Raw genomic sequence first — 139,900 nt, 5'->3', positions numbered from 1 at the left:
CTCTGTGTTTCTCCTCAACCAGGTCACAGATGATCTTGTTGTTGAAGAATTGTACCGGCTCCCACTGGGAGAATAAATGGAAGGAGCAATAAATGATTTATGAATGGATCTCTATTCAGAATCCTCAAATACACTCTATGATGTGAACCGCCATCGATTCACTATCACTCTCTAGTTAATGTATCAGGTCAGTTTACCTCAATACCCTCTGCCTCATACTCCTCTTGCTCAGACTTGAGTGTCAGCTGGATAAAAAGCTGCTGCAGCTTCTCATTGCAGTAGTTTATACAGAACTGCTCAAAACTGAAAGGGAGAATAGGCCAAGATCAATTACAGCCATCAATGAGGCTATCACACAAATTGTAAGGAACACAACTTCACAGTTTTCCGGTGCTTGAAGGTGAACCGAACAAAGGGGAAACTTCAGCTACTCTTGGTGAATCATAAATGAAACTATATGCATGTATAAAACAAACTTCATCAGGGTAAAAAGAGGACAACCACAATAAAGGCAGTGCCAAAATGTAAAGAAAGGCAAAGAGGACTGCCTACCTGTTTACATAGAAAACCTCAAAGCCATATATGTCCAGAAGCCCTATAACAGTCTTCTTTGAAGGGTCCTGGTAGAAAATAATACCAAAAGACAATACAAAGCTTTATACTCTTTATACTTTACACTCACTGCCTGGGATTTGTCAGTTACAGTAAAGTCTTGTCCTAACCTTATTCTCCATGGACTCATTGATCCTCTTGACCAGCCAGGTAAAAGTCCGTCCATAAATGGCTTTGGCCAGAGCATCTCTGACATAGATGGCATGATCAGTTGTGAAGGGGCTAAGGACCTTTACAGTGAGACAAAACATTAGCTATATTGCAAACGCTACATAGCAAGTGACAAAAGATAGTATTGAATATTTTAAATATAACTCTGAATCACAACACTGTTTGTCATTATTGAAATTTAAGGCCATTGTAACTCGATCGCACCTCATCTGTTTTGGCTTCAATCTTCCTGTAGGTTAGTCCCTCTTGGAGTGTTTGAGCATTGACTCCCAGTAGCTACAGAGGGAAGTGATGTAAAGTTATTATTCTTTATTGACTTGACTTGTGTTTTCTAATGATGTCTGGATATCTCAGGAATTATTAGGTTATATTCTTACAGTTGAAACCCAGTGCAACTCTGCATTGTTGTTCAAGGTGGCATGGCCTTTACTGTCAGGCTCAAACTGGACATTCCCTAGGTGGAGAACGCTTGCAATGATCCCAAACAGGTGCTGCACAGAATGAATATTAGTCAGGCACTGACAAACAAGTGGGCAAGAGTGATCCATTTAAATCAAAGAGTATCTACCATAGCCTTCAACTTACATCAGTGTTACTCTCATCAATCTCAATGACCTTCAGGGCATTTGTGACTGTTTTCCAGTCATTTTTGTCATTGATGGAAGACACAATGGCACACTCTCCCTGTGAGAGAGAGTAAACATCGTGACAGATTGTCAAAGTGCAGTACATAAACCTATCCCATAACAGGGTCACAGAGTTGCACATACTTGCGTTAGATAGTTGTACTGCTGGCAGTCTCTCTCCAGGCCGAGCTGCTGCAGCAGGTCTTCCTCTCCTCCCTCCACCAGCTGGTAGAAGATGTGGAAGTTCCTCTCCCCGTGGTTCTGATGGACGACCCGGGACTTCTCCAGCAGGTAGTTCAGGATGTGACCTCCGACTGCTTCCCCCTATCGGTATCAAGTGAACTATTTATTTATTTATAGCCCTTCATCACAAGCAAGTCTTAAGTGCCATTTTTTTTGGAAATGTAATCTTAAGAAAAGCATTAAGAAAGGTAAGTTGATATTCATCAAAGTAGTCCTTAAGTTATGTATTTACTTAACTTTCTTCTTATTTTGCTTCCTAAGAAAAACAAAATAAAATAAAATGCATTTTTGAAAGTATATTTCTCAAATTTGTTCTTTTTAACTTGTTTTAAAATGTTTTAAAAAATGGTTGCACTGAAAAGATAAGCCTCTAAATGAAAACACATTTTCAACAATTAAGTAGGAATTTCTAAATATTAATAGATTAACTTGCATCCTACATTTTAAACTAAACATGTTATTGTTAAGCTTAGCTTGTCACTATTCTTATTTGACATACAGTATGTTACATTTAATAGAGCTTTAGCCAAAAGGCAGTAACCACTGTCTGAGCCTTTTCCTATATGTAAAGTTACCCACTGAGCAATTTTACATTGATTAGCCGTTTAAAAGACGGCTAAATGGTTATGGTTGTAGAAGTCGAAGCTAAAATGAGACTACATAGGGTATAAAAGTGAAGTTTAGTAGACTATGGCTTCTGGTGTATAGCCTATGACAAAAAGAAAGAATTATCTTGTACATACGGACTTCTCTGGTACCTATTTGTGATATTTATAGCTGTTTATGCATTGTTTAAATATGTAATATTGTATTTACTGCTTGGTCTAAAACTCGGCTATACATTGCCAAAAAGAGCCTGGGCTGTATGAGAGCTCAAGCATAGATGCAACGTTGAAATGACATCTACTGTAGTGCTCAGTGGGTACTGAGTAAAGTAAACCATAAATATAGCCACCCTAAGCAATTGTTCCAAAATGTTTTCTGGATACAAGTAGTGCAGCTAGGGAGGAAAATCCTCCTTTGATGCTTGTTTACATCACGGTTGCAGAGAAGGTCCTATTTGAGAAGTTTGTAAGTGAGAAACCAAGAGAGGTTTGTAAGAGATGAGACGAATCTCAAGAAAATATTGGGGGAATTGCACTTAGCCTTCTTAAGAACTTCCTATTTTTTTTCCTAGGTGACTTCTTACGATCTATCTTAAGAGCGCTTTTGTGAATCCGGCCCCTGATCTTTACCTCACTGTCAAACTGAATGTCCATATACTTCCCAAACCGACTTGAGTTGTCATTCTTCAGTGTTTTGGCATTGCCGAAAGCCTGTGGAGAAACACAAACATATCATAGAGTGCTGAATGTTTGTATGACATGCTTTTTTTAGTCTTTCATTATAGTGACATATAAAAGTAACCGTCTGACCTCTAGGACAGGGTTGGACTTGAGCATTTTGTCCCTGACAGTGTTAAGCAGAGTGGTGCTTGGACAGCTGACAGCGTAGTACTGCAGAATCTTCTTGGAAGCCTCCGTCTTCCCTGCTCCGCTCTCACCGGAGATGAGGATGAAGTGATTGTTGAGCTCTGTGAGCATGGTGTGGTAGGCGTTGTCTGCCAAGGCGTAGCTGCAGGGATGCAATACAGTTACTGGACTGGAGAGCATGAGTTACTATCAAGAGGATTTCAACATTTAAGTCAGGTGTGTATGTGCTCGCGAACAGCTTGTGAAACACACAGAGACATACTGTACATGCACATGCACACACACACACACACACACACACACACATACAGAGAGATACACATATTCATAGTTCTCATATATACACTCACATGTGTGGTGGCAGCTCAAAAAAGTTGACACCCATGTAGAGATCCATCTGTTTGCTGTTGTAGATATCCAACTGTTTGTAAGGATTGACAGACACTAACAGAGTGCCAATGTAGGTCTACAGGTACAGAAAAAGAGAATGAGTTCAAAAGATATCACTTTCGAAAGATGTACACACACATTCGTTAACAGTGTTTAAATCAGTCAGTTCCCAGACTCACATAGATGAGGTCCTCGCTGAAGCGTTTCTTCAGGTTGCTGAGGAAGGCCGTGTCTGTGGTCTCATCCAGAAGCACAAAGTCCTGGATTCCCACCCGGTCCCTGGCAATCAGAGCCCCCTCCATGTCCAGCTGACCCTGGGAAACAAGTTGCATCAAGGATGTTAAAGGAGATAAATGCAAAGCCTAAGAGCAATGGCAATAACCAACTTTCTTGAGTCTTAGTGCTGAATTCCTTGTAAAAAATATAGTTTATTAGAGTTAATTAGAGTTTATTAACTATAACTTTAGTGGAAGCAAACTGTGCCACAAGTTACAAAAATAAATGAATCATGTTTTGCATGCATAACGACGATATTCAAAATTCTCAGCCATGTATTTTGACAAATGCAGTTGGATAAATGAATGTATGAATAAATGGCTCTGTGGGGGAGGACGGAGCTGAAAAAGCACCAGAAAAAGCACAAACATGGTCCCTGTTAGTTCCATTGAAACGAGAGGTCTAGAGGTCTTATGTGGCTTTGAAGCAAAGCCCTGTGATTGTGCAGACGAACAGACAGAAGCTAATGATCGCTACAGAGCACACAGGGACCTTGGCTGGCGGCCCATAGTTCACTAGAGCTGACACACCAACCAAACACAACACACTGTGCAAATGGAATAGGGGAGCCCAAAACAGCGGCACATTTAAGAAGCATAGTGGGAAAAATTCCACCAATCTGTTTTGCATTCTCAACACCAACACTTAGACCAAAGGTTTTCACAGCTTTTGTTGGTTTTGTATTTTTTTCTCTCTCCTTTGGAAGCAGAAGTCCTTTGATTCTCAACTCTCTCTGTAAAAACATTAAAAAAGATAATCCATTGGATCTAATTGACACAAAGCCCTTCGTCCCCCACCCCTCCCTCGCCCCCCTCCGCCCATGGCCCTCATTTCTTCTGAGAAAGGCCAAGTGTTTTTGTCCTGTAAATACCACGGAGCAGAGACAAAAAAGACGTTTTTAAAATGCAGTCTACAATCCATTACACATATTCCCCCTGCATATCCATTCAGTAATTATTCATTAGAAAACATTTAACGTCACAGTGAATTTCACACTAGGCAGTCGAAACACAATAGAGGAGATTTGGCCTATTTTGGGGTGAGGAGGGGGGGGTGCTGGTTGTACAGAGGAAGGGTGAGGGCAAAGGAGGGGGGAGGAGGGGAGCAGTATTTGTCTGATCTGAGAACCTCTGAAACGGGGCCGTCTTGAGACAACGGGACAGACTAAATAGTGCAGTAACGGTCTGTGCCCCGCTGCTTGCTGTGACACTCATTTAGTGGCCCTGAGGGCGAACAATAGAGGCTTGTTCTAAGCAATCCTGTGCTGTAATTTGGACTTCATTACTTTGCTCACACGGGGCCCCATGGAAGGAGAGAGGAGGCTAGTCGGATGAGAGTTTTTTTTCCACCTGTCAGCCCCCCACCCCCAATGCTCTCACCCCTCTCCTTAACAATACCCCTCACCCCGTGTCCCCACCAATAACCCTCATCCGACCCCCCTCCCCCCCACTTTAAGCCAATGAGACAGGTGAACAATATCATTGAAGGAACCCCATTTGGGACGTCAGAATCAATCTGGCAATGTGATGGTAGTGGTGCTGGTGTGGGGTATCTGTGACACCCCCTTTCTTCATGGGAACAAACTTCTCTCAAGGCAGCGCAAGCAGACAATATGCTGGGACAGCGTGACTTAGGGATCTGCCATACAGTATTACAAGTAATAACATGGACAGATAAGCTCCCGTCAAGAGAGGGATTAATGACCAGTGATAGTAATGCTAATGTTTTACGTTATGATTCGGTACAGTGCCAAAGCCTGAAGATTTGTTGTGCTCTGTTTGTTGTTTTCCACTCTGGTTTACCTTTGTGTCCTGCAGGTATTTTTTTTGTAAGAAAGTTGTCTGAAGCATGCAGTGGTGTTGTTAATGACACTGTGTTAGAAAGGCTATGGTAAAACTATGCCATGAACACTGAATAGGAGCTCTCAATCCAGGAAGAAGAGAAAGGTAAGTTGAAGTAATGAGTACATATAACCTGACTGCAGGAAAACTATTCCCCCATACAAGTTGTGGCTTTATCTAATACAAGATCTGTGGACTGGATTCTAGGGTTTTAATTAAACAATCAAGACAGCCAAATCTGAGGTACATCGGAAAGAATGATTATATAATGAACCTCCTAAGCCATTGTCAGATCAGGTGAATTGCCTTGCTAGCTCAGAGCACAAGCAATTGTATTTTAATTAAGAGATGGTCCCTCGTCTTGGTCTAGAGTGTCAGTGTGTTGCCTGAGACTGAGTGACCTCATCTCTGTGAGAAACGGAGGCAGGGTTTAGAGGAAGGGGGGGGGAGCTCCTGCGACAACACAGCAACACGTCAACCAAGTAACAGGAAAGTTTATCTCACTCTTAAGAATTCTAGGACTCTGCCTTACGTTGTCTCCCATGTTGGCAATATCACCTCTTGACCCCAAACATCTTTTCATGTCGCTGCAACTAACAGTGGGACTCTAACACAATCATAAGTACTGTGCTTAGGTTCTACTTGACTGGGCCTCCGTGCCACCCACAGAACCTCGACACACACTGAGCCGTCCTGCAGGGTGCTGCGCTCTAACACATTCTACTCTCTAACACTATTTTGACAGCAGTGTGATATCTAAACTGCAGTGAACCCTTTGAAATGCAACAAAACTGCGAGCATGGTCACCAAGAGAACACATGATAAATTTGACAGTACAAAATAACAGATTAAGATCAAACCTGCATGTTGGAAGTTGTATTGGTCAGTTGTCAGATGTCAAATGGGATCCAAACTGGCAAACGTTTTCTTCTCTCCAGATAAGTCAAACAGGTATAGAGTGTCCTCCCATGTCTGCTTGTATGGAGACAATCACTGAACCTATAAATGGTGGATTGCTGACAGCTAGTTGGCAAAAGTCCAGTTTGTATAAAAAAAATGCATTTACTGTCCTCTCTCCTGGTTTTCCAGTTAGCTCATTCATCCAGTATCCGGTAGTACGAGGGCTGGAGATGCTGCATGGAGGCCTGTGTACCTGTTCTCCTGCACACATGCTGACCCAGGCTCGGGGCACTGCGGGCCGGCTACTTAATCATTCATGCCGTGGGAGGTGGAGGGACAGGGAGATCTTATTCAGTGCTTACCTGGGTATCTACTGCTCTACTGAGTGTAACATAACGATGGAGAAACAAGATCCAATCCACACCAATCCAACCATCCCCCTTTCCCTCTCTTCCTCCCTCTCTCCCTCTCTCTCTGTCTAAGCTCCATTACACCACTACCAAGAGCCACAAGCCCCCAGTCTCATTCTCCCCTCTGGCACAGCCTAGGTCTGGTTACTGATCTTTGATTAGACGGATACATTACTGGCTAATCACCAACTGCTTTGTAACTCAGCATAACAGTGCCAGCTCAGCACCATTATTTCATAAGGCACTCTGAGCTGCCAATACTAGGTGCCTCTTTAAAAGGCTATCGGGTTGATGCCTAAATACTAATATCTCAGAATTTTTGCTTGGTTAGATATTTTGATAACAGTAATTATGAATTCAGGTCAGTACCAGTGTGTCAAAATATAATGTCAGTGGTTAACAATGTATATTATCATCCGACTGACATAACTGAATGCATGTTGCTTAAAAATCTTTGCAAATGAAGGAACAATATGCACACCCACAAGAGCTCTTGCAAGGCTGCTGACTTTACAAATGAGGCTTAAAAGGTACAGGACTGTGTGGCTCTCCTTTTGCAGCTTAAAAAAATCAATTATTACTGTCAACTAGATGCTTAGCCACTCGCAAACTCATAGCTGGGAAATTGTTGGGCCTGGACTGTGTTTTAAGACTGTTTGTATCCACCAACAAAAAGACAAAGATGCATACACCATTATTTAATTGGAATTGGAATTGGAATTGGAATTGGAATTGGAATTGGAATTGGAATTAGAACTGGAATTGGAACTGAAATTGGACTTTCTCATCAATATTAGTTTAAGAGCAATAACTTGTTTACCTCTGTAAGCTGGTAACCAGTAGCAGACAACACACACACCCCCTCTGAGGAAACACAGGTGTCCATTATCCACTGGACTGGTGACCTAAATGTGCAAAAAGATCAGGTTTCACTCAATTTATGGATTGATTTGTGTATTGAAAGCTTTCAGTAAATTAGTCATAATGGATGAGAGTTCAAACCATTTGAATTATTCACTCTTCAGTCCAGAAAAGTTGTCAAGGCCACAGCCCACCTCTCCCCCGGCCCAGCGGCCCAGCAATGCTTGTCCAATCTTAACAAGCTTTGTGCTACCCACTGGGCTCTGATTCAGCACGAGACCCGGCAAATCCAATTACACAGGAGTCAGAGAGTTTGATTTTCCCATTATAGATTCCATGCTGAGAATGAGAGCTGATGATAACACTCACATCACACCATTACTGCCCTCTCCCTTTCTCCCTCTCTCTGTCTCATTCTCCCGCTCTCTCCTTATTTTGTCTCAGTTTCTCTGTTTCCCTCCCTTTTATTTCTCTCTCTCTGTCTCTTCCTATCCAATTCCTCTTTTTCCCAAAGACCTTCTTTCTTCCCCTGTCCCTTTCTTTGGATTTCTTCGTCTTTCATAGTCCATTATTCTAATTTTTCGGAGCAGCGTAACGAAGGCTGGGCCCCCGTCATCATTTCAGTCCCATCTATAGTGGTGGGTCAGTGAGGTTACTTCATACCCCACATTGGGCACTAATTTTTTTACTTTGGCATTATTTCTGTCTTTCTCAACAACCAAGGGAGACATATGACAGTATTAAATTCCCCTTAATCATGATTTCTTATTCCTGTAGGCAGCATCCCCTTTTGCTGAATATTTATCTCAATTTTCTCAATCACAATTTTCTCCTCAATTCCTCAAGAGCCAATACTCAGCTACACACCAGGAATAAATGTTACCAAAAGTTACTCTTAGCTTAGAAAATGTTGCACTTTGGGCAACAGCAAAAGCTCTGAAAGGTCAATGCTGAAGCTAAATGCCCAGAAATTCAGACAACTTGACTTCAGGGAGTCTGAGTCGTTTGGGGAAACCCCGCGCCCGCTGCGCCACATGAAAGGTCAGCGAGACTTCGCTTAGAGGTGAGGCTCCTTTACGCTGAATCAGCGGTGAAAGAGAGCAGGACTTTTGCTCTATCTTTACCCTTTAGGTCACTGAAAAGGACTGACCTTGCCAAAGGGCAGAGGCTATGGTCTTGACACAGGTCACACAGAGGTCAACACCATTGACCTCTCCAAACCTTAAAGATTGGGTTTTCTGTGATCCTTCAGTACAATAGGATTGTGACAAACAATCAGCCTTCAGATATGAAGTCCAGCAGTCGTCTGCCGTGTCAGAGAGAAGGTGGCATGATGGACTCTGCAGGAGGATTTCTGCTTGATCAATACAATAGTCAGTCAGTGGATGGAGCCTCCTGCCTGCAGCTCAGCCTCTGTCACTCTTCACACGGCCTATCTGATGCAAACAGACAGCTGTTTGTGGAAACTCATCATTTTAAGGGCCGTCAGCAGCATGTTCTGCTCAGTCATGTTAATACAATGGCTTGTCCTCACTAATGCTTTTTTGAACGTCACTGGGCAACACACCATTAAGTTTCATATCATAACCAGAGAAGTGTTGGGTGAATGAGCTGCAATACGAATATGAATATGCAGTCTCCAGACTTTTTTTATACTATTAGACTATTACAAATCTATGAAGAGTTTTGTTCCAAAATGAGATATCCACCATAACAAAATGACACCCACTCTCTCATATTGTCTGCTGGCATGAAAGTTAAGCACATTATGGGTTAGTATTGAAGTTAGGAGTTTGCTTGGAAACATTTTTTGAGAATTATTATTTATGTTTTTCAAATATTGCCTGATTATTCTCAAGTAGCAAAAGTTTTCCAAAATGGATATATAGTGTTTTGGAATGAAACCCTTCATATACAATATTGAAAATCAATTCAAACTATTACAATTTTGTGACTATAAGGATGTGAAGTACGTAAACACCTAAATAAGTAAAAGACGTGATGTTATATGAGTAAAAATAACGATGTTCTGACAGTGCTATTACATAAGTATATGCAAGAAACTTAATATTGATGTTGCATCATTGTTGCACCGTGCTGGTACTTCCAGTTCCCCCTCTGCCCTCCTTCTGACAAGGTGTAAGAAGCTGGATCACAGAAATCTCTTGTAAGAATCCTCTGCCTGGTTGACCTATGACAGGGCGGCCCGAGGCTCGACGGGCTGGCCACTCTGCTCCTATCAGGTTAAAGCTTCATCAGGAAAACAAAGGGCTTTGGCAGGACACTGATGCTGCGCCTCGGCTAAGCACGGCTGACAGCAGCTTCCTGTGTGCGGCCAGAGGGTCGCTCAGGGTGACATGTCGTTCTGGGGGACACTGGGTCTCTGCCTGCAGAGGAGATTAGAGGGGTGAGCTGACCTCATTCTCAGAGGGACTGATGTGTTTTTAGTAAACACTTGGTGCAAGACAAAAACAGAGGCTACAAACACAGGCCAACCCTCAGGCGGTGATCCCATTGTTTCCCCATTACTCCTGAACGGGCATGAGAGGGGAATGCCGTCACTCTCCGTGGGGAGTCCTCCTCTGCTCTGCTGCAGTGGCACTGCTGCTGCTGGACAGTCTCTACTGAATCCATCACACACAGGCAGGACAGACACTCAGAGCCACCCACAGGTTGCTGCTAGAAACGTATAGTCAGGGTAGGGGCCATTCATGGGTTGAATTGAGAATGCATGATAAATTCCAATTAAATTCCTAGAGTTGGAATTGGAATTGCAATTGCACCCAGCTCTTAGGAAATTGGAATCAATTTGGAATTGCATCAAACAGAACTAAATTACACTTCTAAGATAGGCTGTCTTGACTTGCTAAACATTATAAATCAAACATTATGAAATAAATCAAACTGAACTGAATTAAATTCAACTTCCTGAAATTCCAATTCAATTCCAATTCTGTTTTTTTTCAAATTCCAGTTCCAATTCTTCATTCTTCATTCACTTCATGAATTGACCCCAACCCTGTTGATAGTCCATCACCACCAAGTATAAACATTTTGATAATATCATCATCATCGCATTGACATTTTACTTTAGGCATGTAGCAACTCAGAATGAGTGAGCAGATACAGGACAGTATATAGGTACAGGTACTGCAGGGGGTCAGTGTCCTGCTCATGGGCACTTCGGCTGATGTGACCCTGTGACCTTCCCATAAGTCACATCAGTAAATTATTAGTAGGCCTTCGACACTTCCACGCCTTGACATACAGTATTCCACACTTTCATCACTGCCTGTGCTGCTCAGAGTGGTGTCACTTGTTTCCAGGTCAGAACCCCACGGGCTCTAGGACCTGCAGGATCTGCTCTGTGAGGATGGGCTTGTTTTTGTCCGTTACGTTCATGCATGTAATCATTGATTGTGCCTATTGTGACAGGGCGATTTACCATCTGTAGTGTCCCCCGGGGCTGATACTGCTGTCATCGGCGATCTCCCCACAGACTTCAAGGAATTTCTCTTTAATTTCCGGCCGCACATTTCATTTCCAATAGGTTTCACACTCAAGTCTGCTATTATAAGCCAAGATATCCTCTTGTATTATCATGTAAGGCGTGCATGAAACACTTAACCACTACGTTTTCACACACCAATCCACCTGATAAGACTTTGTTGTTGATTTTTGTTGTTCTTGATTTAGTAGGCCCTATAGAATTGTTAAACAGTCTATACCTTGATTAGAATTCTCTATTTGGGATAATTTCAAGTGAATTGAATTGAAACTATTCCTCGTTTTGCTGGGGACCCCTTGATACCCAAGGACTCCTGAGGTTCCTGAATTCCTGCTGCAGCCTTTATGTGGAAAACTTGGACTATCATGTTGGAGGAGGGAATTTCTAGTGTTGGACTCGTTACTCTATGAAGTAAATAAAGTTGGCTTCTCGTTACTCGCAGCCTATTCGTTACACTACTCCTCGCTGACCTTTAAACATCAGGATAACTCACTTACCTATCCATGTTCTTGTCATTCGCTCGGTAAAGTCAAAGCAATGTACTGTACTTTCACTGAAGAAAACTTTTCTGCTCTCTCAGTGTGAGTGGACTACTAATTATAATGAAAACCAATCGGGTGATGGGGGGTGGGTTACTTTTTTTTTTTTTTTATAATTCAGCTTAATTTTGACATTTTAAAGGGGTGGTGACAAGGGAACGACTCGTTTTTTTTTATGGGTAATTGTGCTTATTATTACTGAAATTTGTGATTCGTTACACTCCTCGTCACAGGGGAACAAAATCATGTCATTACTGTAGTCTTTTTCAAGCGGGGCTCCTGAGCTGCCGCCTCCTGCAGCCCCCCGGCCCCCAGCCCTCCCTCCGCGCCTCCCCGGCTCTTTTTCCCACTGCTGAGAGGAGCAGGACGCGGCCACGGCGGCGGGAAGCAAATTATCTACAAGCACTTCCCTAAAAGTTCACATTCACACACACAGATGCCACAAGTGGCGACTCACACCATCTGAGATCTGAGAGAGGGACCTTATTTGGAATAACCCACCACAGGCAGGAACATAGATATGGATATTTTATGACTCTTCTTTCTTTTTTGTTTTCGTTTTTTCTGTAATTCTGCAATTCCTCTTGCTTTTAATGCTCGTACTCTGAGTTCGCTATTTTGAAATATTTGACTTATTTTTTTGAGTCAGTAGTCTGAGCAGGCTATAGGCCTAAACTGGTGTATTTTGTGTTTTGTTTTGCCTTGGCAAAGAGACGCACAGAGCGCACCTGTGCGCCGCAGGAGCAGCAGCGCTGGACTTTACAACACTGACAAGGAGCCTCTTATAGAGATCTCACCTCATTTCTCCAACATCCAGATCAGAAGAGGACTAGGCCTAAATGTATGGATGGAGTAGCATGACCTGACTTTGTAACAAGCTGTGAATTTGTCTACTATTGGATACACTGGAGGAGTCCACCACAACCACACTAACACAAACTACCGAGAGTTTGATGACAAAAAAGTTATCACAGCCAGCTGACTCATCATCGCTCCTTGTGTAACTCCTACAGCAGCCTAGTGGTCGGAGGTGTGGATGTTGTCGGGACTGTCGCAGGCACAGTGCGTTAGCAGCAGCTGTCAAACTCCTGGGATCCTGCCCCTCGGGCGCCTGGGAGCTCCGCGGAGGTCTCCACTGCGCATGACAGAGCGCTGGACAGCTCCAGAGAGGGAAATTTAAAAACGGTTTTGGAGAATCAAGTGCAGCACAGTCAAATACAGTACAGGGGCACACGAGCGGCTCACACATTCTTCAGTATCTTCCAAAACAGGTGATTTTTTTTATGATTTCTCTCTTTCAGCATGGTCATGTTTGTCAGGTTGTTTTATATTATGAGCCCAGTGAAATTTTAATGATTTTAGGTTTATCCATAATTTCTCTGTAGCCTATTGATAAGCCATTTAAACCGAGGCTAACCAAATGTGATCAAACTGTTATGTAAACATTTGAGTTGAATGTTCATTGGATAAATGCAGGCGATAGTAGCCTACATTTTTCTTCTATAGTTTGTTATGGACTTAAATTACAGAAGGCAAAAGGAACCTTCATTGAGTCAAATAGCCCATGCTACAGCTTACAACAAAGGGATGATGATGCTAAATTAAAATTACTATGTATCATTATGAATGCATTATTACATTTCGTTATTCTGTTTTTTTATTGGACCTTTACTCATATTAAATTTAGGTTAAAAGTAGTTTTTTCTTTTTTTACAGAGCACTTTCTTGCTGCATATGTTACTGATAACTAATGCTATGCCAATAGATTTATTTGCTAAATTAATATGGCCAATTTGATCAATTTAATTTGATCAAAATACCATTATCAATATTGCAATAAGGACATAGCTTGTTCAGTTCAGTTTTAAGCCTCGCTGAAGGCAGGACCTAAATTGTGTCAGTTTTATTAATTTCATTGCAGAGGTATCAAACATCCCAGGAAATGATAGAAGGTGGAATTACATCTAGGATGTCAGGAATAATTGAGAATGCTGGACATCATCCATCTCCTCAAGACTACAGGTAAGATTCCTGATTTGTTTTATCTGTTGAACTATATTGGGACAAAGCGGTACAAAATGTTCTGGGTCTCAGCAACACTGAACTTATTTTTTTGCATATCTTCAAAAACACTCAGGCCCAAAACTGAGATGCCTCAATAGAAAAAAGGCATATTTATGTTAATCAGACCCCAAAAGGTATTTCCCAAAGTGTCATGGAACAAATTGTCTAACTCCACTATGTTTAATCTAAAGGTAGATGGACAGCTCTTTTTGTGCATGGGGGGGTTGCATGAAAAAGGAGAGAGAAAAACCTGAAGAATAAATGATTTTCGGTCTGAATGGATCTGTCAGAAACCATCAGCTCTGTTTACACTCCCGCTGTCGGCACACGGAGAGCCTGAGCCTCTTGGCCTGCCGGCTCAGGGGGAGACAGGGCGCTCTGGGTCACCAGTATGGAGAAGTGGCTCCCAATTAGAAAAGGAGAGAGGGAGGGAGAGAGGGAGGGAGGCAGAGGGGAGAGGGAGGAGGAGGCGCAATATTTAGTGTTGTTGAACCTCTGGGAAAGCTTGTGTGACTACTGGATGATAGATGGGGACACTTGCTCAACATGCTTTGCATCAGTGAACAATATCTGTGCTGTGGGTTCTGAGAGAGGAGGGGAAGTGGGGATACGCCCCAACTATCAAAATATGTGCTATATGTATTCTGTGATATCATTTTTAGCTGAGTGTGTGTGTGACATTTACATGCAATAACTGTTACCTTGACTGGTCTTGTGAAACAATATTAAAAGTGTTCTATTGTAGTTTACATATAGGCCCAAAATAGCAAATGCATCTTATTGGTTTTGATTCAGTTAGAGACTATGCACAACTATTTTTGTCCATCTATTTATATTTCACCACAGAAGTAGGGAAGTCACAAAGAAAAATATTGTCTCTACAATCGTGCCTTTGTAGTAGTTTGTACAGTCAGTCATAGTTTTTCCAGTTCTTATGCTTGAACGCTGTATTTATTCATTTAGACAGAAGTGACGTAAAACTCAGTTTACTTTATTGCAAGGAGACAGAGGGAAAGAGAGAGAAAGAGAGAAAGAATGAGTCAGTCTTGCACTCTAACTTCAAAGCTTGAGTTGAAATACAGTGATATTGTGCGCGGTGTTGAATTTCACAAAGCCACCTGTCTGCTTCAAAAGGACAATCATTCAAAACCATCTAGTGGTGCATGCATAGTGTTTGAGGACGTGTGCTGATTCCTGGCTGCAGTGATGTCATTTATTCAGCCAGTAGACTGAGTAAGCAGTGAGGCCTGACCTCGAACTACACTTACACCCCCTCTGGCCCTAAGGCTCCGTTGATTTCCCCATTAGGGGGATGGGGGGGGCTGAAGGGGGATGGGGCGGCAGTGAGGATAGAGGCTGGAAAGGGACAGGGAAGCAGATGGCATCCTATTTGTCCCTCTTGTGTGAGGGCTGTCATTCCAACAGATTAATGCAAGGGCTGGTTAAAGAAAAAAAAAAACGGTAGAGACAATCAAGGAAGGGTCTGGGGAAGACAATGGAGCCACGTGCCACTGGGCAGATTTGTCGTTTGGGACACAATAGGTGATCATTTTTCAATAGACAAGGCCAACTGTTGCAGGCAACATGTGCTGCTGTCCCATGTTTCAAACGATCTCATGCGTTGTTTACTTATGATTCAGCCAATGGTTAAGGCGAGATTGTGGTCACCTGACACAGGGTTGATTTTTTTATTTGGAGATTGGGGGTGTGTGTGTGTGTGTGTAGTTGGGGGGGGGGGGTACTCCTACACTATCCAGAGACCCACACAGTAACTGAATAGTATGTGTTGTCATAGCGACCCCAATTACTAAACCCTTCCACAGTAAAGTGTGTGCAGAGAAGACTGGAGAGGATTCAAGAGGATTCCTCTCTTTTCTTTCTTTTCCTTCGAGGCTCGCTGCATAAAAGACGTAATGAGTGAAAGCTGATTGGCACTGGTCCTTGCACTGGTTAAACAGAAATCCTTCATTTAATCCAGTTTATAGCACAAAATTTAGCATGGATTATGAATGTGAAATGGCTTGATTTGGAAAATTATCTTAGGATCAAACATCTACATTAATAGATCATACTAAAAAATCATTTGCCCTTTTGTAATTATTATTTCATAATTCTACCAAAAAGTGGAGAAATAAAAAAAAATGTGAGAACCAAAATTCAGTGTTACTTTCCTGGAAAAAAAAAAACCCATCTCAACAGATTATTTACTTTGAATGGAAAGCTTGTTTAACTCCCTCATTGTTGATTAAAACTGTCACTGCTAAATAACACTTGTAGTTAATCTTCTTACGGCAAATCCTGGATGGCATGGCTAATACACGGCTGCGCTGAGAAGCTTTTTAGTCTGAATTTCCCCAGATTCATTCACTCATTACAGTGGGTTTGACTTTGAAGGACAAAATGTTCGGTGAAGTGTTTAGATTTAAATTCCACTTGCGGTCTATGTGTCTGAACTGACAGCCGTGTACCCCCCACCCCCCTCCACCACCTACCCTCCCCCCCACCCCGGTCCTACAGGCTTCTGACCACAGACCCCTCCCAGCTGAGGGAGGAGGACCTCCCGGGGGACCTGCAGTCTCTGTCATGGCTCACCTCTGTGGATGTGCCCCGGCTGCAGCAGATGGCTGACAGCCGAGGCCACAGCAACGGGCCGTCCCAGGCCAGCCTGCTGGAGCAGCAGACAGGTGAGACGGCAGGGTGGGGACAGGCCAACGTTCAAAATCCCCACACACTCTGTGACTGGATAACGCAGGACTGCTGGACACCTGGCTTGTGGGCTCTCTTCTCTCTTCTCCCTAAAATTCACGAAAAGAGAAGACATAAGACTAGCTCGATAGATAGAGGTTAAAGAGTAACTTGACACCAAACCCAAATATGTGTAAAGCCTGACATTTTAAGAAAAAAAAGCATGCTACTGAAATTGCCATCTGCTCGGCACCAAAGATCAGCCAATAGCAGATGGCAATTTCAGTAGCATGCTTTTTAACATTAAATGTCAGGCTTTACATGGATTTGGGTTTAGTGTTATGAAAATACAAGATAGCTGCTTTTACCATTGCAAATTCATATTGTACACTAAAACCATATTAACTAAGACTGGTCTGTCTGTTGCTTCTTGCAGCTCAGCTGAACAACATGACCATGACAGGGGGCCAGGGCTCCATGCTGCACCTCCAGAGCAACATGCAGCACAGCCCTCTGGGAATCAACGTCATCAACACCCACAGTGGAAGTGTGAGTTGTAGCGGCCTTGCCAGAAATATATCAAAGTATTATTTCTGTCATATGGGACTTATAGATTGAAGTTTAATGCTGAATGTCCTGGGCTTGTTCCACAGATGTCTCCATTCTCCATGAATGGGCTGCCCTCCCCTGGGTACCAGTGCCCTACCTCAGTCTACCAGCCTACACCCCAGCAAGTGTACTCTCTCACCCAAACTGGACAACAGGTACCAAACACTTCCTGTCCTGGGCTGTCACACTGCTAAAGTCACACTGAAATGAAAAATTACTTCTTTGCCTTTTTAGCGCATTCTAACTATCCGACCATACACCTATTTGAACATTTATGCGAAAAAGAAAAGAAAAGCATTTTATTTTATTGTATTTTTATGTCAAAATGTGTTGACTTCATGGTGTACCAGGAGGCATACATAAAAAGTCCAACCAATAAAACCATCACATATTTTTGAACAATCCGCCACCCTGCCCCTCCCAAATATCTGATATCCCATTAGCTACACTTTTGAATGATCCTTCCCCCCGCTTTATGTCCTGCCCCAATATCCTCTTTCAATAGGAAATACACAATAACACATTAAGGAAGGCAAATTCTCCCAAAATGTGGTTTCATTGTGACTTTATGCAAATTAAGTACGTGACTTTATCAATCTTGAGATGGTGGAAAGTAAATTTTCTTATTATTCTCTCTTCTTTCCCTTAGTGTTCAACTGCTGGGCTTTATAGCAATGTCTCTTTCAACAACCAAAGTCTGTTCACACAACCTCGCCTGGCTCCGCAAAACCAGGACCTGCAGCCCAAGTCTTTCCCCAAGCCAATCTACTCCTATAGGTGAGTCGTCGTTTACATGGTTCAAATAAATTAGAAATACACACCGAATGTCCTGATTATCTTCAATGTATTTCACTACTCTGCTTGGAACAAATGGCATACAAATAATGAATCTTTTCTTGTTAATTTTCTTCAGCTGTTTGATTGCCATGGCTCTGAAGAACAGCAAAACTGGTAGTCTCCCAGTCAGTGAGATCTATAGCTTTATGAAGGAACACTTTCCTTATTTCAAGGTAAAAGAATAACGTTCTGTTACTATTAACTCAAAAAGAATAAGAGAGGTGATGGGTGTAGATGAGTCATGTAATTTAATATATCTCTTGCTCCTTATCTCTCTGCAGACTGCACCAGATGGATGGAAGAATTCAGTCAGACACAACCTGTCCTTAAACAAATGCTTTGAGAAAGTGGAGAACAAGATGAGCAGCTCATCCCGTAAGGGCTGTCTGTGGGCGCTGAACCCTGCCAAAATTGACAAGATGGAGGAAGAGATGCAGAAGTGGAAACGCAAGGACCTCCCAGCCATCCGCCGCAGCATGGCTAACCCTGGTCAGAAATTCATTTTCTTGAATGTTAAAGGTCTCGTTCCCAACCATAAGATAAGATTAAGATAGGATTGCACTTTACTGATCCCCTGGGGATAATTGAGCAGCCTGAGCAGCAGTTGGCGGAACAGTGCCGAGGAAGTGCAGGAAAGGTCATAAAAATAATACAGGGAAGGTAATATAATACAGGAAAGGTAATAAGAAAGGTAATATAATAAATAGAAACTATAAATGATAGTGCAAAGCTTCTGTGCAATAAATGGACTCTGTGCGAGATTGAGTCCAAGGATATAGTCCAGAAGTGCATAATATCATGTCATATCAGGTCAAGTTTTAAGTTAATTTTAAGTTAATGTTAAGTTAACCAATGGGCAATGAAGTGGAGAAAGTTCTCCATGAGTCACAAAAAAAAATCACACTGATTGGTTGTCACCTTGTCTGATAATCTGTCCTGTTCCCTGCAGATGAGCTGGACAAACTGATCACAGACCGTCCAGAGAACTGCAGACGTAAGGCCGTGGAGCCGGGCATGACCCGGCTGCCCAGCTGTCCCACCGGCCTGCCGCTGCCGCTCCCAGCCCAGATGCAGCCCCAGCCCATAGTCACTCTGTCCCTGCAGTGCTTACCCATGCACCAGCACCACCAGCTTCAGGCCCAGCTGCAGGCCCAGGCCCGCCTGGCCCCTATGTCCCCCGCCCCGGCCCAGACGCCTCCGCTCCACACAGTCCCTGACCTTTCCCATAGCCCCCTCACCCAGCAGCCCGGCAAGCAGCCGCACGATTTCTACAGTCTCCATGGTGATACACACACAGAGGTGGACGCGCTGGACCCTAGTATCATGGACTTTGCCCTTCAAGGTAAATGCAGTGTTTTCACAATGTTACACCTGTCCTGTGTTTGTCAGATCAATGTTTCAGTCATAAACTAGCTCATAAATCTGACACTGTTGGTGATAGTAGCTGATTTCCTGAGTCAGGGTCAGGACACTGAGCTCTCGTTTTGCCTCCTCAGGTAACCTATGGGAGGAAATGAAGGACGACAGCTTTAACCTGGATGCATTGGGTACCTTCAGTAACTCACCCCTTCGACTATCAGACTGTGACTTGGGAACAGCCAACCTCCCTCCTGTCTCCAGTGGAGCGAGCCTGCCTCTCTCAGATGTGCAAGTGACGGGCCTCTACACCTCTTACACCTCCCTGGATCCCCTCTCCTCCCAGTACATGGGCGCACCAGCCAGCAGCAAGCCCATCGCCCTGCTTTAAAGCCAGAGGAAAGATTAGGAGCTCAGCTGTCACTAAAAGAATCAACTCAACTTGAATTATCTATGGATATCTGTGGATGCCAACTAAAGAAGTATGAAGTCAAAGTCTGAATCCTGGTTTCTTTTGTGCTAGTAATAGTACAAATCACATTGCATTCCTGTCAACTGGGAACTGCCTGGAGAAGGATTTTTGAAAATTATTTAGCCACAGTGCGCAAGAAAACTGTTATTGGCAGCTTATAAAGAACTGACATTTGGGGAAGAGGTGACTGTAGGAAAAAATACATGACTTAAAATATCTATGTACGATATTTCTAGTCTTTTGCCAAGCAAAGACTCAAAGCCTGTCTTAAGTACAAACACCCTATGTGGAGCATTACCATCAAGTTAGCATCCACCAACGTTTCTACTATTCACACTGCGTTTGTAAACCCTACCATACCATACTGTAGCTCCCTGTCTCTTGTCTGTTGTATTGTGCTAGGCAGAATTACTGTGATGTTTTATTTATATTTATAAAAGGCAGCTGGAGAAGCTGATGATTCTATCAATCTTTTGCTGTATATATTTGAATGTTTCAAATTGCTATTGCCACAGAAAAGCTTTCTTTGAACTGCAATTACCCACTCATTCCAAATTGCCAATGTGTGCCAATACCTTACTTTGAGTGAGCTGTTTAATCCAGATTCTACACATTACACTTCTACACAGTGATTAACATGTCTGAATGTCAGATGTATATTATGTTCAATAACATGACCATAATAAAAATCCAAATGGGTAAATAAAAGATATGTTTCTTTTGCCAAAAATAAATGAATCACATTTATTAACAAATAGCCCTTGGTAGGAGTATTGTACAGTACACAGGAGAGGTTTTACATACATTCAAAATTAATGTCATGGCAACACATTTCTGGTATTTTGATCATAGGTAAGGCAAAACAGTGATGGATCACTTGGTTACATTCTCAGCTTTCACACATAGCCTTGATCAATGTTTACCTATTGTAAAACCTGAGTTTTAATAATAACCGCTATATTAGAAATACTACCAACAAAAATGAAAGAAATGTTCAAATACATGGCATGAAAGTGTCTCCTAGCATTTATAACATTGGATAAACACACATTAAAAGACAGAAATAAACATAATCAATAATAAACAGACTTAAATTAAGTGACACTGAAAAAGATGGACTACTGAGTCCATTGTCAACCGTGAAACAAAAAAAAGAAAAAAAAAACAAAAACAGCACTCTTGACAAATACTGGTAAATAGAAAAATCTTCACCTGATTTTTAAATTGCACTTCAACAACACAATACTGATAAAAAATCTTTTTTTTTTCTTTAATGCAGAAATGAAAACAGAAAATTCATTTCACCGGTTAAACTATTTTACCAACTCAGAAATATAGAGATATGAGTTTCTTTTTGTTTAACTTGCAGAATGATCAAAGAATTGATCAGTTGTTCATGTTTGTCTTTATGTAGGCTACATTCAAAGGTGAACACAAATTCTCTGTGACATACCTTTAACTAAACATGACAACCAGCACCTGAACATGAAGTCTTCCCCTTCATGACATTTGTCATCATATAACTCCAGCATTAATAGTTTGGATAGAGCACTGATAAGGCAAATATAACACCACACTTTGAGTGTCTTCAGGACAATGCAGCCAAGTGAAATGTGCATTACAATGATACAGTGTGGACCAGAAAAGCAGGTTGCTGGACTGGTTAGACCAAGCAGTTGAAATGACTGTATGACTCTCTAGTGTTATAGATAGACTCTCTTGTCATGTCTGTCATGATTAACACATATATGATGTCCATGGAGAGAGACTACCCAATGGAGTTAAGTGAACAGACAGAGCACCGTATGGAGTGTACAGTGTACAGTCATTTTTTGTGCGTGCATTGTTACAAAGAAAACCCCTGACTATAATCCTGAGCATTAGACAAGGTTTTTTGCCTTTAGCTCTATTTCACCCATTTACAATTATAGTTTGCACCCATGTGCCTCTACAGCTACTAATGTGAACGGTTACCTACTATACAACAACAGAACATTACATCGCCTTACATAGTATAAAATAATTTCGTTCCGAAGCTTAACTGGTGCTGGTGCTGTCCATAGTTGCAAGCAGATGGGAGATCTTGGCCCTCTGGGATGGAGTGATGTTCTGGCTCATGTGGATGATGCAGTCCATGGCTACCTCAGGGTTGGCCTGCACCAGGCTGGGACACAAACGGAAAATAATAACATTAGCTCGCCTATTAACATGCCATGATAAAAATATATTGTCAGTGATGAACATATTGAGACAGTTCCGTGAAATCGGCTCTTGTTAGTGTAAACCCATAAAATTTTAATTATCAAATTATGTACAGTTTATTCAGATGAAAATACAGACTGTCAGAAGTTGATTTGTGTGTGTGTGTGTGTGTGTGTGTGTGTGTGTTTGTGTGTGCGTGTACCTGCGGATATGTTTCAAAGTGTAATCTCTTTTGAGGTACTTGATGTTCTCGCGGATGGCAGATTGAGTGCCATCCTCCTTGGACAAATGCTTTTCAAGCCACTCAACTACAGCTTGATTGTTGTCCCAAAGGTAGGCCTGGAAAAACAGACATAAGAGCCTTTAAACCCCTGATCTCCAAAGATTTTGACATTGAAGCGCCTAAACGTAACATGAGTGGCGGTCCACGGGCCAAAAACTGCAACTGGACATTGATTATTTAGACATGCAAGAAGTAGGCATTAGCATTTTAGGTATTTTGTCGTCATGGTGTTGTCATAATTAAGGGTTTAAAAAAAACACTGCTGGAGTATAATTTAACTGTAGCAAAATATACCAACTATTTATTTTGGAATGCCAAAATAAATATTGGCCAAATTTGGCCTGTGAACCCTACTTTGGGTGGCCCTGCTTTACAGGCATCGATGCAAACGGACTGATTATTTCAGTCTCTCTACACACCTTGACAGTTCCCTCTGTTTCCACGAACCAGCGCCGCAGCATGGACTGAATGTGTCCATCACTGAGGTCCTTGTTGGCCTGCAGAATCTCACACTTCACCACCTGCTCCAACAGGAGGCGACGCAGACGCCAGTAGAAGAAGCTCCGCACGTTCTTCCACTCCAAAATATCCTGTCAAACAGAGTATTAGAGGGCACAGTACAGCATGTACACATTCATGACCACATATATCCCCTCCCAATACAACTTTGTTCTCTTTGTTTTCTTTTGGACACCTGCATCTAAAGAGACATACATAATGCCTGTCATAAGTAGAGAGCTCATGAGGAGCGGACTCACAGTGATGACCCCCTTCTCCTGCATCCTGCCAGGAGTGTCATGCAGATCTACAAACTGCACTGCCACCTGGTGGTAGATGGGCAACAGGAACTCCTCTCTAGCTCTCAGCTTGGTCTCCAGCTCCTTGCGCTGTTTGTCAGGCAGCTCTGGGGTACCTGGCCAAAACAGAAGAGGTATGAGTTATTCTAAGACTCTCCAATAAGGTTATGAAGATTCCAACAGCATTACAATGATACTGATGTATACAATAAACAAGGATGGTAGTGAGAGTTCAACAGGGAAAGAGGCTTTACCTAGCTGCTCAGCCAGACTAGCATAAACTGAATCTAGCCTTCTCATGGTCTTCAACAGGTCCTTCCTCCTGAATTTGATCTCCACAGTACCCTCTGCCTCTAGCACACCCCCTCTGGACAGAGAGAGCACAACAGGAACAGGGAGAGAGACAGAAAGAGAGAGGCTGGTTATTCACACACCTCTCTAACTTGGGATTTTCTTTGACTAAGTATTAAAGATCCTGACTGCTTAACATACCTGCTCTCCCTGTCAGCATAGAGCTCCATACACAGGGGGTTGATGGTGGGGTCAATCACCACCCAGGACCCGCCTCTCAGTTCAGCATAGGGCGGGATGTACACCAGCACCGGCTGGCGGAACTCACGGAGTCCATCCACAATAAAGGCCCCAAACTTCAGTATTTGATCATACATATCTGGGAGAGAAACAGGAGAGAGAAAACATATTTAAATACATTAGACAGTCTTGCAAGTAATGCAAACATGCAGTTTCCCTGCATCTTTTCAGTAGCATTCATCCTATACCTTTCATTCCCCCAGAGAAGCCCCTCCAGTTGGCAAACACCATGAGTGGCAGACGTTCACGGTTGAAGTCACAAATAGCCTGGGCTGTTTTGAAGGCCGAGTCTGGGAACCACACCTGGCCGGCCTGCTGCAGGAGCTGAGACAAACACACAAAAACAGTCAGGGGTGTATTACTTTTCTTATTAGTTATTATTAGAGTCCACAGCCCGTTTGCCTGACACTTGCAAATCAATTTTATAAACTGTGACCTCAAACAAACTTGCAGTGAGGTGAAATCACTCACTTTAGCTTCTGAGTTCAAGTTGGCTGGATCTGCTGGGACAGTGAGCTCCACAGTGCGCGTTTCCACAGCAATAACACCAAGGGGAATTCCTCCTAATCTGTATTCACCCATAAATTAGCTAGCACCTTGTTATGAAGCAATTAAAAATGATGGAATTTATTAATCAATAAAAATATGTAATATTCTGCAAGTGTGTAAATGGACTTACCGGGCTCTGCCCACTACCACTGTCTGAGCCCAAGATCCCATGACCTCCATGAACGAGCCATGGTCAAAGAATCCACTCTGCCAGGCCCCTTTCACAGCTAATGACACAAATCCAGAACATTCAGTACAAGGAAATAAACCTGGTTGGTCAGTTGAAATAGAATAGTCATGCCAAGCAACTCACTGGGGTGCGGCCTCCCAGCCAGCATCCAGCGCGGGTCATATGGAGCTTTTGTGGGGGTGAATTCTATCTCTCTGTCTACTGGATCCTTAGTTGCCATCACAGGCACAGGGGACTGCTTGTTCTGTAATGAGAGAAGTACAGCTTAAGCTAGAGATCTCCAGGGGTGGTACAGTTACTGTACATAGAATTAGATGCCACACATTCAACTGAACCTTTGGCATATAGGAGAGCCACTGGAGGATGGTGAAGACACCCTCAAAGTCATCTGGCACAGTGGTGTGTGTGACTCCGTTGTTGTGCATGATCTGGATTCCTCCCAGCTGGTTGTTGGATGTGTAGACCTCCCTCCCCAGAACCTGCACAGACACAGGGCCTTTAATCTTCAAGGTCTTTGACCAGTGGATTTTTCAAATTGACCATGAAATGCACTAAATATTTTATCTGAAATACTCAAGTCTTAACAGTGAGGTGCGTTAAACCCGCAGACCTTGTTGAGAGCACCGGCTCCAGTCAGGATGATGTGAGAGTTCTCCACCTGGATAACTCTCTGTCCCAGACGGACCAGATAGGCTCCAATTCCAATGGCGCGGCATGTCACCTGCAAGAGCATAAAGTGACTCAGATATAACAGAGGCCCAGAGAAACTATGGAGCAATGGTTTCTTACTGCTGAGGGAGGCAAGGGTTGATGAGCCTTACCATACTGATGGTAATAATCTCCCCATAGGCCTGAGAGGATTCTCCAGCAATGGTGCCAGAACCACGCAAGTTCTCGACCCCAAGACCATCATCCTTTCCGATGATGTCCGTGATGATGTACCTGGAATGGATAGGCACAGTGACAAAGACAGACAAAGATCAAATCTTTATTTTCCCACGGGAACAAGCACACAAGGTTGTCAAGAACATTTCTATGGGTTAGAATAAACAATTGCTTTCTTGTACCTGGACTCTCCACCCTCCTCTACATGGTGACAGTGCACAGCATTGGTGGAGCTGATACGGGTGTAGTCCTGTGGTGTCAGGTAAAGGTACTTGAAACCCTACAGATGGAGATGGAAATAACTCATCAGAATCAATGTGAAACCAGCAATTACCTCACATATGGCTTCTTTTGGTCATCTCTTTTTCTAAACTAACACCAGCGCATAATACAGATAGGAGGAGAAAACCCCCTGAGGTCACCTTGTAGGGGTCAGTGGGGTCGATCCAGGCCACCTGGAACATGTGTCTGATCTCTTCAGCCAGGCCGATGCGCGCTCCACTGTTGGCTGCAATGTAAATGCGGGGGATGCCCTCGGTCCGAGCCAGCTCAGACGCCCTGAGGAACAGCTCGTCCTCTTGAGGCCCGAACGAGCCGATCATGTGGGTGATGTCGTTACAGATGACGATGATGTCCCGACCCTCTGGGTACTCTGGAGTCTTCATCTTCATCTTGAAGGCGACCATTCCCACCTGGTGAAGAGTAGTTATAGAAGACGTTACAGCACTTGGTGGTGTCAGTATCATCACAGTGAGAGAGCATGAATTGACAGTGTGATATTATTTACTGCGAGTCTGCTATTAACATCCTACATCATTGTCTCCAGGCAGGCGGTTCATCTGCGTCAGTCGACCTTGCGGGTCCAGAACCAGCTCGGTGCACATCAGCACATCTTTAGGATATTTGTCCCCCGGACCCCACAGCTTGAACAGTGCCTGCAGGAAGAATTTAAATATTGGTCAGATGCCTCAGGAGCATCAAACAAAGTAAACAAAGTTCAGTGACTCAGCAGTACCTGTCTGAACATCTCAGGGAAGTCGTAGACATATGTAGTTCCCAGAGTCTGGGCCTGGAAACGCTTGGCCTGCAGCAGGTCTTTGGTCACATAGGGAGCATTGATCAGCATGCCATGCAGGAGACCCTGCTTGTCTCCATACGACTGGAACATGATCTGAACAGGGAAAGATGATGAGGTCAGTTTAGTAATTCACGTTTCCTTGAAAAATATATGGAAATCTTGCTCTCTGTTTACATACTTAAAAGTGCAGCAACAAAATAAAGCCAAAGAATAAATACCCTGCAACATTTTAAATATATTGGTCCACTATTTCACAAAATGCTTGAAGTAGGCTACCACTGTCCACTGTCCACACCTGTCCAGAAATTGGGTCGGTGACCTCCTTATACAGGCTGATGTCCAAATAATAGCCAGACTCATTAGTGAGGAAAAGACGGATAGGAATGGCATTCCCTGTGGGCGTCAGACGGATGTTGATCTTCAGCTCAGCCTGCAGCACCCGCAGCTTCCACAGACGGCTGCCGTAACGCATCACCATGGAGCGGACAGACTCCTCTATCTGACGGCCCCAAGGAAAGGACAAGGGTGTTAAAGAGACACTTCACATTTAATATAAGCTGATATATTTCAAAAAATGTATGCAATCATTTCTAAAACAGTATTAAAAAATAAGCATGGTGGAAAGCCTTAATGGAGGGATACTCTTGAAACATATAATCTCCAAGTTAATAAGGTGGTTTATATAGTATGGTATAGTGCATAGTATAGTGAATAGAAATTCAAATCCGTAACAAAGCATTAGAACCAAATATGTAAATATCTAATGAACTATATAAAACATAGTGAAATCTTTAAGGGGGAAATCAATTGCCCCCAAAGACTGCTGAGGTGCAAAATTGACAAAATGTCTATGTACAAACATCATAGAGAAAAAACACAATATTTTGATGACAAAGTAATCAATTTGATGTACATTCTAATAACTGTATGTGACTCCAACAAACACAATGCCATGGCAGCAGACATTATGTGGTAGGACACTGACTTTGGAAGGGTCCATGATGACAGTGGGGACGAAGTTGAGGAAGATGTGGTTGCAGTCTGTCCGGACATTAGTGTTACTGAAAGCCACCTCCAGCTCATCCATGGCCTCCAGCAGAAGACGCTCTCCCTCATTTTGCAGGTACTCAAAGGAAGCTTCCTGGTTGTATATAAAGAGAGGTTAATCAGGTGTACTTCTATCAAACCATGAATAAGCCTTGCACTTAACAAAAACAATCAATCTAAAAAACAAAACAAGTAAAAATGATACCTAGATTATTTTAACAAGTAGTAAGCTGTGGCTCTTACCTTTGTGATGAGATCTGAGTGGCGGATGATAGCTCGGATGAAGAAGCGGTAGTCGGTAACTTCAGTACCCTCCTGGACACGAGCAGCACCCAGATACAGGTGCATCTTGTGGTTGGCACAGGGAACAGCTGTCAGGTAAAAGTTCCTCATGCGGTTCAGCTCCAGCTGAAAGGCCAAAGCTGGCTCCAGGTTACGGTAAATACGGTCCTCCTGGAACTGAGGAGAGGTACAGATAGAGCCAGAGGGTCATCATCTCCTCTCTAGTAGACAGTAGCATCATTCATCCAGCTCATTACCGAACTGCAATGAGACTATCAATGCTATCATTATCTTCTTCAATATCTGAGAAAAAAAATCTTACCCCGTCTCTAGCTCTGAAAGTGAAGAACTTTGGAAATTCTCTCTGTTGAAATGAAATTGTAAAAGTGTTGAGTAAATAACAAACAATAACAAGTAGGTAGCTAGCAAAAGTTTAAAAATCTATTGACAGCTTGATCGAACAGAATTAGTGTATCATTAGTGTATCTATGGTAAGGCAGTATTAGTATCAGTAGTAGTATCAGGATCTAAAATTTTGTGTTGCCTCCAGCTTGCTGGCAATACAAGGATTTCACTAGGATTTGGTCAATATGGTTATGTTAGGAGCAAAGTATCTATAACTGTGCCATGAATATGATAAGTCCTTTAGCCTAACTGCCCAGCGGTTGATAGCAGCAGGAACAATTTTGAAATTTAAACTTTAAATAGTCTCTATCATGAAAATTGGATGAGTTGTAAATGCAAAGGTGGTCTATGGAAATAGAATATCGCACACTCAATTTCTACAATACACTGTTTATTAATGATTCAGTTATGATATTCAGTGATATTATGTGTTTTCAAATGTATTTTAGGAGGTAATTCAACAGAATGTGTAGCCTTTAAATCAAAGGAGTACTAGTCACATGAAGTATATTCCAAAGACCCTTCACACTTGGGGCATTTTAGCTCAAAAAAGTGGTATCAAATAAAAGGTTGCATGAAGAAACATATAATCCATAGTATTATGTATTTCTATACAGTTTATGAAAATGAATGAAAAACAATAGTGGGCCTGATAAAAACAGTGTACTTGCTCAGTCAGCAAAGACTATCTCTACGCATTACCTTCTGTGCAATCAAAAACGTGATCCGCCTGATGCCATACTCAAAGAGGAGTGCTTTCTGTAAAGGAAACATACCATTTTCATTTCAAAAATCAGAAAGCTGAAATACACTGTTATGAACAATTCCGCACATACATAAGACTATATCAAGTCTAAAATTAGATCAGTTAGGAGGCTGACCTTGGACTGGGCATAGGCAGTGAAGGCTGTGACCAAAGCATCATCATCTTCTGTGTCTGCTGATTTTATGGACACATTAATGATGTGGATTGGGTTTTCCCTCATGTTCTGTAGAGGAGAGAAGAGACATGGGTGATCACAGAGAATACAAGAATAGAAACGGCCTTCTTATTGACAGGCCAGTGACCCTTAAACACCCACAGCCGTCACCTTGCAGTTCTCCTCCTCGTACAGACTGGAGCAGGCTTCCGAGATCAGCGGGCTCTCCAGGAGTGGATCTGCAAAGCTGGAGATGACCTCATCAAAGTTCCTGCAAAACAAGCATGAACACAAAGTCAACATTCAATGACTGTAATTCTCACTCTCTACATGTTGTTGTTAAATATCGCTGGGGGGGAAATAGCAAAACTAACATGAACTCAACTGTGACTTACCTTTTGAAGTCCTCAAAACACTGGAAGGCCACCATGGCACCCATGCGCTGGCAAGGTGGTGACAAAGCCCCCTCCAGGAAGAGCTCACTGCTCTGCCGGCGCATTTCAAACTGGCCTGAGCCGCTCACTGGGACAGCAACCCTGTCAGGAAGAACACACAGACAGGTCAGTCAGAGCTGGACAGGATCAGCAACTGATCGCTGTAGAGAGGTTTGCTTAGCAAAAAAACACTGAACAGCCATCAGTACAAATATGTGTACAGGGAGCAATAAAAGCTACATCACGATGCCTGTTTTTACTTATTTAACAACAAAGCAACCAAGTATTGTCAACCTCGCATCCAATTATGATTGTACAGATACGTATATGTATTCCATTGAATAGGATTATGAATGGTTGTTACAGAGATCATGAGCAATTGTTACTGAGCGTTTGATTGATAGTTGCAAATCACGGATCAAAATCTGATGCTGGAGATTACAGGCTCCCCGGATGGCAGCAATTAACTAAATGTCAGGCTTTAAGGTTTTTAAGAGGAACATGGTATTAATAAGAGATGTGCCTCTCAAAAGCTCCTTATTGCTTTAAAAGTTGAGAAAGGCAAAAAAAAAATGTACATAGAAAAGCTCAATAAAAAGTGAATTAGGAAGGACTTGTTAGAGGAGTCCTTAAGCAAACGTTTCTGGTTCCACAGAAAGGGAGGAAAAAGCAACACATTGCATTCAGCATGCATTGCTGTGAGACATACAGACGATCAGGTGTCTGGCTGGCTGGGAGGAGCTTTACTCTACCTGTTCAGAGTAGGGCTGCTCCCTCTGAAATAAGATGATTGACAGGTGAATATTAGCAGTGGATGATCAACCTTAACCTCTACCTCTAGGCATTATGATTAGATTAAAGCACTTTATAAGATGCTCTGCACATTCACATTAATGTCCAATGAGTAAAACCATTCTGCATTCAAAGTTAGCCATAAGCAGTTACAGCCACGATTATTGACTGCTCTGTACCTGTGCTACTATACTGAAGCTATCTGGGTTATGATTTGTCAGGGTAACGTCATAAACTAGTCAGATGAGGGCCGATGGAGATTTAAGAGTATTCTTTTTATTGTTTTAAGGCCTGGATTTCATGTAAAATCTGTATGATGATTGGTTTAACGGAAAAAAAACAGCTGTTAAAGGTCTCAACAGAGAGCGGACATCACAGTCCCTGATGAGCAGAGGGATTATGTGGCTGATTATGGGGAATAAATGACTCTGGTGAAACAACTATTTTTTGGAAGGAATGAGGAAAGAAAAAGGACGTAAATGGAAGTAGTAATAATAATAAATTCAAAGAATGTAAGAGATGTGTGGGGAGTCAAATGGTGTTTAAGAACAAATTGGCGACATATTCATCTGTGGCCAAAGAATCTTTCCAGTGCCAGTGAGGGAAACCTGGTACCTGTTAGGGTGGGACGATGGTAACATAAATTGGAAGTCTACAGCACATGTCCCATCCTGCAACTGGTGATGCTGGAGGCTATTTAGCTCATAGGCAATGTAGCCTCTGCGCACATACACCTGTAAGGGAAGACAGAACAAGTATCAGTAGATAAACAGATAGAAACAAATTCACTTCTCAGTTTTGTCTTCACTCTCCTTACTTCCAAGGCGGCCATGCACACAACTTGATTGGCGTGATAGAAGAAATTGGGCAAGACATCAAAAATGGAAGTCTCAGAGAGGATGAGTTTCTGTAGACAATTAAAACAAATATTATTAATTTGATCATCAAGCTGTTTAAAATGATCATGTTCATATGAAACCTCTGCAAACAAGGCTTACCTTCAGGTTCTCTGGGCAAAACTGGTGGCCGTACATGTCAATGGCTGACAGGAAGATGGACTCCACCTGGTTGTGCCTCAGTTCATAGGACGGTAAATGGGAAGCTATCAAGACCTATGAAACATTCAAACATTATATTGAGACTATCAAGCAGGAACAAATCTGACAGCTCAAAAAGCAGTCCATAATTTCAGGTTCAACTCAGGTTATCTATGATATATTCCCTACAAGAAGTCCATACAAAATGCATATCCTGTCTAAAATTGCCACTGTAGCTGTGGAGTGGTTACAATATATAGATCTAACAAAATCATTTGAATTCCAAAAATCACACTCTCAGTGACAATAAATAGCAAATCAAATCACTTTTACATTTTCTTGACATAAATGTACATGTCTGTAAATTGAGTTCAAATTATCAAACTTTTTTTTTTTTAAATCCCATTTTAGACAAACAATCTATTCAAAATGGACAGTCTTACCTGTCTGGCTCTCAAGGCTACCTTTGAGTTCTCCATTTTGCTGAGCTGTGTGAGCTCATTCAGGATGGCCATCAGCTCATCTGCTAGGGTGGGATCCCTCCCACAAAGCTGGTCCTACACAAAGTCAAAGACATCCCACTCTGCATCAAGATGTTTATCACAGAGACCTCATGTAAATGTTTATGTATACATGTCAGTGTGGAGGTCGGTGGAAGCCTTACTATGAGCATGGTGACTAGGATGTTCTTCTTGGAGACTTGGGCGTGAGAGAAGATATAGTCCAGCACAGGAGCCATGTTGGGCTTGTACTGCTCCCTCAGGTTGATAACACACTTGTCGTAGTGAGCTGTTTGGGAGAACATGAGCAGAATTAGATAAACTATTGCCCAACAAACCACAAGGTCTGGGAAATGCCTCATCAAGAGATTTTTCAATTGGAGTTGAAATAGCATTAATGTCACCTTGCTGAAACTGCATCTCTACTTGCAGGTAGCGCTTCAGCAGATCCAGAACCACAGACTTCATATAGCCACGGATTCCACTGCGGTACCTGGGACACATTCAATCATCTGTTAATCAATGCAAATATCAACAGCAGTCACATATATTGTGTGTTACTGCTGGACAATCTGGTGCTGCAAAAAACAAAAAAATACAAACCTCTGCACTAGCTGCACAATACTCTGAGTGTTCATGAAGAACACCTCTCGGTCAGCCTTCCTCTGTAGAGTGGCTGCATGGCTGTCTAGAACACTGGCAATCTGAAATGAAGGAGGAGAAAAATATCATTATGTATAGTGCATTGTTAAGCCCTGGGGGAAAAAAAACAAGCAGAGGAAGACACTACACTCCTGGCATGCGCACAGATACACCAAAATCAGGTGTGATGAATCCAGAGCATAAAGAAACTTTATGAATTAATGTAATTCAGTCCTCCTGGCCATCACATAATGCAATATGTATTTAGTGGTTTCTATGCTTGCAAGAGTGGTTATTGACATTTAGGTACACTGATATCAAACCAGGCCCCTCCCCCAGAGCACTGCAGCCAATTCCAACCATCACTGTGCAGCACTCACCCTCTGGCTAGGGAACTGGCAGAGGACAGAGGTGATGTTGCTCGCATACTGGGCCATGACTTTACGGATGGCCTTCTCCACACCGGGGGGAATGCGACCTGCCACACTGGTCATGATCTCCTGGAGCTCCAACAGCGGCAGGGAGGGGTCCCTCAGCGTCTTCATCAGGGTAGCCACCCACTGTTTCACCTGCACAGACGAACATACAAACCCAAACATGCTCATATAATTGGCAAAGAGTGCCAATTCAAGAATCTGCAGTGGAGGAAGGCCTGTGATGTACCTTGCTGCTGAAGTAGGGCTCTGAAAGGCAGTACCCATCCATGACTTTTACCAAGTTTTCTAGCACACTGTGGAAGACCTGGTGAAGCTTCTCTCCTACGATGGGCAGTGGCTGCTGGGGTGGCAGAGAGGCCGTGTTAAGCTCCACCTAGGACAGGAGAACAAAATGGGAAAGAGAACAGTATTCATTATTTTCTGCAATGAATAAAGTGAGGCATAAAATTAATTTGCTTTCCAACCAGAGCAGCTACCGGACTCTGCCAGCCCACAGTAAACACTTTTTTTATTTTTTTATACAGGGAAAACTGATCAAACAAGGCCATTCTGATATGTTACTAGCCCAGGCCAAAACACATCAGAATGGCTAGGGACTATAAAAATATATACATTTCAAGCCACGATAAAGTGATCCATGTATGCACAGTAGCTTGTGATAAACTCAGATTAATTTACCAGATGGATACTGCTGGGGTCATCCAGGTCCATGCGTGCAACTACACAGCCAGGCTCCAGGACCGCCCCAGGTCTCTTTACAAAGTGGATACAACCAGACTCCTGCACTGTTAGGGTCATCACCATCTTCATCACCTGAATCCATAACATAAACAGCAGGTCAACAAAAACACATCAATGTTCAGCATGCCACAAGAAGTGATTACAGTTTCACACATTTCACCAAAGTCTGTCAACATTCACCTCAATCTCTGCATAGGAGTATCCTGCAGAAATATGGCCTCCATCCTCAATCATGTACTGCAGCAGTTTACCAGCAGAGGGCGACCTCAGCACTGTGGGATCCTTCTCCTTATCAAACACACACGTCTTGTTGCCAACAGTGATGCGGTAGCTGTGGTGTCAAAAACGAAAGAAAAACAGCAATAAATAAAGCAAATAAATTGCCTACTATATATGGAGAGAGTTCACTACCATAAAACAAATTATATTTGCCACTCTTTCACCAAGTGGGTAGAATAAGGCTTGATCGGTTGATTGGTATGGAAAATGAATTAATTTTAGCTGTGATTGTGCAGCTTGTCTTGCCTGTCCACTTCCTCCTTCATGTAGGTGGTGTGGCTGCTGCCGTCATAGGAAAGCAGAAGGCCGCCATCACTCAGCCTGTGGACATCGATCTCAATGTCTGAGCCATTCATAATGATGACATAAGTTGTTGGGGACTGGCGAGCAACCTGCAGAAAAAATTAAGACCGTTATTGATTAGAAAAAAGGTAAGATGTTAAGTCAAAAACAGCAAATGAGTGAAGAGAAAGTCAGATACCTTGAGGCAGAATTTGACTCCTTCATATATAAGGTCCACATTGACAGAGTTGAGGAGACTGGCCGCAGGGAGTACCTGGCCTCTGTAGATGTATAAATAAATTATGTATAAATGTATAAATAGTGTTTATTGAAATAAAGTCCATTACATGAACACAGAATAACAACTGCAGCTGGACATCAGTAAGAAGAGGTGTTGTACTACTGACCTTTCTAGTGAATGTAGGAAGTCGGACATGCTCTTTCTGAAGCTGGCATCAGCAACATGTAAAGCTCCACAGACAATGCCCAGCATGGTATCTGGTCTTTCAGCCTACAGAAAGAAAATGTGGCTCAAATGATCAAATAAAGCAAAGAAACTAAAAAACCACAACTTCAGTGATCCTGTATCCAATCATTATCCAGCTGTGTAATGAAGTTTTGTCTCCTCAGACCCCTACCTGCACTTTCTCTGCAATTAGATGATCCAGCCAGCCAGTGTCGATGTCATTGTTTCTAAAGCTTTCTGTCTCTAGTAATTTAATGAGGTATTCAACTGTGGTCCTGAAGTCACCTCTGATGGACAGCTCCTTCATAGCCACCACCATGTTCCTGAAGCACATGGAAGATACGACACCCATCAAACACATAAACCATACAAGATATCAATGTGTTTTTATGTTATATGTTGATATTAAATTATTCAGCCTATATTTGTTCTCTGTGTAAAAAATCAATTATCATAGCATTTGAATAGCGTTTTTGCCAAAAATGTAAGAAAGTAATTACATTAGTGGCAAAAATACTATTGCATTATTGTCTCTAGATTTTATTATATTATTGGCTGGATATTGCATTATGTTTGTTTAGTTTTATTGCATTATGGGCAGTTACCACACACAGGTATTGCATTAGACAGGACACCCAACAACGACTTTAATTGCAAAAGATCTAGATATGACGACATCAGAACAATAAAGAGACTTACGAAATGGCTTCCTCGCGGTTCTCGCCCCAGGAGAAACAGTGTCCAAACTGGGAGTCTGCAAACTCATGCAGACCGCCAGCAGCCCCAACACTGAAGTAACCCCAGACGTTTTTACTGCTGCGAAAGTTAAGCTCCTGCACAGTGCCCGAACTGGGCTTGAACCCCTGTGAGTGACAACAAGGACAAGTCAGTGGTCCACATTAAAAATATATAAGAAATAGAGTGGTATGTCTGTGATGAATGTTGACGAGATCAACGAGCCACACCTCATCAGGGTTTTCACTGGTGATCCGAACAGCTATGACGTGTCCTCTTGGACAAGGCATGCAGTCTGGGGCCTCAAAGTTAATAGTGCTGTCGCCCCATGGAGTTTCTCCATAAAACAAGCGGATGTCCTTAATTCTATGGAGGGGGATCCCCATCGCAATCTATCACAGATGAAAACATTGAGTTAAAATGAATTGAATCTCTACATATAGTCTCAGCTGCATGAGACTGACTCACTCTCTTGATGAGATTTCATTCCTGTGGTGTAATTACTGTTCTGAGTGTCCAGTGATAAAGGTTTACCTGAAGCTGGGCAGCAGGCAGGTTGACGTCTCCGATCATCTCTGTGCAGGGGTGTTCCACCTGCAGCCGGGGGTTCAGCTCCAGAAAATGGAAGCTGCCATCCTCAGAGAAGAGGTACTCTACAGTTCCTGCACTCACATAGCCCACCATTTTAGCCAGCCGCACAGCATACTAGATCACAGAGAGGGGACATTTGGAAAATGATGTCAAAACCACAGCCGATGAGTTAATTGAGGTTAGCAAATAAATTATGTACATAAAAATAACTCACCCGTTCCATTTGCTCAAATGTTGAGGGAGCGGCTATAGTGGCAGGGGCCTCCTCTATGATCTTCTGGTGCCTTCTCTGGATGGAGCAGTCTCGTCCAAACAGAGAGATAGCGTTACCATACTGGTCAGCCAGTATCTGGACCTCAAGGTGCCTCGCCTGCTGGGCCAGCTGCATGATGAAGATGGGCGAGCCGGGTACCTCAGCCTGAACCTGCACTCAAAATACAAGCAAACTCTAAGAATTACACTAACTTCCAGTATATGTAGTGTTTGCAAAAATACATAGAATTTAGACAAAGCATTAGCTAGTAAAATGTAATCAAACAAACCTGTCTGAAGAAGTTGGGAAAGTCCTCAGAACTTTCTACCTTCCGGATACCCTTTCCACCTCCACCCTCAGAGGCCTTGATAACAACTGGATAACCGATTCTGTCAGCTCCCTTCAAAAAGAAAGCACATAAAATACAACTTACCCCAAGATGCTTATGTCCGGGGACTAATTAAAAAAAAGAGAATACCAAAGGTATCGATATTGTTATGAAGACTTTACTAGTAATGCTTACTGCCAGCCCGTCGTCTACGTCATGAACACAGCCATGTATGTAGACTTCTGGAGGAACACTGATTACATTGCCCAGTCTTTGGTCCTCCTCTCCCCAGTCCACCCTCAGACCTGGAGCACCGAGACATGCAAGGTTACAACATGAAAGCGCTGCCAAATATTGACAAAAATTTGATAATTGTTTTGCACAGATGCACAGATAGGAACTTTAAAATATATGTCAGGGTGTCTAACTAATTCCAAGCGTTGACAGTGCAATCTGTGCTAGATTATATAGCACAACTGAGATAATGAGGGGGATCGTGCATCACCTGATCCGCTCCATGGCAGGGTGGGAATGTCGGCACTCTGGGCCACAATGGACGAAGCCACCTTATCTCCGAGAGCCCACATGGCCTTACTGGACGGCCCTGAGACATGAACAGCCATCGTCATCCCACCAAATCATGTGACGCTGGTACAAACGAACCAAACCGAAATAATATGACTATACTGTGGTTTCAGACTGGATTGTACCTAAGAATGATATTCCTGCCTTGTTCAACAGCTCAGGCAATTTGGGATTTTCTGAAGCATGGCCCCAACCGGCCCACACAGCCTGTTGATAGTGATAAACACAGACAGTTAATTGACAGTTGGAGAACGCAAAGGAAAACAGATATAACTCAGAGACCATTCAGACTAAAACTTCTTTCTCTCCGACAACACTGTTGTGAATGTAAATAAATGGTGAGATGTACCTGTACTGGGATTCTTTTGGCAATGTCCACTATCAGCTCTACATTGGCATAATTGTTATTGTTGGACCCACCGGGTACAGGTACATAATGGTCTGCCATTTTGATGTACTCTACAGGGGAAAAAGGGCAGCACATAACACTTGTTGTTCAGTGCATGTTTTCAGGGAATCGCTGCTTTCTATAGCAGCCTGGTAAAACATGAATTCACACAGCTGACTCACAGTTAACACACACAGTTTAAAGTATTTCCCTCTCACCCTTACCTAGATAACCGCTGGGTAATAAAAGTATCAAGTTCATAATGACCTGCATTAGCTTTCAAGTCTTCAGGGGTTACCATGACGACGAAACGGATGGTCCTCTCATTCCGGAACATTTCGTAGGACCAGCGACGGATAGAACGCATACATTTGACTGCAGCTATACCATTGTTAGCTATTAGCACCTGCAACAGAAGAAGAAGCAGCTGGACGAGTCTGAGAGAGACAGAGCTGGGTAGATAAGAGTGCATTCTACTGCTGCAATGCCATTAACCACTCCAAAAGAAATTATAGAGATAAGAGTTTCAGAAATGCAGAAAAGATTATTCTTACTTTATCAATGACACGGTTGCCACCAAAGCGAGTGACAAACTCAGCAGGTGAGGCCACCGTGAAGTCTCTCTGCAGATCCATTTTTCTGTGTTCTCGTCCTTTTTTCACCAAGTGAGGACCAGACATGCTAGGCCTGGAATAGAAAACTAATGGTTAATTGACTTGCCTGTCTATGCACTGGCTATAATCCATTCAGTATGTCTGCTGTAACCTATATTAAATCAAAACAAACATTCACGAAACTGCAGGTTGCATATCATCCAACACAATGTCATATCCAAGCACAAGTAAACAGCAACAGAGACTACAGTGCCTCTAGTAAACAGCCACAGACCTGTGGGAATCAGGGACTGTGAACAGACTACATAACTGCAACAAGGTAACAACAGCACTGAAAATCAAAAAGTCAAAGTTCAGTCTTTCTCTACAACGGGTAAGCCTAAACGGACCAGCCCGTTTATGTCTGGCCTTATCTTCAAAATTACACCTAACCACTGCTCTTCATAGAACCACTCACCAAACAGTGGAATCTGATTGACGTTACCAGACTCTCTTACCTACAGAGACTGGGCCATGGCTTCCACTCTTATAGGATATTCACCACAGGAGAGCCAATAAAAGGTAAATGTGGTGTCAGCAAAAAAAAAAACATGCATACTTGCCTCAGTCCTATAAGGTGACATGCCTAGTGGGCTGTTTCCAGAAGCTCCAAAAGATAGAAAAAAATAGAAATCCAAATGCTCCAATAGCTAGACAACCTACTAGCTATATGCAGCCTGGGAATTTAAGTGAGCTTCAAAAGCACTGTATGTGGACAGAAACCAGTGCTTGAAGATTTGCATGCACACTCTTATTACTTTGGTTGTGAAATGACAAAATCAAAATCAAAGTCCAGTCTGTCAGCCTTATTCGGACAGCTTTATCAGATGAATTGTCCAACACCATTTTTATTTATCATGAAAACAGATCCCAAATTTTAGGTGCAAAACATATTTCAATAGATCATTATATTCATGACGTAATCCTTTTTACTAAATAGTGAAAAATTCATATTTTACAATGGCTTCCACAAGTCATAATGTAATCATCCAATCACATCTAAAATGGCTCAAGAGGTTGAAAAGTTGCAAGCTCCGTTTTTAGTTTACAAAGCTCATCTCATCTGGTTAACTATTACTACAGAGTCTTGCAGGATAAAAAGGAGTATTTAAGTTATTAAATGCAAAAGTAGTCGAACCGAACTATACTGACATATAGTATTTTATTGTAGGAAAATCCTTCATCACTGAACCACAACAAGGCACATTCAGGACACTGCTCACATAGAGAGAACAAAAGTGGAGCAATTTGCAGCTAATTTGAATAAACTACATAATAACAACATTTGCCAAGATATTTGTACCATGAAAATTATCTGCTGGCTCATGCCTAGTTCATTCCAAAGTCTTATCGCACTTGCACCACAAACCTCTTGAACCTTTGTTGAATTTCTGGGAAGTGTTAAGCTATGAAAGAACTCCTGTGTTGCATCAGTAGGCTATATTGTGAAGTTGGAGAGCAATATCATCTGGGATGATATGAACTTTAGACGCAACTCTCTTATAGTGCAGTTTGTTCAGTGACTGGAGATTGCACTCAATTGTGGAACCATTTCTTTTTTTGATAACTTGTTTTAGCTTGTTGTCATGCACTTTTGATTAGTTCCTCTTCTGGCATATGAGGGCATAACTGAGAACAGAGCATAACTTAGGGACTTTAAGAAGTGTAATTAGTGGCAAAACATGCAGGTTAACTGCTCTATTTCTTAAACACTGAAAAGTTCTTGCTGGTCTGTCTTACACTTCCCTCCTCTAGGGAAAGCAAATTGTTGGAGTGTTTTTGTTTTATTTCCTCAAACTTGCACGTGCCCCTACAAGCTCTGCACAGTTACATAACTATAGCCACACTGTAACTATGCAGAAGGTTTTACTACTTCTGCAAAAATTGCAAATCTATTCAAACTCATTGCAGACTAATTATGCACATTTAGACCTACGTAATTTCTATTACTCTGACATAAAGCATATGTGACAACTGTGCACAAAACAAACATTGTGGTCAGAGTTTCAAATTACAAAGAAGGGTAACCAACATCTTATCATGGGACTAACCTTTTGAGACACTGAAACCAGTTGAGACTTTGACCGCCATTCCCCTCCATTATCATGCAAGCTTAAAGTGTGAATACATTTTGAAATCTAAGACCAAAACAAAGACCAAAAGAGACCTCCACAAAGCCCTTCCTCTCAGGCACTCCCACCCTTCTCCCCTCCCACATACACAGATCCCTGAGGAAGGAGACTGAACACACGTAGGCTCTATCACATAGGCTATCAGATCCACAGCAAATACACACAAGCTAGCCAACACCACGACCCAAGTTATTGTTCTACTCCATCTACCAAGAGAACAACTATTATCCAGACAAAAACTGAAGCCAAAGTTTTTGGCCACAATGAGACTGAAGCCTTCATGTGTGACTAGAGAAGCATATCAGAAAAAAGATTTAATTTCCATTAAACATTTGTCCTGAGGTGTGTGTTGGCTACTGCGGCGTGAGATTCCTCCATGATATGGTTGGGTTATCAAAATTGTTCCCTTGAACCACAGGGAGATGCATCTAAAGCTAAGCTGTAGTAGCAGAGGAAAATCTCTTACCTGTCTCCCCTTCATGATGATTCCTACATGTCCTGCCCCGTGCATAAACACAGAGTGACCCTTTATGCATTTGGAGGAGACGGGCCAACTAAACTTTTGTCAAGTTGAACACCTACAGTAGCTGTGCGCAGCCGACAACTACTCTGAACATCCATCATATCGCATATCATTGTTGGGTACAAAAATAACTCCGTCTTAACTATGCAAACTATAACAAATTAAAAGAAAAAAGCCGTTGACAGTGTGTTTGCCAGCCAATCTTTTAACCGTGTTGTGTCCTGAACTCACACCAGTTTTCAAAGTCACAGGCACTTGTTCCAATAATAGAGCAGGGGAGTTTGGCATGCGACAACAACACAGGGCAACACGGCATAGTCAGGTGATCACACGCAGCGTGCGGAGACAGGGTACGTACTAGGAACAGTATGGTAACATGGCTGCAGATTTGACCCGCCCCCGACAATAGATTTTTGAGCAACAACACAAAAAACCAACCCCATCTCACTCACGCTAATATTTGATGGCCGCATGCTTCCATGCTTTCCTCACATGCCAGAGTTGCAACCTCTACACTGGGCTTTTATGTCTATATTCACATGAGGCAACATGTCTGACCCTGACCCTAGACATAAAGTTCACTTAAATAAGAGAAGCTTGGCAAGACCTTACTTCATGCCTGAGGATGCGGGCTCTGCTGCTGCTGAGGTCGCCTGCGGAGGGGAGCAGGTGGTGGTGGAGGCCGGTGGCTGAGACGGACCATAGGGAGGTTTGGTGACCAGAGGCTCCTCATCTGAAGAATTATCCTCCGATGCTCCCAGAATGAATTTGAGGCGTTCCCTCGCCTCGGGCCCTGAACTGAGCTTTGGCACGGTGCGTCTGGAAGGTGTCTGGGAGGCGGCTGGTGCTGATGGCTGATTTGCCTTCACCTCAGACGAGGCCTGCAAAGGTTCGGTGTCCACTGTTTTCACTTCTAGACCCTCAGCTGAGGCACTGTTGGCCTGAGGACTGCTATCCTCATTGTGTGTTGAGGTAGCAGCAACTGTTGCCGTGGAATGTTCGTCCAGACAAGCGGTATGTGTAGCAGGAGTCTCCTCCTGGGCTGCAGGGAGACCGCAGCCGGGGGGAGAATCATCTCCTTTCTCGGGCATTGTTATGGTCTTGGTATTAATCCTCCACAGCAGCAACAATATCCATAGGCTTAACCCCAAAACTGCAAGTGGGAGCATTCACAGACATCCTGTTGAGACTGCAACAAAGACAAAGTTGACATTTTATGATTCAGTTGGATAACAGATGACATTAATTTTCACATCATATAGCTATGTGACCAAACATGGAAAAACAGGCACATCATGGGATTTGCATTCATGGCTTTAACATGGTATATTACAAAATAGGAGTCAATAAATCATTTTGTTTAAATGATTAATTACTGAATGAAAAGGGTGCATTTTAATCAAACTTTTTCTGATGTACAAAGAGTTTCCTGCAAAGTTATGTGAGCCTGAGTCAGCTTCATGCTTGGTTACATACCTCAGTCTAAAGCTAAGTGAATGAAGAAATCTTTAGGCTACATAGTGTTTTTGCTTACTAATTCCTAATCCTATTCTAGTCTGGAGACATTTCTCCTGACCTGTGGTCAGAGGTCAGGACCCCTCTCAGGACAGGGCATTCTGGGTAACTTCAACTAGGAGCACAGAGACAGCCTGTCCTCTGTATAGGCCCATACCCAAGTACAAAGTTTATACCACAAGAAAGAGGAGTAAAATGCCTCTGCAGAATGCTGAGCACAAAATGTCAATGAAGTAAACTCAAATTGTATTTTGAGCAAACATTAATACATTTTAAAATGTGCACAGTCAAATGTGCAGTCATTTGAGAATGAACCTTTTCAATACATTGATACAGTTATGCAGTGCACCATGCTGGCAGGACCTGGCAGGCTATATTTCCCAGCCAGTGACCAGTAAACAGCCTGTCTGGCAGCTGCTTCTCCCATATGGGGTAAAGGTCGGCAGTGAGGGAATGAACTGGGGGGGGGAACAAGCATCCAAATCATATAAACAGCTACAAGGAGAAATTGGAGGCAGCACACACACAGAAACACAGAAATAAAAATTACACTTAATGCACTAATACACAATGTGAGAGAAAGAGACATTCACAACACAAACAAAGAGGCATTTGTCCTCAGGAGCCATTTGACCTTCAGTGAGACTTACAGGAACTAAGAGGGGATTGAGCCTCACTTTTCAAATGAAGCTCAAATTTGAAAGTACTCATTTACAAAATGCATCTACAACAACGCTTCTTTCAAATGGCAGTAGGCTACTTCAAAAAGGGCAAAACTGTAGTGGTTAAAAAAATAGGTGTCTAAATTATGAACTCAAGTCAGTGATAAAGATAGGAAAAACAAAACCTGCATGTTTAAAAAAAACAATCCTACTTTCAAAATAGCACTGTTACCACAGTTTTCCAAAAATTAGATTTTCATGTAACTGAACATGTAACTACTCCCGATAAAGAACACTGTGAATTACAATTATACTCTCAACTTATATCACAAATACAAGTGGATAAGCGTGGCTTTACTTTCAGCTCCATCCTTGACGTGTAAACCCTTATGGCCCACACTGACCTCAGCTGATTGTCAAAAGCACAAAAATGTCACAGAAACAAATGTTTGACGTGGCTTATCAACTGCCAGCTCAACTGAACACATAAATGCAGCTATTGTTCTTTTCCACCAACGTTAACACAAAAACTACATAATCTTTGTGGACCAAAGTTTACATTTAGCAACCATCCACAAAACAGATGTGACAGAAAACTAAGAAAAAGAAGTAAAGTAAAGCAAGATTAGCAGCGAGTCAAGTCAGTCCTGAGAGTGAAATGCTGTACCGTTACAACCTTTTACGAGTACTGTTTTGGTTACTACTACTGGCTCCTATTTGAGCCAAAAACGGACATTCCTGCATGACAGCCATTTGTGGCAATGCCATAGTTATGATACTAACTTGATTATCGTTGGAAACATCATCTAGAAAAAGCCCATTTAACTGTAAAAACATGTAATCTACGCTTACCAAAAAAGGTAACGGACTGTCCGTTGATGTTGTTGTTCCTCAATAGCTAGCGAGCTAGCACTGACAGCCAAACCCCCCTGTCAGTTTTCCTAACTTAAAACTACTCAGAATTGTTTTTAATTAACTCCAGGCTTCAGTGCTTCATTATCTCAAAAACTCAACGTACGTCGCCTGAACTGCACCGTTGTTGAGGAGTTTATTGTTTTAATAGTTTTAATAATTGCAGCTGCAAATGTCAAAGCGACCTACCATCAGTTTCTCATCCACACCGTCCAGCGCCTGCCTCGCTGGTATCGTAAACATGTGGAGGGGGGAGGGCTTTCCCACGCTGAGGCACCTCCCGGAGGGGCGGAGTCAGTCCGAAGATGGTATATAGAAAAGACCAAACACTCAATAGTTAAAAAAAAACAGAATAGTCCGCTTTCCAGTCTGCTAAAATGGGCGTAAATCGTCGCTCATGAACTCCCCTCCTCCTATTTTGATTGGAGAATTGTCAAGCGTGACATATTTTTGCCCCAAATAAGGGGTTCTTGGATCTCACCCCCTTTCAAATTAATGTCAAAATGAATATAGGTAATCTTGATTATTTTTTCTTTCTAAGGTTCCTCTAATATGCATTTCTTTATTTGTCAAGGTGGATTCGGATGGGTTTTGAAGCTGCATGAAATGAAATGAAAAAAGTAAAAAAAAAACGCGAGCCATACTAAGCATTCCAGCATTCCATGGCTTTGTGAATTTCCCCAAGGGGATTAATAAAGTGCTATCTTACCTTATTTTATCTTACCTTGAAGTGAGGACCGCCGCATGGTTGTTATCAAAATAATAAAAAAAAATTCAGTAACATTTATTTCACTCATTTTAAGAACAGTTGACAGACAGGATCCAAAAATTCCATTCATTTAAGGTAAAAAAAATGGATCTGGATATAATCCGAATTAAATCCACAAAATGACGGAAACACTTAGTTATAATAATGTCTCATAATAATATCTGAATATATTAATATAATACTTCCATGATTTTGACCCAGGGACAAACGGCATAAACATAGCTACACAAAATGCTATTATCAGTTAGTGACTGATCTGGTTCAAACCTTAAATTTATTTATCTCTAAAAAAAACGAAAAAAGAAAAAAAAAGAAAGAACAAAAACTACATAAGCATAATGCATATCACGTTACCCTAGCAACTGATCTGGCACAGACCTAAAACAAATTATTTTTTCTCAAAAACTACTCATTGCAAAATGAATATTTTAACTGTGGCCGATAACAATACATTTATGTACATTTATGTGTAATTCCATTCTCTTTCCATCTACTACAACCTCCAAGCACCTGCAATCTTAAAAGCACTATCTGTAGTATTTTATCGAAAAAAAATCATTACCACAGTAGTATAATTGCCATTAACAAGTTTGGTGGCTTCTACCAGCCTTTACATTGCATTTTACATAGTGTGCCACCGGGTTGGATTTCCCTGGATATCTGCTACATTGCTTTACAACGCAAAACATGAAAAGGGCTGCTATTCTTCCAGTGATGTTTTGATGTTGCTATACCCAGCACATTTGATGGTCAGTTTCTCCTCTGTGCATGTGTCAAACAGACGATTTAGCAGAGTAGAGTAAACTTTATTGTCCCCGAGGGGAAATTTGTCTTGGGCACAGTGCTACAATCCGTTACTTCACATAAAAAAACATCACAAAACATGAGAAGCGTTTGACAGTTGCTTCACATAAAAAACATCATAAAGACATGAAAAACATTTGAAAGACATTTAACTATACATTTGACATTGACAACAGCACGGCTTAAAAAGAAACTAGGAATTAAAGTGCAAAAGTGCTAAGTGCTAAAGTGCTTGTGTATTTATTGCACATTGCACTAAGATTTAGCATTAGAGTTCAGCAGCTTCATGGAGGCTGGAACAAACGATAGCTTCAAGCGGTTTGATTTGCACTTTGGCACACGGAGTCTTCTTCCTGATGGCAGAAGTTCGTATTCAGAGAAGAGGGGATGCTGAGAGTCCACAATGATTTTTTAGTGGATCAAATTACACACAAACCGAAAATAATAATAACATACAGAGTAAAATTTATGTTTCTGCATTGGGCAAAATTGTGGGAGGAGAGTGCATACGCGAGGATTAACGCCCTCTTTTGCATACCGGAAGGTGTTTGGTTTTTTTTTCCGAGTGATTCATCTTCTCAATACAACATCTTTGCACTTCCTCCTATCCGCACTGTTCTCGCGGCAACAGGAACGCGCCAAAATAAGAAAACACAACTGTTGTCAAATCGTTATGTTGCGTAGTTAGCTAGCAAGCAGACGATAGAAGTAGTGTGTTTGTATATTACAGCAGTCTATTACAGTTTTAGTCACAAACTTAGAAAAACAGAGAGGGTATTTTATCGTGGCACTTGCAGACCACGGTATAAGATGGTTCTGCAAAACAGTGGAAGGTACAGAGCGGACCGGGGACAAGGCGGGGGAGATCAGGAAAATCAGTAAGTTCTTTCGCTTATTACAGCTAAACTTGGTTAGACTATCCATGGTTAAAGTGATACGCATTTAACGTGCAGTTATGTTAACGTTAATGACACAATGTGAGTCCACGTTAGACAGAAGCCAAGCTAAGTGTATGTCGGCTAGCTGGTTATCGGCTCCTTCTCTGTTTGACCCAGGGACGATGGCTCCGCTTTGTCGGCCCTCAAGAGGCTCGAGCGCAGCCAGTTCACCGACGAGATGGACGCCCGGTTCGGTTTTGACAGGATGAAGGACCCGGGGGAGAAGACAGGCTGGCTCATCAACATGCACCCGGTAGGTCCACAGTCTGTGAAGCACACTTAGTGGTTTAAACAGGAATCAACATAAACGTGACACGACATTTTGCCTGCTTGCAACTTTCAGACAGAGATCCTGGATGATGATAAAAGGATGATCAGTGCTGTAGACTACTATTTCATTCAGGAGGATGGAAGCAGATTTAAGGTGAGGAGCACATTTGCCTTGGCACTATACTGTGTACAGTAATTACCATGTAATAATACACATCAGGAAGTGCAACCCCTAACCTCTTCCATTGCCCTAACATATTCCTCCTCATATTATTGTGTCTGCAGGTGGCCCTCCCCTTTAAGCCGTATTTTTACATAGCCACTAAAAAGGTAAGTCTTTGTCCTTCGGTGGCTCATGTGCTATGTGCTATGTGAGAATGTGTAAACATTTACTTAAAGAAAACATGTGCTTTGCATCCAGAACTGCGAGAGAGAAGTCATCTCATTCTTGTCGAAGAAGTTCCAAGGAAAGGTGGCGAAGCTTGAAATGCTTCCCAAAGAGGACCTGGACCTGGTGAGAATGTCCAGGATGTTTACTATTCAAATAAACTGATTTATTTGACTGAATACTGTTATATTGATGCTGTCAAGAGATAATCTTGTATCTCTAAAACACCAGTTTCTCAGGAGTTGTAAAAAACGACTTAATTTCCTGTCTCACAATCATGCATATTTAATTATGTGTTTTGAATGATTTCATGTACCTCGAAGTCATAAAAGTGTGTTTATGTTTCATTCTATACATCAATGAAAACTAGAGCTGCAACGATTAATCGATTAGTTGTCAACTATTAAATTAATTGCCAACTATTTTGATAATCGATTAATCGGTTTGAGTAATTTTTTATGAAAAATAAGTCAGAATTCTCTGATTCCAGCTTCTTAAATGTGAATATTTTCTGGTTTCTTTACTCCTCTATGACAGTAAACTGATTATCTTTGGGTTGTGGACAAAACAAGACATTTGAGGACGTCATCTTGGGCTTTGGGAAACACTGATCGACATTTTTCACCATTTTCTGACATTTTATAGACCAACAACTAATCGATTAATCGAGAAAATAATCGACAGATTAATCGACAATGAAAATAATCGTTAGTTGCAGCCCTAATGAAAACCCTCAAAAGTGGACCTACAAAATTTGAGGACAACAGACACAATATTTTTAATTCTCATTATCTGTTTGATCTCTGTGGTGATGTTGGCCTTAAGTGTTGTTGATGTCAAGGTCTGCAACCACACACACACACGTCATCTACACTGTCCTGTTCTCCGCAGCCTAACCACCTGGTTGGACTAAAGAGGAATTACATCAAGCTGTCCTTCAACACAGTGGACGACCTCATCAAGGTGAAGCGTGAGATTTCTCCGGCAGTACGCAAGAACAGAGAGAGGGAGCAGTCCAACGATGCCTACACCTCAATGCTATCAAGGTACTTTGTGTCTATTAGAAGAGACCAGCAAGGTTCAACACATGCTTATTATAGTTAAACCTTTTACTATATCAATATATATTCTTTTCAGGGGGTTTTCCCTAGGATTTTAGGCTCGTAACAGGCACCAATCCCATTCATTTCTAATTTTGTTTCCAATTATCCCAGTTTTCCCTTGTTATTCCCCGTTGTTGTGTTTATTTTACTGACCTGTTCACATCCCTGTCTGTTCTTCAGTGCCTTATCAGGCGGCAACGTGACGTCAGCAGACGAGGATGGGATGTCAAAGAAAATTTCCAACCAGTTAGACAACATAGTGGACATGAGAGAGTATGACGTGCCCTACCATGTGCGCCTGTCCATCGACCTCAAGATCCACGTGGTAAAGAAATTGGAAGTTTATGTCTACATTTAAAAAAAACTTGTGTGTTGCTCTTCTAATCTTCTTTGTCTTTACGCCTCAGGCCCACTGGTACAATGTTCGGTACAGAGGCAGTGCTTACCCGCCAGAGATTGTACGGAGAGATGATCTTGTGGAGCGACCAGTATGAGGATTTTATTTTTTATATTACAGCATAGGGCTGGGCGATATGGACAAAATCAAATATCACAATATTTTTGACCAAATACCTCGATACCGATATTGTGACAATATTGTAGGGATGACTATTGGTGCTTTCACAAAATATTTACACAATGAGATTTTTGATAAATAATCATCAGTAATGTGGATATAATGACTAAGTGGGTAAAGGCAAATAATAGAGCAGCTAGAACAGTCTGGTAAGTTCAGAAAATTACATCACTTTACTGTAATGCAGCCATTAAAACCAGGAAAAGACAACACTTATGCCATATCACGATATTACGATATCCAAAATCTAAGACGATATCTAGACTCATATCACGATATCGATATAATATCGATATATTGCCCAGCCCTATTACAGCATAAGATCTGTTGGATTCATTTTGAAGCATTCACCCTTCCTGGTGCCTTCTATAAAACTGTCTTTCTGCTCTTTTTTAGGACCCAGTTGTTTTGGCTTTTGACATAGAGACCACCAAACTTCCACTGAAATTCCCAGATGCTGAGACTGATCAGATTATGATGATCTCATACATGATTGATGGACAGGTGCGTTTTATTTATTTTATTTATCCATTCTCTATTGGTTATATATATGTCAGAATGACCTATTCTGTATCTTTTACTAACCTTTGCTGTCTTTTAAAGGGCTACCTAATCACAAACAGAGAGATTGTCTCTGAGGACATTGAGGATTTTGAGTTCACCCCCAAGCCAGAATATGAAGGGCCTTTCACTGTTTTCAATGAGGATGATGAGGTAAGTAGGGGAATACATAGGGCAGGGGTCAACAGTTCCGGTCCTCAAGGGCTGGTGTCCTGCAGACTTGTGGTCCTCCTTGGTATTTAATGAGCCACATCCGGTGTCACGTCTGCAGGACACCGGCCCTCGAGGACTGGGATTGATGATCCCTGATGTCGGGCGTAGCTGCAGAGTAGTAGATAATACTGTATGCAGTGCAAATGGAGATGAAAATGCTTGAAAGTAATGCTATGTGCTTACATGACTGTAATCCTATTTTGCTGCAGGCGGCCCTCATTCAGAGGTGGTTTGATCACGTTCAAGAAACCAAGCCAAACATCTTTGTAACCTACAATGGAGACTTCTTTGATTGGTGAGCTTTTATTATTATTAAATTATTGCATATATTGTTTATAGCCTACGCTGTTCACCTCTCATCTCCCCTTCCTCTCTCTTTGTTCCCCTTTCTTCGAAGGCCTTTTGTGGAGACGCGGGCTGCCCACCATGGACTGACTATGTACAGGGAGATTGGCTTCCAGAAGGACAGCCAGGGCGAGTACAAAGCCAGTCAGGCCATCCACATGGACTGCTTAAGGTTTGCATACTCTTGCCACTGAAGAATAAATCAGTGTAGTTTACTCAACTGCACACTTAAATAATATAATTTCTTATATATCAATGTGTTTCTTCTGTGTGTCAGGTGGGTAAAGAGAGACAGCTACCTGCCGGTGGGCAGCCATAATCTGAAGGCAGCAGCAAAGGCGAAGCTGAGCTACGACCCGGTGGAGCTGGATCCTGAGGAGATGTGCCGCATGGCCACAGAGGAGCCGCAGGTACAGTCTAGGACTTTAACTGCCACATCTCACACAGGGAATGACTGGGTTGTTGTGAATATATTGCTATTGTTGCAGTTTTGTAGACTGATCTTTTTTCTTTCTTTTTTTTGCCCTTCTGTCAGACTTTAGCCACCTACTCTGTGTCTGATGCTGTGGCCACATATTACCTTTACATGAAATATGTGCACCCCTTCATCTTCGCTCTCTGCACCATCATTCCCATGGAGCCTGATGAGGTTTGTCTCCTATCTAAGTTAGGCTGAAATGCTAGAAATAACACACTCTTTGATTGTTACTCCTTTTTTTTTTATCCCTGTTTTTTTTTCATTTTTTGGTGGCATGCTTATGTCTGCTTCTGACACCAGGTTCTGCGTAAGGGTTCTGGGACGCTCTGCGAGGCCTTGCTCATGGTGCAGGCCTTCCACGCCAACATCGTCTTCCCCAACAAGCAGGAGCAGGTCTTCAACAAGCTGACCGAGGACGGCCATGTCTTGGACTCTGAGACCTACGTGGGCGGCCACGTGGAGGCGCTGGAGTCCGGAGTGTTCCGCAGTGACATCCCCTGCCGTTTCAAGATGGTGCAGTTCATCCCAGTTCAACTCACTGTTCATTCTTTGTTTGGCTATTTTTCGTACTATTATCGGACCCCTGTGTGTGACGATGTTGTCTGGTGTGTTGACAGAACCCAGCTGCGTTTGACTTCCTGCATCAAAGAGTGGAGAGAACCATGCGTCACGCCATTGAGGAAGAGGAGAAAATCCCCCTGGAGCAGGTCACCAACTTTAATGAGGTCAGTTAATTTTTCATGGTATGTGTCTCCAATTTGTGTAATTATTTTGAAAAGTTGCCCCCAGCATTCTCAGCATTATTGATGTGTTGTAAAATGTGTCTTGCATGTTGTTCTGTTGATTAATCCTCTGGCGTTTTCTCAGGTCTGTGATGAGATCAAGACGAAGTTGATCTCTCTGAAGGAGGTTCCCAACAGGATAGAATGCCCCCTCATCTACCATCTGGATGTTGGGGCTATGTACCCCAATATCATTCTTACCAACCGCCTGCAGGTAAATGAGCCCCACAGATAAGAAGAATAATGAAGAAAGAAAGTAAAAGGTATAGAAATGCACCAAGCTCAATACTTCCTTTTCTGTTTCTACAGCCATCTGCTATGGTTGACGAGGCCACTTGTGCTGCCTGTGACTTCAACAAGCCTGGAGCCACCTGCCAGAGGAGGATGGCCTGGCAATGGAGAGGGGAAATCAGTAAGTTGGTCTTGTATTCTTTGTGCTGCTCTTTGATATGGCAAAGGATTGAGGTACAGTGCCTGTAGAAAGTATTCAACCCCTTTGACTTTTTTCGTATTTTGTGATGCTGCAGCCTGAAATCAAAATGGATTCAATTAGGATTTTTGTTGCTGATCTGCACACAGTAAACCATAATGTCAAAGTGGATTTGTTTGAGTCAATAAGTACTCAATTCAATTCAATTCAATTCAGTTTATTGTCATTATACCAGTCCAGTATAACAAAAAGTCTTGTTCCCCAGTCTCTCTGGTGCAACATAAAAACATTAAAAAAAAAATAAAAAAAACATAGTGCAGACACTGACACAGTAAGAGACACACTTTCAAGACAGTTTTTAGACATAAAATACAAAAACAAAATGATAAGAAGAATAAGAATAGAAAAGAATTAGAATTAAAGTCATGTATAAAGAGTGCAAGTCATCATTGGTAGCATTAAGTGATGGGTAATATTACATAGTCATCATGAAAAGTATTGCACAGTGCCATTAAAAATTCCCATTATTGCACAATCTGTGTCCATAGTCAGGCTTAGTAATCAGTGGGTGGGGGTGGGGGTCACTAGCTTTACAGCTCTTGCTGTTCTTCAGTCTGCTGGTCCGTGACTGTATAGTCCGGTATCTCCTACCAGATGGCAGGGGGTCAAACAGGTGATGACTGGTGTGTGATGGGTCCCTGGTGATGCAGCGGGCTCTCCTCAGACTTCTCTTGTCAAAGATGTCCTGTATGGGTGGCAATGCAGTCCCAGTGATAAGCTGGGCTGTTTTCACCACTCCCTGGAGAGTCTTGCGGTCAGCTACAGTGGAGCTGCCATGCCAGACTGTAATGCAGCTGGTCAGTATGCTCTCCACTGTGCATCTATAAAAGTTAGTCAGGATCTGAGGTTGCAGCTTGATCTTCCTCAGCCTCCTCAGAAAGTGGAGGCGTTGGTGAGCCTTTTTTGATGAGAGAGGAGATGTGGAGGACCCCTAAGAATTTAAAACTCTGGACTCTCTCAACAGCAGATCCATCAAGGATAGGTGTGAAGATAGATAGGTGTGTGGTTTGTGTTGTGTCTCCTAAAATCCACAATCAACTTCTTTGTTTTTTTGATGTTGAGGCAGAGGTTGTTCTACTCAACCTCTTGTCAGTTAAAGTGCATGCAAATTCCTTTAAATGTCCTCTAGATGTCTCTACAACCTGACTGGAGTCAGTCTCTTTGTCCAAGAAATAAGCATTTTAACAGTGTTATGTGTTAGTGTTTATTAACCATTGCAATGTAGTGGAGTAAGCTGTTCATTCTGTCTGCAGTGCCTGCCAGCCGCAGTGAGTTCCACCGCATCCAGCAGCAGCTCGAGTCTGAGAAGTTCCCCCCGCTGTTCTTCAACGGTCCCCCCCGGGCCTTCCACACTCTCAACCGGGAGGAGCAGGCGAAGCATGAGAAGAAACGTTTGGCGGGTAAGTTCTGTTCAGTATCAAGGTCTACTGTATGCTCTGGCCAAGGCAATGTCTGGGCAGTCTGTTATGGATCTCTTGAGCTACTTTTGGTTCTGTGAATTTGTTCGCAAGTGTTCTAATTCACTCGTTCCCAAAGTAGGGCCCAGGGACCCCTAGGGGGCCTTGAGGGGGTTACAGGAGGCCCCTAGCAAAATGCAGAATAGTTCAGTTTCTGTATTATTTCACTCACTAGATGTTTGCACAGTGAGAGAATATATAAGAATTACTGTTTTGAACATAGATTTCATTGACCCTTCATCACATTCAATATAGTTCTATACTAAATCAAGCATTTCCCCCAAGGGATCAATAAAGTGCAATCTTAATCTTAACCACAAAAAACTTCTCAGATTCTTGGGACACTGTCACTGTCAACTGGGGGTTTGTCAGGGTTCCCACGCGTCCTGGAAAACCTGGAAATTTAGAGACTAGTTTGCCAGTCATGGAAACACCTGGAAATTGATTAAAATGACCAAATATCCTGGAAATAATCTATGTTGTCCTGGAAATTTTTAATTGTATTTTAGCCCCTCACTCAGATCGCCTATGTGTCAGTGGTCATCTGTTTGACAAAAGTAAATTTAACTTAAACTGAAATTAAGATTTTATTCATCTACATCAATACAGATATAGGCTGCTAGGGGTGCATGTAACAACCCATTACAATACCACCTGTTAAACAATGCTTTGACAATAACACACACCTTACAGTGTACATTATGCTGTGATTTACTACTTTATCACATTTTGAAATTGTTACAGAGGTAGAACATAGTCAATTTTTGTCCAAGTTTGAAGTTCATATGAGGGACCTGGAGTATATGCCAGTGTTTGGAGTGAGTATTGTAACTGCCACAATTCAAGTAAGTGTAACACAGAACATGTTGGTGTTTGTTGAGGAGAGCTATGTAAGTAAAAAAAAAAACATACCAGTGCTGATCACGTCTAACAAAAAGAGGAGGCCAGATGACCTTATTGTACAGTTAGCAGTGATGGGTATAGCCGTCATCCATAATGAACCCGAGACACTTCATCATGAACCCTGCATCATTAAAAAAGGAATTATAAAACTGGGGTTAAATGTGTCAATACTAGGCCTACTGGTAAATTATATGACCGTTTGTGAGCAACTGCTGTCCTGTATTGTCAAGAAAAACTCCTGGAAAATGTCCTGGAAAGGTCCTGGAAAATGATTTCTTAAAAAGAGTGGGAACCCTGTTTGTGGTCTAATGCGTATCTATTCGGGGTTCCTTGACATTAAAACATTTGGGAGCCCCTGTTTTTACTGTATTGACTTGTGTTTTGTTTGTCTCAGACTACTGTAAGAAGGCCTATAAGAAGACTCATGTCACCAGGCTGGAGGAGAGAGTCACCACCATCTGTCAGAGGGAGAACTCCTTCTATGTCGATACTGTGAGAGCTTTCAGAGATCGGCGTTATGAATTCAAAGGGCTGCACAAGGTACGTTTTGGAAAGACTGCCACAATATGGTTAATAATCCTGTGATATGAGAAGTCATTGATATCATACAGTGGAAATAACTTGGAAATGGAAAGAAGTGTAATGACAATTATGGAAATAATCCTCATTACACTCATTTACATTCCATTAAATAGGAATTTCAAGATGTTCAGCCTTTGAACAAACTCTTTGAAACTCCCATTCATTTCTGATGGGACATTACACTTTTTATGCCAATTTCCTGCATTTGTGTTCCTGAAACTGTTCTCCTCCCTTCTTGTCAAGTCAAAATCAGTTTGTCTGTCATTCTTATTTGAACTAATTGTTTTTCACGCTCCCTTGCTTCAGGTGTGGAAGAAGAAGCTGTCAACAGCTCAGGACAATGGAGACGCTGCTGAGGTGAAGCGCTGTAAGAACATGGAGATCCTCTATGAGTCTCTTCAGCTGGCTCACAAGTGTATCCTCAACTCTTTCTACGGCTATGTCATGAGGAAAGGGTAAGAGTCAATTTCAGTTTTCATCAGGAGATGTTTTGGTAATGGTCATTATCTTCCATTATTCAATATTCAATATTGCACAAGCTTTTTAGCCTTCACCACAGGGGAAATCAATTAGTATAGCACATTAATGCCTACTTGATGGTGTCTGTGGTGTCTTTTTGTCTCCGTCAGTGCACGCTGGTACTCCATGGAGATGGCTGGCATTGTGTGCTACACTGGAGCCAACATTATCACCCAGGCCAGAGAGCTTATCGAACAAATAGGGTGAGTGTCATAATGATAATGTGACACTTAATTGGGGAAATTACCGTTTTGCTTACCACTCCCAGGGAAATCATCTGGAAGCAATCTGCTGGAGCTGGTATGGATTCACTGTCTTGCTCAACAACACGTCATCAGGGCAGATCCTTGCCAACACAGAGGCTTGAACCTGGTTCCTCCAGTTGGGGAGACAGTCTCAACTAGGCCACCCTGCTGTCCATGTCATCTCTATTTCCTTACACAAGATACAGGTTTTACATCTTACTTTGTCGCCCTAAGCCATGGCCTTGTTAGGCAGCAGATATGGTATTGGTATGCTGCAGGTCGGCAGGTTGGCCTAATAGAGTAACTGAAAGGTATCAGGTTTGATTCCCTCAACAGCCATGTGTCCTTTCCTTTTGAAGTGTACATGAGCAAGATACTGACCTCTTACTTGCTCACTCAGTGTAAGTTGTTCTGGAGAAGAGCATCAGCTAAGTACCTAAAATGTAAACTGAAATATACTGTAATGCATTTGCGCTCATCACATTTCCATTTCTCACGTCACATATTTCACTTCCACTTCTCCGTGACCCAGGAGGCCCCTTGAGCTGGACACTGACGGAATCTGGTGTGTCCTTCCCAACACCTTTCCTGAGAACTTTGTGGTGAAGACCAGTAATGAGAAGAAGCCCAAGGTGACCATCTCCTACCCGGGCGCCATGCTGAACATCATGGTGAAGGAGGGATTCACGAATGACCAGTACCAGGAGCTAGTAGACCCTGCTACCCTCACTTACGAGACCCGGTCAGAGAACAGCATCTTTTTTGAGGTGGACGGGCCCTACTTGGCAATGATCCTGCCTGCCTCTAAAGAGGAAGGGAAGAAGCTGAAGAAAAGGTATGGCTGTAGTGGAAACACAATGATATTTTTGTTTTCCTGTGATTCCTGATTAAATGTACTGTCAGACTCCTGATTCTGAGACTGCGTTTTGAGGGATTTTTTTGTCTACATTAATGGATGGGCTGCCTGACAAGCTGGAGATGAAAATGTACTCTTATGTTCAGGTACGCTGTGTTTAATGAGGATGGCTCTCTGGCTGAGCTGAAGGGTTTTGAGGTAAAGAGGAGAGGAGAGCTGCAGCTCATTAAGATCTTCCAGTCCTCAGTGTTTGAGGCTTTCCTCAAAGGAACCACTCTGGAGGAGGTCTATGCCTCTGTGGCCAAAGTAGCTGACTACTGGCTGGATGTGCTCTACAGCAAGGTAATAGTCTAAAATAGTAGTAATAGTAGTCTGTTGTTATAAGTCCATTATATAACAACCAGTTATTGGTTTGTGACTTCAGCTTAGTTTTGAGTGACTTTTGGCTAAATCAGTCGTTTGTGGACTTTGTCAAATGCCAACATTATTCTCAGAGAAAAAAGCTCAAGCAGAACTCATCACAAAAATGCTGATTGTTTCATTTCACCGGTCGTCCAGGCTGCCAACATGCCAGATGCGGAGCTGTTTGAGCTGATTTCAGAGAACCGTTCAATGTCCAAGAGGCTGGAGGACTATGGCGAGCAGAAGTCCACCTCCATCAGTACAGCCAAGAGACTGGCTGAATTCCTGGGAGACCAAATGGTGAAAGATGCTGGCCTGAGCTGTCGCTACGTCATCTCCCGCAAACCTGAGGGTTCTCCTGTTACAGAGAGGTGGGGAAACGGCTCTGGAAAGAAACATTCAAAACTGTGGGACAGTCAGAGGGGCCCTGCATCTCAAGTTATGCTCCAGCTCAAAAGGGATTAAAACAACTGCAGTGTAGCAAGGAGTTTTAAACATGATCAGTAAAGTCTCGATTCAGACCTTGGCTAAAGCCTTTGTTTTTTTTGGCACCAGTTAAAATCCAAGCGGCTGCATTCTAAAGGAGCTGGAGTCATGAGAGTGACTTTTGACTGACGCAGGAGTAGAGACAGTTGGCAGTAGTTTAAACAAGATTAAACAAAAGCATGGATGACCTCTAAATTTGTAGAGGAGAAAAGTATTTGGATTTTTGATAAGTTTCTCAGCCGCAGAAAGCAGTACCGTGCTACCCTCTTGAACAGCTCTTCAAAAGCGGAGAACAAACTACCTGTCTAAATGTATTAGCAGGGAGAGTATAGAGTTTGACAATGACTGACTTGTGGTTCTCTCTGTCAGGGCCATTCCCCTGGCCATCTTCCAAGCTGAGCCCAGTGTGAAGAAGCATTTCCTTCGAAAGTGGCTGAAGATGCCCAGTATGCATGACTTGGACATCCGCTCTGTAAGTCTAGACAGAGACTTGTGATGGATTTAATGGATACGAGAGACAAAAGAATGGTTAAATTGTCCTTTTTTGTTTACTGTGTGGATTTATTTGCATGCCCCTTCTAACATTAAAACTTCTGTTATTGTCTACCCAGATCCTTGACTGGAGCTATTACATTGAGAGGTTGGGTAGTGCCATCCAGAAAATCATCACCATCCCTGCAGCTCTGCAACAGGTAAAAACACATATGATTTGTCTCGCACAGTCTAGTTTATCTACAAACGAAGGTAACAATTTGATTGTTTCTGTACATCAAGGTGAAGAATCCAGTGCCCAGAGTGAGGCATCCTGACTGGCTTCACAAGAAACTCCTGGAGAAGAATGATATCTACAAGCAGAAGAAGATCAGTGAGCTGTTCACCAGTGAGGGCAAGAGACAGGTAGACTCACCTCAGAGTAATAGTCATGGTAGTTATACACTAAAGCAAAGTTTCCAATTGAACTTCAATCAGTAAAACATCATGCCAAGTACACACAGCACACACCCACAAACTAATGAGAAACTTTATTGATATCCTTAGGGAAGTTTTCTTTTGGGAGGTCAGAGTGCAGGTTCAGCTCCAGAGAATCAACCCTGTAGCTGATAGGGATTCATTGCCTTGCGTAAAGACACTAGAGCAGGGCAGATGCTTGCCGAAACAGAGGCTTTAGCCCAGTTCCTCTGGTTGAAGGACAGTTCTGCTGCCCCAGACTGCTCTCCGGTTCTGCTCTAAAAGTCCTTTTCTGTCTCAGGTGGCCCATCAGCCTCTTGAGCCAGGCCAAGCCAAGGACATAGAGGACTTTGGGATGCCACCCAGACCGCTGCAGCCAGCCATCTTGATCAGCACCAAACGTAAGCGGGTGTCCCAGGGGGAGGACAGCCAGGTGGAGTCTCAGGACGTGGAGCTCACCCAGTCCTGGAGGGAGATCCTGGGACCACCACCACCCATGGGAACGACACGGGTAGGCAAGCAGCTATAACCACACTCCGGCCTCTTCTGGAAATGTAGGATGTGTTTCGTCGTAAATGTACCGATCTAGTAGTCTTTTCATTCAAGTTCAGAATATGTTTAATAATACCCCATTATAAATATTCTATTAAATATTTAAAATGAGAATTTCTTGTGGATATGTATAATTGTTTTTAATATAATTTGTGTTAGTGTTCCTCAAGAAATATTAGCAAATATTCCCCAAAACATCTTTTATTGTCCTGTCTTACATGGTATCTCTGCATAGGAGGAGCGTCTGGTGTGGCTGCGCTACCATAAGAAGAAGTGGGAGCTGCAGCTGAGGCAGAGGAAGGAGCGAAAGAAGAGGAGGAGGCTGATGGATGGAGAGGCCCAGCCTGTAGGAGGAGGGGTGATCAGAGGCGGCCCCACCACCGGCCTGGGAAGCTTCCTCCGCAAAACGGCTCGCAGCATCCTGGACATGCCTTGGCAGATTGTACAGGTGGACCAAAGTCGCCCCCACTTAAAAATAACAAAAGCCACAATTGGCTAGTGTGTAAATACCAAAATGACCAGTCTTATCTAACGGGATGTCCTTTTTCCTGCCTCCTAGATTGCAGAAACCAGTCACCCTGGTCTGTACAAGTTGTGGGCTGTGATTGGAAATGACCTCCACTGCATGAAGCTCAACATCCCACGGGTCTTCTATGTCAATCAGAAGGTCCCTAAGCAGGAGGAGGGAGCCACATACAAAAAGGTAAACAAAGCTAGTGCAGTAAAAAAGAAAATCATGGCAATTACTATACGTTCTTTGTAAGCATGTATTGTTATTGTAACAACTGAAACAAATATATTTTGACAAATCTTTTGGCTTCAGGTGAACCGGATGCTGCCTCGCTCCAACATGGTGTACTACCTGTATGAGTACTCTGTACCAGAGGACATGTACCAGGAGCACATCAATGAGATCAACGCTGACCTCTCTGCTCCGGACATTGAGGGGGTCTATGAAACACAGGTACTATATATAGACCTTTCATAATGCCGCCCTTGATGCCATACGTGTGTGTGAATCAGATGTAGACTGGCAAATAAACTTAGTATAGTTGCATTATACTAAAGAATGTGCATGCTAATTGATTTTTCCACATGTGCCACTGTATACAGAAAATTAGGTGCTGATGTGATTTCCTGGTGTTCTCTCCTCCAGGTGCCCCTGCTGTTTCGTGCGCTGGTGCAGCTGGGCTGTATGTGTATGGTCAATAAGCACGCTGCGAGGGACTTGGCCGGCCGGGAGGCAGACACTTTTGACCTGGAGCATCTGGAGATGAGGTCGCTGGCCCAGTTCAGCTACCTGGAACCTGGTATGACCTGTCTCACATACTGATCATATTGGTTTGATTTAGGGCTGGGCGATAATTCAATATTATCATTTATCGTCTTTCAGTGGAATTATATCGTGATGATATGAAGATATTTTGATATTGTGACACACATTTCTGCTGTCTAAATTGCTGATGACAAGCAAATTTTACTTAAAAACTCTCATAAAATGAGATATGGTAGGAATATTATTTGACATCCCACCTAACATTACCATTTGGTTCAATGAGATGAACATTAATTTGATTATTTAACGTGATTTCGCATACATGAACCATATCGTGATATATATTGATATCGAGAAAAATCCTTATGATTATCATGATATTGATTTCAACCATATGGCCCAGCCCTAGTTTGATTTGAAATTTCATCTTAGACAGATTTATTGGTGCAGTTTGTTGTCAATTGTCAAGCCAATAGGGTCAGCCGTCTCTCAAACCTGTTGTTGTGAAGACCAGTAGCAAGGTTAGAAATGACTGGATATAATGTTGTGAGCTAGGTGTTTGTGTAGATACAAGGCAGTGTAGCTGGGTCTAGTTCTTATGAGTGTTGACAGCGTGTGTGGAGGGGGTGGTTATGGGACGCCAGAACTTAATGTTGAAGCTTTTAGAGGTGTTGTGACGCTAATTCGACAAAACATCTGTGATGTGAGGTGCCCACGCTTAATTCCAATGTCATACCTGTTCTCACCCACCCCCTCTTACCTAACATGCAAGCTAGGTTTTTATATAGATGAGCACAAACAGCACAAGGGATAGTTAGTGATGAAGATGTCAAGGATTCAAATCCTGCTCATGAACTTTGTCACGTCATGCCTTTTCTCTCCTCCCTTTTTTGTCTCTCTCCACTGTGTATTGTCCAGTGAAGCAGAAGGAAATGCCATAAAGGTAATCATGAAAAAGTGTTACATCACTGTTTTGTTTCCTTTTCTCTCAGGGAGTGTTCGCCACATCTACCTGTACCACCACAGCCAGGGACACAAAGCTCTGTTTGGCCTGTTCATCCCTTCACAACGCAAAGCTAGCATCTTTGTCCTGGACACAGTAAGAGCAATAATACTGTTCTTTCTTCCACTGACATCCTGTTGGTGTTTTGACTCGTGATTGGACTGAAAAGTTAACACATAAATATACTTCACAGTCTGCAGAATACAGTTTTAAGTATTTGTTTGTGATACTCTTCCAATCCCCCAAAGGAGAAATTTGTCTTTTTCACTTGCCCTCTGAAAGTGCAGGGTCAGCTACAAAACAGCGACCCTGGAGCTTTTAGGCATTAATCATCCTGCTAAAAGACACTAGAGCAGTGCGGATGCTTGCTGTCGTGGAGACTTGAACCCAGGCCTCCCACTGGAAGGACAGACTCCTTAATCTCTACACCCCCTTGCGTTCCAAATGTCCCAGCCACAGTAGAGAAAAATACTTATGGTCTGTCTTTATTTTATCCCCTCAGGTCCGAAGCAACCAGATGCCCAACCTGAGTACCCTCTACGCAGCAGAACGCACAGCCCTGCTGGAGAAGACTACTGAGGAGCTCCTGCCTCCAGAGAAACACAACTTTGAGGTCCGGGCTGAAAACGACATTAAGGCAATCAACCGCGCACTGCAGCGCATACTGCTGAACTACAAGGTAAGTTACACCAGCACTCCTTATTGAACTCTATCCTTCTCTCATCATGGAATTAATATGGTTTGGAGACATTGCTAATCATGTTCATATGCTTGGTGATGTATGATCAGCTCTCCTAATGTTTTGTCTGCAGGAGGAGCGGCGCGGCCCCACCCTCATCGCAGTGCAGTCCAACTGGGAGTTGCGGCGGCTGGGAGCGGGGATGCCGGTGCTTGAGGAGTTCCCGGTTGTTCCAGTTCATGTGGTGGATGAAATCAGCTATAATGTGCTGGACTGGCAACGTCACGGTGCCCGGCGCATGATCCGCCACTACCTCAACCTGGACAGCTGCCTGTCACAGGCGTTCGACATGGCCAGGTGGGAACTACATACTGCTGGACTTGTGGATCCCATATTCTCACTACAGGGGAGGAACAATAGAGGATAGAGAGGATGGTCCTCCACATTTTTTTGTACTTTTTCCTTAAAAAGTAGGTTGTTTAGTCTTGAGTACAGTGGACTTACTTGACATGTTTTTGGGCCATACCCCATATTTTACTCCAACCAAGCCCTGTCCTCAACTCAGTCACAAGCCTCTACTGACCCACTCAGACTCTGGCTGTACTTTCAAACAAAGTGTATTTTATAATAATAATATTATAATTATAATATTCAGATTTCTTTGATTGCCAACTCATCTCATCCATCTTACTGTTCACTCTCCCTTTGTTTTTAGGTACTACCACTTGCCAGTGGGGAACCTGCCTCAGGATGTGTCCATCTTTGGCTCAGACTTATTCCTGGCAAGACACCTACGGAAGCACAACCACCTCCTGTGGCTTTCCCCCACAGCCAGGCCCGACCTGGGGGGGAAGGAGGCTGATGACAGTCGTCTGGTCATGGAAAGTGATGACAGGGTCTCTGTGGAGATCAATGCACAAGGATGCTACTCCACAGGTACACACACACACAAGTGACTTACTTAGGTTGTGCCTATGAAAGGTTGGGCAAAAGAGAATGAAACAAATGTACGTTTCTTTCTGTCTGTGTGTTTATGGATTGTCCTGTTTCTTTCAGTGTGTGTGGAGCTGGACCTGCAGAGCCTGGCAGTGAACACCATCCTCCAGTCGCAGCATGTAAATGACATGGAGGGAGGAGCCAGTCTGGGCGTCAGCTTTGACGTGATCCAGCAGGTCTCGTTAGAGGACATGATGTCAGGAAACCAGGGAGCCAGTGCACTTGCTAGTTATGATGAAACTGCCCTCTGCTCCAACACCTTTAGGTATGTAAACATCGAGATCGAGAGTACATGTCTATCAAAATACTAAATGGCTTGTTGTATGTGTATTCCATATGATCTGAAAATTCTCTTGGGTGGTGGTTTTTATACCATGGCCTGGGAGAATACTCAATTTTGATTGGCTGTAGGGTGTCCATCAGTGTGACACGGCTGGTGGTTCTTGGCCCCTCACATCCATTCAAATTGTTTTAAAGATGCACCTTGTTAGGTTTTATCTTTTATGTGTTTTGTTAATCTGAATGTCTGCTCTGTGTTGTATGAGCAGGATCTTGAAGAGCATGGTGGTGGGCTGGGTCAGGGAGATTACACAGTACCATAATGTGTACGCAGACAACCAGGTGATGCACTTCTACCGCTGGCTGCGCTCCCCCAGCTCTCTGCTGTATGACCCTGCACTGCACCGCACCCTGCACAACATGATGAAGAAGGTCTTCCTGCAGTAAGTGTCACGTCAACCTCTGCACTGCAAAAAATATCCATCTTCAATTCATTCAGTCTCATATTGAGTCTTAAAATCTCCCTCTCAATGAGGGACTCTTTCACCATATTAGACGAGGACTGGTACCATCTTGATTGAAAGCTATGGTCATGGCCTTTATTTTTCTTAACATTATTCTCAGGGTAATTCTGTTCACAGTAGTTGGTAAAGCTCTCAAGCTCTCTAACTCAGGCCAACTTGATGTAACGATGGGCCTGATCAGACACTTTACAATCATGTATGACATGGCCAGTCTTAGATTAATATATCGCCACCTTTTTGGTGAATTTATAACTATGCTACTGTCAAGATCTTCCATTAATCATTCTCTCATGCTGTTGTCAGGTTGGTTGCAGAGTTCAAACGTCTTGGCTCCACTGTGGTGTATGGGAACTTCAACAGGATGATCCTGTGTACTAAAAAACGGAGGATAGACGACGCCATCGGCTATGTAGAATACATCACTAACAGGTTAGAAATGTACCCATCACATGTCTCTGTACAGAATGTCAGTATTTCAAAATCTTGTAATCAGGACTACTAAAAGCAGGAAAAGTAATTTCCCATTAGATGTGGTTAGATGTTGTGGTTAAGATCCTCACTAGAGCCCTGCATTCTGGCCCGAGCCCGACAGGGCCCGAGGCTATGATAGATTCGGGCCGGGCTTCAGGCTGATTTTCACATCACGAACTCGGGCTCGGGTCAGCCCCGGCCCGTTTCTTTTTTTTTTTTCTTTTTTTTTAGCTTGGGACTTGAAATCAATAGGCATACCAATCAAAAAAACTACTAATTTAAGAAAATAAATAAAATTTGATTTTTAAACAAAGTTAAGATAGAAAAACGTTTTAGCCTATCAAATACAGACACAGTCTGCCTGACGCGCACACACGCCCTCCTGTCGCTTCCAAGCAAGCACTGGCCTCATGGACTAACGTTATTGTTCTGTTCTTGAGAAAATGGACGGAACCGTAACGGAGCAGCTCTGTTACGGTTCCGCCTGCGCTCTGCCCATTCTGTTGCGCATATCTATTATTTTACCTATGGGTAAGTCAACACAGTCATCCAGTTTTGCTTACTGTTCTATAAACAACTCACGTTGTACTGTGAGGAACATTAATGTACCATAGAAGAGTAATTATGTCCCTTTTTATGAGTGTAGATGTACTGTTGCCACATAGAAGCTTCTCAGTGGCTCTCCGTGGATAACTTCATCTCCAACATATATTTAAGCAACATTGATTCATGTATCTTCTATTTTCCTAACTGACATGGTGATAAATAACTACATTAACCGCTGCTGGCTGAGACTCAAATCATACCAGAAACTTGTCTCCTGTATATTCTACTTCTGTATCTGTCTCCCACGTTCCTACTGTCTCAGTAATCATTTAATCAATTACGTGTGTAACTATTCCCTTGTGCCATTTTTGGGTGAGCACCTATGTACAGTAGAAGCTAACTTGACTAGAGGAAAGAGGATAAAGTGTGCACCTCCCACAATAGATGTTTATTAATAATAATAATAATAATAATAATAACTAATTGGAGTGATTCTTATCCAGCCTGTACTAGGCTTACACCTAGCTCACAACACGACTTCCTATTATTATTATTATTATTAGTTAATTTTCTAACCTCGCCATTGAAAGGAAGAAGAAATCAGTGGAGTTGAATGTCCTGAAAACCTGAAAGATCACCTCCCTAATTGTATTCATATCTGTACTGCTTCTCCCTCTAGCATACACTCGCGAGAAATCTTCCACTCCCTGTCCATCTCCTTCTCCCGGTGCTGGGAGTTCCTGCTGTGGATGGACCCAGCCAACTATGGAGGTGTGAAGGGCAAACTGCCCTCCAGCATCTTGTATGGAGAGGTACGTCAAACTTCACCTCTCGCCTTCTAGTTGATTTATTTTAATTAGTTTGTATGGAGCTGAACATGGAGCTCATTTCCCCCTCCATGCGCCTGTTTTTTTTAGGATGGAGCCAAGCAGAAGAAAAACAGAAAAGGGGAGGGAGAAGAAGATGGCAGTGATGATGAAGATGAGGAGGAAGCCAACGGTGAGGAAGATGACGGAGATGGAGAGACGGATGAGGTGGAGGAGCTGATTGAGAGCAACTGGAACATCATGCAGTATCTGCCCCAAACTGCCTCCTGTCAGAAATACTTCCTCATGATTGTCTCAGGTATGATACTGTACTTTGCATATACGCAGTTAATTTTGTCAATAATAGCCCTACGATGCAGCAGTAATGGGATGTTATTAATATATAACATGATAATATGTTGTTGCACATTTTATCTGTTTTCTCTGACACTACATTTTACAGTTTAGAGTAAAATGATCTATGCACAATGGATTTTTTTGTGTCTTGTGCCATCACCCACCTCAGTCCTTAATGTATTTTTCTCTCCGCCACACCCGCGCGCACACACACACACACACACACACACACACACACACACACACACACACACACACACACACACACACACACACACACACACACACACACACACACACACACACACACAACCCTCAACTCCAGCCTACATCGCAGCTGTCTACCACAGCATGAAGGAGGAGCTGAGACGCAACGCCCCTGGAGCAACGCCAGTCAAGAGACGGGGAGGCAGCCAGGCTTCCCAGCAGGCAGTGGGGGACTTGAGTGCTCTTCCTGGTAAGATATTATTTGGTAGACTGGTTCAGTTAATAAAGACTTCCATTGAGTTTGTTAGGAACTTCACATTCATTCATTCATTCACTCATTAGATTCAACGCCAGCGAGTATCCATTACATTTAAACCTACGATGGGCTGCTTTTTATTGTATTTACATAGATTTTCCTCTCAGACGTGATGTTATTGTAATGTTTTAACACTCTGGCCCGCAGGTATGATCTCCTTCTCCCAGGAGTATGTGTCCAGTGAGCTGACACAGAACTTCTTCACCATCACTCAAAAAATCCAGAAGAAGGTAACAGGTACCAGGAGTGTGACTCAGCCCTCAGAAATGTTCCCTGTCCTGCCTGGTTCCCACCTGCCTCTCAACAACCCGGCCCTGGAGTTTATCAAATATGTCTGCCAGGTATATCACAGACAACCACAGTATTGGTATCATGTTCAAGTTGGAGATTTTATCTGCATGGCTGTGATCTGCATAATCATTTCTGCCGCCAGTAATCCGGTTATGTCTAAAAGTGGTAGAATTTACCGGTATTCTGTAAAGACACGTGCTGCTCAAATTTATACCAAAAAAATATTACTGTATAAACAACTGATGTCAAATCCTACTACTATAGATAATAATAATAATAATAATAATAATAATAATAATGATAATGCCATTAATTCATATTTGTATCTAGCTGAAATTATCACGCAAAACAATTAACTACATTATCAAATAATTTATTATTGGTAACATACCAGTAGGCTACCAGAACATATTGGTCTTCAGTCACTAACCCTAACCCTAACAAAGTATCAGTGCATCAAAATGGCACGAAACAAAAGACACCAAAGCGAATCAAAAAAAGCTCTCTGTCGTGTGTTGACTGACAAACATGAGTAATGCTGTATAGCGATCCATTCAGTAGTTATGTTGTGTGTGTGTGTGTGTGTGTGTGCAGTGGAGAATAAACTACCCAGATTTAGAGTCTGCAACAGAGTTTCTAATTGAATGATGAAGACGCCCCAGCTGTGACGAGTGTATCCAATTTTTGTTTATATTACACCAAGTGGAACGTACACTTTTGCTTCATATTTCCTTTCCATCCTGTCTCTCTTTAGGTCCTTTCACTGGATGCCAACATAGTGAACCAGGTGAACAAGCTGAAGAGAGACCTGCTGCGTCTCGTGGACGTTGGAGAGTTTTCAGAGGAAGCCCAGTTCCGTGACCCCTGTAACTCCTATATCCTGCCAGAAGTCATCTGCCACCACTGCAATTTCTGTCGTGACCTGGACCTCTGCAAGGACCCCTCTATGGCGCAGGTAAGAGCTGAGCAAAGGAAAGGGAGCGTCTGAAAAGCAGAGTAATAACAATGACACTGCTATCTCTAAAGCAGCTAATTAAATTGAAATTGAATTTGGTCCTTTCTTTATCTACCCATCTCTTTCATTTCATGATCAGAACTCTATACTTTCTACAAATTAGATTATCGTGTTTCTGCAGTATTTAAACAGTGTTTTCCTATCCTCAGGATGGATCTGTCCTGCCCCAGTGGTTCTGCTCCAACTGCCAGGCTCAGTATGAGACTGAGTCTATTGAGATGGCTCTGGTGGAAGCCCTGCAGAAGAAACTAATGAGCTACACTCTGCAGGACCTGGTGAGTAAATAAACATGCAGTTTGGAATATAGCAGTATTACCCAAGAGGGCGTTCTTTTCTGTGATAAAGACAGACAAGGCACAGCTGAGTCCAATTGGATTCAGCTGTGCTTTATGGGATTTATCAGCGTGGCGGGAATGTGTCTTTGACCAGTCAGATTGTTTTGCTGAAACTATGTGTTGTTTAATAGCCTGTTTATTGTTTTCAGAGAACAATCTCTTTGTCGTTTTAGGTGTGTTCCAAGTGTAAAGGTGTGAAGGAAGCAAACATGCCCCTCTACTGCACATGTGCTGGAGACTTTGACCTCACTTTCCCAGCCAAGGTTTCTACTCTAAATGCATTACATGCCTATAATCTTTCCCAGTTGACACTGTTCTCAAAACTATTTTTTTTGTTTTGTATTTCTCCCGTTTAAAGCGCTTCTCTGAGCAAATTCAGGTGTTCCGGAACATCGCATCCCACTACAACATGAGCTTCCTGGAGGAGACCATCGACTGGCTGCTGGTCATGAGCCCACACATCAGCCAGACCGCTCGCTAAATGTAACCACATCTGCCACAGAGACCCTTCCCTCCCTGAGCTGCACTGGTCCCAACGGCTAATTCTTTTTTCTACAGGAAGCACTTCATTCTGAAACTGTTATCAAGCCTGATGGTGTATAATTGGGACACTTGTGACTGTGAGTCATTGCTCAAATTGCTTTGTGGGTTGGAACAGAAATGGGTGGATTGTAGATATTTTTCCATTCTTGACCATGTTATGTCCTAATTATTAGAAATGTATATGAATTTCAGATTTTGTTGACTGTGTCAATAAATATTTTTCAAAGCGTATAAACTGATTCTCTTCCTTTTCTGCTTTAAAATCCACTCAGTACTGTACTTAAGACTTATTCATCCATTATATAGTGCCATCTGGATTAAGGATCTTCATCAGTCCCACGTCGACTTTGCTTCCTCATTTGGCTGCTAATGTATCTCACACAGCACAGCTTGTGGCCTACACTACACCGACTACACCCATTTATTCCCTTAAACTGCTGTAAGTGTCTTGACTTGAGACATGAATGATGCTACTGAAATATTTTTGTTGTGAATTCTCATGTTACATACTCAAGTTTTTTTTCCAGTTGAAAGGATATTTTTGATTCTTTTGTTTTTAAACAGAATATAACTTGTTGATTGTTATTGGTGAAGAATTGAGCAAAACTGAATTATTTCTGAACCTTCAGGTTTTGTATTGCTGAGCATCTTGCTTTTAAAGTTCAATGTAGAAAAACTACTGTAGTGAGGATTATCCAAAGGGGTGATAAAAGATCAGAGGGAGTTTTAGACCAGTTATGACTCATTTTGCTCGTGATCGAATGTGAAGGAAACATTCAGTGATTTTAGCATGTGAGTGTGGATCAAAATTATGTCAACCCATGAACCTCCATCACGATAACCTCATTGTCCCACAGATGACTCACTTTGCCGGCTGATGGGCATCTCCCAGAGAAGTAATCACATTTCAGACTCTGAACTGAGACATAATTAGATTGGCTCCTTGCTGACAGGTAGCTCGTCTCAAATGAAGGAATGAAAGCACTTGCTGTTCTTTATATTTTCCTTTTTTGTCTTTCTGTTTATACATTTTTAACTGACGGCAGTACAATCTGGCTTTTTCAGCTAAGTAGGGAAATGCAGTTGCATACAAATAATTCAATAACTGCACTTTACTTATTACATGTCATAGCTGTTGTCTGTACTTTACATTTCTAAACATACAATTTTCTAAAGTGACATGTGGCTGTCCATTGTGCTCCATCTACTGTGGAAGATAATGATCCATTAGACCTCAGACTTAAGTCTTTTTCACCATTGACATTTGTATTATTTTCCTCAGGAGTCCAGATGGATTCACACTTCCCCACAATCTTGTTAGAGAAACCATTTTGTGGGAAATGTCGGTGTTATTTGATTACTGTTCAAAGCGTTGCTCTCCTCACAGACCTCTGCCTTTTTCTTCCTGTACATTCTCATTATGCTGAACACATGAGGTTGAAAGATGAAGCAGATGAATCAGAAGATGGTCAGACAAATATTTTGATTCTAATTTGAGTTCTTGTTATGCAATAATAATTAAAAGAACAATGGTCAATGTGATATACTTTTTAATGAAATAACTTAACAGAGACTAAAATTCAAGTTGATAAAGGACATTTAATGTTGGATTTGAATGTCATTAATACATTGATAGAAATGGGTATAGTTTGTGTTTCTCAGAACATTATACTAAAACATTTTTTTCTGCTATGAAATGGTTTAGTTTCATACTTGAGAACATCAAGCATTTGTATTTTTTATTCAGTGGAGTTGGTATTCATGTCGTCTCATATCATGTCAACTGAAAGAGAAATAGAATTCATCCATTGCAGTACAGTTCAGGTCCTTATATTGACAATGTTTGAGATGGTAGCCTATATAAATTGACTCAGCTCTGCAGGCAAAGACTTGTAGAGAACCAGCTGTAATTCAGCAGGATGCCCCTGTTTCTGTGGCTGTCTTTCAGTTAATTCCCATAAAGAACTGCATAGTGCTCGGTCCGTCGAAGAGCCTTTGCAGACACCTGAGAAACCACTTGCTGTCGTTGTCAAGGTCAGTCGTTAGAGGAGCATCCGTGCACTTGGCCAGAGAGGATTGTGGGAACTGGGCATGACTGCATCAGAGTGGCACACCCTCCGACAAGTCTGAGTGGTTTGAGCCGTAGCTGCTGACGATGCTGAACTCTGTGGAAATAGGCTGTGTGGACTCTTTACTGACCTGTGGAGGCAGTGCAAAGGACAAATATCTTAAGTTACTGAGTAAGACATACAGTATATCATAGCTCTCAAAATATGCCCCAAATAAGTTTATATTGTGTGACTTTTCTTTTAAAAAAACAACAATCATGCAGATGCAATCAAGTAAAATGCAGAGCACAGTGTAGAGAGACAGTTTGTTGCTCAGATCAGCAGACTGGTTTCTATGGAGGGGTTTGAGGCATGTTGGGGCATGATGCAGCAAAATACCTTGTGGATTTAACATGAATCACTTTGTGACCTTGGAATTACAAGGCTCCATCTGACTTTTTGTTCAAAACTGAGCTATTCATGTGATCAGTGTTAGTCGACTGTTTAACGTCCCATCAGAGCTTTCTCTCCTTAGTCACCCCTCTTCTGTTTCCCTATCTGATTTCCCTCTCTTCCCTCTCTGAGTTGTAAATGTATAAAATACTTCTTACTCACATCATCAAACTTTCTGTCACTGTAGACTTCATTCTTATCAATAAATGTCAGCATGATCCAGTCACAGATAATGGAACACTAGAGGGGACAAAATTATAGGTAAATAAGCAGAGATCTGAAAAATAATGTGTGTTAAACCATGATTATGGTCACTTTAGAGTCACAAGACGGGGAGAAAGGGGAGAATTAACGAAAAACTCACAATTCCAACCGATGTCAAGGCAGTCACTGTGCTGATGATGGTTGGGATGGGACTGAATTTACCTGCCTGCAAAGAAATAACATGGAAGTAAATAGAGAGAGATAGAGTCCCAACAGCAAGCTGGAAATAAAAAACTTAAGCAACTGAAAAACTGGGTGATGATGGAGTGATGATCCACTTACATGTCCATGAACTATGACATCCAGACGGATACCATAGGCCTTGATAAGCGTCCGAGACTCCACCCCATCCTTGCTGTAATACTTGGCAAATCTACGTAGAGATAAGGAGAAAAAACACAGAGAATGAGGTGCAAACCCTAACCCTAACCCTAACCCTAACCACAAGCCAAAGTGAAACCTGCAATTTAAAATACCGCACAAAACCTCAGTGTTGGATGCTGGAGCTCACCTGTAGTAGTAGCCAGAGCTGGGCAGGTCCTTTCGCAGGTCAAGACGACGGAACGAATATGTGGGTTTACAGTGTGAGGGATCCATGTCCAGGTCACAGTTCCAGTTGATGAAAACCCCAATCACTCCTCCCTGACCAAAGCACAATAATCGTAGCATAAGCAATGCCACACACGTGTTCGAAATGACACATCCTTTTTAAGAGTGTATGCATCTGAAATCTTCTGAAATCAAAACCTTAGTGCATTCATCGTACTTACAGTCCTGCAGAGCTCACTGAACTTCTCCCTGGCTTGATCTGCGATGTAGCCCAGGCGGAAGTTTGGGCAGTACGGTTCTTTATCCTCGTCGTAATGACACTTGTTGAGATATTTCTGCCTGTTGCGTCTGTTTGAGCTGTCCTTGATATTTCCTCTGCCAGAAAGAAAAACACCTTCTGAATCACTGCAGATCTAATGGCCAGTAGCAATGGCTCCAATGTGTGTGTATGTGTGTGTGTGTGTGTGTGTGTGTGTGTGTGTGTGTTGGGAGGGAAGGGGGTGTCAACAACATACTGTACTCTACCTCAGCACTTTAAATTTGGGGAAGTGGATAGAGTTCCTAATGAAAACTGTGAAATTGATGGCCTCCTTTAATGCGGGCTCCCTGTTGAAGACACCAAAGAATTACGTCTTTAGAGTAAATTGCAGCACAGTATAGTACAAGCAACTTTGTCCAGACCAAGCAGATTGCCTTACCGTACTGCAGCATAGTCCTCGATGGGACACCAAGTCTGGATCTCACAGGTCTTGAAGGTTTGGTTGTAGTAGGGAACACATCGGCCGGTCCTCCTGCCTGCAGAAAGTTTTTGAACATGGAAACACTGTGCGACAAATACAGACAAACCTTAACACAAAGAAAGATTTGATCTGGAGTAAAAACAGTACCATGGCCGGCAAAGTCCATCTCTCCCGGGACGCAGTCAGAATCCGTTGTGCAGTTGGCGTTGGCAACAGAGAAATGCTGAAATAAGGTCAGACAGTTGCTCAGTCATGGGAGTATGATTTCCTGGGAGGGCTTGGTGTCTATGTAACTGATACACTTTTATTACATTTTCTTCTCCTGCATAGCAGCAGGTATGCTGTATTATTGAGAAAGACACTTTGAAGGTCCAGTAACGATGATCTGAGATTCCACTAATCTTTTGTTTGTTTCTGACTTCTCGACTTGTGTGTGGTTGTGAACTTTTGTTGACCTCTCACCTCAGCGCAGTTGTTTTGCTTCTGATCGTACGTGACTTCACGTCTCAGTATTGTACTAATTACATCGCCACCCTATGAGGGAAATGTCAGAAGAGAGTATTACAAAGTAGGGCTAATAGTAGCGTGAAAAGATAATGCTACTGACAGATAAAGGCAGGTTAGAGTTCACCTCCGGGGGTCGAGCGTACTCCACTGTGTCCAGGATATGGTCTCCCTGAATGGTGGTGCCCCTCATCTTAGTGTAAACTGAGCTCTCCGGACGAGTCTCGCTGTCTTGGTACGCTTTCTGACTTATGAAGACATACCTTCAGGATGATATAACAGATATTAATGATACGACATTTTGTGCCATGAAATTATTTCTAGTGGATTTGTTCAACCCTCTTTGCTGAACCTGGAGAAGCCTACATGAGACATAAATCTCAAGACTTCTAATTGGATCATTTTTAAAAGGCCATCATAAAACCACAATCTATGAAAATGGCCCCCTTTAGATCAAATTACATTTAGTAATGGGCGGAGAGACTAAACCATCCCTGTTGACATCACTGTCTCAGTTATGTTGCCATCAATTATGTTGTACATTTGTTTCCGGGAGTGAATTGCAAGTGAGAGGCATTTCCTCAACACAAAATTGCTATTTTCAGGTTTTGAGAATTTGAAGTCATAATGCATGGTTTTGGTTTTTTTTTGCCTTTGTAGGCTCAATTAAGATTTTTTGACACACAAAAGCATATTGTTTACAAATTATGTTGCATTCCATAAGCAATATTTTATAATTTATTCCTAAAAGAAGCATAAACTTCTCCACTAACACAAGATATAGAAAAGGCTACAAAGTCACAAATTTAAGTTACCAAAGCCTTTGAATTTAATAAAATCTCCAAATTATTCATGTAGATGTTTGCTTTTACTAAACAGGCATGCAAATACACAAGTTCAGAGCTTACCAGATAAAGTAGGTGATCACTAGAAACTGTACCCCCCTATATATGACTCCAAGAGTTCTGTTTCTAACCACCATCACCTTTGGGGTCTCATAGTCCCAGAAGCCAAGGAAATAATCCTTTATAAACTCACGCAGTCCCATTCTGAATTTAACAAGTGTCTGCACTCTGCAGATGTCCTGAGATGTCTTGTGCCTTGTGAGACTTGTGAAGTCTGTCTAATCTCTCTCTACCGCTCTATCTCTCTGCATCTAGCTTTCTATTTTCTCTCACTCTGGTCCTGGGGAGACTGAGAGGAAAGAGAAGGGGGCGGGGTTGAGATGGGTGAAATCACCCAATTCATTTTATATTTTATCTGTATTGTCTATAACAGTGTTTTCTGATGATCATACAGCTCTAGGATGGGTTTCTGACCAGAATTCAAATTTGATCACTTTGTTTTCCAAATAGCCTACAATGCAACTGCACAGGACCTTGTTTTTGGTGGCAATGGTGCAGATATATTTCATATTGATACACAAGGTAGATAGATAGATAGATAGATAGATAGATTGATGGATGGATAGACGATAGAGAGAGAGAGAGAGAGAGAGAGAGAGAGAGAGAGAGAGAGAGAGAGAGAGAGAGAGAATTAGTGCGAATCTCTGTGTTCTTTGTTACATGATCTGTTTGATCTGCATTCGTTTACAGTCTGTTATAATTATTAATAATTTTGTTTATTTCTGATTATGAATTATTGTTGCCATTATTTATGCAAGATTTGGCAACATAAGAATTACTTGTCATGCCAATAAAGCTGATTGAAGAGAGAGAGAGAGAGAGAGAGAGAGAGAGAGAGAGAGAGAGAGAGAGAGAGAGAGAGAGCGCTCCTTGTGAATTTTACTCAGGCGTAAAAAGGGACTACTACTGGTCCTGGTCCTTGCTATTGCTTCTGCGTTTCTTCCTCCGCGCATGTCAAACGACACGTGCATCGGCTACGTGTTATGGTGGCGAGCTCCCTGTTTACATTTTTATCACACATTTTCTAGGCAGTTAAAACATTTCCAAGCTGGTGCGGAACGTTGCATATTCTTTGTAAATGGGGGGTCTTCAAAAGAAAAAGGTAAGTGTCCGTGTGGGAGTGATGTCAGGCAAACCAACTCCGTTAGCTGGTTAGCTAACATTAGCTGCCAGATAACTTTAAGTTGATTTTACATAACTAGAATAATCTGTGTTGGCCAGAGGAGGGGGATGTTGAAGTATTTAGTTAACCTAGCTAATAAAGAAAGCATTGGTTTGTGGGTTTTTAAAAGCAGCGTGTGTCCTCATTTTGCAGTTTGAGAGGGGCTCTGCCACCAACTACATCACCAGAAACAAAGCTCGCAAGAAGTTACAGCTGAGCCTCCCAGATTTCAGGTATGGTACATCAAATCGTCGTTACATCTCAAGAACGAGTCCCATGTCCCATACTTGACTGGCAGGACACAGTCCAGTTGTCTAACAGCACCCATATCCCTGACACGTGATTTTCTGGTCTACCTTTCTGGTTCTCAGACGTCTGTGCATCCTCAAAGGCATCTACCCCCACGAGCCCAAGCACAAGAAGAAGGTGAACAAGGGATCCACAGCCCCGAGGACCTTCTACCTGCTCAAAGACATCCGCTTTCTGCTGCACGAGCCCATTGTTGGGAAGTTCAGAGACTACAAGGTATTGTATTACAAACACATTTGGTCCATTCTACAAACAACAAGACTAATATTGGGTGCAAGATTTGATTTGGTGAATCAGGACTAGGATCTCATTGTATTTGAACTGAGTGAACTGTTGTCAATCGATTGCTTTCTAATTTAGTCTCTACCAAGTACACAAAAAATACCAGCACTAACTGAAGAGAACTCAGTCTGTCAACTGAGCGGTTGCTAGGATTGTAATTGGTCAGACTGCTCATTTTGATTTTGTTACTACTTGGTTTTTCTTATTTTATATCTCTAATTTTGAAAATTTGTATTATTTTGCATTCTTTTTTTTTTGTTTTTATTTTTTTTACAGTGCTTTCTTGAAACAGAATGTTATTCCAGTGAGATTTTCTTTATAAAGGTGTCAGTCAAGTATTAACACTGTGTCCTATTGTCATTATGTTTTATCTTAACAGGTATTTGTACGCAAACTTCGGAAGGCGTATGGAAAATCAGAATGGACGGGAGTGGAGAGACTGAGGGAGAACAAGCCGACCTATAAATTGGATCACATCATCAAAGAGAGGTGAGACCATCAAGTGTTGTACTGAACAGCCAACAGAGGAGGGCGTTGTTGACATTTGCTGTTTTCCCTTGTGTAAAGTCAAATTACAGTTCACCCTAAGCCTGTTGCAGCAGCAGAGATGACCAGTAACATGAAATTATGGGAATTTTAAATTAATTGTAAAATAATTAAAGATGAGGTGAAAAAAGATGCATATTGCTGCTTTAAACAAAAATACTGCTCAGCAGAAGTTGTTTTGGGTTGAAATTTTGCAAACTATATTAAGTTGCATTGCCTCACTGGTGCTCCTTTATGTGGCAGGTACCCCACCTTCATCGATGCTCTCCGTGATATCGACGATGCTCTCTCCATGTCCTTCCTGTTCTCCACCTTTGCCCGCACGGGAAAATGCCACGTCCAGACGATCCAGCTCTGCAGACGCCTTACAGTGGAGTGGATGAACTATGTAATTGCATCTCGTGCTCTCAGGAAGGTAAGACGTGCCAATTTGCAAAGTACAGCAGTGATTAGGCTGCCTTGGGTTTAGGGGTTTACTATGTTGCTATTGGATTAGCGCTGGGCAATATATCAATATTATATCGATATCGTGATATGAGACTAGATATCGTCTTAGATTTTGGATATCGTAATATCGTGATATAGCATAAGTGTTGTCTTTTCCTGGTTTTAAAGGCTGCATTACAGTTAAGTGATGTAATTTTCTGAACTTCCGAGACTGTTCTAGCTGCTCTATTATTTGCCTTTACCCACTTAGTCATTATATCCACATTACTGATGATTATTTATCAAAAATCTCATTGTGTAAATATTTTGTGAAAGCACCAATAGTCGTCCCTACAATATTGTCGCAATATCGATATTGAGGTATTTGGTCAAAAATATTGTGATATTTGATTTTGTCCATATCGCCCAGCCCTACTTACAACCGAACATTTAGCCCACTTTGTAGAAAATACCGAGATATATATTGTGTATCGCCATTCAGCCTAAAAATACCGAGATGTGATTTTTGGTCCATATCGCCCAGCCCTATACTGGATATGTGTTGAGTTCACTGATCTCTGTTCTGTAATACACTAAATGCGTCTCTTTCCCTGCCAGGTTTTCCTCTCCATCAAGGGAATATATTATCAGGCTGAGGTGCTGGGACAACTCATTACATGGCTGGTGCCCTACCAGTTCTCCCATGATGTAAGTGCAGAATGATGAAATGCAGTCCATAGTGATCTGCTAAAAGTAAGCTGTCAGTATGTAATTAAGGGTTTAAAGTTGGCACAGCTCTCACAGTAACAAGTTGTGTTGCAAGTGGTGTTGTGATCCAATAAAACCTAAGATAGTGTAGTTTGATTGTGTTAGGTATACGCTGGCACAGTGGCTGCCATCATCTCCTTTGCTGCGGTTATTAGTCAGAGAATGGGTACAATAGCACAGTATGTGTTTCAGACTCGGCATTGATTATGATGCTGTCTTTCTGTTGGAGGTATCAGTTTTAATTAATAGGATTTTGACTTTAGAGAGGTCAGTTGGTCTGTTTGCAGAACACCATTTTGTAAATGATTGTTAGGAGGATTTCACTGACTGCCCTAAGGTGTGAGAATGCCCAAGGGATTTAAATCTAAAAATGTCTGCACTCATGTTTCCTTTATTTCATCTTTTATAAAGACTTATTTATTTAAACTCAATCTTTGCTCTTCCAGCACCCTACAGACGTGGACTACAGAGTGATGGCGACTTTCACAGAGTTCTACACCACCCTCCTGGGGTTTGTCAACTTCCGTCTCTACCATTCCCTCAATCTGGTTTACCCACCAAAGGTACCTCAAACCCTTAGATTCTGCTTTCCATATTACATGTCATATATGCTGTAACCCCTTATTTAGAGATTTTGACATTTCTGGTCATTTGGTCGCCTAGTGGCTCTGCGCTCTGTTAATCCCACCCTCCTTTCCAGCTGGACACCAAAGCAGAGTCAGATCAGAAGGCAGAGAATGACGATGACTATGCCATGGACTCTGAAAGCTACTTGGAGGTGAGACTCTTTCTGTTTCCAGTCCACTGTACTGGATGAGAGGTTGTGTATATATAGAGGCTGCCTTTTTCTCCATGTTCAAGACATATAATACGGTTCTCTTTCTAAACTCATTCTTTTCGGTTGTTGCGTAGAAACTGTCAGCCCTGAGCTCCAGTCTGGCCCGGGTGGTTTCTACAGCAGAGGAGGAGGAGGCTGAACTGGACCAGTTCCCTGTTGAAGGGGTAAGCATGTATTCTGTGAACGCATCAGTCTCTCAGGACCATGTCACAAGAAATGATACACTCCACCTTAATTGTTTAAATATGTAGACAAATAGACATTGTTGATGTCATTCCTGATTCTTATGAATGTTGTCAAAACATATCAAAAAATGGTTGATAAGATAATTGGTCTCCGAAGGCAGAATTGAGAGGTCAAATATCTCTGTCAGAGGAGTTACATCAATTGAGGTGTGAGACTGGGGATTACACCTCTTTGGTTGCTAAGAATGAGGTGTTAATCACCCTGGAAAGCTTGTTTTGCCCAATTGGTGTGAAGATCTCCACTAACTATTAAATGTCAAATATTTCCCTTTTGTTTTTTAATACTGGACTGGCTTCGTAGAAAAAAAATATGCCACTTTATTCTAGTTCCCTTGCATTTCATTATTGTTTGGCTACTTGTGATTATGGTAATATGGGTTAAATTTAAGGGGAATAATAAACATCCCAAAAAAATTAAATATGGCATGTAAATTTGTCCATAAATACTTGACCATTTAAAGATTAATGTCAAGCTAAAATCTTGTAGATTTAGGAACTGCTGAAGGAAAACTCTAAAACACAACTTTCACGATTACATGATGGTATACATGGATGGATACATTCCAAATGGTAGCTCAAGTAATAGTAAATAAAAAAATAATAGTATCTGGCTGAAATAATCATGCATAACGATCCTACTTTATCAAGAAATGTTATTTAATCAGTGTTCCCATGGGCGCTGAAAGTTTGTGGAGGAAAATAAAATAAGGCCTTGAAAGTGTTGGAAAATGAATGGATGACCTTGAAAATACTTGATTTTCTTTATATATAATAAATAATAAATTATAATAAATTATATATAATAAATTCCACAGTATGCCTCTGCTCTCTGGATCATTACTTCCGTCCCGAGGAAAACCCTGGGATGGAGATCTGCAGGTTTAAAATTAAGGATTTCACCATGAGGCTCTAATGACGTCATGTCTTACCCCAAAACACGCCAATTTTGAGTCCTTGAATTTCACCAAAACGAGGCCTTGAAAGTCATTGATAAGTCATTGAATCTGATGTCCATATGACCAGTAGGCTAAAAGAACATACTGGTCATCAGTCATGTAAACAAAGCATCAGTGCATCAAAACAGAATGAAAAACAACTTCTGTTTGAAACAAAAACCACTACTTTTACTTTAATACTTTAACTACATTTTGCTGCTAATACTTATGTACTTTTACTTAAGTAGGATTTGCAGGATCATGCAGGACTTTTACTTGTAATGGAGTATTTTTACATTGCTGTATTGGTACTTTTACTTAAGTAAAGGATCAGAGTACTTCCTCCACCACTGACATTACGTCATTTAGCAAACGCTTTGTCCAAAGCGACTTACAATAAGTGCATTGTGTCAACTACTGAAAGTGATGTCTTTTAAAAGCGGGCCTTTTCTGCTTTTCTTCAGGAAGACATGGAGAAGATGGAGGCCAGAGAAAAGGAACAGAAGGAGCAGGAGGCCCAGAAGAGGCTTTTTGAAGGGCTCAAGATCTTCCTCAACAGAGAAGTGCCCCGAGAGTCACTGGCCTTTGTCCTCAGGTGAGTGAGCGCTGCTGCGGTGGAACTGAGCCACACAGCATTTATAGTAGCAGAGGAACCACAGAAACCACCCAACCTCCAATTGATGCATAATCATTTTACGGTCCTTTCTGTAATTGTTGCTGCCTTTCAGGTGTTATGGTGCGGAGGTGTCCTGGGACAAGTCTGTTTGCATTGGCAGCACATACGACGTGAAAGATGAGACCATCACTCATCAGATTGTTGACAGACCCAACATGGACAAGCAGTACATCAACAGGTAGGGGGAATCGCACACCAAGCTCATGCAGTGCTGTTTTTCTTCCATTCTAAACATCTTTCCTGCTTTTCAAATATAGAGCATAGAGCTGTTTGTAGCCTAAGTGAGATTTACATTTCTGAATCCTAGATGTAGAAAGTTTGCTGCTGATTGGTTATGTTCCTCTTCCCTTGTACATTGCCTTATCCCCCACAATGCCCCCTTTCACAGTCCGCTTCCTGCTCGTGTGCCTCAAAGGAACTCTGTTCTTCGTGGTTTTTGACAGACCCTGTCCTCTTTCTTTATTACTCCCTCTGCCTTCTCAAAGGGTTGTGACACTTCCCATCATGACCTGTTAACCCACTCATATATTCATGCATTCATGCCTCTAGCTGCTTTCAAAGAAAAAGGTCCTCAACTCAGTGTGTGATGTGTTCTTGTAATTCCATATTCAATCAATATAGTTGTTTAACTCAGAAAAATAGGACACCCGATATTGTCATATCTGGTTAATTTCATAGCTGTCATGTTCAATGGATGTTTTGTTGTTTCAGGTACTACGTCCAGCCCCAGTGGGTGTTTGATTCTGTCAATGCCAAAATCCTCCTGCCTGTGGAGGACTACTTCCTCGGAGTGACTCTGCCCCCCCACCTGTCCCCCTTCGTGGAGGAGAAGGAGGGAGACTACGTTCCCCCAGAGAAACTGAAGATCATGGCTTTGAAACGGGGAGAAAAATCTGGTATGAACCGAGGCACTTCTCTAGCATCTCTGTATTCAAATCTTCAGAGATTGTGAACATAAAACTGATGTTTTTTGCTTCTTGCATCACAGCACAAGGACAGGATGAGGAGGAAGAGGAAGAAGAAGAAGAAGAAGAAGAAGAAGAGGAGGAGGAGGAGGAGGAGGAGGATGACAACGATGAGGAGGAGGAAGAAGATGATGAGGAAGTGGCAGAAGAGACGAATCTGAAGAAGATGGAAGAGAAGCGTTCCCAGGGCAAGGTAAGATACATCTAACCATCTTTCCTCACCATCTGTGTCATTACCTGTTTTACATAAAAGTGGCCCTTGAACCTTTTGATAACTCGTCTCTGTTCCTTACAGTCTCTGCCGGTGAAGGTGACTCCTGGGAAAATGAAGGTAGAAAACCCAGCACGCTTGGAGCAGGAGGAGAAAGCAGAGGAGAAACGCCTGGCCATTATGATGATGAAGAAGAAGGAGAAGTACCTGTACGACAAGATTATGTTTGGAAAGAAGAGAACAGTCCGAGAGGTTGGTTGCAATTTCTTATTGAGTGAATGTAAATCCATCTTTAGGGAAAAGATTGTGGAGGTACATGGAAAGCTTGGACCCTTTATCTATTTTCTATATATGGCATCTCGCTTTGGTTGATAATGGTCAACAGTATTGAATAGTTGAGCTTGCATGCCAAATGATAACCCCCCCCCCCCTCTGGGCCCTTTAGAGGACAGGTGACCTCACTGTGACTGGTGTTAAATACCAGTTAGGTCTTTGAAATCCCAACTGTTTATTAACTCAATTCATTCTCTCCCCCCCACAGGCAAACAAGCTTGCTGCCAAGAGAAAGGCCTATGATGACGCCGCAAAGGTGGAGAAGAAGAAAAAGGCCAAGAAGTAATAGTCATCTAATGAGATATTCATCACGGACTGACTTTATGTATGTAACTTCATGAAGTTGAATACATTACTGCTTGATGTGTCATGAAACATGTGAGTGTACTATAGGACTCTGTGAGTGAGTTCCATGCAGCGTGACATGGGTGTATTGGGTCATGGTTGGATGAGGAACAGTGAAAAATAAATGTGTAATGTGACAATGCTTTGAGATTGTCTGCAGTTCTCTGGTTTGTATGAACTCCAGTATTGTTACACAATAAATTTCCTTCACTTTATTTTAAATCTGTATTTTAAATGGTGGTCTGTATTTTACAGTAAAAACAATTGTATAACACAATGTATGTCTTTATTATTTGTGATCTTGCAACAATATTCAAGTAAAACAGTTGAATACTACTAATTGTTGATTAATTGCCGTATGTTTCTTCACAATACCACTGGGAGGTTCAAGAAGGTTTAGCAACGCTGAATAATTTATGGCTCAAGCTATAATTCTCCCGATGGCAGATGAGCAGCCTTGTGGGTGTCACATCCCACAGCCATGGAGGGATCAGAGAAGATAATCAAAGGGTGGAATTATGCCCCATGAGATTTAAGTCTGCATCCTTACAGTGGACAGAGGCTGAGGTCAGCGGGTGTGGGTCTGTGCGATTGGTCCATGCATGACCAGTGGGTGTTTATGACGAAGGAGCATAAGCCTCTGGCCCCTGCAATGGTGCTGTGATCTTAGTGGGCCAAGGGCCAGGCCAGTCATGCCCTCCACTCTTCAATCTCTTCATTCACTAAGTGACCCCCCTGCCCCTCCACCCCTCCCTGCTCGCCCTGTGGCTGATCTGCATTCCACGCATGCCCGCCCAGTCCGGGTCTCAGCCTGGCACTCTGGCTGCGTGCACACAACGGCACGCCCTGCTCAACAAAAGCGTCACTGTTGTGGCTGGACACGGCAAGGGTGGGATGAGCAGCATGATCCCTATGCTGTCTCCCTGTTTGTTGAAGGGCCACAGTGTGGAGAGAGAGGGAGAGAAAGCTCCCACATACTGTAATGGGTGAGGCTGTATGACTACATATTGCTGCATCCCGGCACACAGAGCCAAATGGACTCATCACTCCCTGGTTGAATGTCTATTTAAGTCTCTATTGATACAACATCGCTGCAGTTCGCACAAGAGATGGTATCAAAGTTGCAGTTCCACAAGCTTAAAAATTTACAATCTAATTGTTGGAACTCTACATGTCCCAGAGTTCAGTTATTGGCAGCCATGCAATACAAATCTAATATTGCTAACAAGGAAAAAGATTGTTGCTCTGTAAATGGCTGGAATTTTTTTTTTATTTCCACCATACACTTAATACTGCCTCAGGGCTATCCTCGTTATGTACCTGTTTGTTTAGTGAATTGCTTTATTTGTGGTCCAAATTGAATCTGCTATCCTTTGTACCTTCCTCCAAATCCATGTATAGACAGCTTGCTAAATAAGCATTTCAAACAATACAGAGAAAGAGCAGTCTTGATCAAGTGGTACAATTGAGGCCTTTGTTCTTGGGCTTTCTGCATTTGTTCTTTTTATGCTATTTGCCACCCCTCCTATCAGCTTGCAGCTCAGACTCCAGTGTCCGCACTCAATAGCCCTCTGTATGTAGTCACAGAATGGGGACTATACAGCCTCCCCTCTCCCTCCCTCTCTCCCTCTCTCCCTCCCTTCTTCTTTTACACACACTGACAAGTGCAAGTCCCCTGACAGTGAGCCTGACGTCACAGGTGGCTAGATGAGCCTCCCTGTAGTGCTTTATTCAGCTAGATCAGTTTTGGAATTGAAATTGGAAGAGGAGGTGGAGGCCAGGAGCATCAGGTGTGCAGAGGGAAAGAGGAGAGCACCAACCAGATGAATGAGCTTCGCAGCACTGGACGTGATAAGGAGAGTGCTGCATCGTGCCTGTTAATAACAGCATGTGTATGTCAGGATCAGACATAAGTGCAACTTCTATTAGACTTCTGGAACCGAAGGGAAAGGCTGGACTGTTCACTCATCATAATGCACTTGGTAGAGAAACTACTGCAATAGTTTCTCCTTGGATTTATGCATGAGGGTAAGGAATTACTATATTTTCTATTTATTTTGATTGAAATGAATTGAACACTTGAATTCTTCTGTTAATATGTTTGTTTTGTGTACAGTAATATTGATAATCGTCCATCTCAAGCACTACACATAAGAGAAACATAGGATTGTCTAAAAAATGATAGATCCTCTTATTTAACATTATAACACCCTTAGGTGTATGATCAAATGTAACCTCAGGGAAAAAGCACTTCAACAAAATCCTAAGTCCAGTGGTGTTTACATTAACAACAATATTCCTCTTCATCTAATGAGCTCTTACTTTACCTGAGCCATATCAATGTTTACCTGAGTCTGTCTTAGGTGTTTGTGTGCAGTCATACAATGCTCAGTGTCAACACTGTTGCTTTATTATTGAAGGTTGTGGCATTGCCTGCATGACTGGTGTTTTGCAGAGTGGGTGAGAGAGCATTTCAACATAATGTGGAATAATACTGAGATAATGACTTACAGGAGAACTTATTACGTTTACTTTTATATCATATCACCGAGTACCAGTATACAGAATATTTTACTGTAAGGCCTTCTTCAAGATAAGCAAACAGCTGCATAAATTGCATTGCCTATTATTTGTCCCTAGGGTCTCATAAGGTTCAGAGTATATATGCCAGGCGTATCCCTGAAGCAAAGGAGAAACAAAGCTACTGAGAATTCACACCGAGGGCCATTTGCTGGCAAAACCATTCCTGTAAAGCATCCTGCACCTGCCCAGCCTAGTCCTGAAATGTCTCCCATCGCAGTGGCCTCTGACAGCAGAGAAAGCTCTCTCACATGCCTCCATAATAGGCCCTTCATGGAGCTCAGACAAAGAGCAGAAATAGCCCTTTTGGCTGTGTTTGGAGAGCAATGTTTGCATGCTCCGATGATAAGGCTGAACCTAAACTGTAACTACAGTTCATGGGACAAAGGCTCATACAGCAGTGAGACTTGGGACAGACACATCTACCTCCAGCCATGATCCCAGGAAGACTGAAGATCTTCAGCTTAGACTTTCACTGAAAAGGTCTGGTTGCCTGGTTGCACAAAAACTCTTAGTTAAGTCTTATACCTTAAGCTCTCTTTAAGATTCACCTTAAACTCAAGTGAGTTGCACAAAACCCATTTAGATAAATCTGCAGATAAGGAAAGATTAAGTCATCATTATGTTATTATTCTTTTTTTAAATGTTTTAAATTTGTTTTTTTCCATTATTATATTATTGCTGATGGGTTGCACAAAGCCCCTTAAGGGCATTTCTGTTCCTTAAATGTTAAGGTGGTCTCTTTAGTATTTGTGCCATTTTTATATTGCCATTATTTTCAAATTAATTAATATTACAGTCAAAGAAAATTATGTTTTATGTGTAGGAGGCTTCAGGCTGGCTAGCCAGATATGCTTCCAGCGTTCTTGTTGGCAAGATTGAAATCCACCAAGCTAGCAGCTTGTGCAATGCATTTTCCCATTAGCTAGCTTGCAGCCAGTCCGTTTCTAGTACACAAAAATTATAAACAGTCTGCATGAAATAAGTATGTATGACATGGTTTGGTGTCACAGAAATGAGTGTTCATTTTTTATGAAATTGCAAGGGGAGTTGTGAGTTTTATAGATGTTTCAAAGTAGAGCATATGTGGATCGCGCAGCGAGCGGTTGCCACGGTAACGAGGGACTCGACTGCAGTAGCTGAAACTACTGTAAAACACTAAATACAAGCCCTTAGCTGAGGAGATCATTTGCTTCATGCAACGCTCCTAAAGAAACCCCTGGCCTCCGGGAGATATTTGTCTAAAGGGACAAACTTAAGTTTGACACCTAAGGTTTTTCATGCAATTGGGATCTTTTCAGAATGTAGATATAACTTAATTGGTTATCATCCCAAGTCACAATGGATCCATTAAAATTCTGGTGTCAAAATGGTTTAGAGAAGTGACCTCCTGTCAGAAAATGCTGGAATTACATTTTAATGTGTCCCCTTGCTTCTGAAGTAACTTAATTGTCATGACAACAATGAATAGGGAAAAGCAAAGCGACGGGATTGGGGATATGTTTTGTGAGTAGCCTAGTCACTTTATTATTAAGTAAATTACGGTAGAAAAAAATGTGTTATTTACTGACGTACTGTGCTTGTTGCTTCATACATTCATTCAACAAACCATTTTTAGCTAGCTAGCTAGCTAGCTAAAAATGGTTTGTTGAATATAACACTGTAAGTGTTACAGTCCCTTGTTATATCCCCATGTTATAATGTGCTGTTATACATTTCTATGCATACTTGTGCTCTCTCATTAGTGTGGAGATGATCCAAAGATTTTTAAAATAAAATCGTCAAGTGCTTTAAAGTCAAATCTATTGCAACTTGTAATGGAAGTGATTGGAAGAGAATGATATAGGAGAGTCGTTGGCTTTTACTTTTTTTTTTACACAGGGGAATTGTAGTCCTCATAGTCCTCATAGATGTTTTTCACTCAACACTCAAGGTCATTGAACCCCTGCTAACATTCATTTGCATCTTTGAAGCTACAACTTAAGGATGTCCAAACATGTCTGTCAACCCTGTCAATCTGTCAATCCACTTTGCCAATCCACTTTGCCTGCAGTTTGGTCAGTATTGTATCATATAACTAATATTAGAAAACCTACTCTATGTTGAGGCCACTTTGAGTCAGACGATGCTTCAAGCTACAGGTGGCCAGCGTGACTTTATTTTGCTGAGTCAGCCTCTGGGTCATCTTATTACAGACCGCAGGGGGAATGCAGGATCACTTTCCACAGGAATGCATTATTTATATGAGGGACAGGTGAGAAGCACAGGGTAGGCCATTTCAAGTCACAGGCATGTCATTTTGTAGCGCACCATACAATTTTAACTAAACCCTGTGTTTAAAATGTTTATGAAGTGGCAATGCTGGTGTGAACTGTGAAATTCTGTCAATAGGTCAGCTATTCAGAAATGATCAATTACACAGGGATTATACATCTCTATATCTGAATATCGTTGTTGACTTAAAATTTTATCCTGCCAGATCTTTCTTACCTGTCTGAATAAAAATACAAAATTTGTCTGGACTGCCTTGAAGTGGATTTTCTCTTCAAGGGATGTCAGGTCAGCTAGCATTTAGGAAATACCTACCTGGTGGCAGAAGGTGATGATGATGTTCTTTTTTTTCAAGGTAATCCTTGATTCCTCTGGACCATGATTGGCAAGCAAGGAAGGCAATGGAGGTCCATGTGCAAAGGGCTGGTCCTGGGGACCCTCCTCACCAGCTGCATGATCCTGCTTTACTGCCTTTCTACTCCGCAGGTCCACTTCAATCTGCCTGAGTAAGACTCATCATACCCGACATGCATTTTGTGGAATATAACATCATGTGAAACATTTGATATTGTCATCATATAACATTGTATCATGGAAAGTTAGCCAATATCAAATTTATCTGGAACTTTTATGGATTGTGACACAAAATGCTACATAAGTGCATGCCTCACTTTTCTAATTTTGGTTCACAAGACTGAAAATTCTGATGATATTCTGACATTTAGCACTAAGTGTAGTTTACTTTTTAGTTTATTTATTGGCTCATATAAAAATGCTAAAACATGGGAGGAAGATAGAGAATACTACAGATAGTGCATGTGACATAATAAACAGGGGTCTTAAAAAAAACATCTCACCTCAAAAGAAACAACCAAACAATCGAACATCACTGGTATGTCTTCAGTGATCATTCTAAAATGTGTATTAATAGGTGGATGATGTATTGACTTTAAATGCAAATAAGTGATTTCACTGTGTTATAGCAGTTATACCCAAGAAGGCATTTGTTCCTTTTATTATGGATACTATGGTGATGCAGTCGGTATGAGGTGCAGCCAAATGACATCAACATCACTGCAGTCCCTATAATCACAGTAAAGAATATACTCAAGTTTATTATGGCTTTTATACAACAGTGACAAACACATATGCACTAAGTATTTTTTTTAAGAAGTACACATTCATAATAATAAAACCAGGGCAAAATAAAAAGATTGCTATCTAGCTCTGTGACTAGCACAAGAGTTGGAACATGTCTTTAATCAGGTTGCTTGGTTGAAACTATCTGTTGTACAGATGAGGTTAAATTATGGTGACATTTATGATTTGACCATGTTCTCTTTCTCTAGGGTTCCAGTGCCTTACTCCTGTGCCCACCGTCCAGCTCAACTCCACAGCATCCCAACCACAAACAGCTCACAACAAACCCCTGGCCACACAAGCCTCTGCACTCCTAAAGTAGATGTCATGTTCATGAAGACTCACAAGACAGCCAGCAGCACACTCATCAACATCCTTTTCCGCTTTGGAGAGAAGCACCGGCTCAAATTTGCCTTCCCTGACAGTAGAAATGACTTCTTCTACCCCTCGCCTTTCCAGCGCTCCCAGGTTAAAGACTACAAACCTGGAATGTGCTTCAATATAATTTGTAATCACATGCGTTTCAATGCACCTGAGGTGACCAAGCTGCTCCCTGTGGATACTTCCTACATCACTATTCTGCGAGACCCTGCAGAGCTTTTTGAGTCGTCCTTCCACTACTTTGGCCGTCTGGTACCTCTTACCTGGAAGATACCAGGGGAGGACAAGCTGACTGAGTTTCTACGTGATCCTCGTTACTACTTTGACCCAGAGGGCTTTAACTCTTTCTACCTCAAAAATCTGCTGTTCTTTGACTTTGGACAGGACAACACCCTGGAGCTGGATGATCCGCGGGTAGAGGAGGGAATCAGATCCATCACTGACCGTTTTCAGCTGGTCATGTTGGTGGAATACTTTGAGGAATCACTCATCCTGCTCAAGGACGCCCTCTGCTGGGAGATGGATGATCTGCTCTTCTTTAAGCTCAACGCCCGGAAGGGATCCACTGTATCAAAACTGACCCCTGAACTGAGGGCCAAGGCCCTCGAGTGGAACGCGATTGACTGGAAGCTATACCAACATTTCAATAACACCTTCTGGAAGAAAGTGGAGGCATATGGACGCAAGCGTATGGCAGAGGATGTGGCAGAACTCAGGCGGAGGAATGCAGAGATGGCAGCCATCTGCATCGAGGGCGGTCGTGCCGTAGAGGCCGGCAGCATCCAAGAGACATCCATGCAGCCCTGGCAGCCCATCGGAGAGAAGTCCATCATGGGCTATAACCTGAAGAAGAATGTGGACAAGGCGCACCGCAAGTTGTGCCGTAAGATGTTGACGCCAGAGCTTCAGTACCTGACAGAGCTGGGGGTCAACCTGTGGATCACCAAGCTGTGGGGCCACGTCCGAGATATCATTAACTGGTGACTGGGCACATGAGCAAGAGGGGCCAAGGAAACTTTGATAGACTGAACAAAGAGGGGAGGAATTTGACTGTGTGGTTGATAGAGTGGGCTTTTACAAGGTTAATGTTTTTTTTTGTTTGTCTTTTGGTTTGTGTCACATTCCCAATCTTGTGACCTGTCTTTGTTTAAATTTCTCAGTATTGACTTGTTTGCATTTTACATGCTTGTGCGCTGTAATGTTTCTGATGGGTGCTTGAGAAAAATATCGTTCACCTCACAATCTACAAATACTGAACCAGTTCATTACATAGGCTAGGCCTACTATTGTTTTACATGTTTTTCAGTCCATTTTCAAACATTAAAATATTCTTATCCTTGTAAGTGTTGTTATTTTAATGGGATTGTCGGATGCACGATTGAGTGCAAGATTATTTATAGATCCTTTGGAGGAATTAAGCCCAAAAGTTGCCATCGCGGCCAAATTTTTCAAACTGGTTTGATGAGAAAATATGATGTTGTTGCATTGTCTCCTGCATACGGAAGCCGAGAACGGCCGTGCTTGCAATTATTTTTTTTAATGCCGTTATCTCGAGATCACGAGTTAATTATCTTGTGATCTTGAGAAAACAAGCTTTGTTATCTCGAGATAACGAGATAATCAACCCGTTATCACTAGAAAACAAAATGTCGTTTCCTCTTATTACTTATAATTTTTATCAGAGATCAGGAGTGCCATGCCAGCATGCATAGATGGCGTCTTGACAACTGACAACAACGTAACTGCAACTAACAAACTAAACTACACATTTCTGCCTTGACTTACTGTTCAGTTATGAATCCTCCCCGACAGTCATGACAGTGAGGGGAGCTTTGGTTACTTGTCTGAACAGGTTTGTTTGGTTACAGCTGTGTTAACTTTTAGAAAGACAGATAGGAAAGATGTGCATTTTGTTTTGTCTATGGAGGACCAAAATAGTCACTGAATTTATTTTTTGCAGTGGGATTTCAGTCCCTCTCTGTTTCCTCTGCTGTTTTCCTCAGTGTTTGCCGACGGAAGAAGCGTCGGACTGTGTTCTTCTTGGTCTTTTTGATCTCTGAAAAATAAAAGAGGACAATGAATGCCTTGATGGAAGTAGACATGAGCTACAGTGTGAGCAGACCTGATGAAGAACTCCTACCTGATGTGGTGTCAGAGGATTGTTGCACCTCCTCCTTATCCTCAGTGCCAACCAGGCTGCGGGTCAAGCCTTCCTGGCCTGGAGTAATGGCAGGAGCTTTAGTAGGGAGGCTCACAGGAACCACAGGAGCTTCATTAGGGAGGCTCAGAGGAACCAGAGGAGCTTCAGTAGCAGGGCTCAGAGGAACCACAGGGGCTTCAGCAGGGAGGCTCAGAGGAACCACAGGAGCTTCAATAGGGAGGCTCAGAGGAACTAGAGGACCTTCAATAGGGAGGCTCAGAGGAACTAGAGGACCTTCAATAGGGAGGCTCAGAGGAACCACAGGAGCTTCAGTAGTGAGGGTCAGAGGAACCAGAGGACCTTCAGTAGGGAGGCACAGAGGAACCACAGGAGCTTCAGATGGGAGGCTCAGAGGAACCAGAGGAGCTTCAGTTGGGAGGCTCAGAGGAACCATAGGAGCTTCAGTTGGGAGGCTCAGAGGAACCAGAGGAGTTTCAGTAGGGAGGCTCACAGGAACCACATGAGCTTCAGTAGGGAGGCTCAGAGGAACCAAAGGAGCTTCAGTTGGGAGGCTCAGAGGAACCACAGGAGCTTCAGTAGCGAGGGTCACAGGAACCGCAGAAGCTTCAATAGGGAGGCTCAGAGGAACCAGAGGAGCTTCAATAGGGAGGTTCACAGGAACCACAGGAGCTTCAGTAGCGAGGGTCAGACGAACCACAGGAGCTTCAGTAACCAGAGGAGCTTCAGTAGGGAGGCTCAGAGGAACCACAGGAGCTTCAGTAGTTAGGCTCAGAGGAACCAGAGGAGCTTCAGTAGGGAGGCTCACAGGAACCACAGGAGCTTCAGTTGGGAGTCTCAGAGAAACCACAGGGGCTTCAGTAGGGAGGCTCAGAGGAACCACAGGAGCTTCACTAGGGAGGCTCAGAGAAACAAGAGGAGCTTCAGTAGCAAGGCTCAGAGGAACCAGAGGAGCTTCAGTAGCGAGGCTCAGAGGAACCAGAGGAGCTTCAGTAGTGAGGCTTAGAGGAACCGGAGGACCTTCAGTAGGGAGGCTCAGAGGAACCACACAAGCTGAAGGAGCTGAAGCTGAAGGTCAAAGTTCAAGATCACTGTGACCTCACAAAAGACGTTTTTGGCCATAACTCAAGAATTCATATGCTAATTATGACAAAATTTCACACAAATGTCTAATAGGATAAAACGATGAAGTGATGACATTTTATATCCAAAAGTTCAAAGGTCAACTTCACTGTGACATCATAATGTTTTGCTTACCACTGTAGCTGAAAAAAACGATCTTGGGTCATTCTACAAAAACGGTGGAAGTGCTGTCACTTACTTTTGCAGACACCAAAATCCTTTAAGTTGACCTAATAATCACATTAATTATATATGTTCAATAAATAAAGACTGTCCTTGCAATGATAAAACAAAGTTTATTGGTGGAGGCATACAACTGCTAGGCGGTTATTTCTAGTTGGGTGAATTATTCCTTTAGCATTAGCAGAGTTGATGATAGATTGAGTGGTGAACTGTCTGTATGTGTCTCAGTAAGTCTCACCGCCCCCTGAGAGATTTCTTGCCCTGCTCCACCAGCCAGTCAGTCAGCTCAGCTCAGATGGGACCTGCTTTTGTTGCTGAAGCCTCAAAAACTGCACCATCAGTTTTTTCTACAAGACAATACAAAAAAACATTAGATGTTCTCATGTATGATCATGGGAGACACTTTACCAGAATTTGTCAGGTGTTTTATTTTGTGTGGGCCTGAAACAAAAGTGGTTCTTACTTGTACTTCATAGTACACTCCCAGCAGAGCTGTCCAGTCTCTCTGTACACCGGTACATTGAACAATACCTTTGAAGGAAATGAGATAATGTCACTCAAAAGCCTCTTATGCTACATACATACATACATCAGCTCAAAATCTTTACAATTTAACTGCAATAAACAATGCTCACATACCTTGATGGGTCTATAGATGACCCTTTCTCCTTCAATCCAGTCCATGGATGTTTTGTTACTGGATGACAAATCAAAAGTGCAGAAACGACACAATAAAACCAACTACCAAACTCACAACTACAGAACAGATGCAAAAGCACTCAAACACAGTTGATACTGGTGGCTGAAATGAACTGAGGGTGTTCAGGGAGAAGGTTTCTGTGGGAGACGGAATGGACTTATTGTTGAGTCACTGGGAGTAGAATTCAGCTCTTTATGACAGACAGATTCTGTTTTGGTTCAGCTGTTCAGGCAGAGATGAACAGGGAAAATAAATGTCTCGGCAAATATGATGATCAAAATCGATCAATAAGTTGCCTTTACATTTTTTATTTAATCACACAGGAATGTCTTTTTGCAAGGCAACACTTGAATAGATGTTAATCCTGTGTTTTGACTTGGTTAGTTGGTTGATATTGGGAGTGTAGCCTACATTGCCCTAAAAAACTGCCAAGTGTATCAGCATTTTTATATCCTTGATACGCACACTGTGTAACATTTTGGTCAACATTACAGGATTACACAGCCCAAGTAGATGGATAAACACTCTCACATTGTCTACATGGCAACTTCTAATGCTATGGTATTATGCTGCAAGTCTGACTTCAATTCCTGTTGACCGACACAATGCCTTGTCATCTTCTCCAAAATGTTGCTTGTTGTATCACAAGCTTTAGGTCCAAGATGCACAAGCAACATTTTGAAGCTGTGGAGAAGGGCAGTATTGCTTACAACAGGGATGGGACTGGCAAGCAGGACAAAATCAATGAAAATTGAATGAAAATTTTCTCCAGTTGGTCTCCCCCCCAATGCATATCTTTCTCAGAACGTTTCTGTGTGACTGGGGGAGGAGTCAGCGACAAGTTACCATCGCCCCACCCCTCGTCTGTAAGACAACGTTGAGGGCTAAATGCCCTTTGAGCTCTGCCTTTACAGGAAGTGAAATGAAGTCACCAATCTCGCTTCAGCATGCAATAGGGGCGTGGGCGACCGTGGTCTTTGATGACAGCTATTGTTTTGCTTGTTTAGTTACAATAACCTTTGTGGCCAACATCTTGCTGCTATTTTATTGAGTTTCTGGATAAAGAGCTGCTGAAGTACTGTAAAGAAAATAGATGTACTTGCAACATCCGTTACCTTTTTATTCCCAGTATCGATTTTGCAGCTTAGCAGTAGCACGTAGCTAGCTAGCGTTAGCTAGCCAGCTAGTTTGTAGCATTACATGTTGCTAGCTGGACGACCTCAATCCTTTAACGTTAACACAGGTAACTTTGTGTGATATGTCCTAGTGATGTTGAAGCCAGATAGCTAGCAGTAGCAATTAAGCTTTCACCTAGGACGAATGGCACTGACGATGGCGTTGACTCAGGATGTGCCAGCCGACAAGTGGCCCTGAAAGTGATTAGCCAAACTGGATAGCAACAATGTCTTGCAAATCTACTAAAGTGGCCCCGAGTGTTGACTTCGACCACAGTTGCTCCGACAGCGTGGAATATCTGACGCTCAATTTTGGTCCATTTGAGACTGTCCATCGTTGGAGGAGGCTCCCTCCGTGTGACGAGTTCGTCGGTGCAAGGTAATCTGTTGACAGCTAGACGTAGCTTCAGAAATGGGTTTGCACTACCATGTGTACTTTCATTCCCATGTATTCACCCTTAAACTCCTTTGGCTTTATTCAGGCGCAGCAAGCATACTGTTGTGGCATACAGAGATGCCATATATGTGTTTGGGGGAGACAATGGGTGAGTAGTATTGGACAGTAATAGACCTAGTTCCTTTTTAATTACAATCCACCGCAGTTGTTGATGTTCTGTGCCACCTAATCTTCTGTACAGGAAGAACATGCTGAACGATTTGCTACGATTTGATGTGAAGGACTGCTCATGGTGTCGGTAAGAAGCATGAATCATTGCCCCATGCCACTGCAAATTAGCCTATATCATAAGTCTAGTCAGCACAATATGATTTGATGACTGTTCATATCCACTTTACAGAGCCTTCACCACTGGAACCCCACCTGCTCCCAGATATCACCACTCAGCTGTTGTCTATGGAAGCAGCATGTTTGTTTTTGGTGACTTTTTTTCTTGGCTTTTATCCTTCATAATGAAATGTTATTCATTCTGCACTTGTCAAACTCGAGTGATATTGATTTTATAACGTTTGACTTATGACATTTCAGGCGGCTACACTGGAGATATCTACTCAAACTCTAACTTGAAAAACAAAAATGACCTTTTTGAGTACAAGTTCGCAACAGGGCAGTGGACAGAATGGAAAGTGGAGGGCAGGTAAAGCATGAAGCCTGTATGTTTAGAAAATGTAAGACAGGCCATTCTGGGCTTTCAAGTCCATAGTTATCATTTTGGATGTTTTTATAGTTATAGTTGTAGTGTCAACACAGACATTCTATTTACTTAAAGTGACTTAAATCTTGTTATAGTTCTAGTTATCTTTATGGTGAAGGGCCTTAATCAGTACATTGTTTCTGTTTTAGCTTGCCAGTGGCTAGGTCGGCACATGGGGCCACAGTCTACAATGATAAACTATGGATATTTGCTGGATACGATGGGAATGCCAGGTATGTTTGATGCCAGGTTTTGTTGCATCCAGCATATAGATTCTTTTGTGTATATAACATTTTTTGATGGATATTTTCCTTATGTGCAGGTTGAATGACATGTGGACCATCAGTCTGCAGGATCGAGAGCATGCCTGTTGGGAGGAGGCTAGTATAAAGAGTTTTCTTACAGAGTGCACACATACTGAGAAGACTATCCAAGCACATAGGTGGAATAGAATGCACACAAACATCGCATGTGTTAATGTCTCCATCTCTGTTGTTGTGTCCATCAGATTGATCAGAGTGGGGAGATTCCCCCATCTTGCTGCAACTTCCCTGTGGCCGTATGCAGGGACAAGATGTTTGTATTCTCTGGTCAGAGCGGAGCCAAGATCACCAACAACCTTTTCCAGTTTGAGTTCAAGGGCCACATGTGAGTAAGACTTGTGGAGTAGAAACCATGTAACTGACAAAAACAGGCACTTACTTTCCCCAGTCACTCAACCAGTAGTTCCAAATGTTGCACCTCAGTAATAATTTCTGTTGATCCGTCCTCTCAGGTGGACACGCATCCCCACCGAACACTTGCTGCGGGGCTCCCCTCCACCTCCCCAGAGACGCTACGGCCACACCATGGTAGCCTTCGACCGCCACCTGTATGTATTTGGAGGTGCTGCCGACAATACTCTGCCCAATGAGCTGCACTGCTATGATGTTGACTCTCAGACCTGGGAGGTGATCCAGCCCAGCCTGGACAGTGAGGTACCTACTAGATGTATTTACAAAGTACTCTGTCAATAAATAATGATAGTAGATTGTTTTTTTTCACAGCCTAAATCATTAAATAGGAACGTGTTAGTCCTGTGTAGGGTTGCAAAATTCCGGGAATTTTCAAAGTTGGAAACTTTCCATGGGAATTAACGGGAATTTATGGGAATAAACGGGAATAAACCAGGAATTTACAAAATTGAAGGTATGCTCTTAATAGGGAACTTAAATATAGTTGGGGAAAATATATTTTAGCATAATCCTGACTAAAACAACCAGATATCATGCAAGTACAGTTGAATATCTATGCTATTCCTCAATCACATGCACACATAGCACACTGCTTACTGCAGGGCTGTTGAGACCACGCCCCCTACATGCACTGTGCATTCCTGTGCATTTTTGTTAATTTTTGAATGGGTTGGGTCGGGGGGATGAGTAATATTTAACTCAACATTCATGTTTTTGTTCTTCAATGAAAGAATTGATTGTTCAATAAAATATTTAACACTTGATAAAGTTCTACTTACAAATAAATCTGTTTTAATTGTATTATTTTGGATGGATGTCTGCTTATAACAAAACAAATATTTATGCTTGGATATGATACCTTTCCATTAAATTACCCTCAATTCCCAGTTAATTCCCATAAATTCCCATTAATTCCCATTAATTTCCATAAATTCCCATAAATTCCCATAATTCCCATGGAAAGTTTCCAATTTGGAATATTTCCAAAATTCCCCAGCTTAACTTCCCATGGAAATTAACCGGAAACTTTCTGGAAATTTACCGGAAATTTTCCACCCCTTTGCAACCCTAGTCCTGTGTTTACCACCTTTGTACTGTCACTTATATTGAGTTGTGTGTATGGCAGGATGTTGTCTGAGAGCCTCATGTTTATGCATTTTGAAGTATTACTGCTCTTCTCCTTCCAGGATTTACTCAAATCAAAACTGTGTCTAAAATGTCCTGTTTTTGTATTCTTGAATTCATCTGCTGTACATTGAGCATTCGAGGGCACATTCTGCACGTTATTGTCATAACTTATTTAGATATATACAGTATATATGAATTTGGTTGAATAACTACGAGTGTAAGGAACTGGAATGTAAACATTTTATTGCTTCAGTGCACCTCTAGTGTCATCCTGGATGTGTATGAAAAAGCATTTCTTAATGAAACTTTAAATTTTGAAGCAGAGCTTTTGAAGAATCTCCTTCCATTTTCTTCTAAATGCTGAACTTCTCTTTGCATTAATTCTAGCTGTTTACAAGCTTGTGATGTCGAGTGTTTCTATTAACAGCTTTGTCTTCATTCTATCTCTTTCTCTTTGTCTCTGCCTCCTCAGATGCCCAGTGGGAGACTCTTCCACGCGGCTGCTGTGATTCAAGATGCCATGTACATCTTTGGAGGCACAGTGGACAACAATGTGCGCAGCGGGGAGATGTACAGATTCCAGGTTAGGGTCTTTCAGTCATATGGTTGAAATACAAGCACTTGCTCTAAATATATAATCATCATTGTTGGAAGCTTGTCTTGCTAAAAAAAAAAAAAGAAAACCGTAAGAAAACACTTTGCACTCACAAACAGGTTGAAAAGATTTTGCACCACTTTTGCACTTGTGCACTTTGTCAGATGGAAAATAAATTTCTAATTTTTGCATTTGTGTAACTCTGCTTGATGAGTTTTATCTTCCTGTTTGTGAATGCGAGCTCTTTTCTCTCTATTCTTCTTACTAAACTAACCGTTATGCTTACTCTGAGTGTAGTTGTCATAGTTACTGTATTAAATGTTACATGCTTACTTTCTTTGTCTTGCAGTTCTCCTGCTATCCAAAGTGTACCCTGCATGAAGACTATGGCAAACTGTGGGAGAACCGACAATTCTGCGACGTGGAGTTTATTCTGGGCGAGGTGGGTTCTCATGGCTGTCATGTGCTGCTGGGAGACTAAGCTGCTTCAATGCTGAGCAAAATCACAAGGTGATGGATAGATTCCATGCAGCTAAAGTTATTTTTGCATTCTTTCTGACTCTTAGTTGTGCTGTTTACAGAGGGAGGAGAGAGTCTTGGGGCACATTGCCATAGTGACTGCAAGATGCCAGTGGCTGCGGAAGAAAATCCTGCAGGCGCGGGATAGGCAGAGACAGGTCAGAGCCTTGCAGCAATCACTCTTAATTTCCTTTGAGATATCATGCAACAAGGTTAAAGCAGAACCACAAGGCAGTGACTTTTCTGGACCCAGTGGTAGTTCAGTAATTATAATTAGATTATACTGTATATCAGACAACATCCACAGATTACATATGTTCAAATCACATGTTCCACTTCAGGTCGCACCAAAATGATAGGAGGTAAAGCCTTTCCCATATTAAGTTCACACATAATCATGCCATTAAAATGAAATAATTGTCAGACTAATAACTCAAAGTAAAGTTTCTTCTCAATATCGATGCAACCATTCTTAAAACAAGCACGTAATTCGTTTTAAGATGCAACCAGTGTGGCATATCTTGGGGGAAGTGGGCATGCATGAAAAAATAGTAGCGTTAAATTGACTCATTGCTTTACCAACGCAGCTAAACTCAAAGTGATGCTGGTCACAGCTGAAAGTTAATTTACCCACACTACAGTGGGGGCCACTCAGTCCTGCTACAAGTCCCCCAAACGATGACCTTTGTATGAGGTTTATCGACCTCTATTGGTGATCAGTAGGAACAGCAACAACTTCAATAGAACTTGCCTCCTCCTACACAAGTCTCTGGTGTAGACGCGTATCTGTGAAGAGGTAATAAATCACGATGCAAAATACTGTAATAATAATATTGCTTTGTCATTTGCTTTTTTGGATTGAAAACAAGGCCTTTGTAGCTGAAATGTCTTGTGATGCCAGTGGCTCACTTGTAGCACTGTCTTCCATTTAAAAATAAATGAATAAATAAACCATAGAAATCTTAGCACTTGGCAAATTAAATTGTTGACTTGAGTCATTGGCAATATGCTGTCCAAAGAAGCTGTGGCAAAATCAAGCATCAAGCACCATAGGAAAAACTTAATCTTGAAGGAACTGTTAAGGCCTTGCTGCATATTTTTAATAAAATGAAGGAACACTGTTATGAATCACAGTGTGCTTTTAGGTAGGGTGCAAAATCAACAACCTTTTAAGTGAGGAAACATTAACCATGCTTAAAACAATATACATAGTAATACAAACAGTTGTAACAGTGGGAAATCTTTGCTCTAGAGGGGCTTCAGTTGGAATGTTATGCAGAAAGTGTTAGGTAATCTGCTCTCTTTGTCCCGTCTCTGCGTGCAGAAGAGTAAACAGGAGAGCAGCGAGGAGAGTGATGAGGGGGCAGCTGGAGGCCCGAGGGATATCCCAGGAGGCAGCAGGCCGTCGGGGACACAGCCTATGCTAGAGGTATCCATCAGGGAAGCGGAGGCCCAGCCGTTTGAAGTGCTAATGCAGTTCCTCTACACAGACAAGATCCAGTACCCACGCAGAGGTCAGCCCTCTTCACCTGCTCACGCTGTTTATCAGTCACTGGCTGGTAACTGCATCAAACCCCAATTGGTAATTTGTCCTCTCCCTGCCTCTCCACACAGGTCATGTCCAGGACGTTCTTCTAATCATGGATGTATACAAACTTGCACTTAGTTTTAAGCTTTCCCGGCTGGAGCAGCTGTGTGTGCAGTACATCGAGGCGTCTGTAGACCTGCAGAATGTTCTGAGTGTTTGTGAAAATGCCAACAAGCTGCAACTGGATCAGCTCAAGGTACGTCGACATAACTGTTGAGAACAAAGATGCAGAGAAGAGAGAAATTATGACAGTGTAGCTCTTTCGTTTGGTCTGACACTCCCAACAAATTGTTTCTTCCTCCTCCAGGAACATTGCCTTAATTTTGTGGTGAAGGAGTCGCACTTCAACCAGGTGATCATGACTAAGGAGTTTGAGCACCTGTCCACGCCGCTGATTGTGGAGATAGTGCGACGGAAGCAGCAGCCTCCCCCCAGGCTGTACTCGGACCTGCCTGTGGATATTGGGACCTCTCTGGTGCAGGACATGAAGGCTTACCTGGAGGGAGGCGGCTTGGAGTTCTGTGACATTATTCTGCTGTTAGATGGACACCCACGGCCCGCTCATAAAGCTATACTGGCAGCCCGCTCCAGGTAAGGACCAAACTGTGTTTATGTCTTGGTTTCTGCAAATACAGTAGCTCTGAAGAGTATACAAACCCCTGACTTTTTGCACATTTTTGTGTGATGGAAAATTGGCTAACAATACATTTATTAACATTGGAAGTGCCCGTAAAGTGCTGCTTTCCGTCAAAACAGAAAAATATAGTTTGTTAAAATTCACCCCTTTACTTAATTAGGCTAAATTCTCACTGGCAAAAACTTAATTTAATAACTTACATAATTTATTCTTCATCTTTAGGTTGTATTGAGACATTTTGAATAGATTTTCTTTTCAAAATGTTTTGAGATTTTTTACTACTTTGCTGTCATTTGCCTGTGAGACATTTTAACCCAAGGTGAATAATTGTACAAATTAGATTTTTCTGTTATTGTATATATATATATAACATAATTTCTTTTGAATTTCCACTTCATTTTGATAGAAAAGACTACTTTATATAGATTTTAGACCAGTAATCCCCAATCAATGTATTTTGCATCACATGAAAATGTTCAACAAGTCAAGGGGGATGAATAGATTTTATAGTCATTGTACTTGTGGACAGTCTGGTCCATTTTGTTTTTGGTGATGTGTCTTATGCTTTTACTCCTCAGTTACTTTGAGGCAATGTTCCGCTCCTTCATGCCGGAGGACGGTCAGGTGAACATCTCCATCGGCGAGATGGTTCCCAGTAAGCAGGCCTTTGAATCCATGCTGCGCTACATCTACTATGGAGACGTCAACATGCCTCCAGAGGATTCCCTGTATCCTTCTCAAACTCAACACATTTTATTTTTGTTTAACCATTCTGCCATCTTCAGGTTAACAAAGTTAACAACAGTTTTTGGAAATTTATTGAAAATGATACAGAAATATCTGAGTAAAATAATTTAAAGTATTCAGTCCCCTGAATCAATACTTTGTGTAAGTACCTTTGGTAGCAAATCCAGCTTTGAGTCTTCCTGGATACGATTGTCTACCCTTCCTTCCCTGCAGATTTGCTCATGCTCTTAAGTTGGACAGGGAGCTTCTGTGCAGCTATCTAGAAGTCATTCCACAGATTTTCAATGGTATTCAAGTCTGGGCTTTGACCAGGGCACCTAAGGACTTTCACATTCTTGTTGTGAAGCCACTCCAGTGTTGATTTGGCTGTATGTTCAGGGTCACTGTCCTGTTGGAATATAAGTCGTCACACCATTCTACGGCTTTTGGTTTTCCTCAAGACTTTGCCTGCATTTAGCCACATTCATTGTTCTCTCGGTTTTTATAAGTCTCCCAGTCTCTGCTTCTGAAAAGCCCCTGCAGCATGATGCTTCATGTTAGGGACGGTGTTAGATGGGTGATGAGCTGGGCCCGGTTTCTGCCAAACAGCACTTTGCCTTACGGCTGAAGAGTCCAATTTGGTTTCATCAAATCACTGAAACTTTTGCCTCATGGTCTCAAGAACCTTTCATATGTCTCGGGTGTGTTGCTGCTGTGACACTGGCCTATCTGTCTACTATAAAAGTTGCAGACAAATGAGATGCAATGTAAATGAGCAAACATACGATCAAAACCAGATAATGGGTAGTGCAATAAAAATAAATAAGAATTTTTGAATTCACTGCACAAGTGCTTAAAAGACGGGTCCAATAAACTTGCTTTTCAGCTAAATCAGCATCATGAGGATTTTCATCAGTGTGTAGTGTTGATGGAACAAAGCCATGTGTGTCACTTCCTTGACTCTTGATAAACAGCTATCTGTTTGCTGCACCATATTACTATGGGTTTTCGAATAACAGGCTGCAGGCCTACTGCAAGCAGAATCTGGAGATGAACGTTACTGTGGAGAACGTCTTGCAGGTATTTGTGTTTTACGCTGCGGGGAGCGATGACCCAGTTTGGCTCTGCTGTCCCTTTTAAATTCTTGAACAATTTTTTTATGCACAGTCATTTCTTCACTCAGCTCCACGTCAATATTTTTCCCCCCCTTCAGATCCTGGAGGCGGCAGACAAGACCCAGGCCCTGGACATGAAGAAGCACTGCCTACACATTATTGTCCACCAGTTCATCAAGGTGGGTGGGCTTGTGTCCGGAGCCCTGGGGGTTTGCTGCCCACTCACTGCAGCTGAGCTAACCCCCTAGCCCCGTCCTCGTGGCGGGAGGCTGACCCCATTGGCCTAGTGGATTACCCTCCAGCTTCTACGTAGAGAAGAGACTGTTTACAGCCAGGCCGGCTGTACAAGCACCTTATCCCTCACTGTTGTGGGTCATAGTGCCACTCTGAGTATTGCTTGTTTTTGAAAGAGCCAGTGAAAGCACTGTCCCGCCCCTACTTCACTGGAGTGTTACAGTTAATGTGCTGCTGTTAATGTTTCAGTTCCGCTTCTTTCTGTTTATCTGCAAACATTTTTTTTTATGCATGAGCAATTAAGTGCTGTCCATCCCTCATTTTACTCTGCTTGAGTATTTATTGCTTTCATAGTCAAAGTCTTTCTTTACGGCTCATTTTTTGCATTTTTTGCTCTCCTCCCCTTCCAAAGGTATCCAAGCTCCCCAACCTGCGGTCTCTCAGCCAGCTGCTGCTGTTGGACATCATCGAGTCCCTAGCTACACACATATCAGACAAACAGTGTGCTGAGATGTGCTCCGACATTTAGGATGACCTGGAGAGCCGAGCTCTTTTCTCCTCTCGCAGAAGCCCTGCATCTCTCCTCCACCTCCGCACTACTTCTAGTCATTCCCTCCTCCCACATGCAGTACTTTTCTTTGTTATGTTGGACCTTGCGTGTCTTGACTCCCAATAGTTGCCTTTATCCATGCAGTATAATATTGTACCTGTTTCATGTGAGATGAAAACATACCTTTAGGCAATCAGATGCTCTACTGCTCTACATCTCAACTAGGAGTGAGATTAGCGATGAATGAACCCACAGATTAGAATTGATCAAAACGACCCTTTTAGAGCAAAACTCGAATCAATGTTTTATTCTGCACAGTATTGTTGCTGCATTTGTTTTTTGTTTGAAATATGCAATGTACTGTAAGAATTCATACTGGTGGCACTATAGAAATTTTCAAGTGTTGCTTCTTGTTTCAGGAAATGTCTTGGTCAAATAGGGTCCTCAGTCATCTAAATGCTACTAACTCAAACATACCGTCATGTGGATTATGTATCTTAATCTGTATTCATCGCTTCTGTCTGAAAATGTTTGCAAGCAGTTAACAAGGCAGGATTTAATTAAAATATAATCAGGAATAATTTGTATGAGCTGCATATGTAGTATGTCTGTCTCAAAGCTATTTCTGTTTTGTTTAATGTATGTTTGACATTGGCACACAGACCTTTATATTTGTGATAATAACCACCTGCTACTATAACTGACGAAGACATCAGCTCTCTTTACCTGTACAATATAGCGATGTGTATTTAGTGACAACAGTATGCTGTTATTAAATGTTTACCCACATGGGTTCCATGTATTTAAGGCCTTAATAAATATCCTCATGTGAAATGAGTCATGTTGAACTGGATCTCTGTCATTCCCTTTGCACACTGTGCACCAGCCCCTTGTGAAATGCAGGCACAGAGGAGGCTCGACTAACTTGATACCAACACAATGGGTCTCATTCTCTGTCGAAGCTTCCAACTCTTTCTGCCAGAATATACTCTGACACTGTCTTTAGCTGTACGGCTGCTGCGGTAAACTGACTTTTTGTGTAATTTGAATCAGTCCACAGCCACACAGTTGCTGTTGTCTGGGAACAAGATTGGACACATCCAATCTGCAACAGACCTCCACGATTATGTGAAATATAGGTAAAAATCAAAGCTGATGCATGTACATTTGTCATTCTCTTTTTTTCGTCTATTGAAAGCTGCAATGGTGTATGCACTATAACATTTTTATCTTGGATACTGACACATCAGTTCTCACCCAGGTCCTTGTCTAAAAGACCATAGACTAAAGGCCATGTAACCCATATATACTGCCAGGCAAACCTGGAGGTTAATCTTTGACCTCTATCTCATCAAATTAGCAGTGTCCTTGAGTTTCAGTTTCCACAGATCTATGGTTGATAAATTCGGACAATGCCCCTTGGTATGAGTGAGTAAATTCCTCCAACTTCTGCAAGGCTTTGATGCTAGATGTAAAATATTTTAAGTTTAGATTTGGAATAAGTTGGAACAGTTTCTTAGAAACAACACTATTAGGGCATCCCTAATAACTCAAGTTACAATAAGTCTGACTTAAAGAAATGGTGAGATAATGATGAAATGTTTTGTTTTTGCTTTTTTTTTGAATGGTTGAGACTTCCTTTTTCACATCCAAAAATAAGTTGGATAATTCATTTTGTATGTTCTGTTCCAGTAGACTCAATGAAAGACGTTGAACTAAATGCTGCGGCACAAGATTGGATTTCCTGTTCCCTGCCAGTTGTACAATAAGATCTAGAAAGACTCACAGTGGAATTCACCAAGTGTTGGACTCTTTTCGACTCCCTTGTAAGTAGTGTTGCTGTGAGCACAAGGTGCTATTCATAGCCTAGATACTTGAGACACTTGGCAAATCAGAAGCATTTCCCCTGATTTCCTTAAAGTGGGAACGCCTTGACTAATATAATGCCCCAGTCTTATCAGTGACATTAGTAAATTGTTTCCTCTGAAATAATTAGAACTTCAAGAGACGGCCATAGACTTTGAGTCCCATAGAAATGGGCCATTATGGTCATCCCTGGGATAGTTCTTGGCTCTTCTTCTTTTTGTGTGTTCCCCCATGCCCAGCTTGCTCATGTTTCATTCATTTAAGTCTACTTGTGCACACACTCAGCCCAGAATCCCACTGGACATATCTGGTTTCATCTAAAAACAGTGCTCATTGTTCACCGCAATGATATTTATCACTGAGACAAAACAGTGTGTCTGTTGTAAAGCCACAGCCCTGGATTATCTCCCACTTATCAGGTGCATTTTATTAAGGAGCGTGATGAGGTGGGCTGGCTATAGGTCGGTCCAACTTCCCCAGCAGGTGGGACGGGCTACAGAGCCTCTCAGACTCAACCTGCTCCAAGACCTGAACAGAGGAGCAGAAACTAGAGCGCAGAGTGTGTGGTGTGTGTGTGTGTGTCAGTGGCAACAAGAGGCACAGAAGATGGTTTTTCTGACGACTAAAATGATGCAAAGAACCGCACTCTTTGTGACATTCGGGGGTCTGGTCACTTCTCTCATCACCACTTTCCTTCCCCTGTGGAAGACGATGAACTCTGACCTGAACGAAGTGGAGAACTGGTACTCCGGTCTGTGGCACACCTGCATCTTCACCGAGGAGGTCGGGGTGCAGTGTAAGGCCTATGAGTCCATCCTGGCGCTGCCGATGGACCTGCAGGTGTCCAGGGTGCTCATGTCGGTGTCTATTGGGACCGGAGCATTATCTGTGCTGGTCACCTTCCCGGGGCTGGAGGGGGTGGAGGTGTGTTCGGGGCACCCGGGCCTGAAGAGAGGGCTCCTCATCTTCAGCGGGGTGCTGGCCTGGGTGTCGGGGCTCACCACTCTGGCTCCCGTCTCCATCGTGGCCTACACGACCGTGGTGGATTTCTGGGACGAGAGCGTGCCTGATGTGGTGCCACGCTGGGAGTTTGGAGAGGCCATGTTCTCCGGATGGTTTGCAGGTCTGGCGCTGCTTATCGGCGGGACCCTCTTCTTTATAGCTGTGTGTATGGGGGACTTCGACCAGCGGCCACCCAGCCTCCCAAACACCCCACAGGTGAAGCAAAGGACAAAGCAGTACCTAAAGACAGAGGTTTTGTAGCTTTCTTATTGTCAAATGTGTTTTCTACAAATTTATATACTTGACTTCAATGACATGAAAATGGCAAAAGAAGATTAAATCCATGAGCTTGTGAATTTAGTGATGAGACAATGAAAGTCACTTTTGAAATATTTCAGAAGCCATATCTGTGTGTTTTGACAATGATGAACAAGGACAAAATATTTCTGATCCAAGTTTGCATGAAAGCTGTTCATGCTTATCTTTCATTTGTTAAGTTCTCAGTTAAATTCTCATTGAAGGTATCAATTTCTGTAGTCTGTAATTCTGGTTGGCAGAAAGATTGTCCCCATCAAGTTATTCAAGCTTGATGAGAATGGAAAAGTGTTAAGAAATTATTCAAGCAACTAATGTGAGAGAATTATCCATGAGCAACTGGGATTGTTAATTTACTAGATTCAGTCAAAATCTTCAGTGTCCTAGATAAATGACATGATAGGAAGGCTTTTTAATTGCCTGTAGATATGCACAATAGTGTAAGTAGTATGTAGAACTTTTATTAAAGTGGAATTAGAAATATCATGATAGAATAAGAAGTAAAATCGGTCCTCCATTCAGTAGGTAAGACTATTGAAGGATTTGCTTTACCTGTATTGAAGTATAAAAAGTCAAGTAATATTGAATATAATGTATTTCAGAACTAGGAAGTATTCCATCTACAATGCATTAATCTCTGTAGGTTAACTTGAATGGGCCAGTGGTCCAGTTATGCTTGTTCTGATTTCTTTCTCTTGAAGTTAGATGGTTTGAAATTGAAAAGTTTCATAAACTGATCATAATATATTGTGTATGCTAAACCCTTTTCATCACAACAACTAGTAAATATATGTGTTGGATAAAGGAAATGGAGTCAAAGAATTGCATATTATGCTTTAGAAATGTAGCTAAACAACAGTACCTTAAAATTATAATACTCAGGCAAAGAAAAAGTATCTAAAAACTGTACTGAAGTACACAGCCCTGGCATGGTGGAACCATCTAAACAAGCATGGAAATGTCTCAGACTAACTGCACTGAGAAACCTGTCCTGCCTAACGTCTCTCAGCCCACTGCTAGGGCAGAAGTGAATAGCTTAGTTTAATAAGAGTTGCATTCCAGTGCCACAGCTCTTCTGTGTTGAATTTCGTTTCGGGGAGGGACTTGGCACCGTGAAGCTGCCTGGGTCCTTAATGCACAATTTGGCTCTGGTACACTGCTGTACATTGTAATGACTGGGACTGATTTGGATGTTTTTATTTCTCTGTTAAGCAAAGAAATATTCAATTGTCAAATAATTAATTAATGAAATCACTTTGTATTATGTCAAGCTGTATTTGGGTTCCACAGATATTTGTAACTTGCTCTTTTCTTTTATTGCCCTGTTATACAGCCTCTGATTTAATCCATTTACAGAGTAAGAGTCAATGAGATTAAATCTACCCTACTAACTGCTGACCCTAATATTTTGACAGGCTATGATTTTATATTTTAGCCCATGAATGATTCATTCAATTTACTCGCCTCTCTTAATCTGGGTTTTTGGATGGTGCAGCTCTCCCTGGCCCATGCGGATTAGAGCTCTCCTGTAATTCAATTAAACTGAGTGATCTACCAGTGATGTAAGGCGGCCCGCCCCGTGCTGGAGGAGGGCATTGATCGGTCATCTGGTTGTGCCTACAGCGTGCATGATGTGCGTGCACCCTGTTAACCCCCCAGCCCCCGCTCCCATATTTACCCACCTCCCATATGCCCTAACACACACAGAGAGGAACACAAACATAGAGACACACTCAGACACATGTGCTCGTGTCAGCTGTCAGCACACTTGCGCACAATTAGCTGCACACACACACACACAAGAGAGAGCGAGAGAGAGAGAGAGAGAGCGAGAGCGAGAGAGAGAGAGAGAGCGAGAGAGAGAGAGAGAGGGATCCCTCTTTGTGGCCAGCAGAGGGTACAGTGAGTAGACAACCATGATGAACAAGACTTCAGATTGATTTCAGCAGAAATACAACAGTCCCAATTGAAAAGTGTTTTTTAATGTTTTTTTTTTTGTTTTTTTTTATCTTTGCTATTTGGACCCGTTAGAATTCAGAATACAGTGTAAAGGTTTTCAATGAAAATAATGATACAATTTTTTTTCATTAATATATAAAACTGTGTACTAAGAATAAAAAGTACATTAATTAAAAGAATCTACTTTATTTCCTTATTTTACTTTATTTTTTTTATTTCCAAGTGTATCATCATCATCATCATAATCATCATCATTATCATCACCATCCAGTGTCACTGAGTGACACTGTTTCTGTGAAACACACATTGACATATGCAGTCAGCATTTCCATAAAAGCAATCACTCTAGGAGACTGTGGGTGAATGACCTTGTCACAGCGGTTATAGGGGCAGCAAGGTGCATAGGTCCCCCCCCCCCCGTGATGTAAGTGCAGTGGCAACATGAGCAACGCAACAGAAATATGTTGGGAGCTCAATTCAGTACAATGCAGTGTACCTTTTTAAGAGCTTATCCTACTACAGCACACTCCCTAACTGAAAATGGGATATACTGCAACAACTGCACTTTTTGCTGTTTCTCTATGCTGTGCACTGCTTCATGAGAGAAGAATGGCACAGGACTGACCGTGCATTAAGCAAGATTTTATCATGTCAGCGGACAGTCTCCTGGGGCGAATAGATGGTCAGTACAGATACAGTACATGTCATGTGTCATGTACATACATATCCATATGCTTTTACAACAGCAGATAATCCGGCATGCAGCCACACAGGCATGCAGCCCAGTGTATGCACAATAAGCAGGCGGTCTGATAAGTGGGCAGTCAGACCAGGCAGTGCATAGGGAGGGGGGCAGCAAGTCTTTGATCAGGCTTAACTGGCAAGTCAGGTCTTTGGCATCTGAAGGCAAGGCTGAAAGGATCTGAACAGAGAGCAGAGCAGCCTCTAGAAGAGTGTGTGTGGATGTGTCTGTGAGTGGGAGAGAGAAAAGGAGAGAGAGATCCAGAGAGGAGGGGTGGGAGGAAGGGAAGGGAGCAGGGAACGGTGAGAATTCGTGCTGTGTTAGCATCCCCTCAGCAACTCCATCAATACTGCATACAGCTGAGAAACTGGCAAGGGTCCTTGGTGCTGCATTTGCAGGCTCGGCCAGTGAAAGAGAGCAACTCCCACGACCGGTCCGCTCTGTGTGTCTGCTGGAGGGGGCTCCCCGAGGGGCAGAGCGCGCACCAGAGCCTCTGCTGCACCAAGAGGGAGAGGAGGAAAGCGGAGGAGGGTGCGACGGGAGACACAGATTGGGAATACTCCAGCGGAGAGAGCCAATCCCGGAGAGGGACAGGATTCTTGGGGGACTTGTGTGCTAGTATGCTACCGTGCTCCGCAGGGTAAGCTGAGCACCGGGGAGTTTGACAGGAACTCAGTGCACCTGCTCCATGCACACTGGCTGTGGTAAGCTCTTCTATTCCTTTTACAGTCAAGACAGTTTGCATTTATGATTCTGTTTTATCAGCTTTTAATATGTGTCCTAATGTGTGTATAATCAGACTTTGTGGATTTTTGCCTGCATTGGTGCACTATGGCCACATTATACAGTAGTTGTAAGGAAGTTATTTGTTTCCTGGTCCAGGGAGCTCAGCACTCTTCCCTAGAGAACAATGTACTGTGGTGCAGTATATTCCTTACATTTGTAATCACAACACACCAACAAACAGCCACATAGCAAAATGGAAATTATTGACATTCTGCTACACATATAAAAAAGGACCAGATTAAACGCCAATTTACAAGATTGATTATGTGTTAAAATAGGCTGGCCAAATCAGCAAAAACCCTCTTCAATATTGGGAAGCTAAAAATAATTGTCCCTACATCTGTTAAAATGTCATTTAGCACACCTCACATTCTATTGTTTTCTATTGGTGCTATATGTGCGTGTGTGCATTTGTTTGTGTGTGTGTGTGTGTGTGTGTGTGTGTGTGTGTGTGTGTGTGTGTGTGTGTGTGTGTGTGTGTGTGTGTGTGTGCGTGTGCGTGTGAGTGTGTGTGTGTGTGTGTCAGAGTGTGTGCATGCTGAGAAACTGGTCAATACAAGAATTGTTTTTGCCTATGGAGGCACCGCTCCCCTGTAGGAGTGTAGCCTACACCCCTCTGTAAAACACAATTCTGGTTTTCCATGACATCATGGAGAGGTTATCGCTGAAAGCAGCACCAAAATGACCTGATACAAGTCTGTTGTGCCTCCACACTGCCACTGTTTACAGAAGATATGTAGTTTGGGTCAACTTGAAGCATTTTAAAGGAACTTTTTTTGTTTCTTGCTAATGAACTGTTTTGAGTGACATGGTAAACATTGCTGCTTGAGGGTATAATGACTTTTTTCTAGAGCCACGTGGCAATCATGTATTACCCAGCCACTAATGGTTAGCTTTTGAATTCCATAACAAGCTAAACTACATGACCTCTGTAACCTGATCATGGTGAACCATGGTTCAGACATCAGACATTATATTCCAGCCTTTTCAGTTTTCAGTAAGGATTGTTTAGTAATCTGAATATGCAAACCATACATACTGTATGGAGCTGTGTGGAGCTGTTGTCAGGAATAGACATTATTTCTTACCTACAATCATACAAATATAAACACACCTGTAAACTTGGTCAAGAGGTGAATGAACTTGGTCACAATGTCTGATTGTCTCACATACTAGAGCTTCTTAATGGGGAATGTGATTAGCTGTAATCCAGTATTTATTCTTTTATAGTGTAAGACTGGTAGCCACTGGAGTAAACAGAAGTCAGTCAAAAGCTTCTTTGCACCGTTGGGGCGTCCTGGTGGCTCAGTTGGCGAAGCTGCGTACCGTGTAACCTCTGTGTCCTGCTGGTTTGAATGCGGCCCGGGACCCTTGTCGCCTGTCGTCCCCCTCTCTCTCTCTCCCAAATCCTCCTGTCTCTCTCTACTGTGAACTATCAAAATAAAAAAGGCAGAAAAAGATAATCTTAAAAAAGCTTCTTACTATTACTATTTCATCTTCGGGCATATGGGAGGTGGGTTTCATCACTTTATGGACTTCATTAAGCTCACAGTAAATATAATAAATAACTGGTAGTTGCCTGGTGAGAGAACACTTTTGCTCAACCATTGGTTTACGCAATCAGGGGATGATTCTTTAGGCTTATCTTGTATTTCACAAACCTGCAGTACTTGCAAGCCGTGAGTGAGGGACAGAGGTGTGGTCAAATATTGGGAGTGCAGCGAGATTGTTGTGAGTTCTTGTTCTTTATCAGCTGAGGATCAAAGAGAGAGTCCTAATCGTTAACTACAGGCTAACCTACCTGCTGAGCAGGTGTTAGAATAATAGCCCAGACCACTAATTCATTTTCTTGAGAGGGAAATGAGTCAGTCTCTAAACCAGTAGCACTTCTTTTCTTTAGAGCTGTTTTGAGTCTCTAATGTTTATAAGGAAACTATGTAATGGGGGATGGTAACTGCTGTAAAGTAACAATCAATCAACAGGAGGTAACTGGGTGATCACGGTTTTACTACATGATGTTAATGTTATAGCATCTGTTCCTCTGTACCTTTGACCATGTGTTGCTGATATTACTGATTTGTTGTGATTACAAGTTTATTGGCGACGAGCAGGTTTGTTACTGGCTGTAAGGAATATTATGGGACATTTGCTCTTATGGAGCGAAGGTCTCCTGCTGTGAGGGGAGGGCTTCTTTCTCAAAATAAAGAATGACAGCTCTCTTTGACGAGTGACTGAGTGATGAGTGCCCTCGTGCGGTGTTTTCATCTGTCTAGGTCAATAACAACACTGTTTGCTGTTGTAGAATGAAAGCACCAGTTTGGTGAAGGGAGTCCAGTTTTGAGTGATGGATGTGGCCATCGGAGTGTGGGTGCTCGCTCTGCGCTCGACATTCCTGCTTTTCAGTCTTATAGATCGGCTCCCTCACCACCAACTACCAGCTGCAATTGCTAATTCCCACTACATTCCAGTAACAGGTATTACATTTGTGGAGAAGTGAGTGAAACTGACAGCTTGTTTGCAGGAAGGATTATTAGCACTGCTTGGGGACAGGCCCAACAGTGAGACTGGGATCTGCGTCATATGTTGTGAGGACCAAATCTGCTTAACCTACTTTAGTTTTGCACAAAATATCTTGGGCTTGCTGGAACCCCACGATGGCGGTCTTTTGTGATCCAATTTGTTGTTCATCAAATTTTCAGTTGTACCAAATTATTAAAGTGGCAGCATGTGAGTGAGAGAAATCTCCATCGTTCTTTCTCCTAGCAGAAAAGGCATCTTTCTCAACACAACATGATTTGATATGTTGTCTTCTATATTTAGTGCAGCACTGCTGTGCTTCACTACATCAAAGACTCTGCTAGGATAGTGTGGATGTGCAATGAGTGTAGAAAAAGATACATGGTTGCCATGGAGATTTGGATAAATACTGTAGGAATACCACCCACATTCTACTAAGAAAAAGCCTTTTTCCATTTGTTAAAGATGTTTGGAAAGTTTGACAAGATATTAGAGCCAAAATCACCATTGCCTTTGATTGATTTTTATAGTTTTGCATGAGTTCCAGCATGTTTTTGTTCAGTGAAATATGTCTAGTCTCTAAACAAATGCATAGTATAGATACAACAAGTCAATATTAGCTACGGACTCTTCCCTAACTAGATCTGTAGGCAGCCAGCGGAGATCTTTCCATTTCTCATTTGTTCTCTGGAACTTTGCTAAGCAGCACTCCATTCAACAGTGCATGCCTTTTTTTCTGAACTTCAAGGACATTAAGTTGTGCTCAGAATATCAAGTAGTCCTTTTGGTTGTACCTCCAAAGGATAATTTGGTGATGACTCGCACTACATTGAGTGATACACCTATCATCCTGTGTCTGCTCAAATTCATACCAACCAGCGCATTGTGAGTAACTAGGTGTGGGTGAAATACCAGGAGTGCTGGCAGCAATGTGTGGGCAACATGGCAACAAAACAAGGGGCATTATGAAACTCAAGGGGCCCCAGCTTCCCTTTAAAACACAGAGTGACGAGAAAGTTAATAGGTGTCTGAGTGCTGTTAATATTTAACGGTTTCCCATGCAATATGCATGAACAAAGGTAACAATGTGTGTGGAAATGTTCCCAATTAACACAATTACTTCCTTTTTAACACGCAACAACAAGTATGCACACACACATGCATGCACACATGCACGCACGCACACACACACACACACACACACACACACACACACACACACACACACACGCACACACACACACACACATGCACAAAGAAAACAATTTAGCAGCAGCTCTCCTCAGGACTCATCCTGACCCCATCCAGACATTTAAGATAACTTTAAGATAAATAACTACAAAAACACTCTTTGATTGCTGTGGTTGATTAGGGGATTCAGGATCATAAAAAAGTTGTTAACAGTTCTGTTGAGTTGCTGCAAGTAGTGAGGTGAATGCTGTCGGTTGTTATAGTCTTCACAACCACCTTCACAACCCCACTAAACAAAAGAAAACCAGCCATGTTATATCAAACCTGACCCAATTAATTAAGTTTTTACCTCCTAGATTAATACATTATAGTGTTTAATACCATATCATAACAACCCTATTCATGTTGTTGCTAGGCAGAGCAGCTATAAACCATTATATACTAGTGAGTCACATACAGATCTGCACAGCAGGGTGGTGTGTGTTTCTGAAGCTGTTCCCTCTCCATTCAGGTTATGTGGAGGAGCTGACGTGTGCGATGGCCAGCCTGGACCTGCAGGTACTCATACCCCCCCTCCAGTGTTACCGTTACCTCCCAACCAAGCAGCCCAGCCCGAGGATCTGACCTCCCCCTCTCCCTCCCCCTCTCCCTGGGTGTCCCTCCGCCAGGTCTCCTGGCTCCATCCTGGGCCCACCATGGGAGGATGCTTCTCCAAACCCAAACCAGGTAACCAACCCACTTCCAACCTCCCCCCCTCCAAATCCTGTTACACGCTCATGTCCCCCGCTACAGTATATACAGCCTCCTCCTGTTTGTAGCATAGTGTTTTGTGGGGGAGGAATTTTAATGCTCTCTGTTGCATCTTGGTTGAGAGGATTACATACTGAGACATGAATATCTAAATTTGACACAGTGTTTTGCCACTCCAATGTGAGCAATGCTGCCCTGATGAAGAGAGTAGCTATCGAGCTACATTGCAGGCTTTACGGTGATACTCACACACTGTATTTGCCATTTGGCTATTTGGAAAAGCAAGGGCTTTGAGATAAAATCTTGTATTGAACACATCATGTGTTTGGGGTAAAGTAAGAAGGAGAAGGGACTAGTCGTCTCACCGGGGGAGAGCGCACTGACAGAAAGGTCTAGTCTAGCAGAACAGAGGCCCCAGACTGTCAGGCCTCTGAGGACTCATTAGTCAAAGTCTGTTAAACACATTAGGCTCCCAGATAGCAGTGCGACCACCACTTACTAACAATAGGTGACAAAATTAACTTTACAGGAATACATAAAGTTGGAAAGGTTTTAAGAATGTCAACACAGTTTTACAGATATTATTCATATTTTCTAGATTCACATGAGAAATCTATGCATAAGCATAAAATACAGGAAAGTACTGAAAATAGGCATAATATGGCATCAGTTTGCCAATTGCGTCCAGTCAAAGGTAATCTTGTCTGTCATGTCTGTCATGAGTTACTGAAGAAGTCACTGAAGAGAATGAGTGTGAATCTGTTCAATACTTTTCTTTTTCTAAGACATTCCCTCATCATTTCCAACTTCACACATTTGTTGTATGAGTGCACCTCCTAAAATCAAAGTTAGCTGAAGCAGCTTAAGTTAAATACATTGTACTTGTTTATCATAACATATACAGTATGACAGTTTATTATAGGCTATCCAGGCACCTGTCCATCCACTGAGGCCCATCCATGCCAATCTTTGGAGGAGCGTTTATTAGGAGAACACAGACAGTCCTGCCTAATTAGAAAATGAAGCAGAACTGATTTGAAGAATAATTCATACCTCATGTTTTAACAATGGGCTGCGATAGGGTGAGAGCTGAGAATTTCACCAAACTCATTATTAAACTTAATTGTTAAATGTAAAACATTCTTTTCAGTCCTATGACAAGTAAAAGGGAAGAAATAATGACTGCATCTAAGGCAAACTCTACAATCAACTGAGTGCCAGAACTTACAGAAAAATCTTGGCCAAGAAACTCTGAGAAGAAAGTTAAAGGAATCTGTTTGGGGAGAATAGTGGAGCAGGATTGCAGCAGAGAATGAACATTATTGGAGATGTTATATGGCCATTGACCCAGGGAGAAAATGCTTAATAACACCATATAACTAATGTGTTTGACTGGAACGCCTACAGTATGGCTCCCTCTGCCAAACACAAGTCCTCTATGCGCTTTATTTTATGTCACTGAGTCACAGCGTTGCACCATTTTGCTTTGCTAAAGCCAAAAAAACAGATTTGAGAGAGACGTGGTGAATAGAACCGTCCAGCACTGACCACAAGGTAGTGACTGCAGGTTTATTCATATAGTGAATCATTTTGCATGTTTCTAGATTTCTTAAAGTTGTAATTAATGTTGTAACATGTTGGCACTAATAAAGTCACACTTAGGAGATGGATAATAGAGTAAATTATGAAATGGCAGAGCAGCCCAATGGTTTATGAATCTGATCATTGATACTTTAGAGGAGTTGGCTTATAATGACATATTGTGGGATAATGCTTCAGCACAAGCACATGTTGAATATGATTATCCACACCACTTGCTCTATTAGAGCACCAGAGTTTAAGGATGAACTGTTGCTCCCACCTGACAGAGCAGAGATCCTGGTGCAATGGATCAGTTGTGATGACGCTACCACCTACAGGCTTTCAGAGGAGAGATTTTCACAGCTCAGTGCTGGACTGACTTTGTTAGTTAGTGGCTTAATCAGTGAGCAACATTCCTCTATGAGGCTGGACCTCAAGTGTCCAGCAGAAAGGTTACTCCAGTGCCTATGACAAAACAGTCTCGGGATTAGTACTGTGGTCTTGAGCACCGATTATTGTAGCTTCAAATCGCAGTCTTGGCATAGATCAAATAAAAGTATTTGTGTTTTTTTTATTGAGGAAATGGCAACTAGGCACAAGAAATACATTTCTCACAGAATATCAAGGAGAGCCAATCCTGAGGCCTAAACTTTAAATGTAAAGTATAAATAAAGACCACTCCCAATCTGAAAATAAATATAAATATAAGTTTAAGTGGAAGTAGGAATAAATTAGAACCATGACAGAATCTGTGAAGGAAAAGAAAAGAATATTACAAGAGATCCTTTAAATATGGCACATTGCCCTCTTTGATTCTCCCTTGGTATTAAGAAAAATATAAGAATAGAATGCAAAAAAAGTTATACAAATATTGCATAAATGTGTGGTGAAATGTGGGTGTAATGTTTAAAGTGTTAAAGTAAATAACACGTCTTTGTGTTAAAACTCTAAACACTGAAAAGTTGAAGATAAAAGCATTACAGAAAATGTTTAGTTATATATTCTGAACCAAATCACATTGGTTTTTAGTAAATTTTTTTTTTTAGTAATCAATTTAGTGACTTAATAATAATATTAGTAATATGAGTTGAGAGTAGTGAAGGTGAGATGTAAAGTCACATAACTTATCTAAAGTAGAATAGTGGATTCATCTGTCAGATTGTGACAATCTCCCATTTAGTCACAGATATAAAGACAGAAACTAGATTCTCTTTAACTCTGGAGAGCTTTCTCTTTCTTTTCTCCTGCAATTGCAGTCACTATTATGATTTTCCATTGATTTTAATTAAGACTTGCTCAGCAGGAGAAAATTCCAGCCAGATTACTGTGTAAGAACCGGATGATCAGCACATTTTTCCAGCCGAAGAGATAAAGCCTGCTGCAGTGAAAAAGGGTTATACAACCATTTTTTAATGTTCAGAAATATAAACCCCATTGCGGCGCATCAGATGTCATCAAAGAGAACTGGATGGCCTTCCAAAAGATAGATGTTCACTCCCTCCTGTTATAGTGTGTTTGTTTTCACATCCACAAATGTAGGCAAGCAGCAAAGTTGAAAATGTATACGAATGCTGCTGGTTTTGTCCTTAAATGTTTTTCTGTGATCCGGTCACTTTCATTTATGAAAGTATTATTATTAATGGGGATTCTAGTCAACGAAGTTCAGTTTGATAAAGGCCGACTGACAGGTGAATCAGCAGTGTGTGAAAAATGATTATTTAGTGATTGATGGTTTAGCTACCAGTCTAGCTACCAGGTGCTTGCCTCATTTTTGTGGACTCCCTATGTCACTTGTAAAATTGACTGGGATACCTATGGTGTTACTCTATTTTTAGCATCACTCTACATAGGGAGATGCGACTGTTTTGGTCATTTGCATAACTGATTTCCTATTGTTTAGAGGAGAGACATGGACATTCAAAAGTACTTGTACATCTGGATTGGTGTTGATTGTCAAACATATCATTATCTGATAGCAATAAAGAAAAGAAAAGAAGAAAAGAAAAGAAAAGAAAAGAAAAGAAAAGAAAAGAAAGGGAAGGATGGTTGCCCTTACAAACTGTTGCTCCAGTCATCTGCTTCCTGCTTTCATTTGGTTCAATTCTGGATTTGTCAGACTCAATTTGCCACAAAGAAGTAGAAGTCCTTTCTAGCCAAATGGCAAATTACACCTCCAAAGCTATGAGTAGGGATAATAATGAAATAACCAACAGAGAACAGAGAACAGCAACTGTAGTGCACATCACTGATGACTGTTAGCATAAATCATCTGATAGTATATCATATAGTGAAAATCATACATGGATTTCCATGGATTTCAACGGTAATCTAACATGGAGAGAGAATTTATGGTAACATTAAATTTATGATTGAATGTTACCAAAAACATTGAGTGTGTTCCTTGTGTAGTCCTGCATTGTCTAAGAAGTCATGTCTGTGCTACACAGTTGAAGTTAAAGTGGAACTATCTCTGCTGGAGAAAGAGAAAGAGGTGGATGGGCTGTCACCTAACGGAAAAGTGAGCCCCTTCGCCGACTGCAGACCCAACGGGGCCCTGGGACACGGCTCCGATGAGGACTCCACCCCCCTCCGCCTCTACCACAAGCCACGGGACTATGTGGAGGCCTCCGTCTGTCACGTTAAAGATCTGGAAAATGGACAGTAAGAACATGAAAAAGACAGCTATTGTCCCATGGATCTCTTATACACACGCATACATATGCACACACAGATGGGTGTTCGCTCCAACCCAGCAGTCGCTCCGTTGTCTGGAAGAACCTTTGTATAGATTAGTTTTGCACACACACACCTGTTTATGTGTTTTTGACAGGATGCGAGAAGTGGACTTGGGAAGCGGCAGAGCTTTGCTGATCAAAGAACATGGAGAGTTCTCAGCCATGGGCCACAAGTGTCCACACTATGGTGCGCCCCTGGTCAAAGGTGAATCAAATATATTCAGCTATGATTTTCTATTATATAGAGCAGTGGTTCTCAACGTGGGGTCCACGGACCACCAAGGGTCCTTGAGGAGATTCGAGGGGGTCTCCAGCAAATTGATACATTTTTAAACATCACCATTATTTAATTTACAACAAGTTAACGCAGAATGTAGAAGAATGACTATTTTGATCATAGTTTCACTGTTATCTCTCTACCTTCTCTGCAGGTAGTCATGGAATTCTGGACAAAATCATATCTGACAGTAAAAATACCTAGACAAAATCTCATCAAATGGGGGTCTAAATTAGGGTCCTTGCTATGAAAAAGGTTGAGAATCACTGATATAGAGCACTCATATATGAGACACATACCATTTGATTTTAGTTGAACAATTGAGTCATTTCTGTCGTTGCAGGCGTCTTGTCAAAAGGCCATGTGCGCTGTCCCTGGCACGGTGCGTGTTTCAACATCGCAACAGGAGACATCGAGGACTTCCCCGGGCTGGACAGCCTGCCTACCTTCCAGGTGACCTTCCCCGCTGGTGAAATCTCTGTCACATTCCCTGCCTTATCATGTCTCTTAAGTAGCGTCAAAAAGTGTACACATCGCTCATGTCTGTTTGCTCCAGGTCAGAGTTGAAAAGGACAAGGTGATCATTCGGGCAAACAAGCAGGTAAAGAAAAAAAACGGAATGTGGAGAATTTATGCAGGCAAATAAACAGACGCCCTGATTGATCTGAGTTCTTGCAAACATTTCCAGGCTCTTCAGTCACAGAAAAGGTCAAAGCCCATGGCCCGATGTTCAGCAGTCATTAACTCCAGCACAGGCTTCAGCCACGTTCTCATCATCGGCTCAGGTCAGTGGCTCATTTTCCCTCTCCCTTCATTCCCACTACTAGAAGAACAAGGATACAAGTCTGTTTGAATAGACTCTCTCACTGCTGACCTCTGACTTGTTGCTAGTTTATGTCCAGGATGTAACAGGACTGTGTCGACAGGTCCAGCAGGTCTGGTGTGCGCAGAGACGCTGAGGCAAGAGGGCTTCACTGATCGCATTGTCATGTGCACCATGGACAAGCATCCTCCATATGACAGGCCTAAACTGAGTAAGGTTTGTACAGAGACCCTGGCCACAAAACCGAGACCATACTGAGTTTACCAGGAATGCTGCATGACACACTGCAGAGGCGCTGCTTTGGTCAACACGGCTAAAACAGGAGCTCTTCGGGGAAGGGCTTCACTTCACAGCCACAAAGCTCTGGAGGAAATGTTTTGCGCATGAGTCGACGGCCAAAATTGATTCGATTCAGAAAGCATGAGACTCTAGTCTGTAATGAAAAGATTGAAAAACCTTGACCGTGTTTTCGTTCTCTTTGGTAGTCGCATGCTTTTTTATGCAATTTTAGATGTTTATTTACTTTCATGATAATATGTAAGGAATGCTGACTTCATACTATATGTGAGTGATTGGAATTGGGTATTCACTTACTGACTGATTTAACTGTACACTGTTTCCCCCCCACAATTTTCCCCATGCCAATAGTCACAGTCACAGATTTCAGGGTCAACTATCCTGTATGGTTTGTTGTAGTTCAGTATTATCCGAAGTGGGATCTGAAGGCTGTAATCTTAAGAAAACATTCCTGGACAATGTTTGTGTTGGGTCCCAAAATTGTGGGGAAGATTGTTTTTGGATTTTGGATTTATTGAATTTATTTAGCTGTTCTCTGCACTGTAACTCTCTGCCCCTCAGTCCCTAGAAAGCACAGCAGAGCAGCTGAGGCTGCGCTCCATGGACTTCCTCCAGAGCCACGACATTGAACTGCTCACAGAGAAGGAGGTGAGAGATGGTCAACCCAAACTGTGAAGTGATACTGATATTTGTTTGTTAGTTATATAGCATCCTTTTTGAATTATTTCATTTAATATAGGTGAGAACGACCTTTCCATTTACAAATTTACAAGAAAATCTACTTTTTAACCGGTTAATTTGAAGCCCTGGGTACCACAACTGGTCTCAGAAACCCACTAGTAGAGGAAACATTTTCTTTTACTGTATGATGCATGACTGTGTAACTCTGGGATATTTGTTTCAGGCTGTGGCAATTGATGTCAAAACACGGTCTGTGACCTTTGAAGATGGCTTGAGGATGGAGTACAGGAAACTCTTTATTGCTACAGGAAGCAAGTGAGGATTTTTCCTTCTTGTGGTCAGTATTGAGTTGGTGAATAAATAAACTGACATCTGATTGCTTCCGTTTTCTGCTTGAAAGGCCCAAACCAATGAACTACAAAGGCAAGGATGTCAGGAACGTGTTTCACCTCAGGACGCCTGACGATGCGAACAGCGTAGCCAGGCTGGCCAACAACAAGAACGCAGTAATTGTGGGAACGTCATTTGTTGGTGAGAAAAAGGCACATTCACGAATCAATTCTTCCCGTTTGTGTTGGGTGAAAGCGGTACACCATACATCATTGGGAATTATATAGACGATAATTATGTACATGCTGTTTCTTTGTTGCGTCGCCAGGTATGGAGGTGGCTGCAGCTCTCACCGACAAGGCCCACTCTGTCTCCATCATTGGGATCGAATCAGTTCCCTTTAAAACAGCTCTTGGGGAGAAAGTAGGGAAAGCCATAATGAAGGTAGGGACAAACCCCTGGGAAATCAAGCTTTTCAGAACATGAACCACCTCTAAAATACCATCATCAGCATTCTCCTTGGAAAAAAACACTACTAGTTAAAATGCAAAGCGTGTTCTTCTGCTCAATACACCAGCACACACAAAGGGAATTCTCATTAGCATTGATTGATCATGCAGACACATGGGAATTCAGCAAGGAACTACATGTGGTAAATTCTCCCCCTTACAGCTATGTGCTTTAAACTGTGGGTTTAAAGCTGTTGCTAATTACCTGTGCGGTGTGTTTTGTCTTTGCAGCTGTTTGAGGCCAACAGGGTGAAGTTCTACATGCTGAACGAGGTGTCGGAGATGATAGGCCATCATGGACAGGTATTCAGAAAGTGAGAGAAACAGCATGACATGATGCTCAGTAGGACTATCTTGCTCTTGCTCTATCTAACTCATGTTTACAGTGGACAAGGGATCCAGATGGAGTACAGTCTGGCAGGAAACACAAGACCTTTAAACAAATTAAGACAGGAAAAACACCTGAATTTGGAGTGTGTGGCAACTTTGAGGACAATCTACACTTTGTACTCATGAACTCATTTAACGAACAGAAGTATCAAAGCAATCTAGCGATACACACGTCTAGTACAAGACCTGGCTGTTTTGTTTTTTTGTCACACAGCTCAAAGAGGTGGTACTGAAGAGTGGAAAAGTGCTACGGGCAGATGTGTGTGTCATCGGAGCAGGTGAAGCTCATGAACTTAAAACCTTTCTCCTTATACATTATCCCCACTGTCTCCCAATCTGTAATGACAAAGAATTACAACGGCTAGTGATTTTCATCGGTGTGGCTCCTACGTATAGCTCCATATTTAACTTGTCATGTGTTTCTATTCCTGCAGGGTCTGTTCCTGCAACTGGCTTCCTGAAACAGAGTGGCGTTCACATGGACTCCAGGGGCTTCATCACTGTCAACAAGGTGTTGTGGAAAGCCTGCTACACCACACAAGCTGATGAGCTAATTCAACAGCATTCACAAACATTGTGTTTTATCCCTTTTCGTTTAATTTCTGTTCATTGTTTGTTTTCAACTTTCCTCCCAGATGATGCAGACAAATGTGGACGGTGTCTTTGCTGGAGGAGACGTGGTGATATTTCCTTTCCTTCAGCGCAGCAATAAGAAGGTGAACATCCCTCACTGGCAGATGGCCCATGTACATGGTGAGTGTGTTGCAGCTCCTTCAGCATCCAAGAGTTTCTCATCTCCTATTTAATGTGTTCCCCAGGCTTTTATGATGTGGTGTGATGATGATTTAAGTGTTCATGCTTCAAGACAGTTTTGTGAAAAGCACTTTCTATGTTGTTTTCTGTTTTTTTTTTTTTTTACCTAATTGACAGGAAGAGTGGCGGCTCTCAGCATGATGGGCAGAGCCACTGAGGTTAAAACTGTGCCTTACTTCTGGTCAGCCATGTTTGGGAAGAGCATACGCTATGCAGGTAAGGTATGCAGGGAGCGTCTGGTTTATCTAGCCTAAGATTTAGTCGGCCTAATTAAGTAGATGTGCTGGAAAATAAATGTCAGGGTCAGAAGTTTGAGTGTCATTGTACTGTGAATTGTAAAAGAGAGCTAAGCCACAGCTCTTTAGAGGGTTTCTGTAAAGATGGTAGTTACTACACTGCCATCTAGCTGCAGAAACAAAGACCTAGAATCTAGAACTGAGCCTGACTTGGATTGTTCTTCTTTCTGCTGTTTATAAATATATGTGTAAAAGTGTTGTCATTTCTTATTGTGAAGGTTACGGTGATGGGTTCGATGATGTCATCATACAAGGAGACCTGGACGAACTGAGATTTGTGGCCTTTTATACCAGGTAAATATAGTTTGTATGAGATTGGTTGATTTCAGTTCATGTCATGATCGAATAAGCTAGAATATTTCAGGTTGAGGTATATTTGGTTTACTGTCACACTGTATTTGTTTGCTCATTTTGATCTTAGGTTGATTGTGACTCTTTCCACCTAATTTAATGATAGTTTTTATAGTTTCTTTGTCTTAATCTGCCCCATCTATAGGAGTGAGGAGGTGGTTGCTGTGGCCAGCATGAACTATGATCCTATTGTATCCCGTGTGGCAGAGGTCTTAGGGTCTGGAAAGACGATTAAGAAACGAGATGTGGAGTAAGTGTATTTCCAAGTCTTAAATCTGGTCACAGTTACAATGGCTGTTATGTTCTTTAGATTTCTCAAGTTTTACAGTGAAGAAAAAACATAAGACAAATGTTATCACCCTGATAGGAAACACGAAGAGTCATACACCTTGTGACTTTAATCACATGGAAAGTATTATACAGGTCAAACTATCGTTGGCTTATTGTAACTGCACTTCACAGAGCAATAACACCAGCTGTTGTTTTACATATTTAATAAATACATTACTGCCATAGCTAGTACCAAGTTTCATATACATTTTTGTACATTAATTTGTCTATCATTTATGTAAATTAGTCAATCATATAAGATAATATGGTCATGTTACTGTACAAGTACCATTACCTGACTGTTGTTTAATATGTTGTGAATGCACAGGGAGAGCTATCAGATACGGTTTGTCTATTTGTCACTATGTTTAGTGGGCTTGTTTGACTGTAGTGTTCTCCATGTCTCTCATGTCTTCCATTTCTAATAATGCACACACACAAAATGAAGGATGTTAGCACGACTTGGCAAGTACGAAAATATGTGCTTTTCTCATTTTCCATTTCAACCGTATTGAGCACACAGTGGCTACCAATCCTGTGTCTGAAGACTTGATTAATACTGTATGTATTTAATGTCGGTCTGAACTGCTCATGCATCTGTCTGATGGGCCTTTCATCCTCTGGGTTGCAGGACTGGAGATATCTCTTGGTTGATTGACAAAGGCTCTCAATGAGCGTCCACCTGAAGATCCCGAAGATAGACCCAAAGTCCACCGGACACTTCAACATGGACACTTATGGTGCTGAGACACTGAGCAGCTATCCTGGTCTGGACACACTCATACTGGGGACGTTCTCTGAGGACCGCGTCTGTCCTGGATCTGTTTGAGACACACTTCCCTGAGGACAAGGCTGAAACTCGCTTTTGTTCCTGAGAGACACTTTAAGATGACAAAATGAGCCATACACGGTTTTAATACATTTAAACGCTGTGTTGGCAGGTCTGTTGTGACAATGCTGTCATGTTTCACAACAAAGCAATACTGGATTCAGCCTCTGTGCTGCTGCATGATGTATCTACCTGTACACTTTGTTTATAAGAAGCCAGGGATGGGCATTGGCATTTTTTTGTACAAATAACGTTGTATATAGCTATAATCCTGAATGCACTGTAACAAAATAAGACCATACAATCTGAACTGAATTTTTCTAAGTTTTAAATAACAGATTTGGTTGTATGCTCCCGTGGGCTAAAACAGACCATAGATCTGCATGGCATTACTTACAATAATAGGACTTTGAAAGTTTGCTAAGCCCCAAAATAGAGATTGTTACCAACTAGAAAAACTAGAAGCATCAGCAAACTAAGCTTAAAATTTGCAACAAGATAAAACTGCATAATTACTGGCAGCAGAACCCTGAATGCACCTTCACCTATTCACAAACATGCACGCACGCACGCACACACACATACACACACACACACACACGCAGCTTTAATTCTAATTAATGACACTTTTAAGGTTTATGACATACCTCTTCTTATTGGTGACCTATGTTGCCTTTCTAGTAGACTGCACAAATGAAATTCTAATTGTACTTTGATTACACACTAGTGCTTGCACAATAGATTAATGTATTTTCTAACTAATAGACGTTGCTCCTTAAGATGAATGCAATAGTTGCTGAAGGTTATTTTTGATAGCTGTCACCTCCATAGGGACGTTCTTTGTTACTAACTCAGGGAACTGAGGTTTGTGGCCTGGGGATACTGGGGTTGGCCCTTTTGCAAAAAGAAATTCATTTGTTGCTTTTATATTCTTACCAGTTATTGTAATTTCGCTGGTTCTCTCATTTTCATTCAGAAATGCTTGTAATGTGCTTAGAGGTATAGCAGAAGTTAGATTTCATCTTGGTATGTTGAAGATCCCAAAATACTTGAGCCCTGACGTATAAGTCAACACAACATTTTAAAAAGCATTGTTCTTCCTACAGAGAAGCCTGGAATGGTATTTTTATAACTAAAACTTTGAAATAAAAGTCTTCAACAATAACTATTCACTGCTAAAGGGTTTGGTGTACAGTGCACATTTTTCATTATTCATATTCGTCAATCTGTTTGTGCATACATTCATGACTTTATTAACGAGGAAAAACAGAGTAATAAATACCTGAGTCATTAGAAAACATTTAATAATCTTAAAGGATGTGACAGAGCGTAGTTTGCAGGTTTATCATTCTTTGAGTCAGGATTACTAGGTTTCTAGACAGTTGGGAGAGGCTGCTCTAGAATTCATACAATCGAAAAAATATTTTTTGTTTTCACAGACAGATTTCACCAACTTATCATTGAAATAGTACATATGACAGAAAGAATCAAATAATCATGAGGATACCTGGAAGGCTTTCTTACACATGCTGTGCACACAATACAAACTCACAGCATTCACAACAATATTGCAAACAGCCCAAAGAGGTTTTTTTTTTTTTTTACATTATTTGAGTAAAAAGACACCTCTCAAGACCAATAAATATATCTACAAACACTGGAGTGAAGGCATTACATGGTATTGTAGCTATGGTCATAAAACATGGAGTTAGATTTGTGTTGATACACTGATCCAAAGACAACATACTCTGCTGCACAAAAGGGAAGAGCGCTCAATAACAGGAGTAAACACAACCAGGAGGTACAACACACACCAGTGCAGTGACAGACTCCAAAGCTCACCGACTTAAACACAGTTCTCATCTACTGTTCTGCTGTAGTATTTGAACCATTCTTCTACACCTGTGCTGAACTTTCCCTAAACAATATAACACGACAGTGCTCTGGAAATATCTGGAAATATGCCTGACAACTGAACATCTTAATTGTCAAAATGAGTCTTTGGAGGCAGGAGAAAGCTTATGACCATTACGGCATTGAGAACATCTGGTTTTACAGAATTTAAGAAAACATCTGGTAAAATACAATCCTCCCATGTCCAACTGTAATGCCCCGCTATTATCGCAGCATTGGTTATCGTAGTATCGCTATTAATGTTGAAAGATAAGATAGAGAATACAAACACACAGTACAGCACATTCTGCTATCTTGTAAAGATAACATGACAGCTTCAGGACAGTGCAATAGATAGGAAAACCTCAACTAAGTACAATAATAGCAGGCTTTCAGAGGACATCATAAAAACATTTTGCTGGCAGTAGGCAATTTGCAAGTTACTTTTGAAGTAAGAAAACGTAGTCTATATGTAAACAGTTCAGTGCTTTCTAGCATAAACAACAATGTAGTACAAACACTGAAAAAAGTGAATTCACATTATGAAATTTGCTTTTGTCAAATGATTACAATCACAGCTTCCCCTATATTGAAAGATAAAGGCACTTTTAGTTGCTCATCACTAGATTGCTTATGAGATGATAATGTTGGCATTGAACTCCATTACATTTGAGCCTGTACCTGTCTGACTGAGAAAACAGAAGAACCTGATCATGTGGTAGATAAGCATCTGTTTAGAAAGTCCTGTTGCTCACATTAAAAAATACAAAATGACATTCTGCAGCAGACGAGCCCTTTTCACAAACGGCTTGAATCTAATTAGCAATGCCAACTTATGTAAACTTTCATCAGCTTACCCAGTTTTAGAAGTCATATTCAGCTGCACATTGCTGGAGATACCATTCATACAATTTACCCTGTTGAGATAAATGGATTATGTTAGATTTACAATTTTAATGTTTCAGATTAGGCAAATGAAAACAAATGTTCACATACTTTACCTACTATCCAAACAAAACTTAGTATACGTGACTTAAAACCAAAAGCAGCAATCTAACCTTCTTGGTTTTGACGACATCCTGGATATAATCGCTGTACTCTGCCAGACTCCTCTTCTCCTTCTTCGTCAGAGTCTTATTCCCTTGGCTGAGGATGGAGTACAACAACGGTCATTCAGAATTTAAATAAACTTGCACTCTGTGTGTGTGTGTGTGTGTGTGTGTGTGTGTAGGAGAGAGAGAGAGGGTGTACGTGTGTGTACAGTATATTTCATCTATTCTTGTGAGGACATAAAACCCCATGAAACAGTAAAAACTCTACTGCATGTGCATATTTCTGTGGTTGCTATGAATACAATGAATAGGGTTAGGCTGAGGTTTAGCATCAGGGGTTAGTGTTAGGGGTTCGGTTATGGACCAAAGGTGTGTGTGTGTGTGTGTGTGTGTGTGCGTAATGCTTACCGTGCAAAATATTTGGCCAGAAACAGCAGGAGGTAGCAAAAAGCACCAAAAATGATCACAAACACCACTTGTCCATCTTCTGGGATCCAGTCCCACAGATACACCACTATTCCCTGTTGAGACAAGCATTGAATATGCAGTCAGAGAAGCAAATAAACCAAAAGAACAAGTAATGAGGGAGTACAAAATATTGTCAACTCTCATTATGGAATGAAGCAATATTTCATGCCATATGTTATTTTTTCCCTCTCAGCTGCCACTCACTGCAGAATTGTAATTATGTATATTGCTTGAAAGAATTCAGGATGTAGTGCAAAGTAAGTGTAGGCAGCCAGCTGCAAACTGCTGACGGCGATGAAACAGGATTCAGTGTGAATAATGAGAGCAGGGACTCGGGGGTCACATGCGTACTGTGGAGACGCAGAAGGTCCTGGCCAGCCCCTCTCCCAGCAGCTCGTCCAGCTCCGCCGAGGAGAAGGTGTTCACTACGAAACTGAGGATGAAGAGGACGGGAAGGAAGACACCCAGAGCCCCACACAGGAAGGAGTGGAGACGCACGCTTTTGTTGTAGCTCACGTCGGCCCTGCATGACACACAGAAGGGGGGGTGGCGCTAATGTCGCTAGCAATGCGAAGGATTTACTGCAGTGGATGAGATTTGATAATAGCTTCTTTATCTCCTGTGCATATACATGCATGGTTTACTTCCTGAAAGATATCAGTTGTATTGTGATGAACAGAACCCTCACTGTCATTTACCATTTAGCATTATCTGTTATTAGCTTTAATAAACAATCTATTCATGCTGTGCTGTAGGTTAAGAGGTCTACCTGTCCTGGGCTAGTCTGCTGCTGATGGTGGAGCAGATGAGGTCACAGTCTTTCTCCAGCTGATCCAGGGTCTTCTGAACCGCCTGGTTGATGGTCTTCTCAATGGTCTGACACACTCCATCAATCTGGTTCACACAGCGGCTCGGCTAAACAGGGCAAAGGTTCATATTATGCACATAAATATTGGAATGACTATAGTTTATTTGATTAAATAATCCTGCAAATGTCTCGTGTATCTCTGAGAAGGCAGGACTGGAAAGTTCCATGACAAATCCTGAGGGTGTTTTGACTGACAGGCGTGTGCACTTAGCAGGAAGTGAAGCTGCACTCGCTCAGCGAAAATAAATTGGTGGTGGGAGGGATACACAAATCTACCATGCGGAGCGCAGCCTTGCAGGCATTGATCACGGGATGGTGGGGCAATTACTCAGGGCTGGGGCTGCCATTGTCAAAGGTGGCTGATCAAAGGCCATGGTTTACAACCCCTGCTCCCATGCGAGAGTCTATAACTCTCCCAGTCATCATATTACAAAATGATTCATCCTGTTCCCAGCAATCAGCAGCCGCCAGGTAACCTGGAGTGGAGAATTTACATCGCAGGGTAATCGATGGCTGTTCAACACCAAGGATGGCAGACAGCCTTAAATCCATACCCAAGATGCACTTCCACCTGAGATCTATTACAAGGAAAGCTGTCCTGAAACTCTCCTGAAAAGTACCAGAACGACTAAAACCTAGAGAAGAAAGCATGCATGATTTAAGAAAAGCATCTAATAGTTATAACAGGTTAAAACTACATGCAGGTAGATTTTAACTTGAATGACTGTTATTTGCCACTCTATGTGGCAGACCAAATAAATGCAGCAGACTAAATAAAGGTGGAGGTCAGCATGGTTTGCCTGAGTATCATGTGAGTAAAGCTCTCATATGGCTTAGAAACTGCAGCGTGCGTTGCAGATGTGATCATCTGACTCTACTTGCCACTCCTAAATTTCTCAGTAACTGCCCACCACAAAGATGCACAGTAAGCAAACAGCTTTACCTTCTGTGGGTTGGGGATGTATATTGTCGGCATCTCAAAACCACATTTGTTGAGGCCTGGACGGCGACACAGTTCCTGGACTATCTGCATCATCACCCTCTGCCCAAAAGAACGCATTCGTTATTTCTTCAGGTCTAACTTTACCTCTGAAAACATGTCATTGAACATCTATCCAATCAATTAAATATAAAAAAAAAAGTTGGTAATATTTTAGATTTTAGATCTGATTCACAGATCAAGTTAGCTCACCTGTCTGTCTGTTTCCTTCCCAGCCTCGTCTGCCTTGCTGAGGTAGAATAGCAGCTTGTCTCCACACTTCTCACTCAGCTTCTCCACAATGTTGAGTGTGCGTTTGCAGAGCGCCTGGCCCATGGGGTCGAAGAACACAAAGATCAGGTCCGCCTGCTCCCCTGCACAGGAAAACAACACCCATAAGACAGAACATACCAGCACATACCTTTACAGTAGATATACCAGTGTGAGAATGATGACCAATAGAGCCGGGGTGTCAGTGCATACCAAACCAGGTGATGGCGCTGTTGACATTAAAGGGGTAGATCATGTCTCCGTCCACCAAACCTGGTGTGTCCACAAATGTCACCAGGCTGAACTTCTTCTGCTTGGAGGTGGAGATCTCGGCAGACAGATAGTCCATGACACCTAGAATATACAAATGCTGAGTATACGCAGAGATCCCTTCAGGATAAGTTCACGGTTACAAAGGGGATAAATAAAAAAGTTGAGGCCCTGCAGAAAGCCGCCACCTCCAATGGCTGTATTATTTGTTACTGGAAGCCGCAGTGCAGTCAATACTTGGAGAGCTGACATGAATGGCCAAGAATACAGTCAACTTTGTTTTTTTTTTTGCAGGTTCAAATTTGTGCATTTGTTTGTAAAATGCAAGGGCTGGTGGGCATAATAGATATGTTCGTAAGCTGTGTATATGCATGAATATTTGAAAAGAACATTGACTAACCCTTTACTAAATTCCAGTTTAACTACTGTGATGAATCCCCAGAGGCAACCCCCAGCAGTGGCCACGCCCTCGCCGGTACAACTTCGATTTGATACTTGAAGAGATTTGTTAGGTCTGAATTCTCTCTCCGTCCCCTCTGCGGAGAGGTCTGTTGTCATGGTTACACACAACAGCTCTTCAACTGGCAGCTTTAGCGTGGGGCGTGGGACATAAAGCTAGCCAGTGAAGAACGACTGTGAAGCAACGCACTGTGAGGTTACATTATTCCACAAACACCATGCATGAGTCTGACCCCCCCCCCCACTCTCTTTGAGCACCAGAACAAGATGACTGTTGAGAAACACCCCACCAATCCCCCATCTCCACCCCCATCCTCCCTCTACACACATGCACGCACACACACACACACACACACACACACAGGCCTGGGATGACACTGGGGCTATTTCATAGCAAGAGGCAGGTGTTAACAGCCAGCACAAATCACACCCTTGTGCTGCAGCGACCACAGCCTCTGCTGCTGTGGCACATTAGCATTCCCTTATGGTTCTCTTATATCAGCATGGCCACACCACCAATACATCAGCCTCCCAACACACACCTTGTTTAAAGGGTATTCCCAGAGTCTGCCAATAACAGGCCTTCCCTGTTATGATGACTGTTTTACTTATAGTTTTAGTCTTATATTGTCCAGATAACTTTACTTTAGATCGCTATTAGACTACTATAGATCAAGAGTGCTCAAAAACATCCAGTTGCATCTCTATATGAGAACTAAACGTAACAATTATGCAAGTACATCTACAAACAGTGAATCAAATAGGTTTGATACAGACACGTTCATCCACATGTGACAGCTTCTTAGACTGAAGAAAGCCCTACAAGCCTCTTGAAAGGTGAAAAGGTAATGAGAGCGATACTCCCCGCCAGGTGCTAAGTTCCTCTGGCTACAGTAACTGAGAAGGCTGCGCAGGAGATCCTGTGCACGAGGGAAAGGGCAAAGGCTGCAATAATGCTGCATCAACCAAGACTAAAAAAGAACTTGTTGGATTGAACAGGTCAAATCAAATGCAATACAAATACACGCGAAGGAAACGCATACCGCACAAGCTACATCCACAGCCAAACATCTATGTCACTTGATACTAAAATGAATAATTTGACCTATAACAGTAACAGTCAATTTAAATACAGCATGAAGCCTAAACTCTTGACAACAGGTTGATAGAAGATCATGTAAAAACAGGGATACAAATCCTTTACGGCCATGAAACAATATAAATGTGTTTCAAAACATATCCCAAAAGACAAGACAAACTGCACAATCAGCAGCTACTCCCCCATAAGGATATATGGTGCTTTTCTGATGAGTCATCCTCAGCCACTGTGACAGGTAAACAAACATCTACTGTATTTCCAAAGGCAGCGACGGCATTAAAATCAAAAGCCTAGCTGTATTCCAGGACAGATCCGCGGCCTGTGGTGTGGCTCCTCAGTGGAGCTGTTGCTGCTGGAGCCTGGGCTGTGCCGTCTCTAATGGCTGTGACATTTCTCAGTAGCTCCTCCTGACTCCACTGCACTGCTGTCGATGGGGCGTGTGACTCACTCGCCATACCGTGAGCACTCCGCACCCAGTGAACCCTCGCTCCCTACTGACTGTCAATGGACAGACATACATCACCGCCCCCCCTCCACGGAGATGCTTCACTCAGACAGGCACACCCAGACTTTCTACATGACCGTTATTCATTTCTACATTACCAGCAGCCCACCAGACCACTGCCGCATACAGCGCTGCACAGACACTTCTACTAAGACAATCAGGACTTGTCTTAAAACAATTACGCCTCTTTCATCTATACGCTGCTAATTTCAACTCGCAGATCTCAGACGCAAACAGCACTCTGACGAAAGGAGAACAGGAGTCTGGTCTGATTTGTAATGAAATGATAAACTCATGATGATAAACACTCTGAGGCTATGACTCAGTGTTGAGCATTAGTCATCAAGGTGAAGCACCTAAACTCTACCTCAAATCACAAAGACAAGCAGGACCTCTGGTGACCAACAACTGTATATATATCCTAAATAGCTCATGGTTACATTTCTTAAGTGCCACGCAGTATTAAACAGCCAGGATTTAAGTAAATGCTCTCTCCTGTTGCTATGGATGAAACAAGCCTGTATGAATATCTGCTTTTATCTACAGTTATCAGTCACATTTTCATCCAACTTGAACTGAGAGTAAATCTGTACCTGCCACAGTTTCCCCAACAAGATATTCATGGGCCACACAGCAAAGCATTACCTCAAATCTCAAAGGTACACATACTGCAGCTCACAATTACATTAATCTCCTATTGACTATTCCTGTTGTGTTGTTGGGCTAATGTTGCAACGCCCTGCCATCGTCACTGTTGCAACACAATATCTTAATTTTGATCATGATGCCACGGGAGAAAAGAAACAATGAACAAGCACATGCATCACATGCATTTCTCCATTGCGTACTGTGGATTTTTAGGCATTATGCTCCAGGTTAATGAGGCTGTGTTGTGCACTCAAATTGTAGTGCTGAGCTCATCGTTGCACAAAAAGACAAAATATATTATGCAAGTTAATATTCACTGCAACAGCACCAAAGGCAGTGAGTTGTAAAGCCACTAGAGCTAAGTGTCTCGACCCACAAGGACTACGTACAATATAACAACTATCCTATAAAACTAAAGATTCAGCAATGGCTCTGTTGTGTGATGGTGCGCATCACATCTGCAATTGTGCAAAATCTGCATGCTGACACAAGATTTACACACGCTAAGAGATTAATTTAGGAACACAAATATGGATTTGAGTAACAGGTGGATAGACTAGAAACGTCTGGCCTCTTCACAAGAATAAATAAATAATGAATTATCAGTACTTCCATGGCAAATACTGAAAAAACAGTGAATCATTTCTCAATGGCATTCAGAAGACTAGTCAGGCAGTGCCACCATTACGAGGTTCTGACCCCTGGAACCGCTGATAGGATTTCAAAACAAGGGAAAAGCCTTACCTTTGAACTCGAGGAGCGGTCGAAAGTGCGGGTAGAGATGCAGCGTCGCATTTCCCTACGGAAGAGGAGAGAAGACAGTTAGAGAAATAACAAGAAGAGACAGATGACATCTATGGTTTGCCTGAGTGCCCAGCCGGCTAGAACAGAGTCCTCTCTCCTCTTAGTACTTCAGACGTCGCATTCGGTCTTAATGCCAGCTGCTTTGCTGTGGCAGGATGCACTCGCTTTAAGCTCTTCCTGTACATAGCAGATAATCCTCCCAGTCCGGTCCTGCACTGTAAATATATTATTCATCTTCATCACCTTCACCACAGCAGGGTAGGGAGAGAGAAAGGCAGAGGGAAAGGAGGAGGGAAGACAGCGAGACAGTGTGTTCCCTAGTCTGCTTATATGCTGCAAAGATGCCTCTGTGTGTGTGTGTGTGTGTGCGTGCTGTGAGTGTATCTGTGTGTGTGTGTGTGCCTATGCAACCAAGCCCCTCATTGGCGCGGCATACAGAGTGAGATATCACCACTGACAGAGGGAGTGCCTTCCGTACACACTGGTATCGAATGTATCGCTTCACCAACCTTTACGATTGGCTTCAGCTATAATTCCCATTATTGATTACAAAAAAAACCCATCCGCAAAACTGAAAAGTGTCATCTGACTATGGAATACAGTTGGTTAAGAGACAACGCTGATAATATCTGGGAAAAAAGGGTTGAAAAGCATTGAAATGCAGCCTGCGGCACAAAGCCGCCTGTAAGAGGTTGTTATCATGGTTCTCTAAACAAGTATATTATTGTAAGGCTTTTCGTCAAATCTCACATGGAGAATACTAATCCCCAGCTGTGATAGCCTACAGGCTTTTCTTACCGTCAATGATTCTCTTTTACGACCACTTGTGATGAAGGTGAATCCCTGCGTTTCAATGGCAACACCTGTTTTCTGTATGTGCTCTTCAACATACCTGGAAGAGAGCACATGTCAAATGCCTCAAAAACTATCCTTAACTTACATATTATATTTGATACACCAGATCTGATGTAACTACAGCATGTAACTATCCCTCTATCAGTTTGTATTTTAGAGGAAGGGATTGAGGTGGGATGGGCACCTCCCATCACAGATGTTGTGTTGAATTAGGTCCACAAAACCTCCAGGAGGCAAAACAGTAGATTCTGGCATCTACAAACCTCATATCTGCATGTGAATAATGGTATTTGAGTGTGAATAAATTGATCACTGGGGGGGATCACATTGCACTGCATTAAATGACGAATACTGACTTCAAATTTACAGATGGCCTGAGAATACAGACACTTTAGGCAATTGTATTATGCAAATGTTACAGATGTCATTCATGATAGTGAGGACTATTGCTTCCTCTCATATCAGGGTGAATCTCTATTATGTCTCCAACCCACGAGTCCTGCAATACAATAACAAATAGCCGTGTCACTGATCAAGCCACTTCAACGAGCACAGAGAGACTAGCTTAGATAACTTTTTCCACCTGTTACACTCACTCCCTAAACTCGCTCCACACATCAAGCGACAACCTCCAGGCATCAGTGCCGTGTGTTCACGCTAACACAGAGCCGGGCGAGTCCCTCCCCACATGAGTCTGTTGCCTGTCAGCATGACGGACAGCTGTGTTCCTTATGGAGCCAGTTGAAAAGCGCAAGCCTGAATTAGATGAAGGGTAGTATTTCAACCATAGTAGTGACTTATCCAAACTCTCAAACCCTCATTCACAAACACACTGTATCAATTTTTTGTTTGACAAAAAACTAAGTCACCAAGGGTCCTGGCTAAAAGGGTTAGCTAGATAAGGTCAAAAAAAGAAAGAAAGCTGGAAGTGAAGTCACTTTTTTCTCATGTTTTCAGGTTTTCATTTTCCACTAGTCCTGTTTTCCATGACTTGATTTTGACAAGTAGCAACATGACAAGGTAGACCTGCCATTCTTTCCATGGTTTGCAATCAACTTTGTAAGTGCTATGAATCAGCATTTCCTAATTAACTTGTGTAGCAAAAGGGCTCCATGGCATTGAAATTACAAAGCAGTTATTACATGTCATGTGTCAGCATGATATTCTCACTCCCTCACACAAACACACACACACACAGGGCCTAGCATGTAATGGTCTGGCAGCCTGTGAACAGTAGATCCTCATAATAATAATAAACCATATTACCAGTTAATGAAGGAGCTCTTTCCAGCAGAATGGTTACCCATTATCATCACAACGATCTTCTTTCTAGGAGGAAGGAGCCGCACTCCAAGGCTGCTAGCAATCTTCACCAGGCCTGAAACCACACACACACACACACACACACACACACACACACACACACACACACACACACACACACACAAAGCATGGCATTAAAGGAGCATACTCATAATGTAATGCTGAACTGCACCATTAAATATTGTCAAGTCAAATCCACTATCCAGCCTCTCTGTCAGTTCAACAACCATGCCCAATCCCTTATTCTTTTCTGGGAATCTACTGCAATACTTTGGGGTCAGTCAGTTCTCTGAGGCTACTATACATAGGCCACATTACCAGAAAGGCCTGTCTCTGTCTCATCTGAAATGCTTGATTGATACAAAAAACATAGTGAACCAACAGGCATCTGATCTAGCTGTTTGCTGCAATGTCTGCACACATGGTGATCCACTGCATTACTAACAGGGTTATTTGTGAAGACTCCACAATCTTCAGTTCAACAACTACTGGCTAGATGATAAGATAGAGTACAACCAAGAAGGTATTGGTTCTATAATTTATTTTTTTTAAAAAGGTCCTAATATCTTTATAAAGGCAAAATAAAACTGTCAGTATTGAAACAGGTTATCACTAAGTAGCCTAGACAACTACAGCACATTAGCATGTCATGTTTTAGAGAACATCTATCTCTGTTTACGATTGCTTTCCCCGTGTTTAGCACTCAGAATGAATGCATCTACATAAAGCGTGTCGATTTAAGACACAGACTGTTAATTGTATTCGTGTTTTAAACAGTGCGGCCGGTCGGATCACATGGGCGCTGCCCCGGGCTGGACGACCGGAGCTACAGAGGAGGCAGATCAAGGTTCAATGTCATTATGCTTCACACTGACACACAGCAGCACCGTGTTTATTAGTTTCTTTTGGTGCAGGCTACCACTTCACGATTAAACGTGTAGCATTTCACTTTTGCGTTCGCGAAAACTTCACATTGTGCGGCTGGATAGTTTGTACCATTACATAACCTCACAACTATGCATGGTTGTTTTTGCTTTATGAGTATGTATAACGTCGATTCATAATCCGCATCATTATTTACCGTTTTCGCTGTCGACATACAAACTGTGGCATTCTTTCAGTATTCTCTCACTGGGTGTGGTGATCGCAGACTCCAGAGGGTTTGCCACCGACCGGGGCTTTCTGCCCGACATCATGAACAGAACAGCCGGCCGCCTCTCTGCGGTTTCCACTCCACCGGGGGAAGACTAACGGTGTTGCACAAGGCTTCTGCCGTGAGGAGGAAGCGCCCCCCTGAGGTCAACACCTGCTTAAAAAATGAAGAACTGTGTCAAGCCACTCCTTAAACACTGTAGGCAATATTGTTTATTTTCACTTTGGTACATTGTGTTACTCAGTAATGTTGCAGCTTATGGTCGTGAATTTTATTTTGAAAGTTCTTACCGGAAGTTCGATTTTTCCAACTTTATTAAACTTGAAAGAAAGTTGTTGGTTTACAATTTCGTGAGTTAAGGGGAAATTTAAGGAGAAAACTCTTTCTAACCCCTTGAAACACGTGACTATACACACGTTTTTCACTTACAAATGTTAACATTATTCTTTAAACAGCTTTTAATATCAATAAGTCACCTTAATCTTAGCAGCGTTTTCAGTCCAGAATTCTATGGGTTCAGCAAATTTGATTTGTTGCCTGGACCAGAGGAATTTTGACTTTAGATTTTAGGAACTGTGGTTCAGTATATAAAATACTTCCATGATTTCCATTTTGAGGACAGCATGTCATGTTGAAATAATACCAAACTGTTGTGCCCTCAATTGCAAGTTTGTAACATCACATCGCAGGTTAAATTATTTTGGCCACCAATATGATAGATGTCAAATAAACGGAGACCCAAGTGCTGCTGGATACCTTCAGTTTAAGCCCGGCCCAACAGGGTTTTCTATCTTAAATCATGAGTAATAAGGCATGTCTACTTTCCAATGAAATAGAGCTGGGCCTTGGGTCAGACTTGGATATCTGCCCAAATCAGATTTCATGCTGTTCTGGATGGTTGAAAACTCATCTTCTTTCTTCTTAATTGCTCATTAACACTGTCAAAATGATGTCACATTGTTGTGTCCTCGACTGCATCAAGGGTTCAATTATTCAATCATTCTGGCCACCAATATGACAGATATCTGTTGAGGGAGACTCTGGCACTAGAAGGCATTGGTTCAATATCAAATTAAGGCCCAATGGTGCTGAGAGCAAATTCACAGCAGCTTTTCAAGGGCTAAATGTGTTTGGTCGAGCTAATCTACAAGTCTTTTGGGCAGCAGGTTTTCAGCTCCAGAACAGAATACAAAACTGCCCTTAAAAGCCTCTGTGAGTTTTTTTGGCCCTTGATTTTTGGCCATGCTAGAAACAACATTTCAAATATTTCGAAAATATATGTGCTTGAAGTTAGGAATGAGTTGTTATTGGACTAAAATAATTTAACTCATAGATTCTGGACTGAAAACACTATGGTGACCACCTATCTCACAGTTATTGATGTATGACATAATTTCGCTGAATAATGCTGAAATATGGTTTTCTACATAGGTGAAATGAAACGTGTGTGTTTTGACATGTTTCATGGGTTTAGAAACACATTTAGGTTCCCCCTTAAATTTTCCCTTAAGGTACGAACAAGAGGCTGCAATTGGAAACCAACTCCAGCTTCAGTAGTGATTATAGAAGATGAAAAAAAAACAGTGATTTCAATTTTTTGAGAAAATGTATATTGACTTTATATAATGGGCGCTTTTGATCGTCCCTACATCCTAAAATTTTCTGTTTTTTTTTCTATTCAGTGTATTATAACACATTAAATTTCAATTGCAAACATTGACTTGATTGAGTTTTCAAATATAGACCATAAGGTCAAACACCAAATTCAATCTCATCTTTGACATCCTATTTTTGCTTTATGTAAAGTAGCCCACTTTTGAAAATCTTACCTTCGATAGCTTAGACATAAGCCTATTTATTTGAAAATAGATTGTTAATGTAGGCCTACACACCTTAAAAATTCAGCAGCTTGGTTCTTGTACTTGTCAACAATAAGAATGAACTTGTTATAATTAATATAAGTTGTAAATTAGTCTTTCTCTTACAGCCATAGGCTATATATTCATCAATGTGCTTTCCAACGATTTCTTTACAAGTGATTGAAAATGGAAAATGAATATCCTTCTAATAGCTAATTACCAATATGAAGCTAACTTTACTGAAAAGGTTTATGAGCTTTGCGGTCACTTGACTGTGAAACAATGGGCTCTTATGACTGTAAACTGTAAACTGCTGGATCAAATTTAATATTTTTAAAGTAAAGTGATAATAGGCTATTTAAGGTGTAGCCTAGCAGGCATTTAAATAAATTATCCAAATCTTATAAAATAAAGTGATCATAAACCATAATGGGCTATTATTTTCCATTCTAAATGATTCAGCTTCCTGACGTTTAGACAACAAAGGGTCAAGTAATAGTTTCTGGATTTGGGTCAGCAATCCCTCCGTTAAAGCCCCGTGCCACAGGAATGTGTTGTTAGAGGTAATCAGTATCCCCCCTGGAGTTCAAATGGGATCATATGGAGCACCTTAAAATTTTTCATGTGAGTTATTAGACTGAAGTGGAACATCCATTATAAATGCTTCATTTAAAGATAAACTTCCAAAATGAGTTTGGCCAATGAGGGATCTCCGGAGTTAAAGAAAGAGGTAAGTTAACGCAAATAATCTTTGTTTGGGTTAGTCTGCTGAATAAGTTTAAATTTAAATTTAAATTTAAATTTAATTCTTACATGCATGTTATGTTAATGGGGAGAGAGCAGAAGACAGTTTCCACACAAAATTAGTTTTCTGGTGGTAGTTTAAACATTTTCAAGTATAAGGACATATCCTGCGACGTTTCATAATTTGTTCTAATTAATGCTTTCTTAAAACGTTGTCATTGTAACGTTGTTTCATTTTGAACGTTTTGACCAGTTCTGTTTTTCTGAAAATGTACCTGCACATTAAGTCACCATTTCGTTAAATAACCACCTGAACTGCGGTAGCTTATTCAATGCACTGAGGCTTTGTGAGTGTAGCCGATGTGTTATTTAAGCCCTTTCGTGTTGTCTGTAAGGCAGACATCTGTCTTGCCTTCCGCTTGATCCCGCGAAAGAATTTCTGATGAGATGAAGAAAAATGAAATGACTCGGCATGTTTCTGAAGGCCTACAGTGTCCCTACCATGTGTTTCAGTAGCTCCATGAAGGGTTAACTCTGTTAACAGTTATAATTGAATGTGTAACTAACATGCAGGATTAATGGGACATTAAGAATAGACCAGCTGACCAACTGAAGGAACCACAGAAATAGAAAATTTGGTAATTTTAGCCTTGCTAGCTGACTTTTTGCAATATTGCCTAACGACTCAAACGTGTCCTCTCCCAAATGTGTTTGAGCCCATCTCCACCTGACACCACAGTGGTGTCAGAAACAGGTTGGAGCGTCTTCAGACAGTCGCATCTGTGCTTTG

At 42.0% G+C, this 139,900-nt stretch overlaps 10 protein-coding genes across 15 annotated transcripts in view; 6 read left to right on the top strand and 4 right to left on the bottom strand.

Annotated features, from left to right (window-relative positions):
- The window catches only part of myo1ha (myosin IHa), a 9,021-nt gene extending 5,175 nt beyond the window's left edge, over nt 1-3,846 (bottom strand). The window contains exons 1-12 of the mRNA XM_071513597.1: nt 3,694-3,846; nt 3,475-3,590; nt 3,068-3,266; nt 2,888-2,968; nt 1,554-1,733; nt 1,369-1,467; nt 1,161-1,274; nt 988-1,059; nt 723-842; nt 553-620; nt 198-303; nt 1-64 (exon numbers count right to left, since the gene is read on the bottom strand). The exon at nt 1-64 is cut by the window's left edge and continues 17 nt beyond it. Of these exons, the coding sequence (XP_071369698.1) occupies nt 1-64; nt 198-303; nt 553-620; nt 723-842; nt 988-1,059; nt 1,161-1,274; nt 1,369-1,467; nt 1,554-1,733; nt 2,888-2,968; nt 3,068-3,266; nt 3,475-3,590; nt 3,694-3,846 (1,372 nt within the window). The remainder of the gene's footprint in view (nt 65-197; nt 304-552; nt 621-722; nt 843-987; nt 1,060-1,160; nt 1,275-1,368; nt 1,468-1,553; nt 1,734-2,887; nt 2,969-3,067; nt 3,267-3,474; nt 3,591-3,693) is intronic.
- A 9,945-nt stretch (nt 3,847-13,791) lies between these two features.
- On the top strand, nt 13,792-19,791 carry foxn4 (forkhead box N4). Its single transcript, XM_071513660.1, has 9 exons — nt 13,792-13,871; nt 16,431-16,597; nt 17,035-17,147; nt 17,252-17,362; nt 17,857-17,984; nt 18,121-18,217; nt 18,326-18,533; nt 18,994-19,386; nt 19,541-19,791. Exons 1-9 carry the CDS (start codon nt 13,792-13,794, stop codon nt 19,789-19,791), a joined length of 1,548 nt encoding a protein of 515 aa, XP_071369761.1.
- An 811-nt stretch (nt 19,792-20,602) lies between these two features.
- On the bottom strand, nt 20,603-41,531 carry acacb (acetyl-CoA carboxylase beta). The gene is made up of 53 exons (XM_071513602.1): nt 41,512-41,531; nt 38,146-38,278; nt 37,859-37,997; nt 37,553-37,662; nt 37,329-37,410; nt 37,124-37,222; nt 36,814-36,923; nt 36,580-36,690; nt 36,252-36,461; nt 35,981-36,151; nt 35,677-35,838; nt 35,411-35,574; nt 34,884-35,034; nt 34,653-34,756; nt 34,445-34,526; nt 34,210-34,355; nt 33,865-34,015; nt 33,622-33,756; nt 33,170-33,316; nt 32,887-33,075; nt 32,468-32,568; nt 32,269-32,357; nt 32,029-32,153; nt 31,808-31,921; nt 31,326-31,439; nt 31,145-31,234; nt 30,943-31,061; nt 30,288-30,311; nt 29,497-29,637; nt 29,273-29,372; nt 29,063-29,170; nt 28,884-28,940; nt 28,099-28,140; nt 27,738-27,953; nt 27,433-27,588; nt 26,743-26,946; nt 26,385-26,540; nt 26,182-26,304; nt 25,792-26,061; nt 25,552-25,649; nt 25,306-25,426; nt 25,095-25,205; nt 24,820-24,963; nt 24,608-24,728; nt 24,425-24,521; nt 24,217-24,313; nt 23,934-24,069; nt 23,647-23,824; nt 23,409-23,521; nt 23,116-23,270; nt 22,777-22,947; nt 22,277-22,413; nt 20,603-22,036 (listed from the first exon to the last, which is right to left on the bottom strand). Exons 1-53 carry the CDS (start codon nt 41,514-41,516, stop codon nt 21,910-21,912), a joined length of 6,756 nt encoding a protein of 2,251 aa, XP_071369703.1. The 5' UTR covers nt 41,517-41,531; the 3' UTR covers nt 20,603-21,909.
- A 4,726-nt stretch (nt 41,532-46,257) lies between these two features.
- Nucleotides 46,258-68,487, top strand: pole (polymerase (DNA directed), epsilon). The gene is made up of 48 exons (XM_071513616.1): nt 46,258-46,439; nt 46,617-46,752; nt 46,843-46,923; nt 47,055-47,099; nt 47,191-47,283; nt 48,049-48,203; nt 48,441-48,585; nt 48,668-48,748; nt 49,234-49,341; nt 49,441-49,551; nt 49,821-49,906; nt 50,009-50,128; nt 50,234-50,366; nt 50,492-50,605; nt 50,735-50,947; nt 51,052-51,159; nt 51,302-51,430; nt 51,526-51,628; nt 52,960-53,106; nt 54,461-54,606; nt 54,955-55,103; nt 55,278-55,370; nt 55,945-56,247; nt 56,415-56,610; nt 56,827-57,041; nt 57,526-57,628; nt 57,768-57,848; nt 57,931-58,069; nt 58,431-58,615; nt 58,892-59,104; nt 59,216-59,359; nt 59,480-59,620; nt 59,813-59,966; nt 60,925-61,031; nt 61,438-61,614; nt 61,748-61,971; nt 62,330-62,550; nt 62,671-62,875; nt 63,159-63,332; nt 63,717-63,842; nt 65,110-65,242; nt 65,360-65,555; nt 65,919-66,050; nt 66,264-66,457; nt 67,162-67,362; nt 67,572-67,697; nt 67,931-68,020; nt 68,116-68,487. The coding sequence occupies exons 1-48, from the start codon at nt 46,372-46,374 to the stop codon at nt 68,236-68,238; spliced, it is 6,867 nt and encodes a 2,288-aa protein (XP_071369717.1). The 5' UTR covers nt 46,258-46,371; the 3' UTR covers nt 68,239-68,487.
- A 1,913-nt stretch (nt 68,488-70,400) lies between these two features.
- p2rx2 (purinergic receptor P2X, ligand-gated ion channel, 2) lies at nt 70,401-73,909 on the bottom strand. The gene is made up of 12 exons (XM_071513663.1): nt 73,767-73,909; nt 72,986-73,121; nt 72,817-72,888; nt 72,502-72,577; nt 72,313-72,409; nt 72,140-72,220; nt 71,836-71,989; nt 71,577-71,707; nt 71,348-71,438; nt 71,166-71,231; nt 70,964-71,041; nt 70,401-70,499 (listed from the first exon to the last, which is right to left on the bottom strand). Exons 1-12 carry the CDS (start codon nt 73,904-73,906, stop codon nt 70,401-70,403), a joined length of 1,221 nt encoding a protein of 406 aa, XP_071369764.1. The 5' UTR covers nt 73,907-73,909.
- An 812-nt stretch (nt 73,910-74,721) lies between these two features.
- Nucleotides 74,722-82,081, top strand: pes (pescadillo). 4 transcript variants are annotated; one of them, XM_071513634.1, is made up of 15 exons: nt 74,722-74,865; nt 75,079-75,158; nt 75,297-75,450; nt 75,896-76,005; nt 76,306-76,477; nt 77,107-77,196; nt 77,703-77,819; nt 77,957-78,034; nt 78,169-78,258; nt 79,754-79,869; nt 80,003-80,128; nt 80,662-80,846; nt 80,945-81,108; nt 81,211-81,378; nt 81,668-82,081. In XM_071513634.1, exons 1-15 carry the CDS (start codon nt 74,842-74,844, stop codon nt 81,743-81,745), a joined length of 1,752 nt encoding a protein of 583 aa, XP_071369735.1. In that variant the 5' UTR covers nt 74,722-74,841; the 3' UTR covers nt 81,746-82,081. The 4 variants fall into 4 exon arrangements, with proteins under 4 accessions (XP_071369735.1, XP_071369734.1, XP_071369732.1 ...); XM_071513633.1 differs by having other exon boundaries at nt 79,739-79,869; nt 80,963-81,108; XM_071513631.1 differs by having other exon boundaries at nt 79,739-79,869.
- A 4,952-nt stretch (nt 82,082-87,033) lies between these two features.
- gal3st1a (galactose-3-O-sulfotransferase 1a) lies at nt 87,034-89,428 on the top strand. Its single transcript, XM_071513666.1, has 2 exons — nt 87,034-87,161; nt 88,005-89,428. Exons 1-2 carry the CDS (start codon nt 87,034-87,036, stop codon nt 89,158-89,160), a joined length of 1,284 nt encoding a protein of 427 aa, XP_071369767.1. The 3' UTR covers nt 89,161-89,428.
- Nucleotides 89,429-93,309: 3,881 nt separating this feature from the next.
- lztr1 (leucine zipper like post translational regulator 1) lies at nt 93,310-103,316 on the top strand. 2 transcript variants are annotated; one of them, XM_071513615.1, is made up of 19 exons: nt 93,310-93,893; nt 93,997-94,059; nt 94,153-94,209; nt 94,312-94,391; nt 94,500-94,608; nt 94,815-94,898; nt 94,988-95,045; nt 95,174-95,313; nt 95,441-95,642; nt 97,000-97,110; nt 97,472-97,564; nt 97,704-97,799; nt 98,966-99,155; nt 99,256-99,425; nt 99,537-99,820; nt 100,445-100,594; nt 101,567-101,672; nt 101,806-101,886; nt 102,354-103,316. In XM_071513615.1, exons 1-19 carry the CDS (start codon nt 93,742-93,744, stop codon nt 102,468-102,470), a joined length of 2,343 nt encoding a protein of 780 aa, XP_071369716.1. In that variant the 5' UTR covers nt 93,310-93,741; the 3' UTR covers nt 102,471-103,316. The 2 variants fall into 2 exon arrangements, with proteins under 2 accessions (XP_071369716.1, XP_071369715.1); XM_071513614.1 differs by having other exon boundaries at nt 97,689-97,799.
- A 10,248-nt stretch (nt 103,317-113,564) lies between these two features.
- On the top strand, nt 113,565-123,706 carry LOC139639540 (apoptosis-inducing factor 3). Of its 2 annotated transcripts, XM_071513656.1 has the most exons (20): nt 113,565-113,595; nt 117,648-117,861; nt 118,031-118,140; nt 118,556-118,665; nt 118,769-118,813; nt 118,901-118,997; nt 119,139-119,251; nt 119,894-119,980; nt 120,237-120,328; nt 120,414-120,544; nt 120,672-120,787; nt 121,084-121,155; nt 121,457-121,520; nt 121,677-121,753; nt 121,878-121,995; nt 122,173-122,271; nt 122,570-122,645; nt 122,848-122,952; nt 123,481-123,501; nt 123,664-123,706. In XM_071513656.1, exons 1-20 carry the CDS (start codon nt 113,565-113,567, stop codon nt 123,704-123,706), a joined length of 1,821 nt encoding a protein of 606 aa, XP_071369757.1. The 2 variants fall into 2 exon arrangements, with proteins under 2 accessions (XP_071369757.1, XP_071369758.1); XM_071513657.1 differs by lacking the exon at nt 123,481-123,501.
- A 1,446-nt stretch (nt 123,707-125,152) lies between these two features.
- On the bottom strand, nt 125,153-136,550 carry LOC139639538 (uncharacterized). Its single transcript, XM_071513654.1, has 12 exons — nt 136,436-136,550; nt 135,298-135,409; nt 133,975-134,068; nt 133,117-133,171; nt 129,605-129,745; nt 129,335-129,495; nt 129,086-129,184; nt 128,044-128,189; nt 127,626-127,797; nt 127,215-127,327; nt 126,813-126,900; nt 125,153-126,671 (listed from the first exon to the last, which is right to left on the bottom strand). Exons 1-12 carry the CDS (start codon nt 136,548-136,550, stop codon nt 126,618-126,620), a joined length of 1,350 nt encoding a protein of 449 aa, XP_071369755.1. The 3' UTR covers nt 125,153-126,617.
- Nucleotides 136,551-139,900: the final 3,350 nt, after the last annotated feature.

Source organism: Centroberyx affinis, unplaced genomic scaffold (assembly GCF_046629955.1).
Source record: "Centroberyx affinis isolate AG114_WGS23_722 - 3 ecotype Tasmania unplaced genomic scaffold, CSIRO-AGI_Caff_v1 ptg007379l_1, whole genome shotgun sequence".
NCBI classification, from domain to species: domain Eukaryota; kingdom Metazoa; phylum Chordata; class Actinopteri; order Beryciformes; family Berycidae; genus Centroberyx; species Centroberyx affinis.
This window is presented reverse-complemented; position numbering and strand designations above follow the sequence as displayed.

What these genes read in the sequence shown, in the direction of transcription:
- foxn4 (XM_071513660.1), top strand. Translation starts at nt 13,792, where the DNA reads ATGATAGAAGGTGGAATTACATCTAGGATGTCAGGAATAATTGAGAAT. An exon ending in CCATCTCCTCAAGACTACAG is followed by an intron (nt 13,872 to 16,430) that starts GTAAGATTCCTG and finishes CCGGTCCTACAG; the next exon opens with GCTTCTGACCACAGACCCCT. An exon ending in CATGGACTTTGCCCTTCAAG is followed by an intron (nt 19,387 to 19,540) that starts GTAAATGCAGTG and finishes TTGCCTCCTCAG; the next exon opens with GTAACCTATGGGAGGAAATG.
- acacb (XM_071513602.1), bottom strand. An exon ending in CATTTGAGCAAATGGAACGG is followed by an intron (nt 36,152 to 36,251) that starts GTGAGTTATTTT and finishes TCTGTGATCTAG; the next exon opens with TATGCTGTGCGGCTGGCTAA. An exon ending in TCATCATGGACCCTTCCAAA is followed by an intron (nt 26,947 to 27,432) that starts GTCAGTGTCCTA and finishes TGGGGCCGTCAG; the next exon opens with ATAGAGGAGTCTGTCCGCTC.
- pole (XM_071513616.1), top strand. Translation starts at nt 46,372, where the DNA reads ATGGTTCTGCAAAACAGTGGAAGGTACAGAGCGGACCGGGGACAAGGC. An exon ending in GTTCAGCTACCTGGAACCTG is followed by an intron (nt 59,967 to 60,924) that starts GTATGACCTGTC and finishes CTTTTCTCTCAG; the next exon opens with GGAGTGTTCGCCACATCTAC. An exon ending in GTAGAATACATCACTAACAG is followed by an intron (nt 63,843 to 65,109) that starts GTTAGAAATGTA and finishes TTCTCCCTCTAG; the next exon opens with CATACACTCGCGAGAAATCT.
- p2rx2 (XM_071513663.1), bottom strand. Translation starts at nt 73,906, where the DNA reads ATGGGACTGCGTGAGTTTATAAAGGATTATTTCCTTGGCTTCTGGGAC. An exon ending in GTGATCACCTACTTTATCTG is followed by an intron (nt 73,122 to 73,766) that starts GTAAGCTCTGAA and finishes ATCATCCTGAAG; the next exon opens with GTATGTCTTCATAAGTCAGA. An exon ending in CCTTGACATCGGTTGGAATT is followed by an intron (nt 71,042 to 71,165) that starts GTGAGTTTTTCG and finishes TGTCCCCTCTAG; the next exon opens with TGTTCCATTATCTGTGACTG.
- pes (XM_071513630.1), top strand. Translation starts at nt 74,842, where the DNA reads ATGGGGGGTCTTCAAAAGAAAAAG. An exon ending in ATCTGGTTTACCCACCAAAG is followed by an intron (nt 77,820 to 77,956) that starts GTACCTCAAACC and finishes CCTCCTTTCCAG; the next exon opens with CTGGACACCAAAGCAGAGTC. An exon ending in GAAACGGGGAGAAAAATCTG is followed by an intron (nt 80,847 to 80,938) that starts GTATGAACCGAG and finishes CTTGCATCACAG; the next exon opens with CACAAGGACAGGATGAGGAG.
- gal3st1a (XM_071513666.1), top strand. Translation starts at nt 87,034, where the DNA reads ATGATTGGCAAGCAAGGAAGGCAATGGAGGTCCATGTGCAAAGGGCTG. An exon ending in GTCCACTTCAATCTGCCTGA is followed by an intron (nt 87,162 to 88,004) that starts GTAAGACTCATC and finishes CTCTTTCTCTAG; the next exon opens with GGTTCCAGTGCCTTACTCCT.
- lztr1 (XM_071513614.1), top strand. Translation starts at nt 93,742, where the DNA reads ATGTCTTGCAAATCTACTAAAGTGGCCCCGAGTGTTGACTTCGACCAC. An exon ending in GTGTTTGGGGGAGACAATGG is followed by an intron (nt 94,060 to 94,152) that starts GTGAGTAGTATT and finishes TCTTCTGTACAG; the next exon opens with GAAGAACATGCTGAACGATT. An exon ending in GAATGGAAAGTGGAGGGCAG is followed by an intron (nt 94,609 to 94,814) that starts GTAAAGCATGAA and finishes TTTCTGTTTTAG; the next exon opens with CTTGCCAGTGGCTAGGTCGG.
- LOC139639540 (XM_071513656.1), top strand. Translation starts at nt 113,565, where the DNA reads ATGGGAGGATGCTTCTCCAAACCCAAACCAG. An exon ending in CGTTCTCATCATCGGCTCAG is followed by an intron (nt 118,998 to 119,138) that starts GTCAGTGGCTCA and finishes CTGTGTCGACAG; the next exon opens with GTCCAGCAGGTCTGGTGTGC. An exon ending in ACAGGCCTAAACTGAGTAAG is followed by an intron (nt 119,252 to 119,893) that starts GTTTGTACAGAG and finishes TCTGCCCCTCAG; the next exon opens with TCCCTAGAAAGCACAGCAGA.
- LOC139639538 (XM_071513654.1), bottom strand. Translation starts at nt 136,550, where the DNA reads ATGATGTCGGGCAGAAAGCCCCGGTCGGTGGCAAACCCTCTGGAGTCT. An exon ending in GTATGTCGACAGCGAAAACG is followed by an intron (nt 135,410 to 136,435) that starts GTAAATAATGAT and finishes GTGTGGTTTCAG; the next exon opens with GCCTGGTGAAGATTGCTAGC. An exon ending in ACATCCCCAACCCACAGAAG is followed by an intron (nt 128,190 to 129,085) that starts GTAAAGCTGTTT and finishes TGCCCTGTTTAG; the next exon opens with CCGAGCCGCTGTGTGAACCA.